We start from the raw sequence: 141,353 nt of genomic DNA, 5'->3' as shown, positions 1-141,353 counted from the left end.
CCGGGCCGGCCCTGCCCCGGCCTCAACGCCGACCTCCGCCCGCCCCCGCTGCGGCCCGGCCCGGCCCGGCTGCGCGGCCACGCTGAAACGGGAGCCCCGCCGGCTCGGAGGGACGGGGGACAGGAGGGCGCCGAGGCTCGGCGCAACCCATCCATCCATCCCTACCTTCTCCTCGTCGGACAGCTGCTCCTCCAGGTCCGCCATCTTCCCGTCCGGCTGCGCCGCCCCCTCCCGCTCCTCCTTCCCGGCAGGAAGGGCGGGACCCGCGCGCGCTCCCTGCGGAGGCGGTGCCTCGAGCGCGCGCCCGGCGGGCGGGGATCCCGGGGCGGAGGAGCGCCTTGGGAATGGGAAATGAGAAATGAGAAATGTGGGATCCCGGGACGGAGGGGGCGTTGGGAATGGGAAATGGGGGATCCTGGAAGGGTTTGAACAGCAACTGAAGTTGTGGGCAGCCAGAAGTCAAACTCACAAAGTCAAATAGTTTGGAGAAGATTCTGAGGTCATCGGGTCCAAGCTGTGCTGAACACCACCTGTTCAATAGACCATGGCATCAGTGCCACATCCAGTTTCTTCTTAAACAGCTCCAGGGACGCTACCCCTCCCCACCCCGGGCAGCCCATTTCCAGATCTAATCGCTCTCTCAGTGAAGAAATTCCTCCCAACATCCAAAATAAACCTCCCCTGGCACCGCTGAGGGCTATGTCCTCTTGTCCTGCCTCTGGTTGCCTGGGAGAAGAGACCAAGCCGCAGGCAGGAGGAGAACGTGCAGGTTTCAGCCCCCTCATAGCAGGGGCTCAGCGGGTGCCGGTGCTGGGGCCCGGCACCCCACAGGTGCTGGGGGAGCTGTGGGAAGCTCAGTCTAATATCGGCGACAGAAGTGTGCAAAGTGGTTTCCGCTGTGGAAGACTGGACGTGGAATGGCATCAGTGGGAGAGAAATAAGTAGATTAAAAGTTTTTTACCTCCAGACGAAGAAATTGTGAAGATTGTCATCCAGCAATGTGGCATTACAGCTACACGGGGATTTGGGATGATGATTTGCAAGAATTGCCTCTGGTTAGTGGCTACTCTTTGGTAACATTTAAAAATACGATTTCTTAATGTCCAGCACAGTGTACTGCATCTCAGTTATGATGAACAAGGAAAAGCTGATCGTGGATGGGAAAATCACAGGTGCTGAGATACACCTACATCAGTTGTGGTTAGTGGTGTGAATGTAGCCAGCTTCAAGCCAAAGGACCTTGTGATGCTGTGGAGTTCATCCACATCTGTCTTCTTGCATGAGTATTTCTGCACAAATACTGCCAACATGCAGCAGAGCAAAATATGTCTGTACCTGTAGAATTTTTTAGGGCTGTTACTCTAGAAGCTGTAAGAGGACTGCCACATGAACGTGAAGGAAAGTAGAATTGGACAAAAAGTGGTTCAAGCCAAATGTGGGTATTCTAATGGCACAAAGAAAGTCAGTACATAATGAAAACATGTGAATGAAAATAAGTGAAAATAATTAATGTATAGGTTGGACAACATGGTTGGTTCAGGTCAGTTGAAGAAATATTTAAAATACCTGAAGCCATGGAGGATAAAGGACAGTAGTGTATTTATGTGAGGAGCTAGATAAATGACAACCAAAGCTAATGTTTGACAAGACCATTGCTAGATTTAGAGTGAAGTATAGAACAGAAAATGTGTATCTAAGGGATATCTGGGTTTTGAATATTTTGCATATATTTTAGATTTTATATCTCAATAATAAAAGGTAGTGGTCTGTAGCAGGGAACAGCATTGTGCAGCATTCAGTGTCATGCAACAGTACTTTATAATTTCCACCCAGGAGTCTTAAGAGAAACTGCCTGATGTCTGTGAAATGCTTCTGTTAGTTTTTAACACACCTTGGGATTTGCCAGCTGGGGGATATTGCCATATATTGCCATGGGTGTTGCTTTAATTAGTATCTGTCAGGAAGATAGTTCAAAAAGGTAGGTGTTCTCAGATAAATGTGAACCATTTTCTTCTAAGTTAATATAGCTGTCTGTCAGATGTACCATGTTTACACCAGATTTTTCTTGGAAGTTTGCTGAAACTAACATGATGAAGTGAATGATTCAGAGGAGGACGGTGTAGTCATCACAGAAACTGATGAGAATCTTCTTAATAGTACCCTCACAGGTACTGTACTGTGACCTTAGGACTCAATGGGAAATTAATAATCATGAAGAAATCATGTGACTTTGTGGCTTTGTATTTTGTGACTGAAGTATTTTGGACTGTTTCTGTGTCTTCTCAGGAAGAATACAGAAATTTCAGAGGGATTTTGAAGGAGGACTGAAAATAATCCTGGAGATGCAGAAAACATTTCAGGATATGAGGCATAAGTATGTCAAGATTGAGAAGTGATTTTGGATATAGCTGTGATACATAAGTTAATTTGGAATTTAAACACATCTTCTATGAAGTCATATATCTCTGCTTGCTGTTTTAAATTGAACACAGCCAATTTCCAACCAGTAAATCTCATATACAAAATTCATATTGTTTCATGTGTCATTGTCTCTGCACATTGATCAAAGGCTAATTTGCACTACAATCACATACAGAACAGCAAAATATCCTACTGCTTACTAGCTAGCTCATGTCTAAGCAGCTGTCTAGTCCCACTTTGTGAAGCTCATCACGGGCTAGCAGATCTGTCTGATGAGCAGCATGTGTTTAATTGATGTAGTGGGAGAAAAATTAATTAATTCTAGAAAGAACTCACCCACTCCCCAAGTAACAGCTATTGAGTTCTATTTAATCTGATCAGACATAGTAGAGCTACCAGCCAAGTACCGTGCTATTTTGCTGAACTGCTTCTGTAATTTTTTTTTCTGTATTGACTCTGTAGAGCCAGACCCATGGCCCTTGAGTTGCATTGGGAGGGAGAGCACAGAGCTCCTCACTGCAAGGTCTCCCTGCAGGGCTACCAGTGTGGCTTGAGAGAAGTGCAGGTTCTGTGCTAAAGCCGTCCTGAAGATTAGCAATGAGGTGATAGTGGTTAGCACAGCACACCTCTGTCCTTCTGCACTGGCCCCAAACATTGGGATAAACAATGCATAAAAAATAAATTACGCTTTCATTCTTCTTCATCAAGGCAAGCGATTGACATTTAATCTATTGCATCTGCTCAAAGAACAATTTCATGAGAGGTGTATTTGGGGCCTACTTGTTTAAACTGGAGGATGTACTATGTTCTGTAGATTTTCTGTAATGAAAGATGTTTCATAAGAAGTCACTAATCTTCTTTGCTTGACTACTTCCTTTTACATTTCAGCAGGAAATCAGGATTCTTTCTTCAGAGAATTTTGGATTAAGCCCTTTTGCAAATCTGCAAGTCTTATCAAACAATATATTCAAGGACAGGTAAAGAAAAGAAGTTGGCTACTATAGACAACATTTTAATAGCTAACACTGTGGCTTGTAAAAAGCTAACATACTAAGACAGCAGAGATAACTAACACATTTGGAGAAACCTACAATCAGATCCCCTATGTCTGAAGGATACAGGCTACAGAATCAGTGGAATGGTCAAATGAATAATCTGTAAAAAAATTTCATTGAGTATTTAAACTTGAATTATTGGGGAGTATTTTTGATATAATTAGCTGATAAACACCTGAGTCTCAGCTCATGACCCTCAGCTTCCATCAGCAGGGAGAAATAAGCATTCCAAAGGTGAGATTCATCTGACCTAGTTAAGACAAGATTATTGTCTATATGAGTTCAGACCCAGCTGTCTAAATACTGGGTATCTGTATTATGACAGCCAAATCCCCTTCTACTGTTAGAAGAGCAAAAGGAAAGAAGGTGATGGACCAGTGAAGAGGTATGAAGGCTAAGGGAAGAGCACAAGGGGTGGCTGAAGTTAAAAAGCTAAGGGAAGGAGCGAGGACCACACTTGTAGTTCAGCACTGCTCTGTGCTCCCTAGGGAAGCTGAACTCAGAGTGGTAAATCACATATTTATGCACAAAGGACTTTGTACCAAGAGGGCTGTAGTTCTGTACAGCCTTTATTGCAGCTCCTACTCAGACATCCGCAATGTTGTGTCAGTAGCTATTGATAATCTGGAGATAGAGCAGGATTAGGATTGACAAAGGAAGAGGACAGGATGGGGATTAGCAAACAGACCAGAAGCAAAGTGTAAGGGTTCTGCACCCCATAAAGAGGGCCCTTAAGTTAACAGTGTGCCTTACAGCAAGTCCAAAACTTCTCCAGGCTCAACCAGTCTCGCTCTCTTTGGTGTACCTGTTTGTTTGCCTTTGCTCTGTACCAGGATAGATTGAGAAAGCAGCAGGAGAAAGCAAAACTGAGGAGAGCAAAGGAGCTTGGAGCACTGCTTGCCCCAGCTGTCAAATTGTTACAGGAATAGAACAGTAGCTCACAGGATCTGAGCAGCCACCTGATTTTGAAAAGCTCCATGAGAAAACATAAAAATTCCTTTCCTTCCCTCTCACTGGACCTGGTTCTTACTTATATTTTTAGTTATTCCTTAAAAAAAAAAAAAAAGTTGTGTTCTAGCTGGATTTATTTACTTTCATTCTAAAGGAGACATTGTTTGGCAATTTTATTTTTCAACAGGAAATGCTAAATGTGCTGATTTGTTTAATGAAGTTGAGATTCACTGTAGGAGTCCAAATTCCTTTTTTGTTTTATTCTCTGTAGAACTGAATGCCTTATGTAGATAAAATCTCAATAAAGATAAACCATTCAAGCAGATGTGAGTAAAGAGCTGAGAATTTCTGGGCTAGTGTAGAGAAAAATGCCTCACAGAATCAGTGGTACATCATGCTGCTTAACAGTGGTGTGGGGCCTTAATTTTTGATCTTGTGAATATATTGGAAGAAATAGTAGGAAGAAAAAGGTTGGATTTTGAAATAAAATAATTTTATTTTTTGAATGTTGGACATCTGAATGATAAACAGCATAAGCACTTGAGCACGCTTGCTTCTGACCTCAATAAAAGTCCTGAATGCTAAATACTTGTGAAAGTCAGGAGAGCATCCAAATGTTCATGTGGGAACATTATTTGTGTTATCTACTTTTGAAACAGTTGTCATGTTGTGTCTTGATAAAGTCACACTGATCTATTAAAACATGTTTCTTTTGTTTGTGTTGTTTATTTTGTTTGGTTTTTTTTTTTTTTTTCCTTTTTTGTTGTTGTTGTTCTGCAGTGTTCTATTGAATCAAAGACTGTTGAGACAGTGGTGCACTTTGCCTGTAGCAGTCAGGCTACAGACCTGTGGCCTTAGAGCCCTGCTAAGACCTGTGGCCTTAGAGCCCAAGATCTGCTTCCTTGGGAGATCTGTCATTTCTTAACACTGCACTGGAACACAGTGAAATCCCATTAGATGTAAAAGATACTGGAGAATTTATCTTGCCACTTGACTTTAGCAAAAGTAGTCCTCTATATGACTGTAGTAATTGCACTGTTCTCAATTTTCTGTTGTCATAGAGAATTTGAGACTGCAAGAGAGCCAAGATTTTACCCACATGGATTCTGAAGTTGATGATGACTGTGAATAAAGTCAGGTAAATTAAAAGAGCAGGAATCAAGGAAGGTTACAGATAAATGTGCAGTGTGTCTGAGGGATTGCTAAGTTCTATATCACTATACATTATCCAAAGATAGCATTCAACTTGTTTGACTTAAACTCCCTACATGTTCTTATTCTGAAGCCTCAATTTTAGACATAATTTGGTTTATTATAATGGTACAGAGGTCTGTTGCAAAGAGCAAGATTAATATCAGAGGCATGACAAAGTTAGTGTGGGAATTATCCATAGTATTATTAATTTAATAAGTTCAAAAAGAGCATTCTTATTCAACAAATGCTTGTTTTGAACTCAGCTGTGACCAACTTCATAGGCTTCATATTGACAAGCCCTTATTCAATTGTTTAAAAGGAAGAATTTGCACATTTGCACTCCCTCCCCCAAGTATTTCCACTGTTGATTACCTCAATGGGAATGAGTTTTTGATTAGATTAACAATTCTGTTTATTCCTGAGAAGTTCGTAAAAAGGGAAAATACTTTTTGTCATTGCAGTAAATTGTGTTATAGGGATTGTTCTCCCTCAGCTGTCATGAAGACAATTGACAAGCATCTAATGCAAACCCAGGGAAAATACATCCCACCATAATGTCCTCAACAACCCACCAAGAAGAAATTTTTTGGTTGAGAAGAGCAACTCAGAAAAAAAAAGTAACATAAATATTAAAGGCCTGATTTTACTGGTTTCATTTCCCCAAGCTCAAGAAATGCACAGAGGAATAAATCATTATACTTACTCCAAAAAAAAAGCTGTCATTTCCCTCTGTGGCACTTCAGAAAGTATTTTGTGTGGACTAACTGGGAATGAAAAACCTCAGAACTGTGACTGTATTTTGATAGTAAATAATAACTAAAATTTTTTTATATCTAGATTAACTATTTTGAACCAAAGAATACGCTTTTGATCCTGAAAGGGAAAAAAGTTTTATTCCACATGTGCTTTAACCAGTTTTCCAATTTTTAGAGAATTGCATTTGCACATACCTGTGCCTGTTTTAATACCTGTTGCTGTGCTATAATGATATTCCTGGCTGATATGGATCAGTATTAGTCTGAGAAAAAACCTAGTGCACATGCTTCCCAAATGGTAAGCTCAGAGTTTTGCAGTCTGTGGAAAGTTAGTGCAAATACTGTGCTCCACTTCCTTCCTCACAGTAAGATTTTGAAGTTCTGGTTTTAGTCTCTCATATCAGATCAGGAAATGCAGCAAAAAAAGAAGTCTCATGTTTCTGTTGGGATGTGTAGGATGAAGTGATGAAGAGCTACAAGCAGAAGTAGGATATCTAGATGTGTAAAGTAACACCATCTAGTGTGATGAAGAGGGTTCTCTAGTCTCCCTATTATTTGTTTTTTAAATTTTTGTGGCTCTCAAAAGTAATTTTTAGGGAAAGGGGGAAGAAGTGCAGCAAAGTTCCTTTACAGATGTTTCAGGTGCAACACAGGACAAGACAGAGTTTTCTTGGAATTTAATGGTAGCAGAAGATGAGAGCTTGATAAGCTATGAAAGACCTAGAAGGAAAGATGGTGGAGGTGGTAAGACACAGGTGGACCACTGCCTTCCTTTGCTGCTTGCTGACATGAAGACATGAAGAGCTGTTTCTAAACCTGGCTGAGCTTACATACAGAACTGCTGTAACTGAGTCCAGCTTCCTCATACAAATTGTGTCATCACACATGGTATTCTGGCTGCCCCCTTGTGCAGTACATGATGGTTGGAGCTGTATGTGTTAATTTCTGGTGGTTCTAGCTCTTCATTGCCACTTGTTTCTGGGTTTGGCTTTTCATTCCTTTTAGTCATAGTCTTTGCTCTGAGCCATATCAGACTGCTGATTCCACCATTGCTTGCTGTCTCATCTGCTGGGGATTCCCCTGGGAGCCAGGGAAGAAAGAGAACACCTAAGAAAGGAGTAGGAAAATGGGAAGGTGAGGAGAAAAGGGAAGAAGATCTCATGTCATTTTTTTTCTTACAGCACATTGCCCTTCAGAGTTTCCATGCAATATAGCCTGTCTCTTGTTGTGGGCTGTGTTCCAGGGAAGGATTTTTCAAATGGTCTGTTAATAAATCCTGATTGAGTCACAAAAGTCTGTTGCAGCTCACTAAACCTGGCAAAACTGGGGGTTTGTTGTGTTATGGTGGACAGCCTGGGGGGGTCACATGCTGGTGATCAGCCCTGCTCATGGCAGAGGCTGGGAGGGACAGCGGCGAGGGCCTGATCCTGCCCATGGCACAAGGTGAAGAGGAATGGACTAAAATGGGCCAGGTCCATGTCATGCCAAAGGTTTTATGTTTTAACATTTACAGGACTTTCTCTTGGCCAACCAAAACAAAACAAAAGGGAAACCAAAACATATAGTGAAGTGTTTTCAGTGAATGACTGTGGGCTAGTTCCCCTGATGTCAGGGAGAAGCTGATGAATAAAGCAAAGTCTGAAGGATGTGTGCTTGACTTCTGTTCATGCTGCACACATCTGTGTGCCCAATGTCAACTGAGACGTGCCTGACACTATATTTTATGGATTAAAGGTTAGTGATACCAGGCTATAGGTACAAAAAACCCTGGTGAAATATGAGTCCTTAGGGCAGAAGGGAATCTGAGGTAATTGGCATAGAGATTGTAATCTTTCTTTTCCTGCTGCAGGATATACAGCCTTAATTTTAGGGTCTCTTTTGTAGTTTAAGGCAATCTATACTAAAAGCTGACAATAAATGTATTTTAATGTAGTGTAGAGGGCCAAGTATGATGCTAGATACTGCGGGAGGACTATACAGGATTTTGGGAAAAGGGAAAATCTGTATTCTGTTTACCTGAAAGGGAGCCCTGGATGTAGGCACAGACTGAGGAATGAGATGCTGGAAAGCAGTGCTGCAGAAAGGGACCTGGGGGTCCTGGTCTATGGCCAGTTGAATGTGAGTCAGCAGTGCCCTGGCAGCCAGGAGAGCCAGCCCTGTCCTGGGGGCATCAGGCACAGCATCAGCAGCCAGGCAAGGGAGGGGATTGTCCTGCTCTGCTCTGCACTCATCTTGAATATTCCAGGCAGTTTTGTGTGCCACATTATAAGAAAGATGCAAAGCTATGAGAGAGCATCCAAAGGAGGGCAACATGGATGGGGAAGGGCCTTGAGGGAAGCCGTGTGAGGAGTGGCTGAGGTCACTTGGTCTGCTCAGCCTGGAGGAGACTGAGGGGAGAGCTCACTGCAGTCACAGCTTCCTCATGAGGGGAAGAGGAGGGGCAGGCACTGATCTCTTTTCTCTTGTGACCAGTGACAGGGCTTGAAGAAATAGCATGAAACTGATTCAGGGGAGGTTTAAGTTGTATATTTGGAAAAGATTCTTCACCCAGAGGATGGCTGGTCACTGGAACAGGTTCCCCAGGGAAGTGGCCGCAGCAGCAGCCTGACAGAGTTCAAGAAGCATTTGGACAATGCTCTCAGACACGTGGTGTGACTCTTGGGGTTGTCCTGTGCAGGGCCAGGAGTTTGATTTTGATGATCCTTGTGAGTCCCTTCCAACTCAGCATATTCTGTGATTTTAATAAAAAGCCCTGAAACATATGCAGAAAATTTTATTTATCTTAGTGAGTATTAAAGATTATCACTTGGGTTGGAAAAATCACCTAGTTGCATTCTCTTCCCCCACTTTGCCTGCCCCTGCAGTAGTCAGGGCTACTTTCCATCAGAGCAGGTTGTTCAAAGCACTATCCAGCCTGACCTTCAGCACTTGTAGGGATGGGGCATCCACAGCTTCTTTGGGTAACCTGTTCCATCATCTCACCACTCTCACAGTAAAGAATTTCTTCCTGATATCTAATCTAAACCTACCCTCTTCCAGTCTAAAGCCATTCTCCCTTTTCCTGTCACTCCACACCCTTATAAAAAGTCCCTCTCCATCTTTCTTGTAGGCCCATTCAGATAGTGGAAGGATGTTGTAAGCTCTCCTTGGAGTCTTCTCCAGGCTGAACAACTACTCTCTCTGCCTAGATAACATCTAAAAATGACAAAAATGTTTCAGTGTGGCTGTTTTGAAGCAAAATTATTTAGAACCTGAGAATTAATATCAATGTAGAACTTTATTTGTTTCAGTTAATTCCCAGTCAGTAGTTAAATCTACAAAGTAGATTTAACGGTGAAGTTTTACTAATAATACAAATGTAAATATGATGTAAAACTATCTTTGCCTGAAAGTTATATATTCCCCACCTCGGGACCTCAGGCAAATAGAGTGTGGCATTAATTGATCAGTCCTTTTCCGTTAGCTTTAGGAAATAGCGAAATAACGAACGATGTGACTGCGCGGTGCTCTGACCCCAGCAATGCACTAGATGGCAATGTTGGTTTTAGTTTTACTGCTGCCTCTTCTCGGGAACTTGTCTTAATTAGCTCCTTTCAAAAACAAACATGCTGTTTCAACAGAGGGTCAGTGTACATTGTTCTGGGCTGCTGCTTTTATATTTATAGTCATGTAATCAATATGTTGGAAGAGTAATTAATTTTTAACTTCAAGCCAATTGTAGATCAAATGCCACTGGAGTTACTGGGTGGAGACAGTTTAATTTCCTTTGAAGCAATGATACTGATTAGCTGTAAAGGGTTTTCAGTGAGTTGCTAGAGATCGAGAAGACCTTTTGCTTTGAAATACTGGTGTTAACTTTAAAGTAACACCATTACTGTGATACAGATTAATGAGTTGTGCCATAATTCTGATAAAGTTCCACTCATGTACTTGCTATATTTTGTCAATTCCTATTTCAAAGCAGCTTTATCTGCTTTGACTACTCCATTCCTATCAAAGGAGTGGTATAAAGTAAGCATTAAGTTGATCAAACTGACTTTCTGCTTTTTATCCCTGTTGTCTCATTATCTGTCTTTGGGGACTCTAGAGGCCCATGGCTAAGCATGAGATGTGACCATCTGCACTGCAGCGTATTGGAAGGATGGCATGAGAAGCTGGGGTATTTTTTGAAATCTCTCCAACCCATGCTTGTCAGACATGCTGGTGTCCTGGCCTCCTGTCCCTTTCTCCTATTGTCTAGGGCAGCTCTGTGTGTCTCTCAGGTTCCTTACTTGGAGATACTTGCTAGCTTTCAGTGCTCTTTCGGTGCTTTCAGCCCATCCCCTTGATATGTCCTTTTCCTCTGAACTAACCTTCCTTGATCATATTTTCATCTGTTCACTCTTTCATCTTCTTCTTTGTCTCTGTTCTTCAACATCCAAGCAAACTGGAATCTCAGCACTCAGCTCTCTATCGTCTTACAACTTTAACACCTTCTTCTCCTTTTTGTAATCAATAAATGAGCCATTTTCATGGATAGGCTATTGATCCTTTTTCTGGCTGTTTGGATTCTTTCTGATCTTGTGTCTTTGCTTTCCATTACACAAAAATTTTACTACAGGCTGTGACTGTCCACTCTTGGGCAAGTCTCAGAGCCTCTCTGCTGTCCTCGTCTCTGTTGATCTCTTGGCTGACTTTTGATACTTTGATCGTTTAATTGGATTTCATGCTGAGTAAAACCATGAGCACTGGTTTAATCTGAAATTAAACTTTTGTTTAGTCTAACATTAAAAAAAATAAGGTCAATTTCAAAACAAAAAATATTTCCGTTTCTCTGAAAAAAAGCAGCCTCTTGTATTTTTATATTTAAACTATTAATTTAATTCAGTCTGGCCTGAGCAAATATTTCTGTCCTTTCAAGTAATACTTTTGAGTAAATCTCATCAATTAATGGAACTATGTTACTGAGCTGTGCTGCAAATGTCTCTGATTTCTGCTGGAACTAAGAATAGCCCTCAGTACAGATGGACACAGCCATCAGATATTGAGACTTGTCAGAATTTTAACCTTTTCAGGAAGACAAAACATCATAATTAGGAAAATGATCAGCAGAGGTTAGGGTCCACGCCGTTGCATTTTCTGTCAGAAATTAATATTGTGACTAATAAAGGCAGGACTGCAGTTACTGCAGCAGACTGTTCTGTAGACTGTAGCCTACAGTTGTTTGTAAGATATTAGATTAAGATCATGAAATTTATTCTAGTTTTGAGACAAACTAGAGATGGATATATAAGATGGATATACAAGAAGACTGAAAATTCAATTATCATAACCACAAGATCTGAAAAGAAAAATCTGTGCTGTCTTCCTGTCTGCCGGTTCCACAGGATCCATTTTCCCAGTGATCTTAGTCACAATGCTTCAGAGTAGTACTTTTGTCAAACCTGAGCATCTTGGAGAGCTCTGGGGTGGCAGAACACATCCCAATGTATTTACAGTAGAGGGAGCTGATGTTCAATGCACTTGCCTGTGAGTTTTAACTGCTGTGCCAGTCTTTGTACAGAACATGCCATTACCAGTGTATGTGTAAGCACTGCTGAAGAATCAGCTTCTCTCAGGAGTTTGAGAGAACTTCATCCCTTGCCCACTGGCTGCAGCCTCACAGAGGTCTCTGTCAGGGTCAGTGGCCTCAGAGAACACTTGTTAGAAGGAGACACCTGCCGGGGCCCTTGGGCATTTTTCCCATGCATCAGGTTTGACACGAGGGAGAGAGTGGCAGGAGGGTTGGTGTAACACTGCAGATGTGGAGCCTCAGTGCATCTCCTCCCTCACCTACCCAAGTCTAATGTTCCCATCTTTCCAAATATCACAACTACCTATTACACCATGAACAATGTCTCTATGGTGCTCTTACCTTTGCTCTGCTTCCTGACTCTGGCCTGTTTTCTGCCTGACACATCCATGAATAAGTGCTCAAGAAATTCCTTTTTGTATAGCTCCCTTTTTAGAAGCCAGAGGTATCTCATTCGTTGGTATTGCCTGGCTGGATTATGCAAGTTATTCAAAGTTAATGGATCAAAGTTAGTTAAAATAGAGACAAAGGAAGTGTGAAACCACTAAATACATATGTATTAAAAATATGTATTATGTAAAATGAATGTAATATTCTTTTAATGCAGGCTAGGGTATGAAGGATTAGGGTTCCAGCTAACTTGAGCTCCTGCTCCTGGCTTTGCTGTAGCTCCTTGGTTAAAAGTTGTCCTCTTGAGGCAGCTTTCCTGAGAGCAGTGGTTCAACTAAGGTAATCACAAAAGAATGAGTTAGGGAAGGGACATCATCTCAAGACAAAAGTAGGATATAGACTTATAAAAAAGAGGACTCAGTGTCCTGAAGACGCATCTAACTTGTATGTCCAGAAGGATCCTCAGGCAAGTTACTTATTTGCCTTGTTCACACCTAGAGCCACATTTCTCAATCTGTTTGTGGGAAAAAACCCTCTAAGCACGTAATGTGCTGCAGTATGTTGTTTGTCCAGGCAACTTGGGTTATATTATTCGTGACTTAGTTTAGCCATGAGCAACACAGCTGCTGACCTAATCACTCTGTAAAGTGGAACATTTTGAGAGTACCAAGTTTATCTTTGGCACCACACTTTAGAGGGAAAGAAATAAAGATGGACTGGGAAGAACCAGCAAGAAGAAACTTAATATGTTAAGAAAATAAAGGCTATGACTAAAGGATGAAAAGAGCTTTTTAATCTGAGAAAAAAGAGATTAAGATGAGGCATCTTTGCTTAATTTTTTTTTCTGTAGATAACCTGACAGTTGTTTGTTGGCTACGTAGCCAGTGTTGGGGCAAAAAGAAGGGTATGGGTCTCATACCAAGTAAGAAAGATACAGAAAAGAAATCCAGGAAAACTTTTTGCCCTATACAAATAATGAAAACTTGAAATCTTTGTAGCTTGTACAAGTGGGGTTTTTTTAAAGAAAACATTAGACAAATGTTTGCCAAGGCAAACATTAAGTGTGTCTACCCTTAGTGACATGGGTTGGACCAAATAATCTCCTGACACATCTTCCAGCCCTGTATTTCTCTGCAGGTGCTTTGAAATGTATTTATGAAAAGCACTCTCTCCAAACTACGTCGTGGTATTCATTATAACAAAGGAAAACTCATATCTCCAAAATTTGCTCTTTCTGCCAGTTCTCTGGTCAGCTTTCCTCCTGAGGCCTTGGCACTAGGCATTATCATAGCAGGCTGAAATTTTCATTAGCTGCTTACTCAGAGGAGTGTTTGATTACAAGCATCATGAAAGGAAACAAGGAGGCTTTTATAGACACTTATACAATTTTCAGTATTTCCTAAACACAAATATTTTCACTAATAATTTACTTAACAAGTCTTCCTAAGAGTGATTGATTTTTGAGCTGTATGCTGTGGTCTTCATTACTGGTTAGTACCTTCATGTTGAACAGTGTACTGATGTTAGCTGATCACAGAGGTAGGATGCATTTGATGCTTTTTCAACAGCTTTTTATCAGTTTTCCCTTGTCTTGAGTTAAAAATGATTGTAGGCTGAGGAATATCTCTCATGTTCTCTAAGTGTAGCTTGGCTCTGTGGGAAGATGTGATATATAAGCAATCTGTACCTGAAGGAAACCCACTGCACAACATAAGTGTCTGCATTTGTGAATACCTTTCACATACATGAAGAACATAACACTGGCATTGCAAAACATAGATAAGCCAAAGCAGCAGCCCTCCTTGCTCAGACCCCCTGTATCTGACAGCTTACTGCTCAGTTCTGCTTTACGACTGAACAGAAGTTCCCTTGCAACTGTGCGAATCTGTCACTTTATGCTCAGATATTTGGAACTTGCAGTACATCTGGGAAGTGAAAAAAATGCTGGGAAGTGTTTCAGATCTTGCAGTTGAGCACTTCAAACAGATGGCTTTTTTCCAGAGAGAGCTCTTCCAGCTTTTAAAATTACTGCTCATAAAATTTGACCTAGCTATTTAGGGGTATTAGTAAGAGTGGTGGGGAGGAGTGGCATTAAACTTGTAGAAAATAGTGTTGGATACCTTGAGCAGTAAAATCCTTTGATCTTCTTGCAGTCTCTAATTTCCTGATTGTGGCTGAATGTAGAAATGATGGACAAAGTTTCTATATTCTCATTCAGATGATAAAGGAAGTTTGGTGGGTTGGTTTTTGTTGGTTTTTTTCACTGAAACGAGACCTTGTTGATTTGAATTCAGGTTGAAAATACCAGAGTGTTGATCCTGTATATTGCACTTTATGAATGAGTCATGAGTCTGTTTTATACTATCTTCTTGGCAGACTAGAGCAGAAGCACAATACGAAAAATATGGTCTAAACCAAGCATTTCATTAAGCAAGACATTTGTTATTGGCTTTTCAGTATGGGCCATTAACCTTCATGGACACTACTTTCCATGCAATGAAGTTACTATTTTAACACCATTCACTATTTTATGCAGTAAAATATATAACTACATACATTTTATGATAAGTACTATAAGGACTTTGGAAGGGGAGTCTTGAGAGAAGTGCTGTGTAAATAATGATTTGTTTATCACAGTAGCAATAATAGAAACATATTGTTCATTACCATCCAGACCTTATCTTCCCATTTAGAATTAACTACAGAGAATAATATTGGGTAGGTATTTGTGCACAGAACTTCCATGTGATGATGCCTTCTCGGTAGTGTGAAGATACTAGAGGCAAAGACACAAAACCTATGTCAAGGTGCCCCGAATGGCCAATAGAAAAGAATTCCCTTCAATTATCCAAATGAATTGGCAGATACATTTTGAAGCTCCTAGATACATGACATAGATTTAAACATATTTTAAAATAATTTACTTTGTATTTTTGTGATGGTTTTAAGAAAATCCTGCTGATACAAATTAATAACAAAATTCCCAGCAAATGTGTTTTATCACTCTTATTGCAGATGTACAGGTATTTTTTCAGGATATTTTTGAGTAAACTTAATATTCATAAACAGAAGTAGAAGTAGCTCCGACATGTATGCCTTCTGTTTACCTGAATTTTATACAGCAGGGCAGGTTACACCTTTCAATGAGGTGAGTTTGTTTCCATTACTTCAGTGATGTGATTGATGGGAATTGCATGGACATGACAATTTTTTGCCCTCTTCCCATCTGATTCAGAGCTACTGATCGAAAATTCTTTCAATAGCTGCAACAATTTGGTGCTCAAAGCTATATGGAGGACACAGCAGTGCTGGAGCATTTTTACAGTTATTGAGCTGTTCACCTTTGAGAGAAATGTTTCAATGCTGTTGCAGTTCTTATGGCCCAGTGGCAGATATATCACATAGGCATGGCTAGTGATTTAATAGACCAGGTAACTTCAATAGGTACGTTTCCAGTAACTGGCAATGAATGAAGAAGCTATTAATTTAATGACATTTCTCTACAAAATGCAAAAGTCACGTGGTGAAAGTGTTTTTAACTTCTGCTTATGGCTGTCATTCCTGTAGCAGTCCTCTCTTCTAAGGTTTACTTAAAGAATCTGATAACATGCAATTGGAGTTGGATGTGACTCACTCCTTGTTATGTTCCACTTGGTGATGAGGGTGTATGTATTGTCACATCTTCCCATATGTTTGCCATCAATTCCCCACCATGAGCTCCAACAGGCTGCAGCCCCGCTGTCTTTCTTAAACTCCCTTTATTTTGTATTGAGCCACACAAGATAGAGAATATACCACTGTTGTCTGGAGGGCTTTTTTCCCTTCCTAATTAAATTTCAAAGTCTATTTTTAGCATTTGCGTTCAATTTTGTCGCACTTGCAAAGCGTGCCAACTGCCCCAGTGAGCTGCAGCCTCCTGGCAGCTGAGGTATCCATGTTTGGTCATGCACCCTAAAGTTTTTGGCAACAACATTTTTCACATCCTAAAGGAGGATATTCAACTGTCATTTGTGCCAGAGAGGGTCTCACTGTGTGCTTGATAATTAGAACCTGGCAAGTGTTAATGCATGGTGTTTGTAGGAATGCAGGGAGCCTCAGAGGCCCAGGCAAGGATGGCTTCCCTGTCAAATGGTAATGCATGTAAGAAAACGTTTGGCAGATAGTGACGAACCTCCAAACAGCACCGGGCTGCATCAAAGTACTTCCTGCTGAAACAGAAAAGCACATGCAAACCAGAGGGTCTCCCTGGGCTAAATATAGCAAGGATTTACCTTCTGCTGAGGGTCTCTCCCCCAGCATTGTGTGTAGTGAGGAGGCTGCTGGCTCTTGAAAGAAAAGCACCAAAGTTAATAGTAACAACAGCTAGAGAAGCAGATTCTCTTACAAAACAGAAATATTTTCTCTTCTGTCCCCCAGGAGGTCATGATTAAGGTTAAGCTACAAGTGCTTAACCTTAATCAGAAAGACACTTTTGGTATTCTCACTGGAAGTAAATGCACCTGTAGTGTTAGCAGGTGGATGGGGATTGCAGAAGGAAAATTGAGGTTTACTATCAGAGCAGTTCTGGAGTGAGAGACTGATTTCCACTGGGCTGGTGTCTTTTGAGTCAAATAAAGTTGTTCTGAGTTCTCCCTGCTGTCTGTGAGATCACAATTTCTTGTAAATGTTTTTACTAATCAGTTTGGCACAATCCTAAGATTTCCTGTGTCTTTCTTTCATGCTCGGAATACTCAGTTCACGACCTGCTTGTTAAAAAGAATGGAAATTGGAATTTTCATGAATAGATGTTTTGCTTAGTGAGTAAAAAACCTATTATGATTTCTATTTCATTTATCTGCTATGACCTTTTCCTCTGATATGGTATTATGGCTGAATCCCAGAAATCAAATTTCTGAAGGGTGAGTTTCATCTTAAGGTAGAAAATTATTTTGAGGCCCTTTTGCAGTTTCTCAAGTGTACTGTTTTTGCCACTGCAACCTCATAATTTATTTACATAAAGCGTGTAGGTCTCTTCTTCATGACTGATTTTAGCACCAGAGCCAGAAAATTAGCAATATGCTAAGCCTTAGAAACCCAGTGGTACTGTGTACCACTTTCCTTTGTTTTGGAAACCTTTAATATTGGTGGATGTGTTGAAAATCTTCCTTAATAGAGACAAGTTACTCTCAATGGATTAAAAATCTTCCTAAATAGAGGAAAATGAGTCTCAACGGTTGAGTTAATAGTGCACTCAAAAAGTTGCTGTAAAACCAACAGGAAAATTTCTGTGTGGTGGGGATATCCCTCCCTATTTTTCTGTCTCTTGGCTTTTGTGAAGGGTATCTGTTATGCAATGTTTTGGCCATGGGACTCATCCACTGTTAATATTCCTGTGGTGGGAAGCCTGCCAATGTAAGTCAGCTGCAGATCTGCTGCAGTGTGTACCTGGTAGAATCAAAATTACTAGGATGAAAAACTGAGCATGGGAAGCTTGTGATTCTGTTGACCCTTTCATAAATGCAATATATGGCATCCCTGAGAAATCATGAGAAGTAATCAGAGGAATGTGTTACAAATCTGGTATTTAAGTTCAGACCATCATTTGACTGTCTGTTAGGCTGGTTTAGATTGAAGACCCTGGTATTAACAGCTGTTTTAAAACCTTGGAGATTTTTTACTGACTTTTCAGGGAAATCCTGAAAATTTATTGGAAAGTAAATTAAATATAAATAATTAGAATAAGAAATGGATCAGTCTTGTGACATAGCAGAATGCTTTCATTCTTAGCTACTATTTTCAATGCATTTTTTGCAGAATAAAAGAATATTTAGGGTTAGAAGGGACCTCTGGAGATCAAGTCTGAACTTTTCCCTGAAATATACTTCGAGGTAAAACTGAGCATATATATCTTTTGTTAAGAAGTAAATGTGTGTGGAGAAAATGTGTTTTGATGTTGGGTTTTCCTGCTATTTTTAAATGAAAAGAGCATATAAATACTGTTTTTAATCAGTTGAAATAACAGAATTACCTAGGTTGGAGATCTTTGAGATCATCGAGTCTAACCTATGACCTAACACCACTTTGTCAACTAGACCATGGCACTGAGTGCCTCATCTAGTCTTTTTTAAAACACCTCCAGGGACAGTGACTCCACCACCTTCCTGGGCAGTCCACTCCAATGCCCAATCACTCTCTGTGAAGAACTTCTTCCAGCCTAAATCTCCCCTGGCCCACATTAAGACTATTCCCTCTTGTCCTGTCTCTGGTTCCCTGGGAGAAGAGGCCAAGCCCCACCTGGCTACAGCCTGCTTTCAGGTGGTTGTAGAGTGATAAGGTCACCCCTGAGCCTCCTTTTCTGCAGGCTAAACAACCCCAGCTCCCTCAGCTGCTCCTCACAGGACTTGTGTTCCAGACCAGCCTTGTTGCTCTTCTCTGGACACATTTCCACATCTCAACATCCTTCCTTAATTGAGGGGCCAGAGCTGGACACAGCACTCAGGGTGTGGCCTCACCAGTGCTGAGTGCAGGAAAGGAATCACTTCCCTGCTCCTGCTGGTCACACTATTGCTGATCCAGGCCAGGGTGCCACTGGCCTTCTTGGCCACCTGGGCACGCATTGGCTCATGTTCAGCCTGCTGTCAATGAGATGATGTGCAATGAAGTATTTTTGAGTGAGTTACACACAAAATGCTCCCCTGAGATAAGACACTGGAGAAATAAGCTTGTAGGGTAAGCCTCTAAGCCTAGAGAGGCACTGGACAGTGTGTATTGCAGTGTTTGTGGGGTACCCACTTAAAGTACACTTCACAAAAGAAAACTTGTGAATTCAGTGGGAGATATCTCATGTAACTGGGAGGAAATGCGTGGGAGAAGGGTGGGGCTGGCTTCTCTTGCTCCAGAAGAACCAAGAGTCCCCTGGATTTTTCTCTTCAGGTGTCATAGATACAAAACACCTTACAGACATGAAACCCAGGATGGATGAACCTGAGCGACACAGATTCAGGTAATTGAAATTTCTTGTGGATTGTGACTGATTAGGGACTTGGCTACCAAACACAAGTGCTGGCATCCTTGTTGGGCCATGCAGGTACTCCTTATGGTAGCAAAATTCCAAGCTTCAAATGCCACCCCAACTCAAGAATTGTAAGGCTCTGCATGGGTAGAGCCTGTGGTTAGGCAAGAGGCTTCCTATTCAAACAAACTATGCCATAGTTGTTCACAACAAATATTTGGTATCTTTCTCTGATGTATTTATGGCTAGGAGGCTGATGAACCGTGTGTTTGATTTATTGCTGCACTGTGTATTTTTAGACTTCTGAGTTTTTTTCCTCTCTCTCCCACAGTTCCACAGGTTGTTCTTCCCATGTTAATCAGAAAAAGCATACGGACAGACTTGTCACTTTAACAGTCAATGTGAGCAGTAATTCTAGCACGAGGAGTTTAACGTATTACAATAATTCATTTTAATAACATGTTTATTCAGTCATGACAACAACTATAAACATAAGTACCATTCAGCTCTTTGCCGATATATGAACTTACTGACATCAAATCTTTACCAGAGTCACATATTCTTACAGGTGTCCCAGACACAACATTAACTTTATTAAGCAAAAGTTCATAAATAGTAAAAATGTCCTCTGTTTCACATTGCAGCGTTCCTTAAGCATGTACGTACAAGTTTGGAGTAACTTCTCCAAATCTATATGTCATAAACTTCCTTAGCTGTTTTAACAACCACAGAGATGATTTTTTTTTGCCTGCAGCAAAGCCTTTTGTCCTTGAGCAATCTACAATTAGTATCACTCTCAGCAGACATGAAAGTTCATTTCTGAAATGAAAGTGGTGATGAAACACAATACAATATTATCTGCTCATAGCTTGCCTACCCACTCTGCCCTCATTATAAATCTTTCAGTTATAACACACTCTCCCAAGAACAATATATCTCCCTTATATCAGTTCTTTATCTGCATTACCTCTCTTTGAAAATCTTAAAATGGTTGGCCTGCAGCAATGGAGATATTATACTTAGGGTGGAGTGTGTTTACAGTTGGTTCTTTTCCTTTTTAATATTTACACAGTATTTCTTAAGGTTGCTACAGTTTATGAATCATGTACATTGACATACATTTTCTGAAATGTTCACAGTGCAGTATTTTGTGGCCTAACCAAACTTTGTAAATGTCATTAAAAATAAAGTTTTTTTTTAATATAAAAATAGAATACTTTATGTGTTTACACCAGCAAACCCAGTTCTATCCTATTCTAAACAAACTATACAGTAGTATGCACAGAATTCCACAGGAACAGAAATGACATGTGATGTTTGCCCTAAAGTTATAGTACTCTTCCCTAATGAATAGAAGTTTTATTTACTATCTCTTTTCAAAATTGTTTCTCTGGTCATAACTTAGCATTAAAAGTAGATAATTCACTGGGTTGTGTGATCCAAGAAGAGAGTAAAGAGGGCCTAAAGCCATTTCTTCTTTTGATCAGTCTTCTCTGCTCTTCAGGGCTGGTATGAAGAAGTTACTGATATGCCTGCTATGGTGGGGTCTTTTTAGGTCAGGGCTGCCTGCAACACCTCTGCTCCTTACTCACCTTTGTTAGCAGCTCTACCCTAGGGTAGGTGGCAGAGCTTCAGCTGCTCACCAAGTGACTCAGCAGACAGCAGCCTTCAAGTTTTAATTCCCAGAGTGATTCACTGTTTATTGAAAGAAATGGAGGCTTTTCATTTTTCAGCAAGTGATCTGTTGCTGTAGACCATTTGATACAAATAAATGACTGAATGTTGGAATAATGTTGACACTAGGAATGCTTTAAGCTAGATGACTTTCCCTTTGTTTTTTTGTACCGTCTGACTATACCAGAGAACTGGTGTGACATAGAATCAGAGAATCATAGAATGGCCCAGGTTGGAAGAGATCTTGAAAATCATATAGTTCCAGCCCCTCTGCTGTGGGTATATTGATGAATGTTGAAAATTCCAGGGATGGGGCGTCCACAACTTCCCTGGACAACCTGTTCCAGTGCGTCACCACCCTCACAGTGAAGAATTTTTTCCCAATATCTAATTTAAACCTACTGTCTGTCAGTTTAAAGTCATTCCACCTTGTTCTGTCACTACATGCCTTTGTAAATAGTCTTGTTCCATCTTTCCTGCAGGCTCCCTTCAGGTACCAGAAGGCCGCAATTAGGTCATCCCAAAGCCTTCTCTCTTCCAGGCTAAACAATTCCAATCCTCCCAGCCTTTCCCCACTGGAGAGGTGCTCCAATTCTCTAATCATCATGGTTAATGATTGATGTCCTTCCTGTGATGTGGCCCCAGAGCTGGATGCAGCACTGCAGGTGGCTTTCACCAGAGTGGAGAAGGGGCAGAATCCCCTCCCTTGACCGGCTGGCCACGCTGCTCTTGATGCAGCCCAGGATACAATTGCCTTTCTGGGCTGGGAGGGCACTTTGCCTGCTCATGTGCAGCCTCTCATGCACCCCAAGTCCTTCTTGGCAGGGCTGCTCTGCATCTGTTCATCCCCAAACCTGTGGTGATACAGGGGTTGCGCTGCAACACCTTGCCCTTGGTCCTGTTAAAACTCATGACATTCCACCAGCTCACTTCTTGAGCTTGTCCAGATCCCTCTGGATGGCATCCCATCCTTCAAGTGTGTCAGCTGCACCTCTCAGCTTGGTGTCATCTGTAAATGTGCTGAGCGTGCACTCGTGCCTTTTGTCGGTGTCATTAATGAAGATATTAAATGACACTGGTCCCAGTGCTGACCCCTGAGGGACACCACTTGTGACTGATGGCCATGAGGACTCTGAGCCATTGGCCACTACCCTCTGGATGTGACTGTCCAAACAACTTCTTATCCATCTTACAGTCCACCCATCAAATCCATCTCCACTTCAGAGAGGAGGTTGTGGGGGGCTGTAGCACAAACCTTAGAGAAGCCCAGATAAATGACATATGTACACCTCCCCTTGTCCACTGGTGTAGTCACTCCATTGTAGAAGGCCACTAGGCTGGTCAGGCAAGACTTGCCCTTGGAGAAGCTGTGCTGGTGCCTTGAATGGTGGTGAAGGTGTGCCCTGTCCTTCATGTGCCTTCTAGGAGGATCTGTTCCGTGACCTTCCCAGGCACAGAGGTGAGGCTGACAGGTTGGTACTTCCCAGGGCTGTTCTTTGTTCTCAAAGATAGGTACACTGTTCCCTTTTTCCAGTCACCTGGGACTTTCCCTGACTGACACGACTTTTTGAATATCATGGAGAGCAGCTTGGCAACTGTATCAGCCAATTCCTTCAGAACTCCGGGATACATTTCATCAGGTCCCATAGACTTGTGCACGGTCAGGTTCCCTGGGTGGTCGTAAACCTCGTCTTTACTTACAGTGGGAGGGGCTTTGCTCTCCCAGTCCTCATCCTGCTGTCCATCCTTTCAAGGGGTGTGGGAAGAAATGTTGCCATTGAAGACTGAGGAAAGAAAGTTAAGTACCTCAGACTTCTCCTCGTCCACCAGCACTGTTTAACAGAGGGGGAACACCTTCTTTGGCCTTACTTTTCTGATTAACATAACTGTAGAAGCCCTTTCTGTAATTTTCTGCATCCCTTGCCAGGTTCAGTTCCAGTTTTGTCTTGGCCTTCCTCCCCCACTTCTTACTCAGTCATACTTTTCTATACTTATTTTACTGCACACCATTTCTTGATTTTGATTTCTGTTGAGACACCATGAGGCTGGCTATCTTGGCTGCCAGGTTCTTAGAAACCTTGTTGATGTAGTTCAAAAATCCAAAGTTTTCTCCATGTGGGATGAAAATACATTCTAAACTCTTGTAATTCTCATTGCATTTCTTGGCCTTTTGTGTGGAAACCATTTCTGCACTGCTCGTTATCCTAAAGTACAGTAGTACTTTAAAGTAAAGTAAAGTAAAGTAAAGTACTTTAAAGTAAAGCACAGTAACAGTCCTTCCAGCCATACTGATTGATATTCTACTTTCATGGCATTTGGGGTCTGAGCATACATTAATGACAGCTTGTGGGAACTAACTCTGGAGGGTAGCACACCACATTTCCATTTGTTAAATTGATGGCGTTCTCCAAATACTTGGAAATTACTGTGACAGTTTATGGAATCCTGTATTCTTAAACAATATGATGTTGTGTCCTTGTACTAGTGCAACTTGGGCAACAACATAAACATGTGCAACAGTGTTCTCACAAAGACTGGGCAGTAAAAACTAGTGGATAAAATGTTTTCCTTTTTGTTCATACAACGAAGAATGGATTTTCCTTAATTTCAGACATACCCGTCATGTGTCAACATCCACGTCTGTGTTGTCTTGTGATGATAGAAGAGAAGGATAGGGAGCAATGCACTTGACATTGACATAAGTAGCATTGACATGAACATAGTGTTCCCCAATAAAAGTGGAGAAGATTGTTGATATTTTTGAAACGAGTTCAGAAAATGCTGGACGCATCTCGGGTTTCGGATGCCAGCACTTCAACATGACTTCATACCTGCCATTCAAATAGAAGAAGTGTTCAATTATGAAATCACATAAAAGGAAAAAAAAACCCAACTCTCTCTTTCCTCCCACAGTCTCAGTTACTAAAGTACCAGAATCAGCAGCATTTGCAGAAGCCTTTGCAAACTATTTACTTACAGTGGGTCAGGGCAGTATTCAGGTTGCAGCAGCCTTCTTCCTTGCAGTAAGTAAACAGTTATATCAAAAGAATTTACATCAGGATAAGGTGGTGCCCCTCGTGTCATAAGTTCCCATAACAATACACCAAAGGACCACTAAGAAAACAAACAATAAATAAAAAGTTAAAGGGTTGGAGGGCTTTACATTCCTGTTTTAGAAGATGGTTTGACAGATTTAAGCATTCAACTGCATGGATTTTCTCTTTGAAAAGTTCTTTTACTGCATTCAGCTTTCTTTTAAGTGGGCTAATAAATGCTGTAGGGACTTGAGGAGCCACTTAAATAAGAGGCAGAGAATCTCAATAAGTAAATGAAAGAAAATAAAAGCCTATAGGCCTGATACTTTGCTGGTGTAAATTGGCAGACTTCTTTTGAGGTTAATGGAGCTCTGCCAGTTTACATGAACTGATGATCTGGCTAACTCTGTGTAAATACATGCTGAAGACAATATACACAGTGAAAATTCTATGCATAACAAGTCAGTCTGAATCTGGATTGAACAGAAAGCTAAAATACAAAGCAATCCAGGCAACTGACTTCATTGTAACAATTTTTTCTTCGTAAATGGCCAGGTAGTACTTGAGATTGCTGTAGGCAGCCAGTAAGTATTTATAAAGCAAATAAAGTATTTTGGAGAACTATTAACTTTTATGAATCTCCAAGTTAACCAGTTCTGTCAAGCTTTCCAAAGCCCCTCCTATAGCAGGGTTCTTGGCTTCTTGGAATGTCCTTAGTTTCCCTTGGAACAGGGTTAAACTCCTAATTCTTTCCTGAGCAGTAAGATATATATATAAGGTCAACAACTTCTTGCTTAGTGATTGGGACAAATACACTTTCTGGAGGTAGAAAGACTCTTTTATTCTTATCTGAACAAAAGCTAGATTCAAATATCAGTTTTCATATGGAGCTGTTCCATTAATTAAACACTAGAAAGATGCCTCAGGCAACAGAAAAGAAATAAATACGTGATACAAATATATTTGTACATTACCACATCTGACTTTGTTGTGAACTTCTGAGTTTGTAAACTTTCTAAAGCCATCCATTTCACTGGCAGTTTAGCTCCTGTTTTATTGTGCACACTGTAGTATTCTTTATCATAGACATCTCTAGCAAGACCAAAATCAGCAACCTTGACAGTGAATTTTTCATCCAACCTAGAGAAATGACAAAAGGTATTATTTTCAACTGAGTGGGCAAGATTTACCGTGTTGGTGGATTATAATCACTGACTTGCATTTTTGGGACTGTGACTTTGGATGGCAGTACTTTATTTGGCATCTATGAACTAATGTAACACTGAAACAAAAGTGCAGCAAAGTATATTTGACACCCATTTAACACAGTTAATGAACTCAGGAAATTACTGATATTGTTTTGATAATACAATTTGAATTATAGTTATTTTAAAACAATTGCTATGTATAAAAAGATTTTTGCTAATAGCCTATACATACTGATTGAGTTCTACATAATTTCTTCCACAGCTGTTTTTTTTTTTTTGTTTCTGTATCCTTAAAATCTGCTCATTTTTATTTCCAAGTTAATGCATCACCTTTCCTACTTACTCTCAGTTTTGATAAGGAGGGATCCATCATTATCTCAGTGACTGCCTTTATGTAATAATGTAGTCCTGTAACTAAGGATGAGTTTGATGTGTGTTCTGGGGGAAAATTATGGCATAACAAAAGATCTCTTGGGGTTACAGCTTAGCCATACCAGAAGACCTCCTAAGCTTGGTATTTGTCCTGATAAGTGGTATCATTATTACAAATAGAGTGTGGGTGTGGGCATTTTCAAGCCTTTCCTTCTTTACATGAGCAGACCTAGTCACAGCAAGCACTTCCTTTTGGGCTTCTTTACAGCCTCACACAGTCACAGAATGGGTGTGGTTGGAAGGGGCCCCTGCAGATCATTTAGTCACCTCTGTCTCCCCTGCTCAAAGCAGGGTCTGCTGCTACAGGTTGCTCAGAACTACGACCAGGTGGGTTTTGAATATTTGCAAGGATAAAGACTCCACTACTTTTCTGGCAGCCTGGGTCAGTGTTCAGTCATCTGTACAACAAAAGCACTACTGTGTTTAAATGCATTTTTTTTCTATTTCAGTGTGTGCCCATTGCCTCTTGGCCTGTCCTTGGGCACCACTTAGAAGAATCTGGCTTCCTCTTCTTTAATCCACCATATCAGTTACATATATGGATAACATCTCCTTGAACCTTCTCTAGGCTAAATGATCCTGTCTCTCTCAGTGTCTGCACATGACATTTCCCTGTCTTGAATTTATGAGGTTTCTGTCTGGACAACTCTGGGCTGTTGAAGTCAGTGGATGGGACAGAACCATCTGCTGTATTTACTGATGTTGTAACTTAATCTGATGAAAGGAGTAGGAAGGAACTTTGATGCATCAACAGGAAATAGTTTATGCCATAGCAGGTTCCTGCACCTCTTCCAGGACAGTGGAATGGAGTAAAGAGTCCCTGAGGACTATATTTGCATGCTGGCTTCCTTTCTGATAGACATCACCAGTGCAGCAGGGCCTGTACTGAGTGTTGGATTGCACATGGCCCCTGGGGAAAGTGGGTCTTGTGGCAGCAGCTCTCCAGGCTCTGAAGTGCTGATCCCTACAGAAGTGCAAAAGCAGTCATTCAGTGGTCATGTGAGACACCCTGAGAGCTGTTCCTTCCTCACCCAAGGAAGAGACAGTAGGCCAGGGGAATGTCCTGTTGGCCACCATTTGGACTTTGATTAGATGAACTAGGTCTTTTGTTCAGTAACCCAATGCATTTCTTCTTAGGAAATATGAAAATGTGCTTGTTGCTTTTTTCATCCATTAAAAAACCCAATACCTGCAATAAAATGTTCTTTTTCAGAGGCTGTTCAACTGCACAGGTGTGCACACTTGAAAAAAGAGTAAGACATCTGATGTCACAGGTTAATGACCCTTTTGCAGCCAGAGTTCCAGTTTGTGATGTGCTAAAAATAAACTTTAAGGCTGTGCCTCATTAATTCACAACATCAGTGATAAATCAGCATAATCATATTGGCAAATCCTGTATCAGTTTGTCTTTGTGGGAACTGAGCTGTCTGGCTTCCCAGACACTAGTAAGATTCTTTGAATGTTAATTTGTGTGCCTGGTTGAGCCAAAGTAAGCTCATACTCATGTAATGAAAGACTATTGTCAAGAGGTCTCACTGGTGTTTCTTTGTGTTCCTGTTTTTCTCACAAAGTTCCCCTGTGTTCCTCTCCCTCCTGGTTAGGTGTGGCAGCAGAGACATGCTGCTTCTGAAGAGGCTGGGTGGAAGCACAGCAAGTTGAGACAACAGCAGTTTAACTTCCCTTAGGAGATGCCTTTTAAACTCTAACCAATGATTTTGAGAGGCTAGACTTTCACCTCAGCTTTCTTATTTCTCACACTCCAAAAAAGCTTATGTGTCAGAAATGAGCCCTTAGCAAGATGAGTAGCTCATCAGTATGCAAGACAAACATCAGTATAATTGCAGAGCAATGAGAAAAACACCATCTTTTTACTAAAAAATAGCAGAATCCTGGAAACTTCAGTTTATCTCATCTCATTTCACTGTTTTACACAGAAGAGTGTGGTAATGTGGCTAAAGTAGATGTCTGTACTTACATACAGTTTCTTGCTGCCAAATCTCTATGGACAAACTTTTTACTTGCAAGGTATTTCATTCCTTTTGCAACCTGAAGGCCAAATCCAATTAAATCTTTTACTGTTGGATTCTGTAAAATACAAACATTTATGATAAAATGAATGCAGAAGCTTAAGGATTGGACTGCTTTATGCTGTGACTCTTTAGGTTTTATACACCTCTCCTGCCACCAGAATGATCAAGAAAGGTTGGTGCTTGTAGTGAAACTGGTTTAAGTTTAGGTCAGCTTCTTACTCCCAGTGAGAAAACACACTATAGGAAAACAAAAGAGCTGACACTCTCCAGAAGAGTAGAGTTTGCAGCATAAGCAGCATAACCTGACCTGAGAAATGGAACAGTATGCTGAAACTTCAGCTTCACAGAAGATACACAAAATTCACATATGTGGCCTTAAGGGTGATAGCATGTAACTCAGTAGAAGGTACTAACTGTGAACTTGGAGCTCATCAGCTGGAGATGACCAAGAGAAGAGAAAGTCATATTTGGGACAAAATAGGTGCATCAGTATAATGTCATGAAAAAGGCAAATATGACCTTAGCAGTTACCAGAGGAAGATTTTTGGAAATGATTGTTAACTCTTTCTTCTTGCCTACATGGTGAGATGATACTCAAAATGTTAAATATCAAAATAAATATAGACATAAACCTGTAAATCTTTTATGGCAATAATATGACTTGTAACAGTAAGGATACTACAGATTTTTGTGGTTTTGACACTACTTCTTATAATTTTCTTCTGTGGAACAATCTGATTCAACTGTGGTCATTATTCTATTTATTTCAGGAAGGACTATGGCACTATTTAGAGAAAAGGGACCTGGTGCTTGTAGAATGAGAAAAGCTCAAATGGGAGCAGGTCCCAGCCTCAGAAAGCTTAACTCCTCCAAAAATTTGTTGAAATTAAATTTTTTTAAATTGTACTGGCTATTGCTGATTGCCGTAAAAGCAAGGACAAAATCCTGTTGGCTCAGAAATCACTTTATGTTGTTCTAACACTGTGAAATAGGTGAAATACAGTGTAAAGTGGGCTTACAGTGCCTGAGGTAAGATCTGTGATCTCCTACTTGAGAGAAAGCAGTGAGGCTCATTTGAGGAATCTACAGTTTTTCAATAGAAATGGGGAAGATTGCTGATAAGAGTGTATGCATAGTTTTATAACAGCTCCTGTTTTTCTTTCTTAAGATAAGAAGAAAAAATATGGGTAATAAAGGTGCTGTGACACTAGCTGGACATGGAGTTCCCTCACCTAGGAGTTGGAAGAGCAGAGGCTGATGACTGGCACAGCTGTGCTAAAGTCAACAGAGATGTGCCAGTTTAACCAGCAGATGACTGGGCCTCTGGACGTAGATCTCATAAACACATTTGTTTATAAAGAGGCTTATGGATGGGAAATGAGAAATACTTATTGCTGATAATTTCTGGGAAACATTCTAGAGAGGAATGTGAGGGGGAGGGGAAGGAGTGGCGCTGCTGTGGCTGGGCTCGGTGCCAGACTAAGCAAGTGCTAAAGGTTAAGGTGTAGTTACAGCAGCAAGTTGCAGACGTAATGTAATTATGAGAGCTTGTAAGTGTTGGAGCAGGGCGTGGCCAGACTTGCATTACCATTTGTACCTCACCAGGTACTTACGTGAGTCTCATTCCTAATGAAGTTTCGAAGATCTCCATGTTTCATGTACGGAAGAACAACTAATGGGGATCCTTCATTGGGCAAACAGATTCCCAGGAGCGACAGAACATTGGGATGAGTGAAATCTTTCATGATTATTCCTTCTTTCAGAAACTGAGCTACTTCTTCCAGGTCTGTAATCCCTGAGAAATCCAGTAATAAAATGAGTTAATTAAAAGAAAGAGAAACAAACTAGGGTTCATTTCTCTACAGCATGTCATTGTACAACAAAGTGATAATGAGAGACTACAAACACGCTCTCCACCTCCCACGTTACAATGAGGTTATGTGCATTGGTTTTCCTACAATGACCAAAGACAGGCTGTTGGTAATTTTAATTCTGTTTCTCCATTTCTTATTTTGAATGATTTAAAATTGAATAACAACACTTGAATAAACACTTGAATAAACTTGAATAAAGTCCTTAATAAATGTTGTTATACTCTCTTCGTGTTTTTCCAGCAGCTTTTCCTACTCTTCAGCAGTTTAACTTCCAAACCCAAATCTTCAGCACTCAGTAGAACAAAAAAAGATGCTACCTTTCCCTTATTTTCCAGAGTTTTTTTCTTTGTAGAGGAAATATATGGAAATTTCATTTGATGTAAAAATATATGCCAATGTGTTGCAGTAATTTGGAGTAATTGGAATTGCTCCAAAGATAAAGCTGATTCAGCTGCAACTAAGAATCTTTGTGAATGTATACTTCACTGGAACTTATTGGTTCACCCCAGTTATCTTTGGAATGAACAGTAACATCTCACTATTAAACATGTAACTCACTATTCAGTGACTTCACAGCACAATGAATTTTCCTGCTATCATTATCCAGCAATGTCCCATGATACACACAGCCAAAATGTCCTGTATAAAAAAAATGAGCAATATTAGCTTTAAGAAGTAAAATTAGCTTTCTGGTATTTTCCACTGGGTAGCAATTATACTGTAAGAAAGTGATCACACTCCATTTCTATCCAATTCCCAACACTTGTAATATACACTTCCTAACTAACATATTAAAATAAATGGAATCAGACCATTACATAAAACCACCATTCATAAAATCACCATTACATAAAACCACCACTACATAAAACCACCATTACATAAAACGAAAACTCTCCTTGCAGCATAATTGGTATTTCTTGACCTAAATGGAGAGTATAAATAATGACAAGGCTGGCGCCACAAGTATTTTGTGTTCTTGTGATGACTAAGCACATGACACCCACATCAGCCCATTCCCATGCTCTCCTGTGACATGGGTGTCAAAGGAGGACACCTGGAAGGCACAGGGAGCAGTTAGGAGCTGACATGACCCCTGGATTGGTGGTTCCCAGTGATCTGCAAGCCCACGCTAAGTGGTCCACTGGACTGTACAAACTTGATGCATCTGATGGAAAGGACAGCCACTCTGGGATTACAGTTGCTCAGGTCTTGCTATTCCAGGGAAAACGTTGAATGTTAAAAGTGATGTGTTGGCTGTGGACAGTTTGGGAGTTGCTCTACTGATCACAGACTGATGACACCACTTGGCAGTTTTTTCCTATGGCCTAGTTCCAAGTATAAAATATCACTAAAATGATGAAAAACATTTGCCTTCTTTCTCATGGTCTAAGCAGTGAAATGAACTGCCAGGGACACAGAAATCCTGTGCTTTCCTGCCAAGCAAATGATGTTGTCTAACAAAACTTACTATGAGAAGTCAGGTTTACCAGTCTGGGAAACAGTGAAGTTTGAGCTCCAGGTTCAGACATTAATTTCTCTAAATCAAATTATGTACGTGCAGTTGTGGCTTCCTTCACAGATGAACTATTTACTGGAAACTTTTACAATACTAATATTTGCAGTTAGAAAGCATATTTTTTTTTTCCTTTAGTGTGAGCTCTACAGAGAACAAGACTATCTGATCAATTTTACTACGTTCCAGTCATAAGCTCTGGTCAGAGATCACTTTGCTTTGCTTTTGGCTTAAAGTAAAATTAATCCAAAGTTTGTTTTATAAAAGCAACTAAAATCCCATCAGACCACAGATTGCTTGGAGCCTGGGCAAAAATCCTAAAGCTTGGATTGGGTGTGTCTAAAATATTTTGGGGTTTGGCCCATTTCTGGTTAGAAGGGAGAAAATTTAAAACGGTTAATTATCTTGGTGTCATTCCAGATATTTTTCAACATTTAAAAAATGGGAAATTACTTGGAGTTTTCCAAAACAAAAGAGAAAAGAAAAAGGCCCACCCTTGCTTTGGGGATGATGAAGTGTAATACATAGAAATGAAACACACTGACTGTTTGTTTGATTTGTGGCTCTTGCCCTGCAGAAGAGGCATTAAGAATATAATTTATAGCAAATTTTTTATCAGTACTCAACAAGAGACCTCTCATGCATGATCTGTAGAAATACTGAAACACAGTTTGTACTTTGGTTGCTAACAGGTACTCAGTCACACAGAGTTTAAAAATGTCCCTAACAGAAATACTGGCTTGGGCTATGAAAGGTAAAGGGAACTTGCTTATGAAGATGTAGAGGGAATAGGAGTGATGAAAGAAATTTAGAAAAAATAGGAGACTTGCCAAATCAGGGACAAAACCAAGGGGAAGTGAATCAGGGGCTACATATTTCTGCAGCTGGCATGAGAGGAATGAGGTGATATGAAGAGCATTTGCTGGGAGGAAACAAGCATCAAATTCCTCAGAGCTGGTGGAAACTTGAGGAGGGTAAAGGGGTGTGGGCATTTCACCTGGGTCATGGGGACTTTTACTGTATGCACTAATGACTGCAGGAGTCTCCCGTGTCATGTAGCAATCCTGACAGGTCATTGGCTCCAAGTTTGAGGTCACTTGTGTTCCTGCCTTGGCATCCCCTGCCATTTAGGTGTGTGCCTTAGGTTTCATATATATATATATATATATATCCTGTGGCAGATTCAGTCCCATACCACAGCCTCATGGATCAGAAGCCCTGGCTGAGCTTTCTGTAGCCTAGAAAAGGGTGAGAGTGAGGCAGTTGGAGGGGGACCAGCAAGTCCAAGAGTTCAAAAGAGCCTCATTATTTGGCAGACTCCTTCCTCCTGATGGTGTCTTCTCCAACTGATCAGATGCACTGACTTCAAAGGAGAGCCCCTTCATTCCCTCCTTGATTCAGTACACAGCATGCAATGCTATAAGAGCTAAAAAGCTTGAAAAAAATCTCTGTATAGACACCTCATTCAGAATGGTTTATAACGAATGGGTGTGCAAAAAGAGGAGCAGTTTGCAATGTAAGAGTTGCAGTACCCACCTCTTCCTATTACTTCACTGAAGTGTACAATCAGACTGTCGGCACCAATAACCACATGCTGCACTTCTTTGACCAGGTCGGGATTTAAGGCACTGATGTCTATGTGGACGTTACTTTGGAGAAGTGGACTGGCTAAATCGGAGTCTCCGCTAGACAGAATCGGGGAGAGGTCAGAGTGAGGATACTGGGCAGGTCTGCACGATCCATTCTGAGACATGCTTGGAAACTGGTCTGAAAAATGAACAGAAACTGTTATAGTCCTTTCAAACTTCTCCTTGAAAAATGAAGAGTTTTATTGCATTGGTAAGAAAGGTTTGATTTTATCAGTTTGGAAGTGGCTTGGCTTTACGGAAGTTTTGGTCATGAAGGGAAAATTAAAATATGCATTGATAATCTGCCAACCTCCAGGAAACCCATGTCACTAGAAACTTGTGCTTGTCTCAGCTCTACTTTTACAAAAGTAAATGGCAAAACTTCCACTTTTCTGAGGGGATGGAATGAAGCCTTGTCAGTTCTTGCCAAACAGAGGTTATAGTATTTCTAGCAATTGGGAGTAACATGATTAAAACAGAAAAATGACAGCAATATGGAAGGAGGAGGTAGTGAACAATTGAAAACATGAAGCTTTTTATTATTGTCATGTTTTAATTTGGTAGGGAACTTTACACTTCACAAAGGTTTCCAAAGTGCTGGTGACTAGCTGTATTTATCCAATGGTAAATATTCAACCAGGGAAATGCCTAGAGGTGATTCATTTCCTGTAACTGCTGAAGATATTACAGTGGGTGCTACTCATGAAAATAACATGAGCCATCTGATATAGCAGAAACTAAAATATTTCAGCAAATCCAGGAGTATCTATTTGAGATTTTCTTTTTTTAATCAACAGCATGTTGCTCAATTTCAAATTGGTTTTGTTTAAAACCTTTTTCCTAGGATTTTGTGTGGCTGAATGAAATAGCTATGTTTAGTTTATACCAGTTTCAGTCTGGAATGATTTCCGTGGAGTTGATAAGCTGAATTTAGCTGAATTTGTTTTTCAGGGTGAAAAACAAAAAAAAAAAAAAGGAGAGTAAATTTACCAACAGAAACTATCAGGTATCTTGTTACAAAAAGTAAAAAATATACATACTTCATTTATTTCTGCATAAAACTTGTGAAATTTTTATAAAGTGCTTTTATCACTCTGGGAGCTGAGAAACACTCTGTTATTTTACCTAGGAGCAAAAATATCAGCTCTTACAACTTACAAATTAATTTATTTGTAACTAAAGGCAAATATCTATTTAATAAACACAGTAAAATAATCTAGCCATGGCCACAAATAATATTTACAGCTGCAAAATGTAAACCTGCATGTTTTCTAATGTTTCTTTTATTTCATTCTTTGATAATATTGACATACAGGAACATGAGATGAACACACACCCTTCTTGGATGCACTCTCCATTGTGCTTTGCCAGCACACTGTGGCTGCAGGACCACTGTGGATTTACCTTCCACCAAGGATCTTTGCATAGTTTTGTCTCATGGGCCACTTTCCCTTCTAACCAGTAGCATGGGCTTTTCTTTCCCTTTGGAAATTTTTCAATCAAGAAACTTCCTGTACAAGCTGCTGGCAGCAATTAAAGGATAATATGGGAAGCCAGGAGCAGGCTGTGTCTCAGATAGCTCTGTGACTGGGGCTTGCAAAGGTGGAACAAAGATTTGGAGTTATTTCCATTGAGTTGTTTACAGCAGCACCTGAAATAGTACAAGACTATGTGGATACCAAGACTCACAATTATCTGCGATATCTCACACACCATAATAGATAAAGGCTCTTTAATGATAATCACAGAACATGGTCTCCACATGTGTTAAAGGAGCTTAGCATTGTGTGATAAGTGTAGCAGACTGCTCTTCTGAAGAATACCCACTTTAAAGTCATATTATACAGCACAAAAATATATTTGGTGTAGGATTATTCTTCCCTGAGACTGGCATAATGGCACATGGCATATGGACCTCCATTCAATTTGTCACAGTCTTCATATCCTTTTAGCTTAATTTTTAAAACTAACATTTCTGCATTATACAATGTCCCATTTTACAGGAGGGGTATCAACAGACAGAAGAATATCAGTTTACAAACTCCATGTCCCATGTCGGACCAACAGAACTGCTTTTTTATAACTGTAGGAAGTCACTGGGACACACTAAACCTGCAACCACTTGATGTTGTCATTAAAATCAGAATTTTCTGAGGGGATTTGTGCATGGTGTGATGGATCTTATGACAACACAGAATCACTATATATACTAGCTCCTAATAACTTGTGGAGCATACTTTTAGAGAGTTTTTACTAATTGTATTTTATTTATTCCTTCAACCTGAGTAAAAGTAAAAATCCTATGCACCTTGATCTTGGGAAGCACCTGAAAAGCTCAGTTAAAATAGCAAGCCTGTGCATACATGAAAGTTCCAAAAATGCAGACACAGACAAATCAGATGAGAAACTGAAATTAGGATACTGATCAAAATAGGTATCATGTGAAGACATATGAAAATCAATATGTGTAAAATATCCTCCATTCTGATTCCTAATTAGAGTCATACCTTCTAGAAAAGTTGATCTGTAGTCTACAGATTCGCTTGAAACCATTTCCGTTGTTGGACTTACACTCCTCGCGCTCACCAGCCTGTCCAGGTGAGGGGTGTGCACTCTGCCATCATAACGAACCAGGTCACTTCCCAGATCTGAAGGGGGAGGAGAAAGCAATATTAAAAAACCCTCGTGTTTTCACTATGCCAATATTGATTTATCTATTTATTTAAATTTAGATTTTCTGCTCTGCTGGGAAGAGGGTTAGGTTCTTGCTCTGGCAGATGTGTAGGACTTGAACTTGAGCTGTTTTTACAGTCCAAGATTTTCTGAAAAAAAAATCTTGTGTTGAAGACCCACTCTTACCCATACTGGAAGATCAAAGACTGCTTTGAAGACTCTAGGGCCAGCTTCATGGTCTGACTGTGACAGTGCATCAGGACAAGACTTGGTTATACACTAGCTCCCCTCCTCCTCCCACCTTACATAGCGTGGCAGCTCTCAATGGAAGGAAACCCAGACACGGGGGCCAAAGAAGAATGGGAGTCTGACCAAGTTCCTGATTTGGGAAAAAAAAAAAGACCAGGAGACTGCAGCACTCTGTGTCTTGCACAACTCATGCACAGCCTGGATGAAGCTGAAGTACTTGTGATTCCACGCATGTAATGTACTCATCCCCTCTTCCAAAGCTGATTAGGGAAAAGAAGTTACTACATTTTCCTAATAGCTCAGAGTTCCTCAGAGATCCTTCTGCTTAAGGCATAATGTGGCCCTTCACCCAGCTCAGGCTCTTGCCAAGCACTGAAATGCAACTAAACATCGGGAGTTGATTGTGAAACCTCTGCTGACAGGTTACAACAGGGCAATACATGTCAGTTAAGCAAAGCATAAAATTATGTAAGTTTTTAAAATCCGAGATAATAATGGAATTATTTGATAGGATTGACTATGATGGACCTTTAATTTGTTTCTTCTTCCTTCTCCAGAAGAAAACCATCAAAAAGATAAAAATTAAGATTGATGTTGAAAGAATTCCAGCAATTAGTCCCGTGAAATTCTGATCTTGCCGGATCAGCACTTTTCCAATAACTGTTGACAAAACTTCTTGCTTCCACTGAAATAACAAAGAAAAAAATAGTGTAATGATTTCCAAAGACAAGTAAGAACTAGATTATTAGTACTAAAGTCTGAGGTGATATGTCTCATATGTATTAAGTCTTGATTTTGTGATGTTGTTCTGTGATAAGACACTGTGAGTGGAGAAATTGTTATATTGGTGTACATGAAAACAGAGCTACATGTTTATGATTCATTTCTCACGTTCAAGAGCTCTGATTGTGACACAGCTCTGTATTTGATACACCACACACAGAGCATGCACTCACATGCTCTCTGGATAACAGGGTTCCACTGTTACCAGATGCTAATTGAAAATGTTAAATTCATGCTTTTGCTCATATGGTGCACGGAATGGGCCTATGGCTATATGGGCTGCGTTAAAAAAAAATAGCCCAGCTGTCTTTAATGTGTGTCCTTTTGGCACAAATATGCTGTAACATCAAACTCACTCTCTTGTTGACAGCATGCTTGCATTTTAGTTCCCAAGGTCACGTGAGCCTGTCCCTTGCCAGCTTCTAGCTTGCTGACAATTTAAAGAAACAAAACTAAACAAAAAAACCTACCCCGAAAACCAACAACCAAACAAGCACCAAGCAGCTAACAGGGAAAAACTGTTTTAGGTCACACAGCACTAGCTCAGTCAGTTGGAATGCATTTGGCCATCTTTTCTCTTCCTCCTGTGGAATTCATCCCTCTGGGTACTGTAATGATGGATTTGCCCGTCAAAAGAGCAAATTTTCTTCTTCGCTGGGCAGACTACAATTTCTGAGTCTCCTTGCCAGTAAACAAGTAGAAACCTTGTTTAACCCCTTTATGTTTTGTTCTTTTCTGTGCATGAAACATGTCACACATGTCTGTTTCTTAGAAGTTAAGAAAATATCACAGAGTAGAACTAATTGAATGCAATGTTAGTCCTGGTCAGATATGTAAAAATACAACATATTAACTGAATGCAACCTGTGCACAAGTATTATTATATGAAACTAGGCACTTAGAAATCTGGGGACCTACACCAAAAGGAGAGCTGCATCTAATTTTATAGTCTGCCTGATATATCCAAGAAAATGAATACTTACTTAAAAAAAGAAATTGATATTAAAATAAATTACTAGTTACCATATTAATAAGACAAATTAGTTGTTACTATTTACTTAGATTGCAGTAGCACATAGGAATATCATTCACAGCCCAGGATCCTGTGAGATGAATGTCACAAAGACATTGAAAAAATAGATGTCCCTGCTTCAAAGAGCTTACCTAGACTTTGATCCTAACCACACTTACATGACCAGCAAATTCTCCTTTCATAGTCTAAAGGTAATCCCATTCCAATTTAATTTCTTTATATCTTTAAAAAATAAAAATATATTGAAAGATCTATGTCTTATTCTATAAATCAGTATGTCTACAATTTAAATTTGCAGGAGCACACTGAATGACTCAATTGAGACCACCTTTAAAGCAATGAGTCAATCATTTGTCCTAAGTGTCTTCTTCTTACAAAAAGACTTGAAATGAAATTATAAAATGCAGACCAAAGAAAAATCCTTCAGGAAAGATTTGGTCCTCTTGACTGCAGCAGAATGTTTTGTTGAACAAAGGGCCCGTGAGTTCCAAACTAAAACTACTCCATTATAGCTTCTCATTCTTCCCCACATGTTTCCTCTTGTGTTTGGATTAATAACTATAATTTTATTTCTGTGCTTAGTTCAGGTCCTACTTTGTGCCTAAGGCTTGAGAAAGTCTCTGTAAAAACAGGTAATAACAACAATGACGATCACGTTTATTTTAAAATAGCTGATATTATTTGAATTTCTGTCCCAAACAAACAGGGATAGAGATATCTCTGTAAGCACAGGCTTAGGCTGAAATTTTATTTAGGCTTAAAGTTTATTGGTTCAATAGCGACACTGTGAATAATAATAAAAATGGCATTAATATCTCGTGTGTGGTGTAGTTGCCTCACCTCTATATTTAGCTCACTGTTGGATTTCAGGAGATCACTGGGAACCGTGCACAGAATTGATTCTGACTGCAGGAGAAGGTGTTCACAGCTTTTGTTTCCAACTTTTAGCACCTCACCTTTAACAGCTTCTGAATCAATATAATTTCCCTTGGAAAAAAAAATCAATTTCATATTACACAGCCGTCTCATAAAACTTAAGCACTTACAAGCCTGGAAAATATTTTTAATGAAAAATAAATTGTGAAATAAAAGGCTAATGAGAATTTACACTGTCCTGTCAATATGCATGTATAGGCTTATTTCATGTAAATGCAACTTTGACAGAGGGGCCAGTGTAGGATGGTAAACTTTATAAACTTTACAGATAAAATCTGCTGTCACTTATACAGCTCATACAGACTTCTGAAATTTTAAATGTCTGAGGGATTAATCCTGTTGGTCCTGTTTAGATTTTTGCATAATTGTTCAAGAAAGGACACATTATGTAACACTGTTGTTTACACAAAACTGGCATTATATTATCCACAAGCTAAAGGCATCTCAAACATTTTGTTTTGCAAGTGGTTATGGTAGCAGAAATGAAGCTTTCAAAAAGAAGTAATTAATTTAAATAATACACAAGTCTGTTAAAATCATGTTCCACAGACCAAAAAGGAAAAAATCTTGGTAAAGATGAGGCATGAAAAGTACACTTCTTACCCAGAAAACCTGCTCTCACATCCCAGACTTGGATGAGAAATTATTGCTTCTGATATTGTGACAGAAGAATCCAAAGGCCAAGTTTAGGATCTTTTGTGCTCAGGAGTGAATCTCTATGTAAGAGCTGCCCTAGCCCATGTACAGCCCAGTTCAAGATGAAAGAAGAGGTATATTAAGTAGTATTGAAGGGGAGAAGGAAGTATGGGACCAATACAGTCTATTTATATGGGCTGGATCTGGGAGTATTCCACGAGAAGGGAGGAAGGCATCACAGCTGACACCACTGTGAAGCCTTGTATATTGGAAAGAAAACAAGAATCCCATTCTGAAGGGCAAAAAATAAACTTTGGCATATGTTTTAGATCTGCTTCACAATGAGATTGAACCCTGGGAAAACCGTAATAAATGTATAGGAGAGTCAGCTTAATGTCCTATTTTGATGGAAAAGCCACACCCCAGGTAAATGCTTTTTAATTGCTGGCCATAAAAGTCCATTTTGCATTCTATCTTCTGTCTAGTCGAAGCCATTCTGTTTGGTGTTAAGTAATAAAATATTCCTGGGCTGGGGAGCATATGAATGCTTATTGCTTATTCATTTGGAGACTTGTGGCAGATTGTGAGCCATCTCTTTCCTCTGAATGATGTACCTCAAAAGATTTGACTTTAATTCCTCCATCTTCAGCATAAATATATTATCCTGGACAGTGTGGTTGATTGGTCTCTTCTTCACCAAAGCCTAGAATTTTTTCTCCACCAAAGCCGATGCAAAAATGGGAAAAAAAAAAATCATACTGATATTTCAGTAAGGTGGTCTTGAGCCAGAGATGCAAAAATGGGAAAAAAAAAATCATACTGATATTTCCTAAGGTGGTCTTGAGCCAGTTATAAAGATGACAACCTTATAATATATTATAGTTTCAAACATATTCATTATATCTAAATATATTAAGAGTTTCAAAACGCTTTCAGCAGTGGTTTTGCTTTTCTTGGGACAACAGAATTTGCCTACAATTTTAGGAAAAGGAGGAAATTGGCTCCTGTGAGAACTGAGAAAAAATATTTCCTCTTTCCAAATGTGTATTACCCCCTTCTTGGTGAGCAATGCCCTTGAATGCAAGCTGTAGAAGTTAATCTTCAAGCTGTACTGGGTAGCTGTTGCAATCCAATCTGATAGCACAGACATCTCACAACTTTTAAAGAGATGGGAAAAACTTGGTTTTAGTAAAAGTCTAAAAGCAGCAGAAGAACAGTAAACTAACTATGGTGTGGAAATTCTGAGACTGGTGTCAGAAGCATTTTTGAGGCTCCTAAGCAGAGTGAGCAGGTTGAATTGGGAAAATGAGGAATTACTGCAGCTGCAGAGGTTCCTCTTCAGCTTGCTCAAAAATACCACAGTTTCCATATTGCTCTCTTTTGGACCAGGTTTTGAGAGTAACAATTTCCTATGCAATGTGAAAGAAGAGTGACAATAGAGTGACCTGTAAAGAGGCAAGAAGATTTCCTTAGGATTGTCTCATAAAGAAAGTGTTGCACTGGCTTAAGAATAGAGTAGGCAATTTAGTAAGTCTTGTCCTACTCTGAGTTTTAAGACAGAAGTGCCAGAGCACAGCCAAGATGTGCTGTACAGCATGCCAGTTGTTACACATTGAATTACAACTAGGCTACGTATTTCCTTAGTGGAAGATTTATACTTGTAAATATACTTTAGTTTCTGGTGGTCCATGCCTAGGCCTCCCATGGAACAATGCACAAAGTCCGTGCCCCATCTTAGTGCACAATCACAACCCCAGAACAGAGCAGGCCACTGGGCTAACTGAAGAAAGATGCTTTCCTTATTCATTTGTTGCTTAGGGGTGGGTGGTTTTTCTTTGTTTGTTTGTTCATTTGTTTGTTTGTTTTGTGTTGGCTTTTGTTTTTGGTGGCTTTTTTGGGGGGGTTGGGTTTGTTTTTTGTTTTTTAGGATGCTCTTGTCTGTCAGCAGCCCAGCTTGCAAGTCTGGATCAGTGGCTTCTGGGGGAGGCAGCAAGTGGACTCTGTAATTTTCAGCAGACTCAGCAGTGAAACACCAGAATTTCTCCTGCCCTGACAGCTTTCCATGTTGGGAAAGGAGATGGGAGCCCTTCTGAAGTGGTGTCTTCATGGTGTTGAAGCAGAGAGTTGTCTGGTACCACTCTGTCATGACCCCTCTGACTGGGGCATGGTGGGCACCAGGAGACTTGAAAGAGCCACACAGCTGGCAGAGCAAGACAGTGATGATGTGGGACATTGAGAGGCTGGCACTAAAGACAAGGAGGACTGGCATTTGTGGCACACAGTGCCCTGACTGTGTTTTAAATAGAAAACCTAATGTTTTCTTGTGTATAACATTTTCTTACAAAAACATCTTGTGGTCATCGGGGGAAACCAAACAGAACATTTCAATTGGTACCCACTGTCATTTGATGAAAGCCAAATATGTCACACTAGATTAGTTAGATTGAAAAACTTGTGATAAAAGCACCCTCCGCCCCTCTGAAACTAATTAAGGAAGAGATAAAAGAACTTTGGTTTGGTAGAACAGACTGTTCACTGAAGCAAGCTGCCATTTAATTTCATGCTGAGCTTGCTTAATTACTCCACAAAATATGATCATGAGGCATGTAAACTTGTGTGTGTGTATTTTTGAATGTGGGTACGGGGCAAGGGGAAAGTCTTGCCAGTATGGCTTGTAATGCCCTTTTGGCTCCTGACTATAATTTATGAAAGTTGTCCCACAGTTTTGATAGAAGCACCCCACTATAACTAATTCTGTTTAGAGGAAGATGTTAAATTGGTGCCTGTTCATGCTTCATTCTAGCAGACCACCTTTCACTAATACTGTTCTCCAGCTGATTGCCAGGAAATAAGCAGGACATCAGGCTTAGGGAGACATCTGCTTTGGGTGCCAGCACTACAGGTCAATACTACAAAATTGTGACTTTGGTCAGTTGTCACTATGACAATCCTCAGTCAGCCTTTCTTATCTAAATGGTTTTCTCCCAGCAATACACAGCACCAGAGACTTCTTCAGGGAGAATAAAAGAGTGAGCAAAGTAGAGAGTTAAAAAAACAACTAATTTTTGACCCTCAGCGTCTCTGAAGATTATAGAGCAAGTCCTCATGGATGCACTTCCAGGCAGAGGAAGGACAAGAACATGACTGGGAGCAGCCAGCACAAGTTTCCCAAGAGTGTATTTTGCCTGCCCAACCTTCTAGGTGGACAGGACTGGCTCTCTAGATGAAAGGAGAGCATTGGACAAGCAGACCTTGGTTTTAGCAAGTTTTGCAACACAATCTCTCCTAGCAATGAAAAAAACTTAGCATGGTATGGACTCGATGGATGGTATATAAAATGAGTGAAAAACAGATTGGACAGAGATCAAAACTTTATTTGTCAGTGGCTGATAGTGGAACATATACTGCTTAAGATCTTTTGACAGCTTGGACAAAGGGATAGGATGCACTGTCTTTGAACTTTCAGATGATATCAGACTTAATAAAATGAGTGATGTGCTGGACCATAATGTGAAATTAGGCAGCAGTATGCCACTTTAGTGACGAAGGCTCAGCACACATTTTAGCAGCAGCAAAGCCAGTAGATTGAAGGTGATTGTTCTGCTCTGGTCAGCACTTGTGGAGCTGAACTGTGAGAATTGTGTCAAATTTTGAACCCCACAGAAAAAGAGAGGTACTGACAAACTAGACAAAGTGCAGAAGAGGGTCACTGAGCTAGGAGGGGAGCTCAAGCATAAGATACATCACTCAGCTAGTGGAGCTGAGTGTTTTAAAGCTGTAGCATCTCCATTCTTGGAGATTTTCAAAACTCATTTACACAAAGCCGTAGGCAGCCTGACCTAATTTTTATTTTAGCCCTGTTTTGAGCAATGGGGTTAGACTATGAAGACCTCCAGAGGTTCCTCCCAATCTACATTATTCTGAAATTTTTCCCAAATTAGTCCTCTTTCCAACTGGTTGATATGCATGACTTGGAAAATACTGGAAAACACTGCTGTCATTGCACAGAGGCACTGAGCCATGCAGCAGCTATATATTCCCAGATCTGTTGACCTGCACACCAGAACTCTTTTTAGCATTTCTCCATAACTGAAACAGAGATTTGCTCTGCATTGAGGAAGAAGTGATGGTATGGCTAAGAGCTCCAAGTAGAAAAGACAATGTAAAAAGTAAAAATCAGACCGATTATTCTTTGGTATTTGCCTAAAACACTTTGCAGAGATGGATTAATATGCAGAGTTTGACTGGAACTCAGCATGGCTGACGGGAACTCTGAAGTAATCCTTCTGATGTCTTGCAGCCCAGAAGCTGGCCCACTGGACTGTGTTGGATTCAAAGACTTTAGGGCTTCAAGATTTATCCATTGTGATGGGGGAAAAGTTTTGGCTTACAGAGCTATGCAGGAGTGACACAAAGAAATGGCCTAAGCATTAAGACTGATTATCTTCCATAAAACATTTTTATCAATTATATTTTACATAAATTATAGATATCTATGTAAATAACATATAAATACAAAAAATTTCATAAGCATTCACTGTAAACTAGAAATACCCATATTTACACCTTTTCTATTTAATACTCAAAAAAACCCGAGACTTCAAGAAATTGGACTCTTGCAAAATGGATTTAACTTTCTCCATGGCATGGTAGTAGAGAGCGACCTGTGCTACTGAGGATCCCAGATTCTTAAGAGATGCTTCTCAGTGCTATGTAGGCTATTCTCAGGGCACATTGAATAGGCATTCAGCATCAACTTTGCATTTTTCATGGATCCATAAATATTTAGGCTACAGCAGTGACTGATCCTCATGAGTGACTTTGTGCACAAGCCAGAGTTTCCCTCAGCTCCAGAGAACTGAAGAAGACAGGCCACATATTTTGTGAGGAAGGACACATAACCATGTGACAGTAAGAGCCAGGGCTTACACACAGACCACATATTTCAGGTTCTGGGCTGCTGGCCATGTTTAATCCTGAACTGGTGGTGCAGCCCATTGCACTCAGAAGCTGATGCAGCGTCGTCCTCCCATGAGGACAAGGAATGCCCCTCTCCCACTTCACCTGATGACAACAGCCGTCCTGGTACACATATCTCTGTTTTCAGCTCTGCCTCTTTTAAATGGTGACAACCAGGCTCGGGTGAATGCAGGGCTGAACACAGTGCTCTCTGTGCCCTCGCTTCCTCGGGGCTTCCTTTATTGCACCAAAATGTCTGTTCCACGCTGTGCTGCTGATGTGCACTTGAGAATAATCAAAAAACTTATTTCAGCATTTCTTACCTTAATTTCCAGAACATTTTGGTTGCCTCTTGAGATGAACACTGTCTTTTCAAAATGCTTAAATACAGGATTATTTACGTAATCAAAATCAAAGTACAGGGAGCTGACACCATCAAAAATAAAGAACACTTTGGTCACAAAGGGTGGTTGGAGGTTGAAATCTTTCAGTGAAGGTGTTGTACAGCAGATTATCTCTGAGCTAGAGCGGTGGCTACACGCCTACAAGAAAAAAAAAGAGGCAGTTGCAGTATCTACATGCAGAGGAAATCACTGATTAATGCAACTTTCTTTAACAATACACATATATTGAAAAAATAAACACCAAGGGTCTTGTTCTTCTATAACCAAAGCAAAATCCTGGTCAGTGCTACACAGCGTTTATGTAGAGTCAGGAGAAAAGTATAAAAACTTCACGTCAGTGCTGTTTGCACTCTTGTTGAGGAAATGTTCAAGTAAACAAGCTTCCTGGCCTGATTGTTCACAGCACTTTTAAAGTAAATATTTTGCAGATAATTAATGGAAAATGATTTCCAAAGCCAAGGACCATCAGGAGGCTAGCCTGGTGTACTGAGCAGCCATAGTTCAGGTTACCCAGCCTGCCACGGTGACTGCAACATGGATTTCTCTTTCTTTTTCACTACCAAAGCAATAGTAAGGGACCAGAGGATAAGGTAAAAGCCAACAATACTAACTGGAACAGTGGAAAACAGAAGTAAAGCACAGTTTACCCACAGTGCAGATAGCATACTATATTTCTAGAAAGGCACTGTGGACTCTGTGAGAAAGGGCTTTAGAGCCAAAGCCACTGTGGATTCTGGGCCACAAAAGCTCAGCAAAGTGTATCTTCTTTCTAAAAAGATATACTTAAGGCCCCAGATGTGTGGCACTTGGTGCTGAGGTTCATGCAAGCTCCTGCTGAGAGTGCTGCCTGTGGGACATGCTGTGCACTGTACCTCGGACCAGCAGGGATGTTTCCCTCACTGCAGGGCAGGAGCAGCCTGAAAACAGGCACGAAGTCACACCTGCCCCTCGCTCTGCCACCACTCCTCGTGACAGCCTGCAGTGGGGGAAAGCTGCTGGTGCACCCCAGGATGAGAAGACCTTCCAGAGGATGCTCTGTGCTGTGGGGATGTGATGAAGTACAAAATGCAGGACTCGTCTGAACTGCCTTTGCAGTTGACAGAGGGACAACAGCTCATCTAGGGTGGGTTTAATCTGATCCACCTCAGACAACAATCTAATCTTTAATTAGATTAATGGTGCTCTAGAAGAGTCAGCTTTGTCTGGACTGTGAAGGTTTCTACAGGAGTACTTTGTTTATAATGTCAGCAGCACATGTACAAACCCCGGTGGCAGCACGGTGCGTGCTGGACTGCAGCACACAAACTGCAGGGTGCTTGTTTGTTATTGTGTACTCCCTTCCCCGTGCCTGCCTTTCATGTGCCCACCAGCGATACGGCTCAAGGACTTCTGGCACAAACAGAGTTGCTTCAGCTCCACAGAAGTATTTCTCTTCCAACTCTACAAACCTTTTGTAAGTAGTCCCTTTTGCACAGTGCCCGGAGAGAAGATCAAACTTTTTCTTTTTTTACAAAATATAAAAGAGCGTATCTGATGTGTGTCCCAGAAAGAATGAGGCTAAGCTCCTTGTCATCATAAATCTTAAATTTGTTCTGCAAGAGATTTCCTTGGAAGATCAACAATGCTCTTAAATACCTTTGTGCATCCAGAGGAGGCCAAAATACATATTTTTCTGTTTTGTTTTTCAAAATAAATTTGTTCTCATTATCAAATGCTGCCTGAAGGAGCTTTGAAATTAGTTTAAATTAATGCAACGTAATTTTGCTGATTCAAATCAGTGACATAACACTCAGGCTGTATCAGCTATATACCCATATTAGCTGGAAAAGTGGGATTAAATTAACCATCTGCAAATCAGGGGTTTTTGTTATCACCACAGCAATTCATGTTTCTGTGAATAATATTGTGAAATCTTGAATCTGCCAAGGGAAACATTTTCAACATTCTGAGCATTAGTTTTAGAGCTCCTACATGTCTGTGAGCTGTGAATTCGGCACTCAGTTAAATAACTTGGTGGAGCTCTCTGTGATGCTAATGGGACTTGCACGGGTGTATCTAACAGCCCATTTATATTCCTAGCAGAAACTCAGAAATATTTTTGTAACCCCCATGTCAACAAGGTAAACTGTGGGACACAAAACAAGGCAGATTTTTGCTCCATTTGCTTACAGTATCAGATTGTTCTTTTGAATACCTTGTTATACACCACTGACCATATCTCAGGCTTTATTCTGTGATATAGATCTAGAAATTAATTTCAATTAGTATGGAAATAATAAGATGCATCATCAGTATAATGGATGATCAAGCCATACTTTTCCATGATGTATGAATATTTGTTATCTATCATATTGTGTCGATTCTTAAAAAGAATTACTAAAATATATATAATTGTAAACCCAAGTAATCATATTTATTTGATTAATGTAAATTCATTAGACTCTTTATCTACTGTATAGTAGTGATGTCCATTAAATGAATAGCAGTGGTATTCATAACTTTGTTTGTGGCTATCTATTAGAATCAGATACTTTACTTTATCAGGCTGGTCTCTGAAGCAGAAGCTTTCAGAAAATGATAAAAATCTAATAATACTCTTTGGAGGGGATGCAATGTGACTGATTGGTAAGGTCAAGAAAAATCTTATTTGCAATGCCCTTATTGGTACATGATTTGACATGACATTTTTACCTTGAAATTGGTTTTAGCAATTGAAGAATATGACGGTTTAGTTTTCAAGAAATATTGGATTGAGGATCTCCAAGAAAACCCCCTTAATTCAATCTATTGCCTTCTCAATTAAGATACTGCCTATCACCCAGCACCTTTAACTTTTATTTAATTAAACTTTAAAGTAGATTCACTTTAAAAGCTAAGCCTACATTTTTCTTGTGACAATAATCTACATCTGAAGACAAAGAGGAAGAAAAAATATAAAAATTATGGAGCATTTCACAAGCATAAGTAAATGCTATACCCCAAAGGGAATAATAATCCATTGCACAATGCATATGACTCATCACTTAAGGTATGTATTCTTGTTCCATTTGTAAAATATGACCCTTGAGGCAATTAATTCAAACCTGACCTACAGAACCTGAACTTCAGTGCCCAATTCAATTCTTTTTCATCTGATAGAACAACAGGAAAAGTATGAGGGAGGATCTCTGAGTTCCAGAGGTCTCCCAGCAGCTGACCCAGATTAGAGAGGGGCAGTTGGATGTGCATTACAGGATCTGCAGCTGTCAGAAAGGAGAAAAGGGCCAATTTATTCTTTCATAAAAAGTAAACTTTTGGAGTTCCAGTGAAGAATGAAAGATGAATGAAGTTAAAGACAGACATGGAGACTGTCCAACCATCTTTGCCAAAGGAAGATTTCTCAATAGAAAGAGAACAAAATACAGGTCCAACATGAAGAGAAGCCCATTCAGAAGACTTTTCTGTGTAAAGCATATCCTGAGGGTTTTTCAGCAAATTCATTACCTTTTGCTGCCATTTTAGGTGGTACAATGAATGATTCTGATGGATTGGTAGCCTTTTTATTTTAGTTTTCTTCTTGGGGGAAGGCATGAGAGATGATACCTCTAGTCTACCAGATCATGAGACCAGAAGGTAGAGTAAAATGTCTCTTGCTCTTGCATCTGAGAGCCAGCCCTCTGCACAACATGATCAATACTGACTGGGAGTCCAAATTCCTCCCTGGGCTTGGGATGGTCAATGTTCCTTGTAGCACTGCATCCCTGGCACCCTGGTGATTTCACACAGCCTTTCCCCTGACATACCCTTTTCTTGGCAGGAGATGTGTGTGAGCTACAGGTTTGGCACAGAAAGAAAGACGAATTTTCCTGTTTGTGGGCGAACTCTTCACTGGGATTCTGTGGCAGCTTTGTGCCATGGAGTCAAGAGAGACAGAGGATCCAAGCCTAGGTGTCTTCGGATAGGAAATCATGAATATCTTCAATAATCACACACTCACTACCCACACTTTACAGGGAATTTGTTTTATCATTATTTCATACATCTAAGGTAGACGCTCACTGCTGAATTCTAGGCATCTTGATGAATATGAGTATGGATTGCTTACAGACTTGTAAATATTGAATGAACTTTAGAGTATTTTAAAATTCTCCTGTAAAACAGCAGGAAATGGCACCTGGCAGGCAAAAATTTGAAAATGCTGAAGAACATTCAAAAACTACTTACTGAAGAGATAATTAAAAGTCTTTGGAAAGAGAAGATCTTGCATAGCTACAGAGTCAGTTGTTGAAAGTCATGTATGAAACAATGCTGCTTCTTAGTTTTGCAGCCTTGCATATCTTGGGACATTCATTATTAGAAGAGATTAGGCAGTGGGAATATATATCCAAATCAGTTAATAGATGGAATATTAAAAATGCTATGAGAAAGGATCCCCAAATGACCACTTGTTCACTTGGGGAGAATCAATGCAAACTACAGGCTTTCAAAGAAAAAAAACATTACTCCCAAGTGCTTCAGAAGCAGAAGAGTCATCCAGCATGACTTACAGCACAGGTTCCTGATCAAATACTATTCCAAACTCTGCCTTGGGTATTTATGCAGCACTGCCTAAATTCCTTCTTTTTTTTTCTCCTTAGTCAGAACAAATGATCAAAAGAACTCATGAAATAGAAATCAAAAAGAAACACATTGCAATTATTGAAACATATGGTTCAATACATTTTTTCACTCATTGAAATAAATTCAAAGAAGGCAAAATGTATTATTTTGACAGCATTAACATAAAATGTAATATAAATACAACAAGTGTGAACACAGTACTGAACAATTTTAAGGAAATTTAAATAAATATGAAAAGAATACTGTAAAATGGAAACAAGGGATTTTTTGCTCTATATAAGAAAAATTTTGAGAGATACTAAACTACAAACATGAAAGCTGAAAAGCTCAACTTAAATGTTTCTTCTACAGGGGGCTGGCATACTGTGCCCAAAACTTTTCAGTCTCAGTGAAACTGAGTGAAACTTCTTATAGGAAGTTCTTTCAGAAAAACTTTTGTATCAGTTGTACCACTCACCTCTACCACTGGGATGGAAAGCAGCAGAGAAAAGCAAATGCCCCAGGGCATGTCTGCTGGCACTGCTCCCTGAGACTTTGGGATGCAGAGCATCCCCAACAGCTCCTGCTGTTTGCAGAAATGACTCTCCACCTACACTGTGACTCCATCAGGACTCTAGGCCACAATTAAACCTGAGGACAGAGAGCTGACAGGAAAAGGTGAGACCCATTTTAAACTGGGCACCACCAGCTTTAGTCAAATGGAAAAGGGTCTGGGAGGTGGAGAAAGAATGAGGAGAGCTGTAGGAAACAACACTTATCAGGAGAATTTGGATTAGTTTGGTTGTTTTAACTGGAAAAGAGAAAGGCTGAATCATAATTTAGTGCAAGTATATAAAATTAGCTGGAAAGACTGATAATCTGTTGCTTGTATCCACAGAGGGTTAAACAAGAAGATAGGTAATTAGCCACAGGATTTGGGTTAATTATTAGAAAGAAGTCTTTCCAAACCACTAGGTAAGCAGGTAGAGCAGCTCTCTCTAAAGCTTGTTTAAGCAAGATTGTGAAATTTCTTTCACAAGGAGCTTTAATAACAGCCTAAACAAGTATCTGTTAGGCAGTGGTCTGGGTACATTTGCTCCTGGCACAGGGAAGTGGGCCATGCTTGGCTCTTGTGGTCCCTCCCAGCTGCACTTTCCTTTGATGCTTTGGGATGTGTTTCAGTGCTGGCTTTGGTTTTCCCAAGAGCCAGAGTTTCTGAATGCTGACAAAAGCAGCTTCTTGAAGGAGGCTAGTAAGAGAAAACTGAAAAGAAAATGGGCTTAAATAACAATTAAAAAAAATGATTCATTTATCTATCCTCTCCCAAACTAAGGAAGCAAAAAGACACATAACCTCAGCTATAGCACTTCTTGAACACTTCTCTGGTCTGGTCAGGGAAACAACCTGTCCTCTCCTTTATAAATTGGATAGTTGGTCTGTATCTGTGCTGGAAATAGTTCCTCATTGTTGTTTATTTTAATAATGACTAGATGAAATGTTGGGGGTTTTTGGTATATCTCCCCTGCAGAGAGCCCAGAACTTCCAGTGCAGGATGAGTAGGACTACAGCCATAAGCATCCTCCACCAGAAATTTCCTCATTTACACAGTACAGTCTTGTTTTGCCACTTATAAATCTTCCCTTTCTACCTGAGAATTAATACTCTTCCTTTAGAAATATGCTTGAGGTAGAGAATAGTGGCAGAAAAATTGGATGCCACAGAGGCAGAGAAGGCAACTGAGTGCCAGAAGCCTTTAATTTCAATAGAGCAAAAATATATTGCTTGGGCAATGTCAAAGTAAAAACCACTCTGGATTATAATCCATTTGGGGTTATAGTCCACCTTTTGTGCAGGGAGAATGAACTTGTGTACAGCTGCTCATACACTGGGGCAATTTCTTAGAGATCAGTGCAGGAGATTTGATTAGAGAGCAGTGGCAGGAGATTTGTTTGTTGGCAAATGCACGGTATGAAAAGAAAAAGAATAAAGGAGATAATTCTGACTGACTAAGTCCATATCTTTTTTCAACAGCAGGTTAGAGGCAGGATGAGAAAGCAAAACACTGCTCAAAGGCAAGACTACTCCCCAATATTTGGGGGAAAGAGTAAATTCTATGGTGTTTATTGCCTGGAGTTGCCAGTCACTTTTGACAGTGTACTTTCTTTAAAACTCCAGATCTTTCAAATCTCTTCAGATTCTAAGAAGTCCTACATATTTGACAAGGTATGCAGTATCAGGGCCTGAAGAGAAGCAATACTGCATATTCCCACAGGGGAATAGAAAAAGCAAACAAATGATCTTTATGCAAAGCAAAATCTCAATACTTGATTTCAGCAACATCTTTTCCTTCAAAATTCTTTGTGCTTAGAAATAATTATGCTCACATTACTCAAAATCTAATAAATTTTGAGTTTGGTAGATTTCACTGAAAGATTTTATTTTCTGACTGATGAGTAAAATGACTTTTTGATAACACTTAAAACTGTGTTTCATTGGAAAGGAACCGATTTTTAGATTAAATCTGAACCCATTAAATTACATGCCACGACTACATGCTGCGGAAATCCAGGTCCTGACACTCATAATATTATACAAATTAGGATCATGAAGAATATGATGACCTTGAAGCTATGAAAGACTGCAAATTTGCAGACATACCATTTAAAATGCATTGAGCAAACCTAGGTCTAATAGTTAGAATTCAATTCAGGAAACAGTGTATGATGATCATTAGAAATAAGCTGAGAATACGAACAGTAAGTAGCATGTCATAAAGAGTGTAGGTCAATTTAGCTTCACTTAGACTAAACAAACCTTACAGGATAAGAAAATGTTGGAGGTACAACACAAACGTGTAGGCAAAAGCTTACAGAGGGCAGTTTCAGTAAAACTAGATGACAAATGCCATCTTTGCCCTGTAAGAATTAAAGCAGATCACATAGTCATATCTGTGTTTAGATTTGGACACTGTGTAGTGTCAACTCAGGGACAAAAAAAAAAAGAAGACTTACATCTCTGACTGACACCTGCTGTTTAATCAGAGGTACCCAATTGCAAGAGCCCAAACCCATCTTAAAACTTAGTTGCTGAACTTATCAAAGTTAGGACATATTTCCCTAACAGGGATTTTGGCAATCAGAAATTCTTAAAAATAATACCTACTTTTGATTTTATATATTTACTCTTCCTCCTCCTTTGATATATACCCACAGTCACCACTTGAGCATCACAGTAGTGCCTGAACTTGTCATGTAATCTGACATATCTGTATTGCACTGCTGTGTGTTTAGTCACTGAATTTGTATTGTTCAATTGAAATATATAAATCTTCTTACCAGATACTGCACTAGCCTTATTTCTTTGGAAAAGATTTATTGGAAATAGTTGTTTTATCCTCACCTTAACTTCAACTTTGTTTTGAATTTTTCCTGTACAGTGAAAACAGGCTTTGCAGAAAACACCAAAATATCAGTAGAAGCCTCAAAGTTTCAAGGCAAAAGTCAAAGTATTTTGGATGAAGATTCACAACCATTCACCACACCAAGATGAAAAGATAACAGATAGTCTTCTCTAAGACTGACTCACCACAGAGAAGTTCATTCCTAGTTTAGGTACAGTAATCACCATCTGAGGAAAGCACACTGAGTTCAAGTTGATTCCCTGAGCTGTGATTGTACTTCCACCACTAGGAAAATTTACCAAAAGAAGAAAAAAAAAAATAGGAAGGAAAAGAAAAAGAGAAGATAAGTAGGATAAATAACTGCTGTGATAATGTAATGTTAATTACAAATTATATTTTAGAGTAAATGATAACATAAAACCAGAATTAGGGATATATATTGGATAAATACAAATACATAGCTATGAGCACTGAGATAATTTTTCTGGGAAACAGATTTTACATTTAGTATAACAACTAATTAAAAAAAAGAAAAGAAAAATAATCTTTAAAACTGTGATAAGCCAGGGTATAAAACAAATGTGTAAATTTTAAAAGAGTTCACTTTTTTCTACTTTGCATTTGCTAACCAACTTATTTCACCTATTGCGTGCAGTGGTGCTGAAAAAGGTGTCTGTTTTACTGCTGACATTTTTTTGGCAAAGGCAGATGGCTTGGATTAGAGCTACTGAGACCATAAATATGTCACTTGAAAACACACACATACTACCATGCATATACATTCATAATGTTTATATAGCACTGGATTTAGACTATTTTAAAATCCATTTGCTCTCCTGAGTCCGCTGACTTGTCACATTAAATGATTTTCCTCAGCAATCAGTGTAATGTCCAGACACAGCATAGGAGACACACTTAGCAGTGCAGTGGGTATCTCAGCAGGACATCACAGGTAGGCTCAGCAGCAGCTGGGAGTGAAATCACAAAGAGAAAAGAAGCACCCTTCCCCCTTCTCCTTCACCTCTGAAAGGAAATGATTTGCCCTCTGCAACTGCACCATAATAGAAACAATTGGCATGGAAGATAGAGATAAAAATGCAATTTCTTTTGATAGATTGCTGAGCAGCATAGCCGTTCTTTGTTCATTTGTTGCTTATTTCTATAAGAAAATTTTACTCACCTAAGAAAAGATTTGGCTGGATGAATTTTTAAAACAACTGGGTCTTCTCTGTATGTGAAATGGCTGCTTGTGTCTCGAATAGCTTCATCGATTTCCATTCTCACACGATATTCCTGGGGAATTTGCTGTGCTGGAGTGTAGCACTCCACAGTGCTCGCCGATATGCTGGGAGGACTGAAAACAGATTGCTTGTCACCATTATAAAACATGTACTTTGCTTAAAACACTGTCCTTTACTGAGCCCCAACGTTGCCTAAGGATCTGTTTGTAAAAAAAATGCCATTGATTTTCCTGCTGGATAATCAAATTGCAACAGCATGGCTGAAGCTCAAGATTAATCTTAATTCAGTTGACTTGCACCTTGCCTGATGGAAGGTGTTACCCCGGTACTGGTGACAACCTCATGAGCCCCTGAGCCCTGCAAAGGCAGCTTCCAGCCTGGAAAACAAGAGCACACTTCAGGTTTAAGGAGAATGACTTGATCTGCTATAACCAAAGGATAAATGCCTCTTCCAAATCCACAGGAGTTACTCTGTGTTAAAAGACTCAAGTAAGGGTGCTCTTCTGGGATGTACCAGATGCTGAGGGGCAGGCAGAGGGCAAGGAGAAAGAAGGAGAAAATTCAAGAAGAGCTGGCTGAATTCAGCAGAGTCTCTGGGATATCCACCTTTCCCTTGCTATCATGCTTGGCCATGGAAGTCCTCTTCCTCCTACACTGAGCTCCATGGCTGAGTGGACAGCAGGAGGATCCTGAAGTTTGAAGCACGTGAAATGTGGCCAGAGGGAGCAGGGCACATCAGAGACAAGGGTGGCAACTGACTGGAGAAGCAAATGTAACTTTACAGTGGTTTCAGTGATTTGGCCCTAAGCACATCCATGGGCCATCCAAGTGAGGTTGTTCTCTTAGAATATAAGAGATGGTCTCCAAATTAGACAAAAGGGACATTTGCTACAACCTCTGAAGCATTCCAGGAAGGTGGGGTTCCCCATAAGGGACAGCAATTCATTCATCTGTATCAGGAAGCTTTTTAACATCTCTTAAAGGAAAAAATAAACCTTGCCCTAACTGCCCTCAGAACTGGGGAAAGTTGCCTGTTTAGCTAGAGAAACACCTGCCTTGAGAAATTGGTTAAGACCTGCCTAGAAGTCTCCAGGCAACTTGGCTAGTGAGAAAGAGGGGTACTGGTGATGCATACTGGGAAAGTCTCAGCTATTGTTCAATACCTAGAGGTCCACCTGACCAACATCTGCACCTGAGCTGGCTGCTGGCCCACCTCCATAGTAGATGTCTCGGATCAATCATTCCCAAAAGGTTTATATATTTCTCCATTAGTTGACAAAGACACCAAGAAATGCAACCCTAACTATTAAGGAACAGAAATGATTAAGATATTTTTAGTGATCAGACTTGAATATATAAATCCTTTTTCTTTATTTAGTCAGACTTGGCCGATTTGATCAAGAGCATACAATAAATCATTCAGCAGTAAAGAATAAATTTCATCTCTCCTGACTCTGAATCTTGTGTTAACTAATAGGCTACTGCTTCCCCATGGTCTCCACAAGTGTGAAATTTTACCACTATAACTTTCCATAATCATTAGATGATGCTCAAATTTCAGAGGAATTGCTGGATGTCCTGTTTCTGGAACACACTGGGCCAGATTCTGCCTTGTCCACAGAGGTGACAATTCTGGAATCACCCTGCTGTTCCTAAGCACAGAACCAAGCAGGATTTGTGCCATTGTAGAATGGCTACCAAATTCAGAACTCATCTGCCCATAGCAGAGAATCTGTGTTTGGCATTTAACATTTATATACAGCTGTGGTTGAAGGCATTTCCACACAGAACACATCAGAGATTCATGACTGAGCTCCTACTGGATCCAGTACAGAGCCACAAGAAATTCTGGCTTAAACCTCCAAAACAATTTTCTAAATACCAGGAAAAGCATGATGCTGCCAAGCTGATGCTGGCTCTGTTTTGTCGGCTGTTCTCTGACAGCAGTGCAGAAATCGTGCTCCTCTGCATGGGATAGACATTGTCACCCTGGTCAGGTTTCCAGCCAGCCAGGCAGCAGGAAATGGTAACTTGTGCGCACTGGCTGCTCCCTGGCAGCTGCTGCTTGAGCAGCAGCTCTTGCTAATACAGGAGACAGGGCTGAGTGTGTGGGAATCAGGGTGACAAAAATGATGGGAAATAAGCAGTTTCTTGTCCATTAGAAGCTGATTTGACACTTCTCTATGCAACCCTTTAATGAGGTTAATGAAGACATTACAGAATAAACAAGACTTCCAGAGAACTGTAGTCCCTTCTAGAAATCTTTCAAGGATCCTAAATTTAGGATACTTACTGCTTATTATAAATTCCCCAATAAGTGACACAAGAAGAGGAAAGCAAATGTTTGAGTTTGTTTTTTTAACTCCAAGCCTTTTAATCAAGACATTTCAGTATTAAAGGCATTGTGTTTTAGTTAGTACATTACCTTTTCAAAGTGCATGGTTGCTCACCAACAAAAATCCTCATGGATTTCCCACTGTCTAGGTATTTTCCAGCTACAGTCAGCAATGTTCCTCCAGATTTGGGGCCATAGGTGGGAGATATACTTGTTATTACAGGATTCTAAGGGGAGGTAAATATAAAACCAGTGGATTATAAAATTATTTTCCAAATGTAAAGAGGAGGACTTAAAACATTTGTTAACATTTCCAAGAAGTAACAGTAAAGCCAACGTGAAAACAGAATTTACCATGCTGGATTGGACTCATGAGGAGCCCCTAACAGTTAATATTGAAGCTAATTTTGACTAAAAAAGTTTAATCTAGTACTTACCACATATGAAAATGTATTGAATAGTGTTTTGCTGTATCCAACAGAAATACTACTGGATATATTAAAACTTGGACTTTTTGCAGCAGGAACTGTGCATTCCAGCCTTTAAAAAACAAGGAAAAAATGGGATTACATTTTTTTTCTGATTGATTTTTTCATATTAAAATAGAACCACTTCAAAGTCATAATAATGGGGAATCCATACTAAACAGATCATCAATCTATGTGCTTCATGGACATTTCAGAAATAATAGCTAGAAGAACTGTAGCTCTCTTCCTTAATAATAAATACAAATGCTGTGGACTTTATAATACTTGGCCACAGAAAATAATTTTAGTAGAGCATATGCATTTCAGAAAAAAGAAGCATGACAGAAAAAACAGATACCTCTATTCAATGGCTGATCGATTTTTAAAAATTTTCCTTTAATATCAAATTTTGACAGACAATAGCATTAGAAAAAATGAATTGTATACACAAGTTTGTTGAAAAAAAATTAAATATTACCAAAAATTAAACTTGAACTTCTGCAGCAGCATGTGTCAATGTATTATATTACATTCACATAGTCTCATATATAATCTAGTCTCCTTAAATCATCTTGTTTCCATTGAGACTGTTCAGAACAGCAGCTAGGAGGGTGCTCAACACTTCTGGAGCACTTGCTGGAGTATCTGCACTGCTGTGTATGTGAACAACAAAGCTGTGCCACGATTTGTGCATTGCTTTGGTGGGAGAGAGAGGCTATTCACTGAACTTGTATTTCTGCAAGATAACAATCACAGTAACCTCTGTCTTAAACATAACCCATTATCCCTGTGTCTCAGATACTTATTTCTGAGGAGGAGGAGAGGTGCAGTTGAGGGTCATAAGCCTCTGGATGACGCAATACCTGCATCTTCTCACACTTCTCTCCAGCAGCTTTACAGATCAGGAAGACAGAGGTGACACAACTTAGCCCAGCAGGATCCTGGCCAAAGGAACTGCCTCCTTTTCAAACCTTTCAATAGATTCATTCTTGCCAGCTTTAACAGATGTTGAACAGCATTTCACAGACAAATCAGAAAAGGAGCTGCAGGAGCTATTGCCATAAAGTGGATATCTCCATTTTGAGCATTGTTTTTCTTGGTGAGTTTATTAAACCATGGGATTTCTTAAAATTTGAAATTTTAGAATCAGAGATGATACTTACAGGCTGAATGTTTGTATTTGCAAAAAACTCCACACCACATAAAGAACATCTGTATAAATGGAAACTAATATTTTAGGTTTCTTACCTATTTTTGTTGCTAGATTTTGCTTCCAGAGGACAAATTTGTCCTCCAATATGGATTACTGTATTTTTTAATTCAAATCTATTATTTTTGCTGAATCCAAAGTCCCATCCACATAGGGTCAATTTTGTCCCACCTTCTATGGGAGCGCTGCTTGGGAGAATCTGTTAAAAAAATACTGTGTTAGTTGAATCAGGTTTTCTTGAACTTCACTTGGAGCTAAAGAATGGGCAAAGGAATAATTTTAGAAAAGCATTTCTTTTGGTAGACTATGTCCTAGCATTCATCTTAATTGTTCTTCACCTTTCATTTGTCACATTATGAGCTTTCTATGACAGTAGCAATAAATAACAAAACCCATACTAGAAAGCTTTGAAAGATAGTGTTTAGGGGCACTGAACAAGCTGTGCATTGTAATAGTCTTTTAAATCCTGCAGTTCTTGTCTTTCACATCTTATTTCTGGTGTGTTAAACATACAATATACTTATTTTGTTAGAAGCTGAATGCTGAACACAAAAGAGCCCCCAAATGACCGTTTTTTGCCAGCTTGATGAAAGTTGGGTTCAGAGAGAAGTAGCTTCAAAGACACCCTAATCCAATATTGCGTTGACTGTGATAAAGTTAACACAACTTCTGCTATTCTTTCCTTAAACGTTTTACATTTGGTCACCTCTAATTCCAAGTTAAAAATAAACTGCCCCTCAGAAACACAGACAATCTACAAAGGAAATACTTTTTTTTTTTTTTTTGTGTGTTTTTTTTTGTGTGTGTGTGTGTGTGTGTGTGTGTATGTGTGTATTGTAAATTGTCCTGTAAAATATAACAATGGTGGGAAAAACGTAGGAACACTATAGAAGTCTTACAAAACTCAGTAAAAGTACCGGTTAGTACTGTCAGTAAAAAACCCCCAAAAACTACCAAAAAACCAACAAAAAAGAAAATACATTAGTTCAGGAATTATGAGGACTTTCAACAGTACTGCCCAATTTTGCAAACATACCAGTACCACTAGACAAACAAAAAAGAATGAAAGGAATGAGAGACTGAATTTATACTTGTGATTATAGTGCCTAAGTATCTTAATGCTTTAGTGATAATAATTTTACCCCTAAAATGCAATACAGCTGTGTCCTTCAAAGGACCCGGCTTAATTTTCAAGCTGAAAGGAAAGTGTTTGAGTGATACATGGCTATTATTTCATCTGGAAATCCAGTAAGACAGCACATTTCTTTTCAACTCTCTTGTAGCTATACTTCAAGACTCTCACAAATGAACTATTGTAGATAGAAAGGCAGCTGAAGAATACTTCAAAAGAATTATACCATATACTATATACGGGGAAATTTACTGCCCTCGTTAGAAACCAGACAAAGAGTCTGACTTAAAATGCACTGAAGCCAGGAGGAACCTTTTCTGTTTTAAAGAGCTTTGAATCAGGTCTCAAGGAGCAAAGAGGGAACCTATGCAGGAACAGCATTTTTTTACAAATCCGTAAAAAAGGAGTGATACTCACACAGCCCCAGACACACAACTGCAGCTATGAGCTCGGAGCCATTCTGCGCCCATGAAATCTGTGCTATTCCCAAGTTTAACTTTTCCTTGTTTCTTTGGAGTTTTCTTCTTCAAAATCTGGATTTGACTTCAGATTCTAGTTTTCTACTCTGCTCAGTATCTCAGCACATTATCTATTTTTGAAATAACAAAACCCTAGCAGAAAATGAAATTGCTCTGTGGGAGTACAGCAGGTCCTGATGTTTCGTACAATGCACTGACATGTGGCATTTGAAGAGTTTGAAATGTAATCCACCAGTTAGCAAAATATGGGCTTCACAAAGCCATACAGAACAAAAACTGAAGGTACTGAACATGTTTTTAGTGATCTTACATGGCAAAAGAGACTTGTGACAGTAACCTGTGTGCCTTAATTGAGAGGTAGCAAGTATTTAGTACGTTTTGTCGACAAATTTAGGAGGCAACACCTCTAAGTAGATACCAAAAAATAAATAAACAAAATCTTAAAGATTTGTTTTTAAGTTCTACTGAACTCCCCTGTTTTTATTCAAGATTTTTGTTCCATTTGTTCTGTATGATGAGATGTCTGAAAATCAAATGTAGTTTTCCAGACTTTTTCTTGAGTGTTGACAAGAATGGACAGTGAACCTCCTGGTCTCTGAACTGAGTGTGTAGGCCTCTTCTATGTACTTACATTGCACTGGTAGTAACAGAAAACAATCAAATCAGTTACAAATGCTATGAAATGCAGGATTTAAAAAATATTCTGTTATCTCCACTGATAACATCGAGCAAGTCCCGTTATTCCGCTGGTCTCTGAACTTTTGGTTAAGGGAGAAAGTTAATTTTGTTTTTGGAAAACTTTAAAGCATTGTGTTTCCCTTTTATTTATGTTGACAGCTAATGTCCACTTCTATACTTAATATATTTTTGGAAGAAAATACCTATTTATTAAAGTTTCATTAGCCCATTCATTTTAATTCAAAGACAAGAGCAAGCACCCGTGAAATTCCCAGCAAAGCCTCCAACCTAAACAGGCAGCAGGAGGCCTGATGCTCTTGATATATCTGATACAAAAGCCAGCTAAAATGACTCACTTTAAAAACAACAACAAACCATGTCAGATTTTTAACCACAACAAAGAATCAGAAGGGAGACCAATTTATTTCTTCTTTTACATCCTTCACCTTTTAGCGTGACCTGAACGCCACACACAGATTCCTGCAATTTGTTCCAGCACCAAGTGATCTCCGAGGAGAGTCCCTCCTGGCTTCCCTCTAGAAGTGCTCGTCCAGGCTGATGAAACTCCTCATTGTTGGCAGAGGCAGTGGATGGGAGCACACTGGGAGCTGGGCTGTGCAGGGGATGTGTCCTAGTGTCTGCCCTACTATGCTGTCCATGTCTGGGCAGACTTCACTGCTCCTCTCCAACCCACAGTTCCAAGGGAAGGTGCTTAAAGCAGGGGAAAGAGACAAAGGATCCGCAGGACTACATGGGAAAACACTGGCCTTCTCCTCTGCCATCCCTCCTGTGAGGAATTTTTTTTTTTCCCATTGTACACCAGTCTGTGTAATAACCTGGGAAAACATCACTGAAGACTCAGTTAGCTAACATCCACTGGACCAGACCCTCAGGGAGCAATCTGCTCCCCTCAGGTTAAAGTGATCATATGACATATCTCAAGCAATCTGTCCCTCTGAAAGCTGCAAAATATTAGGGAGAGGTTTGGACTGAATTTCAGTTACTATGCAAAGCAGGTCATCCTCCGTTTGTTAGGAACAAAACTAGCTTGTTTCTTACATTTTATGCATGTGAGTTTCAAGACAGATCAGAAGATGATGAATAATCTGTTTTATATTTTTTTCAGTAATCATGTTAAATGTCATGGTCCAGTAGAGCATGAAATTTGTCTTAACAGCTAGCAATTCAATGGATTTAAGTATCCAGCTGCATTTTTTTTTCCTTACAAGCCTTCTGGAAGCAACTTCTACCAACATCAGCATGCAGTAATTCGAGATTCACTTTAAGATCCATCAGTGTCACAGATCCATATTCATTACAGGGGTAGACTGGGCTTGTGCTGAGCTGGCTGGGCTGAGCCACATGGGGAAGGGAAGCACCTACCCAGCCCCATGCCCGAGGTGTGCTCCCCTCCCAGCACTTCACAGGGCCTGCAGAGGTGGCTGTGGGGGACACACCTCTTGGTCTAAGTGCCTGTGCACGGGCTCCAGGCTCTTGGTTCTTAAAACTGTGGAGTGAACACATTCAAAACTGAAATTAAAGAGGGCTACATGAGTTCAGCCCCTCTGAAAATCAGAAATTAAGCAGTTTAGGGCCTGGGAAATATTTTTTGAGCTGTGGAAATATACAGCCACTGCTGGAAAGTTTGCAAATTAAAAAACATTAAGGATCCTTGAGTTCTAGAAAAGATGAAACAAACTGTGGAGGATAGGTGAGTACTTTGGCCCTGCAGAGGTACAGAAAAATATAAAAGAGCTAATTCTTACTGCATACCTTTGACTTGGTGAGTCAGTCTCATACAGACTAAGGCTGGAAAGGATTATTTTACTATCTAATATAACCATTTTGAAAACATATTATTTTTGTAAAAAGGAAAAGTAAACTGTTCACATTACACATTAGCAAGTTTTGTGCATCTCCTTTGCCCTAAGTAAATGGCCATAGAATGCAGGCAAACTGCCCCTACCCCTTCCATTTTCCATCCATTTTGGGTTTGATTCCTATAAGTCTTCATTATTTTTTCACTGAATTTTGCCTGCGTTAATCATAAATTTTGTGTCTGAAAGGTGAAGATGGAAAAACCCAACCCTGTAAACACGCATTTCTATACTTCTTTCTAGATTAATAGCAGTTTTGTCTTAAACATTAAAACTTAAAAATATTGTTGTATGTGAAATCATATGCCTGGATGAAAGAAATACATTATTTATTAAAACCCATTTTTTTATCCCTTTCTAAGAGTTTGGCATATCAAACTTTCATGTCTGTTTGTAAGTTGTATTCTAATAAGGGAAAATGTATTTTTAACTACAGGATGTAGTTTAAATGCACTAACACAAGTGACTGTGTTAGTAAATGCTACCAGAAAGTTTTACGCTTGTCCTTCCCTTAGATTTCTAGTCCATCAACTGCCCTACAAACCTCTACCTTCAGAGTCATGTCACACTTCACATGAGAAGATTTGGTCCCACATACAGTACAGACCCTGCATTAACCATGGCTGAATTAAATCTGGGCTGAGCCAGTGCAGCTCTCTGCTCATCCGTGCCTTGTTCTCACACACCCTCGATGAGCTCTGGCTGGCTGGCAGCAGCCTCTGGCTCCCCTGTCCCGGGGGTGCAGCTACAGGCTTGTTCCTTGTTGGTGCCAAGTGGACCCACAGGAAGAAGGAGCCAGCCAAGAGACATTATGGAAAAAAACTTCCCAGGAGCTTGGGTAGGGGAAAGAAGGGAGTTTTCTCACAAAGAAACACCAGGCTTTCTTTCCTCCAACACTGGAGCCAGCACAGGGATGGATGAAGAGTGGGAGCCAGAGACCTCCTGTGCTGGATCAGGCTGTGGTGGCTCTGGGCAGGAAGTGCTTTCCTCCACTTTTGTCCCTGAGAGAGGCCTAAGAGGAGGGATGCTCCTTTCTGTGACTGGCTTTCATGTCAGACCCCTGCCAGGCTGGCTCAGACCCATCTTGTTTCCCCATCAGAAGTCCTTTGTAGGGCTAAGGGTCTCCCAAGGCTGGTAAGGATGATCAGACAAACCTGTCCATCCGTGAGCATCTCAGCCCACAGTACTCAGGGAGCCCATGTGCATCCAGTCAGAGGATTCATGGACATCAAGGCTGAGGGGAAGTTGAAGAAAGCTGACAATTTATCATGATTACACGAATAGAAAATATTTACAGAGTGCAGACAGTTCTTCCCTCAAGAGATAAAATGTGAGAAGTCCACCACTTTACCTCATAAACCCTAGGCAAGCAGGTGTCCTGGGTCCAGGTGTTGCTGGGGCACTCAGAAGACCTGAGGCACTGCTGGCCGCACCAGCCACACTGCATGAAGGCTGGTGCCAGCAGGCACTGGCTGCAGGACCTGAAGTGATGGCAGCCTGGCCCCTTCAGAGGGATCTTTGTTATCTGTCGATGGAGAGACATGATGCATACATCCTTTTAATACATGCACTAAGTGGAAAGGAGAATCTCTATTTATGCATAGCATGCTGGTGCTGCTCAGATTTCAGATGTGCAAGCCACAGTTCGACTTCTCTTTAGCTCAGTAATTATAGGATCTTATAAGTAATTTAACTGACATGATTTTAAATTCGCTTGGGAGAAACCCTAAAGGCATCTTAATGTTATATACAGTTACTACCAGCATCTGGTGTTTACAGCAAGATAGCATTTTTTGCTGATGGAGAAAGAGAAGAGCAGCGTGCTCCTCCCCGTTCTATATCTCAGTGTGCCTTAGTTTATGCAGTGTATCTCAGTATGCCTTACTTCATACATTTGTAAAAATAGGCATGATGGCTATTTCAGCTTTGGTGAGGCTGTATTAGTATCTGTGGCACACTTCCAGCATGTGGCTGCCCATGTACTTGTTTTTTAACACCTACCATCAAAAACCCCACACTTTATCTAAAATACAAGTTAAAATTTATATTACTTAAAATATCAGGATAGTTATGAAATAGTCACTCTAAACATGTAAGAATTATTTTTTGTCAAAATATTAAAATCAATATATAATTACATTACTATACATTACTATATAAGAGCATAATATTTCTTTATACTTCAGGACCTTCCTTAAATTTATTTTTTACATTTTGTGAAGATCACTCTTATAAATAACTCATACATTTCTAGTAAATGATTAATAACAATCTTTATGGCTGATGTATTTCTGTAAGTCCTTATAGAATTCAAGGGGTCAAATTATTGCTTACGATTATGGTTTAGGATTATCCGTAATATTATCTGCTGATGTTTTAAACCTGTTCTTCAATGCATATCTACTTATGACAATAGCATATTTATGATAGCTCTTCATTTTTTATTAACTCTTTGTAGACTAAATGCTAAAGCTATTTTCAAGCCTTACCGACTTACTGTTTTAAAGACATTCATGTAACTCTAGCACATGCAACTGTCCTTAAAAAGTTACAATGCTATTACACAAACCAAGAAAAGCCAGGAAACTGAGCACCATTCTTTTCTTAAGCCATTGTGTGTTTTGTCTTTGCAAGTACTTGAATTAGGGACAGTTTTCAGCCTTAAAATTTGCATTTCCTGGCTTTTGTTGGTTTATATCACCAGCTCTTACATTATTTAAGCATTTCTCAATGTTAGGCTGCCAGTTTGTTTAGCAGGGGAAAAAATATATCTATCTTGGAGGAATCTTGCACCCCCAGTGTTCCGAGGGATTGGCAGGGCCATGAGGATGCAGTGCAGAAAGCAGCAGTGTGAACAGAGGCTTACACAGTGCACAGGAGGATTAGACTATGAACCACTCACCTTCTTCCCAGTCACTACCAGGGTATAGCCATCATCTGCTAATGAATTCTTGACAACAACCTGGGGAGAGATGGGGTGGGAGTCTAGCTGAAAGCTGACATGTGGAGTTGTGGATTCTGAACGGGAAACCACTATCTAAGAAAGAAAGAAATTTTGAAAATCAGCAGGCAGTATGTAACCCAAATGCATGCTGCTCAGCTGTCTCATGTTCTCTGCTTGCATTAATTACTTTGCATTACATTGCATAATATTTTGCATAATGTTCCATCATAATCTGATTAAAGTGCTATAAAATCTACTTTATTTAATACAGCAAAATCATGGCCGTTGGAGGATCCTCAAAATACACCATATGTATTAAAATATGCAGGAGTCACTGCATGTTTCCTAGTCCTTCAATTTCAGGTATTTATACATCATCATAAAAAATGAAGATAGGTCATTTACTCAGCCCTATACATTTAAGAATGAAGAATTTTATCTACAACGTCTGTTTAAAAGAATCTTAAAACTCCAGGTCTTCAGAAGTCAAAAACATTTCCTTCTATTTTCACTTTGGTCCTTCAGTTTGAAGAGCAAACTTTACCCTGTGTCAACAGCCTCTGGTCGTGCTGCACGTGGGGCAGTTGGATTGCGAAGCTACGTCAGGCACTGCAGGTCGCTGCTGTGGGCACTGCCCAGAGCCACGAGTGCCCAGAGCTCACCAGCCACAGCTGCCCAGATGGATATTGCTCTGACAAGCTCCTTGCAAGGTTTCCTGGGCATCCTGAGCTCTGGCTCCTGTTGGTTTCTGTGTGAGCTGGGTGTCCAGGACTGAGCATTCAAAGCACTTCTTAAATTACAGGGAACGGTGGAGGATCCTTTAGGAGATGCTCCAAAACAGGAGCCTAATTTAGTCATCCTGAGTCCCCTTTGCTAAAGCCTTCTCTCTCTCTCCCTCTCTCGATTTTAGGAGATCTTAGGAAAATTAGTCACGCCAGTATGAAATTCCCTCACTACTCATCTCTCTGCATCTTGAGTTACCTAAATTCTTCTGAGAATCTGGGCCCATTTCTGCAAACACACGCCTAACTTTACTACTGTAACTTTGTTGACTTTAACGGGATGAGTCATGGCTGTTAAGCAGGGGCATAAAGCATCTGCAGATCGGGGTGGATATTTGATAGCAAGATTTTATAGGCTTGGGCCTGCAATGCAGAAGGATGTGCGCCCAAATGTGATAGCATCAGGCAACAAAGGCAGAGGATTGTTTACATGAGGGAAGATCATGTTCATGTTTCAAAAGCTGTATCACGTGTAGTTTACTTAAGGAATTTAGATAATCAACATTTGCTGAGAAGTCAGGATTCAATGGGGTTCATTATTTAAAAAGATTGAAGCCATTCTGGAAATAACTTGTATGTCAAATGTTTCATTTTTTACTATAATGAAGCTTTTCTTCTGACTCCGAAGGCAGAATCAGAACAGCCAGGACATTGACTTACACAATTTCACTGGCTTTTCACACTGCCAAGGGCTTTCAACAAGATGGCTGACTCCAAAACTAGACTTAGAGATGCTGTAATTATAGCTGCTGTTTTGATGTAATTCAAGACTTAAATAAAATATATGAGCAGTTAATTTATGCCGATAACTGTTTCACATCCCAGAGGTATTTATAGTTTGGGGTTGCAATAGGCTTTATTTCTTTAAAAATGAAACTGGTTTTGTTACGAGCTTTGCTATGGATTTATTTCACAGCACAGAAAGTACAGATTTTAGAAATCAATAAAGTATGATCGTTTCTGGTGACACAGAAGTATGGTCTCTGACTCAGTGTAATAGGGCATGAGCTCTGTTTTTCTATTCAGGACAATGAAAAATAGAATGGACTGGAAAGCTGCATGAAAAACCTTGATTAATGTTGGCATTATGGGGAGAGGTAGCACCACAGCTGCAAATACCTTTTTAGTTGATCATTAGCCGTGTCTCATCTCGAATACCCACTGCTATAAAATGCTAAGAATTCTTTTCCATCATTAATCCGGGCTTCCTCTTATTGCCAAGCATTCTTTCTGATTGAGCCACAGTGTTAACTCTTTAAACACATCTGCATTCCAACCTCAGAGCAATACATGAAAATTTGGATTCCATCTCTACAATCTTGGAAAAATTTCTCGGTACTTTAAACACTGACTGACCCTTATTTTACTGAGGTTGATAGTCAAATCACCTGCTCAAAGCCCAAGTGAGTAGACTTTGACCTCACAACATACAGGGAGCTCGGATTACACTTCCTAGCTCATGGAATGAAAGTTTGGATTTTGCTTAGAACTAATCTACCAGACTACAGTGCTGCTATAACAGATACTAGATGCAAAAATGTTCCTTTTGGTCCATAGAACTGTGTGATTTTTGCACACATCAGCCCAGTCCTTGAAATTCTATCTTACCCTTATCCTACATAATCCTGAAAAAAAAAAGCAATTTGAAGACATTTTCTACAGCAGGAGGAAGAGGCTACTTAAGACTCCAGTGTCGTTCTCATAAAGCTCTGATTTTTATAGCTTGGAACTGAGCTGGTATGTGTGCAGCATAAATTTCATCTGTCATGGACACACCAACATACAGGGACCACTACCATGAAAATGGTTCAGCACTACAGGAGATTTTCCCTCTTCAATGCCTATAAAATCCTGGGGGTTTTCAGGGTGTCTTTTTTGTGAGGGGGAGAGTGGGTATTGGATTTTTTTGTTTTATTTTCATTTGAGTAATTAATTTATTAACCATGCATTTCTCCAGAGCTTATTTCCATGCCTCCACTCAAGCAATTAGGAGTGAGGGAAGGTCTAGCACAGATAATTAACCAAAGGAGAACAGACATTCGTAGTCAATGGTCACTGACTGCAATAGTAAGAAGTCACCAGAGGTGTTCTACAAGCTGCCTGTGCTGGGGTCCATACTGTTCAATACACCCATATATGAGTTAGAAAAGTGGTTGAGCAGTCCAGTGATAAAGTTTTGTGATGATCTGGAGGTATTCAAGGTGGTTAGGATGAGGACAGACTATGAAGGATGGCAGAAGGACTTTACAAGACAGCATGTCACAGCAATAAAATGGCAGGTGAACTACAACAAAGAAAATTAACTTAAAGAAGTATATCTTAGATAGTTATCTAACTGCTTAGAAGCAGCTGAAACCAACCTAATAAAAACTTAGAAATTATTAGAAAAGGATTAGAGAACAAACCACAAAAACACCTTGATATCATATAAATTCATGGTTTACTTGAAACTTAAAGCTTCTGTGCAGTTCTACTTGCTTCCTGGCAAGAAGGAGCATGTTAACAAGGGGAAAAGCTCAGAGAAGGGTAACAGAGATAATCAAAAGGCTGTAATGAACCATGATTGAGTATGGTACGTGTGGAATGTCTATGATAAAGGAATAGAGAATCATGAGGGGATAGAGACCCACCATATACTCTCTTCTACAACTGCCCAAAAGGGGCTGTAGCCAGCTTGGGGTTGGTCTCTCCTCCCAAGTAACAAGTGATAGGAAAAGAAGAAATGGCCTCAAGTTGCACCAGGAGAGGTTTAGATTATATTTTAGGGAACATATCTTCAGTAAAAGGGCTGTCAAGCTGCCCAGAGAAGCAGTTCAGTCTCTGGTGACTCAAAAAGACAAGTAGAAGTGACACTTAAGGGCATTATTTAGTTGTGGACTTGGCAGGGTTAGGTTAATAGTTGGACTTAATGATACTAGAGGTCTTTTCAGTCCTAAATAATTCTATTATTCCATGATTTAATTGTAATAAAAATTCTAAACACCACCAAAAGACAAAAAAACCCCAACTTGGGTTCAAGGCAAACAAAAGAATATGGCATCCTAGCAATATGTGATGACCTACGGTACTCCCTGCCAAGGAATAAGAATGCAAGAGAAATGCATATTTAAAGGTAAACTCCACAGGTACATGGAAAGAGCTAAACAGACAACAACCAATAGCTCAGGAAATTCCCAGAAGAGAAAATAGTTGGAGACTTGAAGCAGAAGGTAGCTACGTGTGTCTGGTCACTAGGCATCCACTTGTCAATACCACTGGAGACAGAGCACTGAGCTATATGGACCCTTCATTCAAAGCCCTGTGGCTCTTCTGATACCTTTTGAGAATCATGTTCAATATCAGTAACTGTGACAAACACAATATTTCTGTCTCTCTATTTAGAGAAAAACAAACAATTTTCTTCCAGCATAGCTCAGACTACTTCCATGAAATAGTTCCATGAAGATAACAGCCAACATTAATTAATTAACATATTAATGTATTCTTTATACTGGAAGTCAGTGATCACTTAGGCCCATGAACACTAAAATTATTAATTTAAATATGATTTCATTGTCATCAGCTAGTATTAATGTTAAATATGAAGATTTGAGTATAGGTTTGTCTGTGTGTAATATGGCAAATTAAGACTAATAACTTGAGTTGAAAACCAGCATGCAACAGCTTATTTTAAAAATCATTCTGATGCTCAGTTCTGCTAGTCAGCAGGATTGAATTACAAATGTTACTGTCTACATGTTGAAATATCTTCTGCAAAAATGAGAGGCCTTCTAAAAGGAATCCAATCTAAGTATCATATTGTTATTTTTTCCCTAGATGTCTGGCAGGTGTATGCCATTATCCAGCAGAAATAGGCTCAGGGTTAACTATATTGTGCAATGCCTCAAATGCCCTGGGATATGTAGCCTAGCCTTGCAAAGGGCACATATGTAGCTCTCTAAATGCTATATATCATTCTAATCCACAAAGAATAAAATGGATCTCTTCTGAAGAGTGTAAGCTTTTCTACTCAAACTGAATATTAAAACATATGTGCTCTCAAACCAGTTATTCAGCACCAGGTGTTAATTTTAATTTGGCTACATGGATTTTGCATTATGCAGTGTTTGATACCTTTTTTCCCTGGGAGAATCAAGATACATTCTTTACCACAGAAAGAACTGCTATCATAAATGCCAAAAGTTGAGCTACTGATATGAAAATGCTACTTATCAAGAGTTTGCCACAGTTTTCTGTTGGCTTAAAAATGAAAGATGGAAGGATTGCAGCTACTCACATTCCTACAAATTCTTGTGTGCACAGTTTGCATTAAGCCTTAAATAGGTCAAGTCTTGAAAAGCCAGAAGAATTTCTGGGCCCCTGAGACAGGACAACAGTGGGCACTGAGGACAGCCTTTGCAATGACTGCATGGGCATCCTGTCGCTCTTTCCTCCTCCAGGCTCTGTCAGGTTTCAAGTCCATGGTCATATATTTCTTGACCTTCTTGCACTTGGTTCAAGTGCAATATGGCTTGTCACTTGCACGAGTGGGTTTTATTTGTCTAGAGGGACAGGAACTGGATCAAGAGGAGTTTGATAAATTCAAAGGTGCATAGGGCTTCTAGTACGCTACAGTACAAACTGGATTTGACTGAGCACAGTGAAAGATGCAAAGCTCTGAATTTCCTTGCTCTGTGTCATCTCATTTTGCTGACAGGCACCATGGCTTTGAGTCTTGATTCCTGGAGTGGTGAGGTCTTGCTGCTTTGCTGTTTGCTAGAGGAGAGCAATGTTGAAGACTTGGCTCTCTTGCTGAATTCTGGGACAAATTTTCCCAATCCTTGAGTGCAGTTACAAATAAAAAGCAGATGTGATGGGTTTTTTTCACTGATTTCTGTAGTACACATTATGTTTCCTGGCATGAAGTCTATGAAAGCAGCTACAACACATGCTAAGTTCTCTCTTTTTGGGGAAATGAGATGTGTGTTAAAGTTTGGTTGTGGTGTTTGTTTTTAATCATAAGTATTCCTGGGAAATGAGTGTGATTATCAAGTGTTCTGTCTACTTGGATGTGAAAGACAACAGATTTGTGCTCAGTGTGTGAGAACTTCCCAAACCATTGATTTTTGAGTGCCCCATTCCTATTCCTCATCAACCAGAATCAAGGCAACAAAAGAAAAGACGAGGCAGCAGGTTAAGGAAACCCTAAAAAGCTCTTTATCATTCAAAGCAAAATGAAATTATGAAAGTCATTGTTACAGCATTCCACAGAGGAGAAAACAAAAATAAATTTAAAAAACAGTAAGCAAAACTGAGGAGAAAGGAGTCCATAAATGACTACTAAGTGCCAAATATGGGTGCAATTTCCAGCTCAGAGTATCTCTGGGCCACTAAGTGCCAGGAGCTGGAGGGTACTTAGAAAGGTATGACTGTGTGCTTCTACTTGCCTAATACCTCTCCCTTATCCATCTTAGCCCCTGCCAGAACTCTGCTCCTTGAGTCTTTACTATAACCCCACATAACCTTTCTTAGCAAAAAGTCTGGTTAGAAATGCTGGGATATAATGGTTCTCTAGAATAAGGCTTACATTAATCTGTACTGTTGCATGTCTAACAAGTGCAGAGAGCCCCCTGGGAGGATGAGTGGCCTGTTGCCTGGTGTGCAGTACTCCAGCAAGGCCTATCTGTACCATCACACTTTGGTTTTTGTGCCCAAAGGCATTTTCTGTCCAGAATCTGTTCAGACATGACAGCGCATTACCATGTTTTGCTAATGCTTGGCTCTTCAGCTAGAGCTGGCTCATGCTCAGCCAGATGGGACAGGGCTGCAGCCAGCATGTGGCTGATGGCACCTCAGAGTCTGTGTATGCCCAGGGGAAGACCCTTTCCTCACCTCCAGAAGCAGCAGGATGGATGGATGTCCCACTGGTCCGTGAAGATGAGAGGGCCGGTGGTGGGGTGCCCCATTCCACACTACTGCTGCCCCCCTGTGCACTGAGCTTCACTGGCACAGTCAAAGTGGCCCTGCTGCCAAAATTGCATCTATAGAGAGTGGTTGCCCGTTTTAGCTGCGAAACATACAGTGAAAACTTCTCTAGTCCCCTCTTCCTCAAGAAGGTCACCAACAAGCAGTTGTGGTGCTTTTGCTGGGGTGCTACATTGCTGAGGCCAGCTCCAGGTGTGGGGGCACCTGCACTATTCTGCTTCCAAACATACTCTCAGGCTGAAATCCAGCCTCTGCTACATCAAGGGCATTGATGCCTTGTTCATTATTATGGCCACACCAAATGTGAGCTTTTAAGAATAAATCTTGGTAGACATTCCCATATCCCACACTTCCCAGAGCTACCACAAAGATTTCCCCTTCCTGAAGAACTCATTTCATCACCACTCTAAAAACACTCTCTGAAATAATGCCAATTTTAAGTAGAAAAAACCCAAAACACCTTGAAACCAAGAAGGAAAAAAAAAATATCTCAATATATCATGGAGTGGGTTTTTTTCCCCCCAAACTATAATTTCCCAAAATACTGGCTGGTAATATAAGTCTTTTCCAGTTGTGAGTTGTATTCTCAGAGTAGCTTGGTATGAGCAGAATAAGTCCGCTTAACACCAGCTGAAAATATGATTCCCTGAGCTGTAGCAGTGTGACTGGGTGCTGTTTTCTAATCAAATCACCACTGTGAAATACCTGATTCACTTTGCACCCAACAGCTGTAGTTACAGTCTGTGTTCCCAGTCACAGTCTGAAAACAAGCACAATAAGAAAGGCTGAAACAGCTGCAACTTCTCAGCAGAAAAAAAAAGAGAAGGGGGAAAAAAAAGTTTGTTGTCAGGCTCCAGCTTAGGAAGGAAGTAAAACCATTTTTCTTTTCTGTCTCATGCATGTCAGCTGTCTTAGAAAAATTATTACTGGTCTGTTTGGTAACAGAAACTCCACAATATTTAGTAAAGTACAAACTCCAATCTATTCATGGCCAAATACAGATCTGACATTTCTGAGGCAGCCAAAACACGCTCAGTATGTGAATGGGCTGCAGTACTTTTCAGGAGAGATCTGGAATTCACCTCATGGCCCTAATTATCCTCCTTAGAAGAACACATGCATCTTCTGTATTTGGACCATCCAGATTGATTTTATTTTAGTTCCAGATTTTGGCTGAAAAAAAAGAAACATTTAGTGAAGGAGGCTATATTTATTTTCCAGTATTAGTGCTTTCCAAAGCTGTTCAAGTGAATAATTCTATTTTGTCAAACTAAATGCAGAAAACAACAGGTGAGTATTCCTTGGTTGGATAAAACATACCTACTTTTGCATTCTGATTATTATCTGTTTATTTAGGAAGCTTTTTTAAAATAAGTAAAATGTGGGCTGTGTTCTGAGTTGGGTTATTGGTAATGCTGTAAGCTTTGGGGGAATCACTTGTAAAGTTAGGAACTATTCATTGTGATAAATCCCTAAATACATCAAAACCCCAGAATCTGGTAGCCATCACCTACAGAAGGAAAAACATTCATGTTAAATCTGTTGAATTTTGCAGCAATGCTGTGCTATAGCCACGAAGTAAAGAGATAAAAATACATGGAGACAGAAGTAGAGTTGGAGACAAGAGGAATGCAGGAAGGTAGAAAGTGATGAGTAAAAGAAAAGCAAAAGGAGATGGAAAGATGACAGGAAAGTGGAAAGAAAAAAAAGACAGACTCAAGTAGTTGGCTGCTGATCAAGTATAAACAAGTAAATGGGGGTATATGAGAAACATTTTCAAATACATTCTCTCAGGTTCAACAGCTTGCTGCTGCACCTACTGGTTTCCACAGTGCAGGCTTGGAGCTTCAACTCAGTTTAGATGACAAGATCACTGAGTTTCCAAGAGGTCCCCCCCGTCCCCCCTCCCCCCAATCTTTCGCAAGAACTAAAAGAAACCCTAAATTAATACAGCAAAAATGTGATTCAAATGTTCATTACTTTCACCAAACTGATGCATATATGGACACTTCAGGGTGCTGTTGTCAAAGGCAGAGATACTGTATTACTACTGCTTGTAATCTCATGGATGGTTGCTCGTACTGAAATTTATGTCAGAAACCAAATTGTCTATATATATAGTAAGGTTTGGTATTTCAAAGAAGATACAAGATGAACTGGGTGCACTTGAAGGGCTGAGCTGATTTTCTAAATATAGAAAGCTATACATGAATATTTTTTTTCTTTTTCTATTTAATAGTTAGCATGATAATATGTTCTCAAAATACCAACACAGTACAGCCAGTTTTAAAACAGGTTCCCTGATAGGTACAATTTTGTGACTAATTTTCTGTGAAAGCGTGCCTGTGTCTGAAATCAGCTTTGAATATCTACAAGTTACAAGGAGATTGCACAGGGAAATTCAATATTTGCTAATACAAAGACCTAAAAATAACAGTGCAAATGACTGTGCAAAAGAAGTGAAGAGCTGAGGATTCTTTGTGATATGTTCCAACAGATGTGTGAATGAAACAAAAAAGAACATTACATTTCTTTGCTAAAAATGTGTGGAAGTCTTTGGGGATATCCTTTTGATGAATTAAGCCATTGTTAGATTATCCTGATTTTTTTACCCATTTTACTTCAGTAATGGTCATATAATAGCTTAATTTTTAATGATCTAAATCTCATTGCCGTTAATAGCTATATTTCCATAGAAACACTACAAATCTACTTTAGTTGGGCATTTCCTAATGAACATGTTTGAAAGCACATAGATCACTATTAGAGAAAAAAAAAAGTAAAAGAACACTAAAATCTGCAAAAATCCATGTCTTCTGTATCCTACAGATCTGGTATCCCTTCCAAAATCATTTAAAGACAAAACAAATACCGACCTTTTATTTGGAGGTAGTATCATTATAGGTAGTCAGTGTGCTTATTCTCCTGCTAGCTGCACCCAACCCTCAAGGAAAGAGCTCCTATTTAGTACAATATGAACCCAATGCTGACTTCCCCCTGTAGCTGAAGCCAGTCTGATTCAATGATGAGAATATTTCTGCTAATGGCCATGTGCAGTTTACACAATAGCCTTTTCTTTTGATCTGTAACTGAACCTGGAATGGGAAATGTATTCTGGAAATATTTAATTGTTCCTTGAGTTGGGCAAACATCTGAATGAAGTGTGTGCTGCAGGATTTGAATGAATAATTTAAAGAACATTATAAATAAAAATAATGCTCCCTTGTGCTTTCTACCAAACCTTCCTAAAAGCTTTGTGACAGCCCAGAAGTAATGCTGGGAGTAAGAGAGTAGTTGTTATTAATTGTACTTTGTAGATAAGGAAATTACTTCAGAAAGGTTAAACAAATTGCTCATTTCTCTGTGTGAATCAGTATCTGCTTCCAAGAACAGAGTGCAGTTTCGGCCCATGCTCAGGCTGTAGCTCTTAGCATTTGCCTCTCCTGCACAGAAGACAAACTGCAGCTTAAATTTACCAAGGTCAGAATGGGAAATTAAGGTAAAACTGGCAGGGTTGTCATTGAAAGTTTTGTTAAATTTTTTTTTGGGAGGGAAAAAGGAACATGATTTTCTCTACTTTTTCATCTGTCCTTTGTGGCAAATCGCTTTGCCTGTAGAAGCATTACAGAATGTGCATTATGCAGCGGGTTCTGTGTCCAGTCTGAGCAGAAGATTGTAGATACAGGATTCCCTTTATCCAGACAGGGTGCATATACTGAGAACAATATATAACCCTATGCACTGCATGTGGCAAGAAAAGGAGGGGAAGGGAGAGAAGAAAGGAAAGGTTTAGTTCCATTAAAGGCTACATGTGTCCAAGTATTTTCTAATGGAAGCTTATGGGAAATGGGAAAACTGGAATGACACAGCAACTGATGGTCTTCTCATTAACTTTGATGACTGTCTATAGCCTACAGAACAAGAAGGCCAGAAGGCTGTCAATACTTCAGGAAGTTTCCTAGAAGACAAATAGTACTGGCAAATTGAAATAACACAGGTGCAAGAAGGAGCCAGGCTGAGATGCACATCCAGGCTGGACTCTGGCAGCTGGAGAAGCCAAGCTCTCCAAGGAAGTTGCTACAGGATGATGGTTCTTGAAATAATTTGAGTGAACTCAAAGTATTTTGTATTTGTCTTCTGTGTTTGATTTTTACTGCCAAGATTTTAGAAGACTGCTGCTTGTATGCATTATATTTATTTAATTAGTCACCTACAAAGAAGTCATGTAGTATAATCTACCTGTCTAGATTAGTTATGTACTTAATGGAGGAAAAGAGACTGCTCAAGAGGGTGATTTATCACTTTTTTATGAAAAACTTGTTTTAGGACGGGAAGAACTGCAATTCAAAAAAACAGAGTGAGATAGGAGTGAGCAAGAGCCTGAAAAATCTAATACACATTCAGAGAAACTTGAAAGTAGGTGGAGAAGGATATAATCTCAATTCTACAGCTGTGAGTCATAGGCTATGGGTACACACTAGCAAGGGATTTGGTGCCAGAGGAGTGGATCAGTATACAATGAAAACTAATGCTGAGGCTCCTGCTTCTACATTATAAACTGTCTTGGCATTTTACATTGAATAGATTTAATCTGATCCTCTAGAGTATAGATACATACAAAGTGTATTTTTGAAGCTGTTTGAATAATTAGTCACTATTTTAGACCTTTCTGCCCCAGCTAGGCTTGAGGCATATTTGATGTCTATCCAAGACACTGCTTTCAGTTTAGTCTTCTTTAAAAGAACTCTTGTTTGTATAGACCAAAATTGTTCTGTTGAACTAAGACAGCTGGAGCTCATGGTAGAATTTGCTCCTCAACCACTGTTTCAAACCACAAACTCCAGGTAAACACTTAAAATACTGAATGCTCTATTAAGACACTTTATTTATATTCCATAAGTTGTATTTTATTTGGTAATTTCAATTTTCTAATGCCCTTTTAAACTGGGGTAATAATTCTCCTCCCTTTTCACCGTCCTGCTAAACGCTAGTATGGTTTTTATGGTGAAGTTACTGTGGTAATATGGTAATGTTTACCTGCATGAAGCGGCCCTCTGAAGTTCCCAGGTTAGCAATGGTAAGGTTCCCTTTGGTGAAGACAGATATGGAAGTCAGCAGGACACTGTTGAACTGGCCCATGAATAAGTCAACCCTCTGCAGAGGAGTCGTAACTTCTAAGCGATATTCATCATCTTGCGCTCTGCAGTACGAAGCATTTCTTGAAAAAGCCTGTTGGAAAATGAAGTACAGATGAGTACTGTCTTTATGAGTAGCAATAGATCTTTGTCAGAATGAAGTCATTTAGCACAAATGCATTCGACCAAAAGTATTTTAAGATGTTTCAAACTTAATTGCTTCATCAGTTATGATGTTCCATGAGGAAGGCAAAAACTTCTTAATGTTATGGGAATGTTTTTATTAACTTTTAAAATCATGTCTGCAGGAATAAGATATAGGGTCTTTAGTTAACTAGATGCACATATATCAAGGTATCCTTTCTCACAGTGACTTCCTTAATGCTGCTTCTCCAAAAGTCAGAATTCTTGGGCCTGCCCAGACACACCTACTTCTAAAACAGTTTCCTAAAAAAAAGATTGTCTAACAACAATGTGATTTTTTACATTAAAATAACAATTTCCAATATTCTTCTCCCTCTGTGTTCACCACCTTTGTCAGAGATAAGACACTAAAGTGGAGAAGAAGCCAGAGAAAGAAAAGGGAGATAAGTTAGGAAAAATAGGTTTCTGATTGTGTGTTTAAATGAACCTAAGGGGAAGACAGATTTTGATAATTACTCAGATTATTGTACATTATCTGTGGTTCATGCACTATTTAATCTGATCTCTAGATGTCTTGAGTGTACTAAAATAATAGCTGCATTTTCAGCATTTTCTATTTCATTTTGGGAATAGAGATTGCATGTTTTTAATTTTCACTGAAAAAAGTCTTGAACAATACACTTTAAGTTATCTCTGAAGAAGAATATAACCTCCTAACAATTCAATAGTAATCTATTACTAATAGATTTGAATTATATTAGATTATCAATAATAATTTCATTATTATTGATATTACATAATCTGTTTTGGGGACATTGCATAAAGATAATAACCAGGAATCCCTTAAATTATCTTTAACCAGTTTAAATTTAGAAGTCATGTAGCATGTTCCCACTGTGACCTACTTTATGAATAAAGATTTAGGAAGATTCTAAAGGATCTTACAGTGGTTTCCTCAGTTGAAATCAAGAGTGAGCTTAATTTCTCCTATTTTTTTATCGATCTGTTTTTTGTCGCAAAATGCATTTTAAAAACATGTTTTAAAAAATCTTTAAAGAAGCTTGAATGAAACCTTTTCAAGACAGTCTTGTTACTAAGTCAAATAGATCTGCATCATACCCTTACAGAGCATGTAGGGGTAAAAATTTATCATCTTCTTTTCTAGATTCAGATGTCTTTCCTCAAAGTATGAAAAATAAAGCAATGAATGAAGAATTTCTTGTTGGCCTAACTCTGGTGAATTCTGGACTGAAACCCAAGGCATTGAAAATACTACCAAGAAAATGTTCAACCTAGTAGCTCAGCCCTTTGCTGTTGAATTGTGATGTTCTGAGCTGAGCCCAGCAACAGCACTGGCAGATGAGGTTTTCTGTGGTCCCCAGGAGTTGCAGTCAGCAATGGTGCCAGCTTTTCTGAGGGTGCCCTGTCAATTTACTGTAGCATTTAGGTGAAAGCCTGCAGCAGATCAAATGAGCAGCTGAAATCCCTGTGCAGTGCCTTAATGATACAGAACAAGGGCTTCTAAATTAGATGTGGTATAGCAGTGACTTAACAGTTTGGTTATCCACATACTAAAGGTTTTAATGTATTAGTTTTCTTATTAGCTGTTAATATACAGTGCATTTTCTTCAGCAGGAACTGAACTAATATTTTGAACTAGGAACACTGAAAACACTTTATTTTTTTTAACCCACTATTTGACTGGGTTAAATCTTCAATGGGCAAGTTTGGCTTTTCTTTGTTTTGGCCACCAAACAAGCACAAAGCTGTATTCTGTTGCACTCATATCCTACCCAGTGTAAAAGTATTTCTCAAACATCTGTGCAGATTACTCATACAATGAGTATGAATAGTTCAAGTGCAGAAAGATGTACAGTTTTCATGCTTTTTGAAATAAGGTAGATTTCTGATTTTGCCCTTCCCTCAACATGGGATCTTTGCTCTTTCCTGTAACTGCTTTTTTCCATAAGCAAAGACTTTGGAGAGAGATGTTTCTGTGCTAAGCTTAAAGTACTTCCTCCTACATAGTCATTTCAGCACAGTTCAAACATCCTAACATGCTGCCTCATGAAATCCTGCTCAAGCTCTTTGGAAAAAGTGGCTAGACTTTCCTGCTTACCCTAACACCTTTCTTAGCGTGTCCAAAGTCAGCTAGTCACAAAGTCAGCTCTGCCTTCCTCAGAGATGCCATAATTTTGTCTATCTGCTGAAGAACCTGTAGATTGTTACACATATGGTTCTTAAAAAAACCTGTCACTTCATGGATTAACCATAATGTAGGGTTGGCTGTTCAAGAAATAGGAAGGCTTTGATCTGTGAGTAGAAATGCAGAGATTAAAAGGCTACTTAGAAAACTAAAGGAAGATTGATAACAGGGAAAACTTTGTCAAACATGCTGCTTTAAATTAACACTTTAAAGTCTGGTTCTCTCTCTCCCTCCCTCTCTCCCTCCCAGTATACACATAACTATCCATTTGGCTGTCAATGTGGAAAAATAACTGATGTCAGATGATGCACTCTGCATATCATGCCAAGTTCCACTGAGAAATCACACAACTATTGAAATGGACGATTAGAGCACGGATAAGTGCCTGGGTTCAGCCACATTGCTTCTCCTGTAGGACAAGAGGTGCCAATTCTGCCTGTGATTCACAGAGAGGGCTTTGTTACTGTTAAGCTGGCACAGGTGTGCTGCTGGAATGCAGTGAGGTGTGAGCAAGCCCTGCCTTACAGCTGTGTCCAGGAGGCTAGAAGATAATTAATGTTATCTTATTTGTTCATACAGGAAGCTGCTGTGTTCTGGAATTTACCCTTGATTTGGTCCATGGAAGACAGAAATGCCAACAATGTCTCTAGACATTGCTGAGCTGAGCTATCAGGAGCTGTCACTGTTTTGCAGCTAACTGATGGTTTATATGCCATATTCAGTGAGCATAAAAATAAAATATTTCAGACAGAGTTGCATATTTGAAGCCAAAAGTGCAAGGTGGGGGAAGAATTCTTACAAAAACTTGTGAAAAACCTCAAAAAAAAATCTGGTTAGGTCGGCATCAGAAAAATGATCCAATAGTCTAGTCTGTGGTCTGAATACTATACCCAGGGAAAAAAAAATTCCAAATATATTTTTGTGAGCTTTTCTCTAATTTGCAGTGACTGCAAATTGGAGAAACATTCCTCCAGGCTCATTCTTCTAGAGCTGGTCAAAACCTGCTCTTAGTTAAGTGCAGTGCTCATATAGAAAGTGATATTATGTATAATGTCTTGATATTATGTTTAATGTCTTGACTAAACTGGAGATCAATGACTTAATCACTGCAGAACATTTCATACTGTCTTGTGAGCCACTTGGAGGACATCATTAAAATTAAAATTTAATTTGACAAATTGGAGAAATGGTCTGAAAGTAACTAGGTGATATTTCCTAGTGCCAATCATAAAATCATGCAGTCATAATGTAAAGCTCAATGAAAGTAGAAATACTCATGAGTTTTATTTCCTGCTGGTTTGTTTATATGACTTCTAACTTGCTGGTTGTCAAGAATCAAAATTCCAAGTATCAACATTTTTTTTGCTATGAACTCTGGGATTCTCCCTCAAGAAAAGTGGTCACCTACAAGAGCCAACAGCATTTCTCCTTTCATAGAATCAAAGAATCCCTTAGGTTGGAAAAGACCCTTAAGGTCTGTGGCATAACATGGAGTAGGGAGAAATAAGCTATTGTTAAATGACCTGGATCAGATGTCAGCAATTGGCAAAAATCTTTTTCCAAAGAAACTACTGTAGAGTTTCTGAATGAATAGGTGATTCTACATAAAAAAAAAATGGGTTACCAAGACCATTAAAACCTAAGAGAGGGTATAAGTTCCTTGTTTCTTTTCTTGTGGAAGTCAGTGAATTAAGATAAATAATCAAACTACAGTTTTCAGGGTGAGTCCTATTGGAATCAAACACATAATGGTGAAGAATTTACATGTACAGCAGACTCTGAACAGGAAAAGTAACCATGAGGAGCACAGAAGAACCTTATCATATTTTCCTCTCTAAATATTTTCATGTATTTTCAGCCAATGTAGCTTTGCTCTTCTTGATACACCTTAATTTTCTGGGTAGTTTTCATTATTTCTCTTCAGGTGAGAAGTGCATTTGATCTCTTCTGTCTGTTGAAAACACAAGAATGTAATTCTGGCCCAAGTAATTCAGTGAAGCCAGGTAGTGGTCTGAGGATGAGAGTGACTTGATCATTGTCACGGTAATTATGATTCTTGTAATCCTGAGGAAGGGAAAAATTAATCATATTGAAAGGCACAATTTTGCCAGTGGAAGCCAATTCATGTGCTAAACAGTTCCCATAGAAGCAGAGACACAGTGCTTCTGGTTTCTTCTTGACTGGTGAGCAACACCTTGAGGGTGCGTGGGTGCTGTGAACTCAGTCCAGTGTTCATGCAGGACAGAACATGTCTGGGACAGGGGACTGGGCTCTCTGTTTCTAAGAACTTCTGCTGAGGCAATGAAGCTTTACGCTAAAAGGTAGAAGAGTTTCTTCTCCTTTTTGTTTTAAACAAAGAAATGTTTCCCTCTTCTTCCTTCCTTCTCTTCCCAATACTTCTCATGTATTTGAAAGCAATTCAAAGATTTTTATATGGAATACAGAGAAAGCATGTCCCTTTCTGAGAATAAAATTTTTAAAAGAACTCCATCTGTGTAAAATTTTACACAATATCATTTCAGTACTCTTAATACTTGTTGCTTTGATCTCCTCCTAAAATGAGATGAGGGAAGTCGCTGTACTGATGCTCCACTTAAGGTAATAGGTAAAAAACATCTATGTTAAATGTAATTAGTTAATACAAATTAAGATGATTTCATGTTCTTTTGTCAAGATCATTCAAAGAGTTATTTGCTTTTGTCATTGAACAGGACTGCATTAGTTCTCATAATCTGGTTAGTGCATTAGCACTAAGTAAATCCTATTGATTCAGCAGACAAAATGGACCTAAGTAATCTTTGTGTTTTGCTGATTTCCTTTATATTAATTTAACATTTAACTCAGTATACAGATTATCAAAGAAGAGGTGTTGACTAATTATACATTTTTAAGAAATAAAGTAATGCATTGGAGATATTGTGCTGATGAAAGCAGTTTTGCTGTACACTTCTAGTGTCTATTAGGTGCATTTCTCATAGAAGTACTTACTGACATGGAGGCTATAGTAAAATAGAAAAGCTGGGAATTCCATCAAGACCAGCTATCCAAAGATAATGCTGAGAGTGGAGACCCTTATTCCAACAAAACATTGCACAACAACTGCACGTCTAGCCAAAACAGTGGTGCAAGACATGTGTGGGACAGAAAGAATTCAAGAAACTAGAAGAAAATAATGCAATCTGCCCTAATTCCCACAGGCTGTGTATAAAAGCAGGTGACATCTGCCTTAAGAAAATTAAGCTGTCATTATCACTTCCTGCAAGATCCTTTCTCTAGCATTTCTTTGTTTTCACACACCCTGTAGACAGTGCAAGTAATAATTTCATGTGGCTTACACTTGCTTTCTGAACCATTTATGCCATGGATCTTCTGCCTCAGCATTATGAATTTTTTTTTTTTTAATTTACTGTGGGATTTGATTCTGGTTTTACTTGTATGTTTGGAAATGAAGAGTAATTCCACTCTGATGCAAAAGCTGTCTGAGATCAGAAACCCACATGCCACCTAGAAAGTTTGAGTAACTCAGCTCTCTCCTGGATAGTAATTACCTACTGTTGCTTTAGTGAGCAATAATGATGGCCAGATGTGGTCCTGAGTCAGAATAAGTAGAGTAAGTAAAAAACTGCTGAGGTGAGGTGGGTGCTGAGTGAGCTGAAAGGCAGATGTCTGCTTTGTCAGGACTTATGTGTCTCTCCATTGTTTGGCAGCAGAACACGAGGAAAATTCATTGCTTGCTTAGATATGTGAACCACCTACCAAAGCCAGGTGGGATGAATCCAGGACTTAGATCTCCACACAGTGTGCTGCATGATCAGCTTCTCTATCTCTGGAACTTGGAATTGTGCTTAAAGAAATCTAAGCAGATCTTTCAGAAGGGGCTGAGTTGGTCTCATTGCAGAATAGTAATCAGCAGACTTGACACGAGCTTAATCTAGGATTAAGGAGTCTTATAATTTGGTTTGAACCCAGGAAAAGAGGCTGAGATCTGAATATTATACATCTTCAGGGAGTGTCCTTAGTATTACATAACTACTAGTATACATTTTGTAAATCTCTTTTTGTGGGACTGTAAAATTTTTCTAATTTGCAAGGCTACATAGGATAAGAAAATTATACTTTGTTCAGTTCTAGTCTTTAGACTTATTTAAGGGCCTTCAGAAATTGAGACATAAAAAACACATGACCAGATATTCATTTTAACAAAATAAAAATTACTTTCTGCCTGAAATGATTTCTGTGCAATTCCAGAGAAAAGCAGCAGAGTCACTTTTCCACACTAATAACCAATAGGGAACCCTGCCTTCAGTGGAAGAATTTGATTAAAAAGTCTGGAAATGGAACATTATTAGTAACTCTGGCTGATAAAGCTGTGCCCTTTGCAGAAAATGGTAGTTTAATGGATACTACTTTTTCACAGAGAAATCCAGCTTTCATCAAGAAGATGATTAAATGCCAAGCAGCAAGGAAAGCAAGGGAGGCAAGGAAAGACAGGTCCCTAATTCTACACCAGGAGAAGGAAAACTGTAGTTTTTGCAGCATCAGTGACTAAGAGGTTAGCCCCCAAACTCCATAGCTCCAGGTGCTCCCAAGAGTCTGCAAAGATATCTAGCACTAGGGGTGGTGTGGTACTTTCCCAAAAAACTCCCCGACCTGCCTTTTTCTTTGTCTTGTCCTTTCCTCGGTAACTCCCTCATGAGGGCGTCCATGTGGCCAGTCCGGGATGGAACAGCCCTTACCTCTGCAGCCAAGTGCTTGCTAAATCTGGTTACCCAGACCCACAGCCATGCTCATTCCTCACCCCTACACACTCATACCTGCGTCCCTCCCGTGCAGTTCCACTGGAGACCAGACTCCCTGCAATCCCTTATAGTCAGGCCTTCCATGGCCAGGTGGGGAGGTGGCCCAGTGGTGGAGGAGAGCAGGCTGGGGAGCACTCCCTGCCTGCCCTCCATGGAACAGCACAGCAGAAACCCTCGGTACAGCCGGGACTCACTGCAGAGAGGGCAGAGCAGGAATGTGGATGCAGCTATCCCCTTGTTACTAGGGTTTAAGCGTGTCTTAAAGGGTGCCAGTGCACTCTGCCCATCATTCTGCCCTCCTCATTTATTGTTCTGAGATGTCAGAACCCCACAGAGAAGCTTGCCTACGAATGGGAACAGATTTTGTGCCCAGGCAGAGTGCTGTATGCCATCTGATATAGCATTTCCAGAGGAATAAATGACTGGACAAATCTAATGGATTCTGGTATCTGACTTTTAGGGAAAATATTCAGTCACATTCCACTCACAATATATAAACATCTCCGTGCTGTGAGACTATCTAAGTAATTTACAACCACCCATTTTAATCAGAGCTATGTGGTGTTATTTTTAAACCTGACAAAATTTTACGCCAAACGGTGTGGGATATTACAGTTACAGGGCCTCAGAAGAATTATTTGTCTCTGTTTATTTTATTAAATATTCTTAGACACAGCCTTATGATGACAGATCAATAAGTGCCTTTGCGGTTTCCTGATAGAAGGCAGCAATTATTTTCTTCCATTACAATATAAGCATAACCTAATTTTACTCATCTGTCATGTGTGTAATGGTAATAAAGAAGCATCACCATGTGTTTACTTTACCCTCCCTTTATTTTTTGTTTTGGTGATCTTCTGTTTTCCTTTCATGTTTTCCAACTGTTTATGCCTTTCATTTAACAGGAGTTGTGACCAGTTTGTCTTGCTTTATGACACTTTCTGGGAGCATGGTGGCAAAAACCTGTCTGTGACTTCTCTTTTCCTGTAAGATCTAAGTATTTTAGGCCTTCACCTGAACTTACCTGTAGAAAAAACAAAGACATAAGATCTTTACAGACCTGAATTTGGATTTCATCATTAGAGGTGTTTTATCATGTAAGTCCATAATGATTAAAGTCAAATAATTTGGCTTACAATTGTTTATCACATAAGATATGCCGAAAGGTCAAAAAAAGCCTGTAAGAACCTGATCTACAACTGAAATGTATAGTTGAGATTGTCAAGGCTAAAATCAACTCATCTTCCTCACTTGAAAAATCCCATTTAATCCATGGTAAAGATGCACACTACTGGACTATGTCTGCAAATGAAGAAAGCAGCATTTGTCTCCACATCTAAGCACACCTCTGCTTTGAGGGTACCACACTGGGGCTGATAATGACTAACTGACCAAATAAACTTTGCTTAAAGACTACATCCAGTTTTCTCTTTGCTGTGGGAGATTCCTGGACAGTGATTCAAAACCCCCCACAGCAGCTACCTCTCAGATATCTTTGTCCTGACTCAAGCAATAAAACCTCCTTACTATTGCTCCCAATTTTTCTTTTAATTCAAAGCCAGTTCTGTTTCCATCTTGCTGTCATTTAAGTGTCAGCCAGCTCTTCCCTGAAGGAAATTATTAGGCAGCACTAACTGGTCTCAGCTCTGCTGAAGTATGTCTGACATCAATCAGATGCTCCACTGGATTCACTTTTCCTGACCCTGACTTCAGTGAGCCCAGGTTTTGGCTTAATATGTATTACACTTAAACACAACTGGAAATGTTTTATTTTGATTTTATGAAGTTATCCATGAGCACTGGAGTAAGTGAAGCACAGTTTTGTCTGATTTTATATCTTATGTTGGTTGACTTTGCTCTTCAACCAAGCTCTGATGGAGACTATTCCCATGGGTGGGCAAAACCTTCCTTGTGACTCCTGATGTTTAGAAAGGTGCTCCTAAAATTTCATCAGCTTCCATAGCCTGTCTCTGGATTCACATCTGAATTCACATCTTTAAGATTTCTTATTGTTGAGGCTGTAAGGATACCTAACAGAAAGACAGATCTAAAATAGCATAACCACATAAACCTAATTCCTTTAGAAACCAAGGACAAAACAGAACAAATTTTGCCTATTACATAAAGATGAGTGGAAATTTTTCTTATTTTTGCTTTAAATATGAGAAGAAAAAGTTGAGGAAGTGTTTTGGATGTATCATTCAGGTTTATTTTGATCTAATTCTACCTTTAGAAGCCTCAGATGAAACAGTCCTGAGGGACAGACACTTAAAAAGATGGACTACCCAAAGTCAAACAAAATTATGTACAATTGTCTTATGGGACTTTTTTTTTTTTGATAACATGAAATAGCTCTCATCAATCAGACTGTAACTGTAAATTATCAGAGAGCATTTCCTTGCAAAGAGTGCTAGAGGCTCATTTTTCTTTTTAATGTTGAAGTTAGTGGTATACCATATTCACTGCTGGACTGTTTTCACTGTCCTATGACTTAATTTTGCAGTGGTCAGTGACTTTCACTTGCATGAGTGATCTGTGGTTTTATTCTCTTGACATCAAAGAGAAAGATCATCTTGGCTACATTACAAAAAACAAGTTTTGAACTTCACCACAATAAACTGACAAACTCAGACCTTATAAAAGCTTTCTTTGAAGTTGAAGGTGACTTACAAAAAGGGGAAAAATGTTTTAGGCCCTCATGTACATTTTTACATTGTACGAAAAAGGGCCTAAAAAGAATTGGGGGGTTTGAGAATCTTTTTTTCTTAATTATTATTTAATCTCCAGCAAAATCAGGAAAGATCAGATTTGATATTTTTGGGCCAAGCATAAAAAATAATGTGCTTTCCTTCTTCTGCCTGCTTATTCCCTTCCTTCACATTACAGCCCTTCAGGTATACTTTACACACCAGAGGAAAACTTACAAAAGGCTTACAAAAGATGGTTGGCAAATTCTTGCCAATCTCTTTGGCTAGTTGAAACCTGAAAAACCTCAAAGGAAAAGGCAAAGGAAATGGTACAGCAAAGCATGACAGTCTTGATATTTCAGTGTTAAGCAAACAATCAGGACAAAAATTTCTGACTGCCTTTATGCCATTTAAAAGAATCACAAGAAAACATAGAAACATTTTTCCCTTTATCAATTTAATGTAGCAGAAATCAGAGCTCTGATGACATTTTCTGAAAATAGGCAACTATAATAAACATGTTGGCAGTACAAGACATTCATTCTGATATGCAAAGCAGAAGCAGACTCTGGAAAACCTTTTGAAACATGAAAATACTTCCCAGCATGTGAAAAGCTGCAAATTATCCTGTCAATATTTTAATGGTATACTTTGCTTTGAAGAGATCACCTTTTGAAATGTGTGTATAGGCAAGAGCAGAATGAGATAAGTTAAAGGCCATGAGCTTTAAAGACAGTCATTCACAAATCATATACCCCAGGAATATAGAATAAAATACTTTCAGAGAAGGACAATGGCTCTTGTTAAAAATGAACTGAAAAATGAAAAAAAAAAAAAAGGATATTACTACCTGAAATGAAAAATTAGGACAGCAATAACAAAGTGAATAGAGAGAAGCTACTGTGTTGAATGGTTGCTAACTTGTTTTTAGTTCCTGAAAATTGCCTGTCCCCCTCCCACAAAAAAAGGGAATGAAATGTTATGTCCGTTGGGGCTGCTGTATCAGCATCCACTGGCAATGCCTACATCTGTGTTGAACACCTGGGGCCTGCTACAAGCACTCATCCCCCAATGCCAAGGCTGCTGTGGTTATGCTCAGACTGCCCCAGACCCCCTCTGAGCACATTCCTGCTGCTGGGGAGAAGCCAAGCTCTCTGTAATGGGTTCTTCTCCCCATCTGTCTCACCTCTGGCAGTGGGGAGCAGCCTTTCTCTTTGACAAAACAGACTCCCACCTCCAACCAGGGCATAGTGTCAACATCCTAACCTGATGCCCTGTGCTGAGCAGCTGTGCTGAAGAGGACACTGGTCATACTTGGGGTGAAGAAGGTCTGTGGGTCCCACTATCACTTTGAGCTACCCCAACAATGGGATATGACAGACACCATCCACCTCTAAATGCAGGCTGAGCTGTCCCAATACTGGCCTCATACTGGCTGAGCAGAGCCCTGCCACAGAGGCTGTGGCCCTCTGATAGAACACCGTGCACCATCTCTGAGCTCCAAATTTCTTGTATTGGAGAATAGAAAGTTCCCCAGGTAGGATATTTAGGAGCCTGCTTCATAAGCAGGTGATTGAAAGTTCTAATGTTTCATGTTCAAAGTAACTGTTTTAAGTACCTGATTCCCAGATTCTGTATTTCTTTTACAAAACCCAAAACCAGCAGAGACACTGGCTAGAAGGGAAAGGGAAAATTTCTGTGCTTCCTCTGCTCACAGTATTTCATATGGTCGGAGAGCAGCAGCCTCCTGAATTCATGGTGTACAGAAATGCAACCCTCCCACCCAAGACCACCTGATCCCTCATTCAGATACAGATTTCACTGACACTTTCTTGCAGAAAACCAATGTCAGTTGAACTGTTTCTGTACTAAGCATGAGTAACTACATTACAATCTAGCTCTTCATGCCATATTCCAAACCACCTCTTTCATTTTTTTCTGAGAAGGGCAGTGATTCAGCATTAACATACTTATAAGTATGTGATGTTTTTAGGGACTCTTCAGTGCACATGAATATGAATGTTTATGAATACTTTAAAAAATATTAAAAGAAATAACTGCCTAAATGTTTCATTTATCTGCATCATAGTTTCTCAAGCAAAAAACTACATTTTTCAGCCCCATAAAGACCTCAGTGATTTTTATACTCAATTTACAGGAACTAATCCTTTTAGGGATAATCAACAGCAATGACAAGCAACCTGCAATAATCAGGGACTTACATTTTGTAACTGAAACTGAAGGGACGGATACCTGGCAATGGAATAGGCAAAGAGAGAACAAAAGTCCCCAAAATGTAACAAATAAATTATCACTTACCCTGTTCAAGCAGTATTTGCTCTCTTTCCCATAAAAGTGTTGGAGGCATTTCATGTTCTGCTTGTCAACAATCTTGTTGAAGAACTCGTTGATGGTTCGCACAGAGACGGCGCAGACAGCAGATCGGTTGGTTGGTTCAGAAGAGTCTGGTTTGCTTTGTGCAAAAACACCATAGAGGATATCATCGTTGAGCCCAAGGCCCATTTCGTGTGCTAGAGCTGCACCAGGCTTGCTTACGTAGGCAGCTTGCAAAATGTTGAATACCTCCTTTCGGATGGACCTCTTCCTTCGCTTTTCAGTAAAAATGCACTCAAGAGGCATTTCCATGTAGGAACGCATCTCTGAGTCTAAAGTGCAGAAGCGGATAATTCTAGTGTGAAAAGACTGTGAGTCAAGAGTTTCTCTCTGTACAGTCAAAAAATAAACAAAGTGATCATTTTCAAAGGCATGGACATACCTAATAGGATATGAGTCACGGAACTGAGGGAGGATATCTATATAAGATTGATCTGTGAGAAACTCAAAACCGTCCTGCGTCTCTTTTAATCTTCTAACTGATATTGAATGCAGCACATGGGGATGTTGAAATGCAGATGTCACAGTATTTCCAACAAAAAAGTTGACAAACCTGTCCTTTTCAGTCACCAAAACTTTGGTTCCTAAAGTGCTAACAACACAATCAGGACAGTTATCTGCTTCTCCATCCGCCTGGGGTGAGTACATGCAGTGCACCTCGCTTTCAATGTCAGCAGGGTTGTCAGGGTGAATGATGTGACGGTGGCAGATGCCTCCGGACACACTACCACAGCTAATGAGCTGATCATCATAATAAGTTTCTAAAAGCAGTGCCATGTTGATGTTATCCTTCCATATGCTGTTAGATAAATTTGCTTTATCTCGGCAGTCTTCACATGGTGCACAGTAAGGGTTCTCCAAAATAGGCCCAGTCTTGTACACAGAAATGTTCTGGAGAGTTTCATTTAGTACATAAATCTTATTGACTGCTCCAATATAAACATGATGCTTGTATAAAACTACATTCTGAATTGGTGTGTCTGCAATGAAGTTAGGAAGATCATATTTTACACCAAGATTCATCTCTGATTTTTTAGCTGCTTCTTTGCATTGTCCATGGCTCCTCTGCAGCAAGGCAAACAGGAATACAATAAACCCAGAAGGATATGCAGTAAAAGGCTTCATTGTCAGAGATCTAATCTGTCAAAATATATTTAATGGAAAAACTGGTTATATTTCATATACTAAAAAGTCAGTTTATCAGACAACAGAAATCCGTTTCTAGGCTGCATGTAGTAGCTGAGCTATTTCACTTTAAGAAGTGTTGCAATCTTGCTTAGTGTCATACTAGTTGTACTAGAAATGGCTATAATCACTGTAGGTACCCACTTCACTGCCTTTAGAACAATTCACAGAAGGATTCTCTTGAGATGAATTTCTCAAGACTCCTCATCATGTTGTAGAGCAGCAAAAGGGAGAGGACTACTTTTACAATGCCATTAAACCAGATGACTGATACAGTTTAGAACAGGATGGTGTACACATAGCTAAAAGCAAAACTGCCCAGGAAACTTAGGACACAATGGCACACAAAGCAGTTAGAGCACTTCAGCGTGTGGCTATAAGATATTTGTCAAGTTCTCAAGGGGCTGAACGGATTCCTAGCACAGCTGATCAAAAGTAAGAAACAAAAAACACATGAAATAATGTGAAGGTTTGAGCTGAGTGGACTTCTATTCTGTTGATATTTTTGCATAACCAAGGAAGAGACACCTCTCCACCAGACCAAATGAAGAAACCTCTCTCTCTCTCTCTCTCTCTCTCTCGCTCTCGCTCTCGATTGACCTCCAGCTCCCCAAATCACTGTCTTTCATAAACGCCCAGTTTGGAAAAAAGAATGTCTTTTTTCAGCCAGCCCTACTTCTTGGAATAGTCATTCTCCCTAGTGCTGACAAGGCTTTGTAATGTATTATTAGAATATTTTATGCATCATGTGGTGCTTGGCATGTGCAAGCTTTATTTTAGGCCCTGTACCACAGCAGTAAGTCACTGTGGTGAGCCTTACAAGATACAGGCGTGTGGCTGTATTGTAAACAAAGGGCTATCAAGTGACCTACAGCCATTAACTGATGAAATCAAACCACCTAGCACTTCTCTCTTTTTCTTTTACATCTCCACACAGTTGTTTGATGTGGCTTGAAAAACCAAAGGCAGATGACTTGTGTGATATTTCAGCCCTTTGAAAGATCAATGAAATGAACTGTGGTTATGAGCGTTTCAGTGCAGTATCCACACTATGCCCTGTCACACCAGATATCTTCTGTCAACATCATGACACAGTTGCTAAGACAAATTTAGCTTCTTCATGGAGAAAACAATTATGCATTCTAACAGCAATATGATCACATACTTTGGGAAAATCCCTCTAAGTTTGACTATAGTTAGGCAATTGTTGCTAATCAAGAAATGCTTGTGACCACTGAGAGAACTTAAAATAGATGACCTTGAAAATTACAAACTGAATAATAGGAACCTGTACCAACTTTTTATTTCATTAGGAAATGAAAATACTATTAGAGACCAGAGCTATTTCAGCTGTGTATAAATCTAGTGTTTTCACTAGATTGGTTAAAGCAATCCATCAATAATTCTTGTGAAGCTTTATTTCAGCATCCACTGAATTCTTTATGTGGTTTACCTCTTTAATTACACAAAATAATAGGTTTTTGGAAATGAATTGTTCTTCCTCCATGTTATCTGATAAGAATCATGATCGAGAGTTGGGGATAAAAATCAGAAACACAGGCTATTTGCAAGTATTAGCTGGTAAAAACAAGTCACACTTCTAGTATTGAGACATAAAACTCTTCCTTCAAATCAGTAACATTTTTCTCATATTAATTAGTGATAACAGAATCCTGGAAACAAATCTAGCCTGGATTTGAAAGAAAAAGAAAAAAGAACAAGGATATTGCTATAATCAGAAAATAGTCCCAGTACACAAAGTGATGACTTCCATATTGTATAGGGCAGGAAGATGTCTTCTCATCCTCTGTAACATCTTGCTGTTGTGAATATTTTCCTGCTCTGTGCTGGGATGAAACCAAGAGCTTTCAAAGTTTGTGTAAAACTCCCAGAATTCACACATGATCCAAGAACAATCATGTTCACATCCTGCCTGGCCAGTGTCAAGTGCAGGTCCCAGCACTGGGAGAAGCAGGGGCCTGGTCTGACTGTCTGTCTCTTTTCAACCAGCACTTCACCCAAGAAACTGCTGAAACTGAGGCATTCCTGCAGATTCACTTCTGATGAGTCAATGTGTTCTGACAAATACTAGATTAAGCAGAAAATTCCAAAAGTGCTCTATTTCTGACACCAGGCAGAGGCAGATATAGTATTTACTGCAGTAAGTTTAAACCTACCTAACAGAGGCAGGCCTGCAGTGGAGAGACGAAGCAATGGGTGGGACAAGAGCTGCATGAGGATGAGGCACCACCAACACAGGAAAAAAGATTGAAGGAAAGTTATTTGACAGGCACCTTATTTGTTGCCATATACTCTGCACTATGTTCTTTTTTTAATGTTCCCAAATAGATTTCCCACCCAATAGGTCCCTCAGTTTTCAGTTTACAATCCTCCTTATTCTTCCAATGTCTGAAAAAGAGGATCCCTAGATGTTCAACAATCAGTACCAGTGTGCACTGCAGGGGTATTTAGAGCCATAAATACTATCTGACATATTCTTTCTTTCCAACTATATTTTGGGATGTGAGGCCAGTATCCTCAGACAGTCTGCTCTGCCTACACTCAGTAAAATATCACTGATTTCAATCTATGCCCTGGAGACCAAAAATTTCACCTTAGACTCCTTTAGCAAGTGAGGCTGGAATGGAAAATTTAACAGTAAGAACAAAGGTGGGATTCAGCATGATGTAAAGGATGCCAGGAATAATAGGTACTTTGTTTTACCACTACAGGAAAACATGAGCAATAAATGAAAACCAAGTCATCTTTTCTCTTCTATTTGAGTTTCATCATAGTGCTTTCATTTGTATACTTTTGAGATGTTTCAAGCATCCTCCCAGACAGAAATCTGCTGATTCCAACCTATGGGAAGCTCTGGCTCAGATTTATGGGCAGCTCTCTAGGGAAGATGGTTCTCCACAGCCCATGTCTTCAGCAAACTGTGAATTTTCTCTCAAGGTGCCTGACACCAGAAGGAACATGCCCTACAGTGAGACATTTATAGCTTAGGGACAACATAGGAATCATGTGAAGAGCACTGTGTACTTCACAGTCCTCACATCGTATGAACTCTGCTGCTCCTTTCTCAGAGTCTTGTGGCATTTGGTGCCACTTTTCATCTGCATCTGACCCAGGTTCTTTCTCTATTCCTACACTGCAAGCTGCAGCTCAGAGCTGCTCTTTTGTAAGCTTCAGACCAGGTCACTGCAAATACACTTCACCTGAAGAAGCAGAGAAATTTTTGGTGAATTAAAAATTCAGTCTGTCTTCAAAGGTCCAACAGCTCACTGTAGCATACACTCAAATGTAATTTTTTGAACTTACAGAGTTTTGATGAATTAGAACCAAAATACTTGTGCTATAGTCACAGGTCAAAGAACTAGCTGCTCTCTATCAGCTGCAGAATGAAAACAAGGAAACCTTTTGTTTTTCTGCTTGGTTTGAATGATGGATGCTGTTCAATCTTTTGTGACCTTCCTGTGACACGTGTGTGTGTCCTTCATGTGTCTACAGATGACTTGTAAGTTTTGGCCTGTGATAGCCATCAGTGAGCGATAGCTGTCATGGATTATTCCTTTTGTAAGAGATATTTTCAAAGCCAGTGTCATGATGTGCTCATTTTTCCATCCCTCATCAGATAGTAGCCAGTAAAACTGATGAGAAAATAGACTTTGGTTAACCATTGCAAATGGTTGGTAATGATGTGTCATATTAGTATGAATGCTATGGCTGGTTCTTTGTTTTTGTACCATTAAGTTTCCAAATGGCAATCTTCTTCCTACAAGTTTCATTCCCTCTAATTATGACTTGGGCGATAATTTGTAAATATTGAAAATCATGTCTCTCCTTGACACCGTTTGCGACTGTACTGACAAGTCAGGCCTGGCCTAATTGTGGAATATGTTTAAGCTGGCATATGCAAGGAAGCCAGAAAACACAGCCATGCTTGTTTGCCTTTCCCTCATTTCAGAAACTTGGGTCCCATTTATCTCTAATCACAAGCACTCCATGGATCTGCACAAGCTCAGACAACATGCTGACATGAAAGCATTTTGTTCATTGTTGGGTGCATCTCATTTTTCCTTGCTTTATTACAGAAAAGGAAATGGCAGGGTCCTCTATCCCACTGAGAGAGTGTTTGTACAAGAACATATTTAGTCCTAAGATAGGTCATTTCAGGTTAGGTGACGGCAGAGCCATGTTAATTCATGTTCCAAAAACTCCATTGTCAGCAAATGGTAGCCTTTTCCCTTTTTTAAAGCTGATAATATGGTTTTATACTTTTTCGAGTGAGAGAGTATAGCTTGTTACTTTGGTCTTTGACAGAGTTGAGGCGGCAAATTTATATAGAATAACCCTAGTGACTACTCCTCCTGAGACTTCAGTTTGCTTTGCTATTTTGGACTAAAATCTGTGCCAGTGCAGGACCTGATTCCCTGTGGTTCAGAGGCTGTGCCATGGAGAGAACATCATCATTTAAGAGGACAGGGAAAATGAGAGGGGGTGATAACAGCTCCATTCATCCAACTTTAATCAGTTGTTGCAAATCTGCCACAGCACTGGCATCAGCTTCAACAGATAAATCTCACAACGGATGTGTCTTCATCAGACTTTTCAATTAACCAATTGCATCTGTACACAAGGTTGAGTATATCTAAAACACTTAGTGAGGATAACCTGTTTTCTAAGTTCAGAGGTAAAAAAAAGGTTTTAAATCTGAACTTACCTTAAGACAACAGAGAGAACAAGGAAATTGAGCAAGACAGCAGCAAACATACAAATTATCCCTGAATTCAAATGGCTAATCTGAGTTAAAATTCATGTTCCCTTGTCTTCAGCACTATTTCAGCTCTAGGTTAGGTCACTCATCCTGACTAGGGTGGCAACATTATTTCTCCTACAGCATGGTATGCACTCTAGCACAATTCAATTTTCCAGAGCATAGAGTCAAAGTACTTATTATCAGTGATTTAGGTTATAAATTCATTCATAGCAGAGCTGGGAGGTTTCTATTTGTTATTTTTATTCTCAGAGGTGTGTGTGCATGCAGATGGCTGATGGGGAAGAACTGTTGGGCAGGGCACAGTCTAGGCAATTGCTGGAGGATCTACCATTAACTAAATCCTCTACATACACAGTGCAGTCATGTGTGTCAGAAGAAATTGCTTTCATTAGCAGGTTCAACTGATCTGTAAGCCTTTCCTTACAATATTCAAACACATAAAAAAATTAAATTATCCCTGCATAAAACACACTCTCTAATATACATAGTCCATTACTGGGTCTAATATACCCTTACAAATGACAGCAGCTATCAAAAGAAGCATTTTTGTTGTCTAGCACATTTATTTTTAACAGGCTTTAAACCACAAGAACACTAATCTAGCCTTTTCAGTGGAGAAAATGCCATTCTTACACTCATTTGGCATTTTTTGGAGGTGTCCTGCAGTGAAGTAGAGCATTTTATTTGAATTGCTTCAGAACTTAACATCCTAAAGCCAATTCATGTCATGGGTCTCTAGCACAACTGGATTTATTTAATCATTTTTCGTTGTGATGGGCTACAATGGCACTACTGGCTCTTTTGTAATGAACCTCAGCAAACACTCACTGACATATTACAAATGAGTGGAACCAATCAAGAGCTATATATTGCTCAAAAAGATTAATTTAATAGGTGGAATACAGCATTTCTTGCAATTGAGATAAATTTCTCATGTGAGAAAGTAGTACTCATTTGAAGGGCTGCGGAATCAATTCCACAAAGAACATGGACTAGAAGTTCAGAATATACATACAATAACTGAAAACCAGAGAAATACACCAAATAAGGTAGAACCTTCACTGTTTCTTCATGCTTATATTTGCAGATGGATTTGGGTCTTTAAATAGAAAAGAACAGCTTTCCACATCTGGATGATAAGGATGGGAGGATTTAAAAGAAAACTATTGTATTATTTAGCAATAACATGAAAATAGAAAGCAAACTTTGAACAACACAATTGTTCCATCCTGCTCATCTGAGATGCCAGTTAGCAATTGTGGAACTTCAGTAAGAAAATAACATGATGCTATTGTGGCTCTTTACCACTACAACTGAAATAAAATAAACCCAGTCCTATCATAGATTTAAGCTTGATATCTGCAGCAAATTCAGCCTGATGACTGACATACAAACATCTTGCTCAGTCCAAAGGTTCAGTACAAGCAGAAGAAGAGCTATGTGTGTGTGAGTAAAGTAACATGCTATGCTTGATACAGTCCATGTCATGACTAATAACACAAGGCAATATTGATTTTCTGGGTCAGGTTAGTGCATATGAAGATATTTGGGGGTCACTTCCAATTTTCCATGTTTGAACAGACTAATTCATCTCTTATCTATTTTCACTACATATGCAAAGCAAAGGCCTTTATCAACTTCTAGTGAGTTGAGATAAATGCACACACACCCTGGTGGACTGAGGAAATCACACAAGCTGGCATAAAGATCTAAGGCTTTGTTTCTGGTGTTACAGAAACACCTCATAGTAGGAGAAAGCAACTTACTTGCATTTCTGAGTTGATCCTGTTGATCAACTTTTTTTGCATGAGTCTGAGCATTTTGTGGTTGTCTGTACTGAATGGGAACAGTGTGATTTCCTTGGAATGTAGTTCCTCCTTTTGTAAAGAGCCAAGTTGGCAAACCTGGCTGCAAGCACAGTTTTAGTTCAATTCCCTCAACTAGTCTCAGCACTCAGACTTGCTACTTTATGTTTTATGGTTATAACAGCTATCTACCTGAATTCTAGTATTGAAATGCAGAGCATATTTTGGAAGCCTTTCCTGTCTTGTAAAGCTAACAGCCTTCCATACTGTGATAATTAAAGGAATGGCATGGGTCATAAAAATGAAAAAGATTAAAAGGCAGATAGCCATGAGTAACCAAGACAGCATACAGATTTGATCTAAATGTTCTAACAGCAATTATGAATGATCTTGATGCAGGACATTTCCTGCAGTTTAATTGTCATTTGCTGCTAATGGTTCTTAGGAGTCCCTGAGATAATAACTCTTCACAGCCAAACATTAATCTGTTAAAACAAAAAAAAAAAAAAACAAAAAAGAAAAAGTTCTATATGTCAATAGATATAGATGGTAAAGTATATTATATATGACAACTGTACCAAAATAATGATGATAAGGTATGTTTTATTAGAATGGTACCAATGGATCTACATGCCCACGAAATTACCAAGTTTCATTTTAATGTCATAATAAACATAATACTATCGGAAACTAAAACTCAAGAAGTCCCTGAATTCTTCCAAGGTGTGGTACAAGTACCTAGGACATTAAGCAAAAGAAGTTGTGCTGGCTCCATTCTTTCCTCTGAAAGAGCTGGTGGGACGGTGTCAGGCAGCGGCTTTCTGCTTGGTGGGCACACATAAAGCATGCCACTGTGTGCCATGACTTCACCCCTCTCAGTTAATGTGTCTCCAAGACCCACAAGGCAAATTAGCAACCAAACTTACGGTCAAAGATTTCCAAAAGGTTGCTGATGCCTTGCTTGATACACAGCTCGTCAAGCTGAGATGTCATGGTCAAACTGTGTAGGGTCCCAGCAGGATTGGCACATGTGTATGACTGAGATGGGCTCACAGATCTGGAGAACTGGCCCAAAGGCTGGAATGAGACCCTCAGCTCTCCTTTACTCAGCCTGCTGGGGGTGGCTTATCCAGGGAAAGGAAAAAACAAGAAAAAGCTCTGCTTGTGGACCTGTGTCAGCACTGTGCAGAGGACTTTAAGTTGCCTCCAAGTCATCTCCTTGGATCTAGGAACTTTTGTGGGGGGAGCTGGTTGATATTGTGCTTTGTCTGCATGTATACTCAGTTCTGGAAAGCAGACTGCACTCCTTCCATGCTCAAGCTGGCTCCACAATGATTGTGTAACGCTGTGTTTGAGATAATCAGCCCTGCCAAACACAAACCACCTCTATGCAAAGCTTTGGTGGTCTTTGCCCCAAGTGAAAATGTGGTGCAAACACTCAAAACAGCTACAAAAAAACCTGAATTGGCTGTGTTTGTAAATTTGTGAGTGAAATCCATGGGTCTTTATTTATGCCCCAGCTTCATACATAATTTGATACCAAAGTTAATAACCTGATGGTCTACTTAGCTTCATAGCAGCTTTTTGATAATCAAATAGGAGCAATGTCAAGGATAGTGTTCATTTCCCATCTGTGTTTGGTTAGGAGGTTATGACCTTTTCTTTTTAATGCTGACCTCGCTTTTGTCACTGTGAGTTTATGTTATTGCAGTGCACTTTAACTGATGCCCTAGTTTCACTCAGTTTAGAAAGGGAGTTAATGACGACTCATTGGCATGACCGCTGCCTCGCTGCGAACCTGTGATTCATGATCGCCTTCCAAGGACTTTACGGAATTGGCCTTCATAAATCCCGAAATGGCCTGGGACCAGCCTATCTGACATCCTGGCTCTCACCAGAGGCAACAGTGTCACAGCTGCAATCAGGAGAGTGGCTGATCTGTAGCAGCATCAGCTCCCTTTTTTTTGGCAGATGTCCCTCAGCAAGGGTCTGTCAGCCACAGTTTTTATTTTGAAATATTGTGTTGACCTTCAGAAGATGCTGAAAAGCTCAATAGTTTGAAGAAGGAGTTCAGGGATGGCTGAACACTCAGAGAAAAACTCTGAGTTTTTTCATGCTAATGGGATCTCTTTTTGTGTACTTGTTTCTGAAAGGATTTTTCAGCTGGTTAATTTACTTTCTTTCAGCCTGTCCTCTTCCCTCATTTGAAGAGACCTGGGAAGTTTAAATGTGCAACTGTTGCTCTTCAGAGGTTCTCATTTATACTGGGCCCAGAACAAGGTTTTGGACTTGTTCAGACCCTGGAATGCTTTCTTTGGAAATCTGGAGCCAGTTAAGGAGCCTGTGAGATAAGCAAAGAGGCTGTTTCCAAACTTCAAGAGGGTATTTACCTTTCTCATAGGGGTGAAATGAGGATAATGAATCCATTCTTACAAAACACCTCCAAAACACAGAAGACTTAGTGCTGATAGCACTACAGGCATAGCAGAGAAAGGCTGAGCTGTAGGATGGTGCCTGCCACAAAGGGGCTGATTTAAAACCATGGTCCTCATCCCTGCATGAACAGGCTGGACAGAGGTCTAAATATGGGCCTTGGGACTGGCTCTGCTGCTTTTGCCCCCTGCCCTCTCTCTGCAGCCCCTGCCTGCACTCTCCGGCCCTTTTGCCATGAGACCCAGCAATCCACCACCCCATGGCCATTCCTCACTCTCCTCCTCCTCTTCGTGTCCTGGTGGGAAGATGCAGAGGGTGGAATGTGAGTCCTCCTGGGCAAAGCTGTCCTGATGCTTTGGAGCCAAGCCAGCTGGGAGGAGGAGAGGGGATGGCGCGTGGGGCTGGAGCTGCCTGTCAGCAGCAGGACCCATGCCTGGCTCCATCCTGTCTGGCACTGCAAAGGAGCTTGGCTGGGAGCTGTAACCCAGCCAGCACTGAGAGGCTCTTACTGCTCTGTCTTCTCTTCCAGAACTCCAGCTCAGGTGAGATCCAGGGAATATTCAGCACAAAATGCTGACACTGGTTAATCTAAGCACCTGAGAGTTTTGTGGCCAGTGTTAGCTTTTTAGATCCCTTTGTTGGACTTGTGCCCTGAACTCACTCTAAACCCCAACTGAGATGCCAAAGCAGCCTCTCTGGATTTTCCCCATAATATTGAGCTTGGTCTGTTTATCCAAAAGAAAAATAAAATGGTAGTGGTAAAACTGGAAATTGGTCTGTAAATGTATATTTTTAATTTAGGACTTTATAGTGAAACAATTGCTCCTGAGCGTGATGTTTTACTAAACAGTTGATATTTAATTCAATATTTTGAGCACTGAACAAAGGTCACTGTCATTTAGCAGGAATATTTTCTTTTACATCCCTCCTCCTACTAAAATATTCAAATTATATTGTATTACTTATTAGCACCATGTGTGTTGTGTTCAGAAAGAAAATATGGACTACTTATGATTAATAATTATTCACTTAATCATATTAAATTTGAACAAGATACAGATGTTAGGGGTGAGGATGGACAGATCTCAACCCTTACACACCTCGCTTTCACACAAAAGCCTGGTTTTGGACCTAAGCTAGGGCAGGATAAGCTACATTCCTTCACTGTGAAGCCATCATCTTTTCCAAGACTTGACTCCACAGGCTCTGTGCAATCATTACTCTCATTGATTCCAGTGATAGTTGAGCTGACTAAGGACAGAGAACAGGGTGCTTAAGACAGGCTGAAAGACAGAAGATCAGTGGCAATGACAGAATCTCAATAGTACCTCATTTAAAATGAGCAATGGATGATAGAGGGTAAATACTGAGATGTAGAAGACGTAACAGGAATAATAGGTGCAGAACAGTAAATCTTTAAAATCTTATATATTGTTAATGAAGATAATAATTACTCTTTACAGAAAGGCTGAATTAACCAACGCTGCATTTCTAAGTAACAAGCTAATGGACACAGGCATTACCATAAGTCTTTGAAATCCCTATAAACCATGAGTAGTCAAATATTTGACTGATGGGCTTTTACCCCTGTTAATAGCATGTGATGGTGGTCTCAGTAAATAACATAACTTTAGATTTCCCTCTTGTAGCTGGGAAACTTTCTTATTTTTAAGCCACCTCTTATTGCTCCTTGCTGCTTCCTGAAAGGCTTTTTATACTGTGAAAACAATTCACTGGTTGTTACCTTACTTTTGTGCCCTGCAGGGGATTTTGGGTGTACAGACTCTGCTCAGATAAGCAGGGACCTCGCCCACTGCAGTAAGAGGAATTTTTAAGTCATTCCTGCTTACCTGCAGACAGAGGTTGGCTCAGCTTGTGTTTCACCGACAAGAGAATTGTGGCATTATTTCCATAAAATAAGTTCTTTCAAAGTATGTTATATGAAAACTTCTCAGTTTGAAAACAAACAAGCAAAAATGCAACTTGGCCATCTTCAAGAAGCAGCAAAGTTATCTCTGAGCTCTACCCCAGCTGATTTTATCATGGCACCTTACATCTGAAGATAAACAAATACATACGTAGTTTTGTAAACGTGTTTTCAGAAGGAAGGAAAAAAATCCACAGAACTGGAAAAGAGGCCTTCTAACTGAAAATTACCACACAAGGTATTTTCCCTTTTTTTAACTCTGCATGAAAATCACAGGCTTCAGTTCCGCAATTAGAATGTCAGTAATGATTTTTGTGATTTCATGTACACTTGTGCTGACTTTACTTACCTTCTGTCTGGCTCTCACCTCTCTCAACTTCTATTAGCATGTTCTGCATTCAGAACACTTCCTCTCTGTAGCCTTCCACAGTCACCCAGGGAAACAAAAAAGGTGACTGTTGTTGGTTAGGTCTTTTTGAATGCAACCAGGAGAAGGAGAGAATCATCCCTTTCTCACAAATGGACAGGCCTTGCAATCCCTCTCTTTTGTATACATAAGGTCAGGATAAAAAGAACAAAAATCAAATGTAATCTGATAGAAATAATAACTGAATTCTATGGGATTTAATGGAAGATAAAATGTAATGAGATTTTAACATGCAGTTCTGAAGCACAAACAGATTGAATATTAAATTTCATAGGATAATTCAGAAACTTATAGTAAGGTTCCCATGCTAGATTAAATAGGATTTTCCCATTGTGGAAATTTACGGTGGAGAGTTGACAAGGTCTTGAAAATGTCACAGGAGAGGACATTCCCAGAAAAGGTGCTATTTAATCCTCTGAGAAGGGAAAAGGACACAGTGAAATCTTGCCACCATGTCATGTACTCTGGTAATTTGTTTGTAAGGCCAGTGTTTGCAATACCAGGCAAAACAGACATTTGGGAATTTCAGATTCTGACTGCAATAGGCTTAATATACCCTAAATACTAGGAAATTAAGAAATCAAAGTAAAGCATAAAAACACAGTGCACATCTGGGTCCTCTGTTTTCAACTCTTGCATAGTTTCCACTGAAGATGATAGAATTTACACCCTGACTTTAACTAAAGGCACCTACCTCCTGACTGGGGAAACACCCCCATTTACTATTTGAAAGTGCTCAAACACACACAGTGATAAAACTCATTATCATGCAGCACTCCATCCTTGAACATGTATAGGAAGGCAAAAGCAAAGTCTTCAAAGTTTTCATTCACCAAAGTTTTCTTTTCCTTCATCAGAAGAGTTAAACAACAGTTAAGATATTTTTCAATCATCTGCTGCAAGCTAAATTGCATCTTCAAACATGAACATTTTCCACTCATCTAAATGGATGGTAAATACATTTTTAGGGTGAAATTTGGATTACTTTCTCTGATGCAGAAGTGCTTTATCACACAGGGAGCTCCACATTGGCTCACTGCTTACTGGAGCTTATTACTCTTTGCATTCTACCTACTCTTTAAAAGATTATTAATATTGCAATTATATATATATATTTGTACTTCTGCTTTGGGCATTTGTAAGAATGATATTGAATACTGAGTATTAGCAAGGAACATTTTCCCTCAGGAAAAATATTGGCCTCTAATCCAAAGAGCAAAAGCAATAAACCTAAAGAGTTTAAGGAAAGGTTTTACAAGACAGTAATGTGTAACATGTAAAATTAGTACCCTTTCTCTAGAAATAGACAGGAAAACTGAATATAATTAAAGTAACTTATTTAACATTTTCAGTGACATCAGGAGAGGGCAATTAATCAACTTTTACCATTAATTCAACTACCAACACCTCTCATTGTCTCCAGCAAAGCTGCCTTGCTCTGTTTTATCCTGCTTTCTCAGACCTAACAGAATCTGATCTATTTGGATGAGAAGACACATGAAGGTATATATAATAATACCCATATAATAACACCCATAACAGCTATCAGGATATATTATAGCAATAGATAAAAAGATATGGAATTCCCATAACAGAAATCCTAATACAATTTTGAATGTAGAACAGTCTCAAAGATAGAGAACAATCCAAGTCCGAATTACCCCAGAATACATCTAAGACAAATGAAGCTTGTGGAGTTGTTTTAGTTTGTTATTTTCTAGTCATGCTTTGGGGAAATCCACTGATTTGGGACTTTTCTCTGGGCCTGCCTGGAATGCTGGGCTTACTTGGAAACTTGCTACTTTTATCCTCACAGGATCATCCACAATGTGGGTGTGTAGTGGGGAGAAGCAAACCCCAATGTCTTAATTAATCTCTGTGATGGTCCTAAAATTTAGTGATTTAGTTTGGGTCAACCAATCCAAAACACACTCTTATTTATGATACAGCCAAAGACAAAACAATAAAAAGCCATGCATGTCTCTAGGCATTTACATGGTACAATAGACCTCTATCAAGCTTGAAATCTCACTAGCTAGATTAGTTTCAAAACAAAGTAAAAGAAAGGTGAGATTGAGCATCCAGCTCAAACAATCTAAAAAATAAACAAAGAAACAAAAAACCCATTAAGTTAAGAAACATTAAATAAGTAAGTTTGGAATTCTAACTGTAGATGATAATTGTTTTCATCTAACCCATTAAACATGCTCAGAAAGCATTTTTTCCCACAAAATTTAGATGAAAGTAGATAGTTCCTGCAGGACTTAACAATTTGTACAACTATTAATGAGAAAAATTTTATGTCAAAACAGATACACCAACTTTCTATTAAAGTCAGAGAAGCAGAAATCCATTTTTCAAATATGGTGCAGACACACACAGAAGCAGAGCTAAATTGAGTGTCCATGAAGAGTCAGTGACAAAACTCCCAGGGACAACCACGAGGCCACAATCTCGCTCAGGGTTCTTTCCAGAAAAGTGGCACAACCACAAAAACAGGTAAAAAAGCCAGTTTCCTAAGACCCACATGTGTTGTTGGAGGTCTGAGTGTTTGTGGTGGGTGATAAAGGGATGGAATTCAGCTGAGGGCATGCTCTGGCAGATGTGGGCAGGGGTAGCAGCCAGCAAAGCTGGTGCTGGGTGTGGACATCCCACACCAGGACCATGTGGCTCTCAGCCCTAACAAATGCTCAGTGTAATCAGTCCATTAGTCCAGGTTTCTCCCAGTCGCAGACAGTTGTTTAAAATGAGAATTATGTGAAGCAAACCAGAAACCTTAACACTGTATTTCATAAATAACTGTAACTTTACTGCCTAAATTCACGGTGGTCCAGCCCTGTTACTATTGTAGGCAAAATGCCTTTCTGAATCTCACCACCTCTACCCCCTGAAGGAGGTTCAGCTGTGGCAGGTAGGGTGCAAGGGCACGCCACAAGGTCACAAATCTACCCATCCCAGACACCAAGAGGCAAGAGTATTGTATGCGCTGTATTTTTGGTCACCTGCCCATATCTAAACAGCTGAAAACCCTTCAGGTATTCCATGCCATCCCCTGCAGTAGGGCTACCACCTGGAGGCCACCTGCTGGCCTGCTCTTTCTAAAGAGAAGCAGAGAATTTTATGTGACTGTTCAGTGACAACCAAAGCTACGATTCTAGCCATTTTATAAAATAAATTATATATTTGGCAAATTTGATATCCTTATGCTGAAAGAAAATCTGGCTGAAGCAAAAAACTTCCTGTGTGGGAAGTGAACAACTTACATAGCATAAAATTGTCAATAAAAATTAATTACTTATTGCTTAAATCTAGCTGGCTCTATAAGTGTGCCTCCTCAATTAACTGAGTCTGCTTGTAGAAGTGTAACTGAGAGGCCCCTGTATTTCATCATCAACTCCAGAGCCATGCTATTTTGGAAATAAAAGACCTGTATCCTGTCCAAAAAATAAACTCTGGAGGTGACTTGCTGTGTTGCCATTTTGGATTACAAAAAAATACTCAGCCAACACACAGGGGAAGGCTTAATTCCAGCAAACACACACATAAACAGGAAACCTCTCTCCAGTCAGAAGGTATTTTTCCTTCGTACAATGGGGTTCAAAGATGTGTCATCATATAGTTTAAAACAATTACTAAGGAACCTTACCATTTCCAATAGTTTAGGAATAGAGCTGGTTTCCACAGTTGAAAGCCTGTCTGAACTTGCATGGGAAGCACACAAACACTAAAAAATATATGCTGGCTTAGGCCAGTGCAGAATTTTTAATCAATAAGCATGTCAAACTGGGGGACAGGGAGGGGAGGGAATCAATTTTCAGAAGGCAAATGGTAACAACTGTAGATTTAATCAAATTGCAGATGCAATCCCTTACTGTTCTCAATATTTTTGAAAGAAAGTAGCTCCATGGCAAAGAATGAATTTCAATAAATGTCACATATTTAGGTTTATTGCTGAACTTTTAAATTTATCAAGCTAGGTCACTGATCCCTCACAGAAATGGTAACCATACATGTCAAAAAGATTTTGAAACTGTTTAGCTGTATAAACATCAAAATGAAGGAAGTGCAGCAAAGGAAAGCAACTTACATAAAAAATTGTTACTGCTGTAAGACTCCAGGAAAAAAAGATATGCCAGTGTGACCCTTCAGTGTGAGGGTAAACCTGCAAGGTACACAATGAGGGGGATAGCTATCAAATACCATGGTAATGGACATGGTGTGAACACTTGAGCAAAATGAAAATCTTCTGAAAGCATTTGGCAATTTTCCGTCCCCGTGCATTTGCAATCAAATTTATCATGAATTCAAACATGAACCTTTTGCTGCCTTCCATACAAAAGGACAATTGCATGTTAATTTTCTTGGGACAAGCAGAAGAGACTATCAGAGCTGTAAGATGCACAGAAAAAGCAGCATTTCACTTAAGAATTTTAAGCTTATTAAACTCTTCAGCACTGCAGAAACTCTTCTGTTATTGACAACTGCTTGAAAAATTAAATGTTCTGGAGCACTTGCTTCCCTGGAGACTGGCGCGCTGGGAGGAGAGGCAGAGGAGAGGTTTCAGACCATTCGCTGCTACTGTTGCCCCACACACACCCTTGTGCCTGGCTTATGTACACAGCCTCTCCTTAAAATACAAGCATTATAAAATTCTTAAAATTTGAGGGTTATAAGCCCCTCAAATTATCTCAATTTCTATTTTCCACTCCCATATTTGATTTACTCAATTGCAACTAATTCAGTGAAAGTCCATCTGAGCCAAGACTCCGTCTCCATCCAGCCACATCAAGTGACTGAAAAAGATCACAGCGTGACTAAAAAGTCCCAGAACAGATCAAAAACCATGGCAATCTACTTGGGAACACTGTTTGCTTCAAAGGAGTTATATCCTGGACTAACGTGGTCTGATAACTTTACCTCTCTTTTCTTTTTCTAATGTTTAAAATTGGAAAGAAAAAATACATTATCTTCTTGTACAACATCATAGTTTTCCTCAAGGCAAATAGCTTGGCAATTTGCTAGATTTGTTAATGCTAGAGGAAACAAGTTAGCACACATACCATGTGTTTGAATGCCTTTGGAAATTAGATTGAAACACTGATTTGATTTCCTAAAAGGTATCTTAAACAAGGCAAGGTTAGAGATTTGGAGAGTAATGAGAATTTGTGTGACTTCAAACAGCTCTACATAAAACAGACCTGATATTCTGGGGGGAAAAAGGTCACCTAATTATTCGTTTCCTGAAGGCCCTGTCTATACTACATTTCCCCTGGGTAAGGAAACTGATTTAAAAATGGCTTCTGCTAACATGTTTGCATCAGTCGCTATGTATGAGACAGAGATTTTTAAAGTCACTGCCAAGAAAAACACATCATTTTTGTAAGGGAACAACAGAAACCTCCTCATCTTGGCTGTAGCAAAAAGATGCCATCCTCAGAGTCCTGCATGGAGCTGTGGCCTGCCTCCTTGGTGATGGCATGCTGCTTGGGGCAATGTGGCATGACCACCAGTGGTGCATTGCACAGGTTTAATTACCAAATACAGCCTTTGCATAGGAAGCAAAATCACCAACTGTGGCCACAGCAGAGAAGATGCACACGCTGATGGTTCATCTGAGGGTGACAGCCTAATGAACATGAAGTTGTGCCACCAGCTCAAAGAACAGACAGCAAGGTAGCAACAGGGAGGTAGAAAGCCTGGACATCAGGGTTTCACAGGAGCTCACCACAAAGGTGGTGCTGCCACCCAAAATCCTAGCAAGGTGTGTTTGAAGTGTCACACACTGCACACATTCCTTATGCTTTGCACCAAATAGATCCTTGTCACCCCCTACTGAATTTTGTGTTTCTGTAGTTTCAGAGAATGCTGTTCAGCTACCCTAGCCCTTTCTTGTTCAAGAAATGATGTATAGTGCTGAGAGAGCCCAAGCAGGATTTCCCTTACACTAGATATTTCACAAACACAGATGGAGATGGAGGACCTCTCCTTGCTTTCTGCCTGAAGCAAATAAAGTCTAGACACATGCCCACCACAAAGCAATCATGGCACAAAGCAGATCACCCAGTGCTCTGTGACTCCCACTGCAGCTCTGCCTCTCTGGCTACCCCAGCACAGCACGCTGCCGGCATCAGTTTCCCTTTGTGGCTGTGAAGGCAAGACTGCTGCTCTTACACAGCAGCCAGCTGTGCCAGCTAGTCTCTGGAGTTCTGGAAGCCAGATTTGGGAGGCAGCAGGCTTTGAATTTCTCCTCTGAATTGAAAAATACAGAGCAGATATTTGCAGATGATAGAAGAATAAGAGTAGGCAGGTTGCCTGCTTTGATTGCACTGGACAAGCAAGAAGAGGTTACAGGTCATCAGCTAAGGTACCAGAAACCATGAATGCAGGAGAATCAGGATGGGAAAGGCAATACTGGGAAGACAACACTTGCTACTAGTTTTGCTTTCATGAGCTTTTCATTGAACCTCTGCTGAATTTTGGCTTTCTGGCTGCCTTGCCCTGACTCAGTGAGCTCCCATCCATCTATGGCTGCACTGTCATCTACACTTGAGCAAATAACACGTCCATGAACCCCTCCCCAGCCACAATATGTGCACTTTAGCTTACCAATAAAGAGCTGCTATGCAGTGGTTAACCTCTGAAGAGAAGAGGAAAAAGGGAAAAAAAAGAGGAAAAAAGGGAAAAAATAATAAAAAAGAACAAAAAAGAAAAAAAGGGGGCAAAAGAAGAGGGAAAAAAAAAAAAAAAGAGAGAATCCTTATAGGATAATAAAGACAATTCATTCCCTCTCCACCAAAAAGGCACAGAAGTTGACTCTCCCTTCTCTAAATAGCAAGATGAACATTTTACAAAATATCCCAGTTTCCAAATGATTCCGTTTGTATTAGAAGACAGAAAAAGAATTATACAGCGCTGAAGAAGGATTAGGGCACAAAGAACAAGTGATACAGTCATTCTCCAAGTTACTTTGTTTTCAACATGCAGCCCCTGCCAAAGGCTAGCTTTTTGCTCTTGCAGAGTATGATCTGTAAACATTTAACCAGCTCTCTGAGAAACATGTGAGACACTTTATCTTGCCTGATTATGAATCCAAACCTCTCAGATCTAAAATAAAAAGACAACAAAAAAGAGACACCATCCTCTTTTTGCAGCTGGACAATGAAAAAAGCACCTGTGGGATGAAAGCAAATGAACTATCACACGGGGCATAGGTTCTTCGGGAAAAGCATGCACTGCAGCTTGAATAAACCTCCTACAGGTTACAAACGCACAGTTTGTTAAACAACACTGGTATTTGATTATTAATCCCTACTGATGTATGCGCAAAACTTCCAATTTCTAAGGAGTGCATTCAGTTTTATAAAGCCTAAGACTAGAGAATTTAATGCTGACATGGAAACAGCGGTGGAATGCCATTATATGAGCCCTTTGCGATTTGTTTACCGTTCGAAGCAAATTCTGCTTTTAAAAATGGGAAAAAAACCCCAAAACAAACCCCAACAACAACACAGCAAAAAGGCCATACCGCAAGGAAAACTGTGAACGCCGCGCAACCATAAAGTACACATCCCCAACTTGGGGAATCCCGCAGGCTCACCCTGCGCCTCACGGCAGGCGGTCGGACCGGCCACCACAAGAGCGGAGCCGCCGCCTCCGAGCTGGAACTTCCAGGCTGCACTGCCGGACACTGCCCCGCGCCGCGCTCCCGCCGCGCCCGCAGAGCGGGAAGGGGCGGGAGGGGCAGCGGCTCCGGCTGCGGCCAAGGGGCGCTGCCGACAGCATCCCGGGAAGCGCTGCCCGCCCTGCCCGCGGAGCGCTGCCCGGGAAGCGCTGCCCTGCCCCGCGGAGCGCTGCCCCGCCCGCGGCAGCGCCGCCGCGTACCCGGTCCCGGCGCCCACCCTGCGGAGCCCGGCCGGGGCAGGGGCCGGCCGGCAGCCCCGCTCCGCTATCACCTGCCCCCGCGGCGCCCGGCCCGCCCCGGGAGAGCGGCGGCGGCGGCTGCCGCGCTCCCGCGAAGTTCCCGGGCGGGGCTCGGCGCAGCACCGTGCCGCTGCCCGTCCGCCCTCGCCGCCGGCTCCGCTCGCTCCCCGCGTCCCCCCACGGGTGCCGGTCCTTACCGCGGCGGAGCGGGCTGCGCGCCGGCACCACCGCCGGAGGGGCGAGCGCTGCAGCCCGGCGGGCTGGGCTGCCTCGGCGCTCCTGGCCCGGCGGCCGGCCCAGCCCGCACCTCCGCGGCCCCGCGCCGCTCTGCCCTCCCTCCGCCCGCGGGCTCCGGCTCCCCGGCCCCAGCCCCAGCCCCGCGCTGCTGTCCCTACCTGGGGCGGCAGGGGCTGCGCGCCCCGGCGGGCAGGGGCGTCTCTCCCTCCCTCCCTCCCGCACGGCACCTGGGCTGCGGGGCGGCTCTCCGCGCCCTTCCCTCAGGCGCCTCCGCCGCGCTGCTGGCGGCTCCCAGCGGTAAATCAGCCGGTCCCCGCGCTCCCTCCGCCCCTCCGGCGCGGTCCTGACCTGCCTGTGACTCACCACATCGCAGGAGCCCGGGTGCGCGGTGGGGGGAAGGAGGGAGGGGGGCCTCCTTCTCTCGCTCCCCCTCCCCTCCTTTCTTCCCCTCGTCCCTCCCGGCCAGGCGCCCCCAGCCCGGGGGCAGGAGGGATGGCTGTCACTCCCCAGATGGGGAAAGCCGAGAGGGGACCCTTGGTGGACCTTATCCTGCACCTCGGCGTTTTCAGGCCAAGCAGGTACCAGTGGCACAGCCTCCCTCCTTACTCCCAGCCGCTGGGCACCCTCCGTCAGATGTCAGTGCCTGACTGATGCTAAACCTTAACCCTGAGAGGTCAAGATACAGGCACCCCTGGGCTTGTCCTGAGACCCCCCCTAGGCTGTGTAGTAACGAAGAAATTTAGCCCATATTGCACTGTCGTGGTGTCAGTGCTGACTGTGCTTTAAATGTCTATCCACACGTAATTCAAACAAATGACCTCAGTTTATATAGACTATCAAGTAGCTATCTTCCCCCATATGTGCTTCCTACAGGGTACTAAACTGTACTAAACAGGTTGGGGTTTCTCCCTCACAAGGTTTGCAAAGCACATGATGACTTCATCTTTCAGAGGCGCTGAGAAACTGAGTCACTCAGCAATACTGCCTGTGCAATGTACACTTGTGGAGCTGCTGAGAGACTGTGAGTCTCAACACTGGGGCATGCAGCAAAGGATCCATCTTTTTTTCTGGTAACAAGTTTCAGCAGCTACTGATTTAAACCAGATTTTAAGTGAAAGGCTTCATATTCCAATAGAAGTTACTGGAGACATCTATTTTGCCTTTGCTTGCTTCCTTTTTTGGCCCCAACGCTGCTCTCCTTAATCATACCATTTAAACCAATGAATGTTTTTCGTGAGTGAAGTACAAGGAACTGTAAGAAACGTTGCCCAGTTTCATGATTAACCATGGGAAAAATGTCAGATCTTACATCAAAACGTTCTGTAAGGAAAATTAAATATTGTATGTATTTGTTTTAGGCCTTGGATGTCACCAGGATGTGTACAAAGACAAAGCTGTACAACAGAACAAAACGTTTTAAAAAAGCAGTTAGCCACCTTTCTGCCAATCTTCTGCTAGTCTTTCACAATTTATCTGTCCCCTCTTTCCTATGGACTTGCTGGCACTAGCGATAAAGACACCTAACCTAGCTATAAGCTGATTCTATGCAAAAACAGATGTGTGATTGAGGGCAGCCTGCACCCCAGCTTCCCCTCATGAGGAAGTTGTAACTGCAGTGACCCCTCAGTCTCTTCTTCTCCAGGCTGAACAGACCAAGTGACCTCAGCCACTCCTCATAAGGCTTTTCCTCAAGGCTCTTCACCATCTTCATTGCCGTCCTTTGGATATTCTCTAGTAGCTTTATATTTTCCTTATATTGTAGCGCCCAAAACTGCTTCCAGCACTCGAGGTGAGGCTGCCCCAGAGCAGAGCAGAGCAGGACAATCCCCTCCCTTGCCTGGCTGGTGATGCCCCCCAGGATATGGTTGATCTTGTTGGCTGCCAGGGCACTGCTGACTCAAATTCAGTTTGCCATCAGCCAGGAACCCTGGCTCCCTTTCCACAGTGCTGGTCGCCAGCTCCTTGTTCCCTGGTCTGTCCATACATCCAGTGTTGTCCCATCCCAGGTGCAGAATTCAGCACTTGTCTCTGTTAAACTTCATGACTGATGTAATCTCATTTCTTTCAAGTGTCTGGAAATCTGTCCATTTACTTTAATAACCTTTATTTCACTTAATACTCAGCAACAGTTAGAAAAGGAAGACAGTGCCAGCCCCCACCCAGGGAAAAGCATGGCTACAATTAGACTGTACTGCTTGCTGGGCTTCAATTAGTGATCAGTCAGTCATTGTGCATCCATACAGCCACACCAGATTTGGAAGAATCTGCCTTAAGGGTTTTGAAAGAAAGTGATAAAAAGATTTAAATCCGGAGTTCATCCTAAGGACAACCCCTCATATTATCTGTTCTCAGCCTGCTCCTGAGTTCGCTGTGCACCTGCCTGGGCTGAGCAGCCAGCGCCCAGGCTGTTATCAGTGGGACAGCCTGTGCTATTCTAAAGCTAACAAATGGATTGTCACTAACATAAAAAGGAGAAACAGATGTTTCCTTTCCATTTCGACCATGCTGATGCCATGTTATTTTAGGTTAGTTTTATGAGACAGTGACACTGCACTGAGGCTTTGATAATCATCTGATACTCCTTTCTTCATGCTTGCAATGATATGTGTGCACCATGAACAACTTCTCAGAGGCTTGAAGTACCTTTAAGGTGCAGTTATGGGTGAAAAAGAAACTGTGACTTTCTTAGTCATCATCCTGGTCTCTTTATAGGTTTTCCTAATCTCTCTCTCTCCTGTCCAAAAGGAGCTGGTCCTCTTCAGTCTGGCATAAGATGGTGTGACACATTTTAGAAAGCTGACGGCACTGGAAAAAGCAATTCAAAAGTGTGAAGGAGGGTCTGTGAGGGTGATCTGTTCAGTAAGAGAACTGGAACACACCGGGGAGTGTATTGGCACATGCTTTCCAGCCCTGACGTGTTTTGAGATAGGAAGCTGATGAGCAAACCCTATCACATTTCCAAGAATACAAACATAGAGTTAGAAAAATGGATTGCAAGGCTATGTTGAAGTTAAACTTTCAAGTGTAAACATGAGGAATGAAAACACAGGATGATTTCTGTGTGTTGGCAGTAGTGCATCTCAACACACTAAAATGTCCACTTTGATTTTATGGGTTTCATTGTGACTTCTGTTCACAACCTGAGAGATTATTTATCATAACTACAGGTAGCAAAATGAATTTTATAGACTTATGTATCCAATTCATACTTAGTTTCAATAAGAAAAAAATATATTTAAATACCTCTGCAAATCCGGATCTAACCACATTTTCTAAAAGTGCAGAATCAAACATGAATCATTTCTGGAGAACCACACTCTACTACATGGCACCACAGCTATATGGTACCATCGGAGGATTTACTCTTTGTCCTCTGCTGCAGTCATTCACACCTTTGGGAGCAAGTATAAAATGCAAATGTCATTGTGAGGCTCCAGAGACCTCTGACTTAGTGGAGCTTACTCATGAGTAAATGATTTCAGAAGGAGCAAGACAGCGGAATTAATTTAATGCTTAAGAACACACAAGACAAAGATCTCTAGAGCTGAGCTTCGTTGTGGTGGGTATCAGGTACCTTCCTGTCGCAGAACCCTGCAAGAGGGACTCAGAATACCTGAATCTGAGTCTCTCTGGAGGTTGATAAACAAAATAAGAGCCTTAGGTGAACCCACCCAGCTCAACTGCCTGACAGACCAGTGATCCAAGGGGAAAATTATAGTGCAACAGCCTGTTGAGGTAACGTGTAGCTGTATTTCCTGTAGACCCTTATTCACTGGAAGGCAGCCTGGCTGCAAATGCCAGGGGCAGCTCAGGGAAGGGGTTGTGCCTCAGGCACATTTTTCTGTGACTACTTTGTCCCTTCAAGTCACTCTGACACAATCTGTCTTTCCTGGGCTCAAAAAGCACACGGTGGGCAGGGAGACAGTGTTGACTGGGGGTTGGGCTTTGGAGAAAAAATGCCCATGGTGTTGTTTGCCTCTCTGGAAACCGGGCTAAATATCACAGTTGCTACTTAGATCTCTAGATTCCAAAGATTTGATCATCACTGCATTTATTTTATGGCATTTATTATCTAGCCATTTATTAACTAAGCCCATAGCTTCTGAAAACTAAATAAGTACTTTCTGTTTGTTTGTAAGAGGGTCAACAATGTTACTGGAAGAAATTTCAGCCTGGGACCGGTGGTTGCAAAAGTCCCTAGCAAAGCCAAGAACAGAAGTCTGCAGTTAGAAGTCCTAATCTCTCACCAGTAGGCTACCCTGGGCAGTTCTCTATTTGTATGGAAACACAGATCATAACATAAGGTGTTTTCACCTATTGCACTCTGGATGATAGGTGATTTCTGAGTAAAGATAAGTCTTTTGTTTCACTTGATGAGGTTTTCCTCCTTGTTTGCCTTTCTACTTGTAAATAAACACCACAACTAAATTCTAAAATCCAAATGGTGAATGCTTCAAGTGTGATTCTTGAAAATGGAGGAAAATGTTTGTCGGGTTAGTGCATCTGAAGTCTGGATTGCCATGGCTCTGTGTCCTTTTTGTGCCAGTCCCAGAGCCTTGGTGATCACATGGGAAACTGGTACATGAAGTTCAGGAATCCAGCAAAAATTAATCACTCAGAAGAACAAAGATTAGTTTACAGACATATTAGCTCTTCAAATCCATCTGCTATGCAGTAATGTGAGTGCTAGTGCTGCAGAAGGACGAGGTCAGAAACCCAGGAGGAGGGTGGGCTTATAGCAGCTGAGATTTACATCAGCTTAACTGGAGGGGGCACCTCAGCCTCCAGAAGGCAGGGGAGGAGATGGTATGGATCTCACTGCTCCCTGCCTGAACCTTGCCTCCTTTCCTAGTGGTGTTGAAATACATTAAATCCCTGAATGGGTACCTCTGAACAAACCCAAGAAATCATTTCAGTGATGGAAAGCTGAATAGTCTTTGTGTTCACATCCCTGGAAATGACAGAAGTGCAGTAGCCCTTGGTGCATTCACTGAGCTCACACTGCAGCAGCAAAGGCTTTCCAGCACATGCCATAGAGAACTCTTCTAGCATAGCTCAGCATGAACTGCTTCAGGCAAAGCACAGTGACAAACTCCAAACCCAGTACCAAACATGTGACACTTTGGAACAGTAGATTTGTTTGCATAACTGAAAACAAACCTGATGATACTCAGAATTAAAATATTTACAGAGTGAAGAAATTCTATGTATAATATTCATGAGTTCACCACTATTGCAGACTTAGTTAAAATGCATAACTGTTTCTTGTTGTTTTTAGTACATTTTAAATTAATTCCACCACCCCTTTATTTTAACTGCAGACCTGTTGCTTTTGTTTAGTAGTGAAATCACTCAGATTTTTGTATTTCCAGGATTATTTTTGGACTAGCTGCTAGAAAGTTTCCTAACATCTCTTTTAAGTCTGATTCCTGTAATGCAGGTGCAGCCTTCCCCCCTGCCCCCGACACACCCCCCTCAGTTTGCTGTTTGTATTTTAAAAGGGCATAGCATCCAGATCATTGAAAATAGAAAATCTGCCTATTTAAAAGCACAGGAACAAATCCTGCCTCCAGCTATGCGTGCACCTGGTGAGCAGGGGAAGGGTGTGACTATGCTAACACGCGTGTGAGCATGCATGAGCAAACACAGCTCTGATTCAGCCTACTTTTGGAGGACATAAGCTTCACTAGAGATAATCAGATGCCTAAAATTAAGCTCTTGCCCAAGTTAGGTGATGCTGAGTGCCACAGGCATTTGTAGCCTGGCTTTTGCAGTTCTGCTCATCCTTGCAGGTCATGACGCAGCTTTGCAGCTGCCATTTGCACAAGCAATACTGTTCATGAACTCCTGTGCACTGGAAGAGAACCATCACCTTCAGATTTCTCCTTTGTCTGAAAGCATCTCAGAATGCTACTACTTAAGGTAATGTTGCTGTAAGGACTATCTCCAAGGAGTGGAACAGAGATTTTGAGGAGAAAAAGCCCCTTTACTTTCTGCTCTTACTTGTATTTATAGCACTTTGTCTGCTTTCAAATGAACTCAAAGACTTTTTCCTCAATAATTTTTTTTCAGCAGGTGTGAGAGAGGAAAGCACTTTAAAACCAGAAGCCCTCTTTGTAAAACTTCCATAAAATGCCAGAGAATTCAGAAAAAAATGAGATCCTGTATTGATCTATATTTTCTTGGCATAACCATGTGTCAAGAGGAAAGAAAGGAGAGGCATTTCAGAATGGTTTGGTAATGAAATCAATTGCATACACAAGTGTTTGGAGACTTGGGAACTTGTGTCCTAGCTCTCTGTAACTACCAAAGTGAACTTGAGTTCTTTGGCAAAATCTCAGACTGATGTTGTTTATAGTGGCAATTTGTCTGACACGCTTAGTCTTGAAGAGCTGTGTCTAGAATTCATCATCATATTTTCCCCACATCCAGGGGCTTATATGCAAAAATATTTGTCAGTTTGGAAAACCTGGTCACTTTACCTTGAGTGTGTAAAATTTGTCTTCTACATCTCCTTGAAGAATTAGAGCACAGTTCTAAAATCTCATAGTGGTTTTTTACTTAATGTCATTAAATACAAGATGTTTCTCAGATGTGGTTCAGATTGTGTTGCATTTTATGTACAATACCTATTCTGATACATTTTTAAAGATAAAGAAGTGTATTCTGTTACCAAGCCAAATTATTGTAATTCAGGCTTGGATTTGGTTCATTATAATTAAGGAATCTGCATTTTAAAGTTAACTTTAGAATAACATAGTTGATTCTGTAGTGATGTAAGCATATGGTATTTGCCAAAAGCTCTATTTCATAAGGCTGGTTTAGGATACAGCCCAACTCATGAGGATCTTGATAGGAGATTATTCCTTTCAATAACTTTCATTATTTAATTAGACACATGTGCTGATTGTGAATGTAATATTATGGAGAATGAAGTCAACATTAAAATCCCATAATTTTAAATTAGGCAGGAGCACACCCATTATATGTAGCCAGGAAATATTTGTGTCCTTAACAACATCTATACTGATAGCAGCACATTTCTTCACCAAAAAAAAAAAAAAAAAAAAGAAAAAATTCAGTGTCTTTATACTATTATTACAATTTTATTGTTTGTACTCCTTTGGGAGCTAATAGCACTGTTGTGTAACATACAGGGAGAAAGCATGTTTAAACATACCAGCAAGTACTCAGGTGAGCTTAAAGTTTAACTTTGAGTTTGGGAACATTTTCAAATCAAATGAAACAAGGAATTCAGAGGAAATACTGAGCCAAACCAAAAAGGATTACTTCAGCTTGGTAATTTTATGTTTCACTTCCCTCTATCTGCTGAGAGATTTTTAACAAAGGCAAAATTCAAAGTGAAAACGTGGGTTTTGTAAGAACACCTTACTGATTTTGGTTACTTTCATAGTTTTAATTTTATCTCTAAGAAGGAACAAAAGCACCCCACCAAGAAGTGGGCAGCAGGAAAGAGGGGACCAGTAGGACAAAACCTGTCCAGTTCGGGAGATTTAGCTGTATAATGAGTACATCAGAAGTGAGAGACTGGAAGTTGATACTTTTTTTTTCAAATTAAATCGTGGTACTCACTCTGAATACCTGCCCAGCCTGCTGTGGAGGGCTGTGGAAAGCTCAGGTATTGTGCTCTGGTGTTCACCAGTCCCAGTGGGAGCTGCGAATCTGTGCCAGTCCCTCATAGATATGGTGACTGTGTCTGCCCTCACTTTGGCAGGGGTGTTTTTAATAGCATGCTCATTATACAGAAATATTTTCATTTGACAGACAATTTAAATGATCGTATAAAAAGCTGCAATTACCATCAGGACAAATCCAGCTCTGATTGACTCCCACGTTTGCTCCCAAAGTTTGACTCTGAGCTAAGAGGCTAGAAAGATTTTTACCCTTCTTTACTTCATTTTTACACAGGCTCTTCCCTCTTGTTGCTGTTTCCCATTCTAACATACTGAAAAACATCTCAAACTCCTGCTGTCTAAGTCTTCACCAAAAGTCACTACTGGGAAGTACTATTAGCTTCATTTTCTTATAGGGAACTGAGGAACAGAGAAAACCACAGTCTTCACTAAGTTAAGACAGGAAGGAAACCTCTAGAGAAGCTTAGGAATGAAATTAGGTCTAATGTAGAGTTATCTTTCTGAATGTCCAAAAATCCTAGAGGAAATGGGGCTTTTTGATGCCTAAATAGGTCAGAGAGGTAAGCCTGATGTGAAAATAAAATTAAAATCACAGCTTTGAAATTGGGACCCTGAGCTATGATGCTAACTCTGAAAATATTCCTTTTGCCAATGTTGTGCTGTTAATCTATACATTAGTAACTTATTTATCTGGCTGCACACAGCTGCTTGTTGGTGAAATCCAGTCATTTTTGTCTGCAACTATGTAATGAGAAATAGGGAAGAAATCAGAATTATTTAGATCATCTGCCTTGAGCATCCTGGTCACCGTGTGAAAGTCACCTTGGTCACCTTGGTGCAGCTAGCTTGTGAGGTCAGCTGGCTTTTTCAAAGCATCCAGGTCACTTCAGCCTGTTCTCTCAGTCCCCAGAGAAACAGAGGAACAGGGCTGAGAAACCCTCAGAAGTTGCGCTGAGGGCAGTGTGGGAATGGCCATTTGTTGGGGGTTTTCAATTTCCTCTCAATGTGCAAGCTAGACAGAACTTTTACATCTCAAAGTCTCTTTTAATGCTTTTCTGAGAGCTAAAATGTATTGCAAACATTTTGCTGTTATGTGTTAGTGCTCTTTAATGACAATCATGATGTAATAACTGTTAACATTATCTTAGAAGGCTGCGATGTGTCTCATTGCACACATCCTATTGGCATTAATCAGGAGACAAGCTTAATCTTAACCCAAACATGTCAGGGGAGTGGCTGGGGTGGAGGTGTGACTGGAGATAAAAAGGAAAGGCTGCTGCTTTCTAGGAAGGAAAGGAAGATCTCCAGCCCCATCACCCCACTGTGGGGTGGCCTCTGTGTCAGAGGTGGGCTCTCAGCCATCCTCTCACCCAGGCAAGACACAGATCACTTCATGTGCCCTGTGAAATGTCCAAGGATCTCGGTCTGTCTCCTTTTATAGTAAACAGCAACCGAGAGAAAAACCTCTGCGAATTCAAATCAATGCATCTAAAATATGAATCACTTCATTTTTGTTCATACACTTGATTCAAAAGGTAGGACATCTCTGCATCTCAGTTATAGACAGGTAGTCAGACAAGAAGAACCCAGCTGCTTTTTGCCTGAGGTGCTATGAGGGAAGTACCTAGGAAAATGCAAAAGATGGAATTTTCAAAACTATTTAAATCAATTCTCAATGGAAATAATATCCTTGCTGAGTTATCTCCAGTTTTGTCCAAGAGATTTTGGAGCAGACCACTTTGCGTTTGAGAAAGAAAGCAAACAAAATCCACAGATAAAAACATCTTACACAGCTTACGCAGCTCCTAAATTTATCCTAAATTTCTTGACTCTAGACTTCTGGGTTTTTTTTTCTCATTATGAAAGGTAGCATTAGACCACACACTAGATTTCTGTCTTTTTGTTAAGATTAAAAGTGCAGCAAAATATACATGGAAAATTTCACTAGTTGTGATAATTAACAGTTTTATTAAAATTTCATTTAATATATGGCTAATGATACCTGATCTAGCTGACCTCCTGATCTACTTCTGTCACAGTAGTTTTGAAGATAGTTCTTAAATGGACACAAAGAAATTGCAGACATTTTGGATCACTGAACACTTTGTTCCTCCTCTGTTCCTCCTCTGTTCCTCCTCCTTCCTACTGTTCACATCCTGGTAATTCCAATAGCCTATAAACATTTACTTTGTGTGGAGCAGAGAGATATTTAAATCTGAAAGTTTAAGGGTAAGGGACCTCCTAATCAAACCTTAATGCATTTTTCACCAGCTTGAGTGTAAACCTTGCATACTTTTGTCCTGGATGGGAAGCTGCCTCCATGCCTGTTGAGGGGATTCAGAACAGCTTCTGCCTGTTCCCCCTGCCCAGGGTTAGAGCTGAGTGCCGCTGCTCTGAATGGCTACAGATGGGTTTGAAAGGCTACAGAGATCTCCCTCAGACAGAACCTGTGATTTAGAGACTGGCCAGGTGTGGGTATCTGCAGGTGGGTCTGAGGTGGCAGCAGGACTTGGGCTTGCAGCAGGACACAGGCGACAAAGCTTTGAGGAAGGCTGAAAGCTCGGTCTTAACCAGGCTTGACCTGAGCTGCTGGAGATGGAAGATGTTCAGAGAAGAAGAAAGGCTGACTCAGAAGGGCAAAGTGTGTCTTATGTATGCTGGGACTCACTTTAGATGTCAGCCTGTTTCCTGACCTGGCTGCTGGTATAAATTACACCACCACACAGTGTGACCTGAGTAGCCAGCGCACATGTGGACGCCTGTAAGTGGGCACCCCAAGCTGGTTGTCTTCTTCATGCAACTTAGTATGGAATGGAAAAAGAGCTGGGACCACAGCTGAGATGTTATGTGTGGGCAAGATTATCCCAGGAGAGAGAACAGTGAAAGGGAGTAAGGGTCAGAGCCATGTGGAGAGTTGGAGAAGGAGAGGTGAAGATCACATGGAGGAGTGGTCAGGAGAGAAGAAAGAGGCACAGTCACAGGCATGAATTTTTAAGAAGGGCACTATAGCTGCCACAGAGCCTAGCTAGTTGTTTTGGAAGGCGGCGACAGGTTGAGTTAGCCGACTGTGCAGCTCTTGCTCTGAGAGGCAGTTAGAAATCCCAGCAGCCAGGAAATCCCAGCAGTTGGGAAATCCCAGCACCAGCTCTGCTGATAACAGCTCTGTGCATTCACTTCCCCACACGGCCTGGTGTTTATTGGAGGCCTCACTAGAATAAGGGAGGAAAGCTCATATTGGATGTAGAAAAGATTGAAATTGACATAGTGAGTTTAAATAAGATTACACTAATTAACCATCCCCCTGGGAATCTGACGGATCCTGATGGATGTGATCTATCCAATCCCATTAATCTTCTCCAAGCGACGGCAGCTCCGCGCGGCCACCCGGCTCCACTCGGCACGGAGCCAGCAGTGGGAGATGGCCACAGCCCCAGCCCTGGGGACTGAGCAGCCAGCCTGCAAACCGCCTCGCAGCGGGTACAGAGGCACTGCTAGCCAGGGAATTCAAAGGAAACCACTTGCTAAATTCTTCATGACCTTTTCCTTCATTTACAATAGAGATGTGGTGTTTCCTGGGGAAAAGTAGAATAGGACAAGCATATTTCTCCCTTTAGATATTCTTAGTAGTTCTGCAGGCTTATTCTTTAAAAAAAACATAATGCAGATATATTTACATGTACATAGGGACATATTTTGTGTTTTCCAGATAAGGAGCTTTCTGTTAAAGAGATCTGATATGAGCAAAAATAGGCCTAACATTTAATATTTTTGCTAAATAACAAAGTCAATGTTTTCTAAATAAAAATGAAATGGGGAGAAATTGCCATTTGTTTTTTACTTTACTTTTATTGCTAAAGGAAGGTTGGTTTGGAAGACTGGCTGATTTTTGGATATGATGTTCTAGTTGCAGGATGTGATCACGTCTGAGTTCAGATTCCTTCACAAGCTTCTGTAGACGCCCCGGCACTGAACACCCAAGACCATGACAGATGCTTCACAGGAAGCCAGCTCCATGTCTTCACACAACAGTTTCTGCCTTTTCTTAGGCAAATAATTTTTCCTTGACAGGTTTTAGAAATGAAGGAGATGTGTCAAATAATTCCCCAAATTTTTCAATCAGAGGTGATAAATATTATTATTATATGTGATATCATAAAATATAAGTTTTTTAAAAAATAATATTAATGTTTTAGCATGCAATACTAAGAAAACTATGACACTGCCACCTCGTGGATTTTGAGATAATATCTAGATCATATTTTATCATCCTTATTTACATGGTGGCATAAGTGCATGTTGCATGTCATGGCAAAAAATAGCTAATTTCTTACCACAGAATTTTTGTTAACATTTAAACTTCTATTGATACAGACACGATCTTACTATGATTTATGTAAGCAACTCCATAAGTTCCTAAGACTTCCTTTCTGTTTGAAAGTTAGGAGACATTCTCACATGAGCAGTGTAGTAGTCTAAACTTGACAATTCTTCCCTCTATAGCATCCGCAAAAGCTAATGCTGAATTGAGATGTAGTGATACTTGAAAATTATGCCTGGAATTTAGTTTTTCTTAAATTGTTGAAGGCTGCTATTATAAGGAATGAAAAACTTCATATGTAGTTGTTCATTTTGCTATAAACTGAATTTCATAATTCACCTCTGAGAAAGTCTGGGTATGTGCATCAGGGGAATCTTTTATCTTGTGTTCTCCTGAATGTGGGCTCTGAAGTGCTCTGTTCTACTGGATCCAATGAATCAATGAATCAATGAAAAGTGAAAAAAGCCAAAGACTCTCTTTTTTTTCCTGAAGGATCTGAATCATTCCTTCAGCACATCAGCAGTGACTCCCTAATGAGTCAAGGCATGAGGAAAAACTCCAAGATATATTATGGCAACTTCAGAGAAGTTTTTGCTTTTTGAGTTTACCAAGAACAGCGCCAGGATCCCAAATCCCATACATGTATGGAACCAATATTTGAAGCAGAGCTCCAGTAAAACATTGCTGCAGCTTGATGTGCAGCATGGATCCATCCTGAGACCAAACTGTTGGCAGCTGCAATAACCTGTGATATAAATATTTGTGTCAAGGCAGCTCGATAAAAAATAGCACTTCTGCCTATTTAACCTCAGGTATGAAAACATTTGTGAAAGATGAGTTGTTGTGCTGTACAGAAGCTAGGGAAAGGGCCTTCAACCCCCCATATAAACAATGCCTGAGGACTGCTGTAGTAGAAAAATAAGAAAACAGACACCATCACTGAAATAAACTCCATTATGGTTCATATTTAAGTCTAGACAGTGATTCATACTGTTTCACTAAACTCAGCATGCTGCAAAAGGCACTTGAAATAATTAACACTTAGAATTAAACTACTTAGATTTCACATCATCAAACATTTAGCTTTCTTTAATTCCCTCTGCAGCTGTGATTTATTTGCATTTATTATTTTTTCCTATTTACCAGCTCTCTGTTTCTTTTTATGTTGCTCATACTTCCTTCATCTCTAAAGCTGAACACTGACTTATTGTTCTGGCTTTAGCTCTTGCATCCTTCTCATACTCACACTTCTGGTTAGTTAAAAAATGCATTCCATCAAATATGGTTTTAAAATTGCTAAAAGGAGCTTTCTGTTTCATTTTAATAATTGCTTTCACCATTATTCACTTGTTATTCACAAAATGCATGCTCATTACTGCAGTTTGATTGTTTGATATTGGAAGAATGTCACTAGACACATTTTCTGTATTTGTTAAAAAAAGATTTTGTTTTGATAGTGTTTAAGAAAAAACACATGTGAAGGGGAAGTCTCCTTATATCCAAAGCTTGTATCAAGAAATATAGATCAGAGTTCTCAATATGACCAAATTGGAGAATTTGTGGAGACAAAGGCCTGATAGACACCTTGAGAAGAATGGACCTGGGACATATTATAAAATTCACCAGCTTTGACAAAAGGCACTTGGAAGCTATGGTTTCACTGGGAAATTTTAGAAAGTGTTTGTAGTCATAGGAATGAAGGAGATTGAGGGAGAGACACTGACTACATAAGTGTATAAAAATTGCTACACTGGAACAGGAGAGAAGTCCAAGAAACCTGTCAAACTTCTGTGTCGCCCAAAACATGTTTTGGGGAAAAGCACAAGGATGAGGCAAACATACAGAGACAATTTTCCCTGTTTCCCTAATCAATTTCCAATAGTCTGCACCCAGAAGTCTTCCTGAGCCAGTTTCTGATTCCTCAGAGTTTTGGTTCATTGCTCTTGATGGACATTTCTTTCATCTGCTTTTCCTGCTCTCTTTTGTTCTTGCATACACATATGGCCTTCAGTGTCCTCTGCCAATGAGTTCCACTATTTAACTAAAATCTGTGTGGAAAAAAAACCCCTTCAATACTTCCTCTTGTACATTTTAACCTCTCTTCCTTGGCATTTCATTTGTTTTCTTTTCCTGTACTCTAAGAAATAATGAATATTCTTTTCCCTATATTTTTTCCCTGTAATACTTTGATTTCTTTGTAAGCCTTACATTTTCCTCTGGTTGCCACTTTTTCAAGTTGGCAAATCCTAATCTGTTTAGTCTCTTTTTTGAACATCATCCTTGTTAGTGTATTTAAAACATTTGTGTATTTCCACCTTGTCTTAATATCAGTCCCAGAAGCCCATAAAAACAAATCTTTAAAAAAACAATTAATTTTTCTTAAAACTAATATAATATTTCAGGTTTTGAGAATGTACTAATTTCTTTTGGAGTTTGTTTTGTTCAAAGCTACCCTGAGAGCTGGTCACTCAGGTCTCAGAAGACAAATTAATTCAAGCTGGTTGTGAATTGCACACCCACATGTGCACAGTGGTTTCTTCATTGTTTTTAAAATTTATTGCAGGTATTTGACTGTGAAGTTCCTAACTCTTGTGCTTTCCCAGTCAATTTGGGAAAAAAAAAATCTGTTTATCCCTCAAGGGAAATTATGGGAAAATAGTAGCAGACTATCAGATTTTGACGAGTTAGTCAGCATCCTCACTGCAAAATATGAGGTTAAGAAAAACAAAACAGGTCCAACTGCAGTATTCAGTTGCATTATTTACTTGATCTCAAAGTACTTCCAAAGGAGGGTAATTTTTTTTTGTTGGTTTGTGTAGGTGGATTTGAGGGTTAAAATTTGAATAAGAGCTTTGGTTTATACCACTGTGGTTTCACAGGATATTCTGGTAAACATTTTACTAACCTTCTGAAAATTCTGCTATTATTACTGTTTATGTGCTTAGTATTTGCTGAAATAGTTATTAGTGAGAAGATTGCCCAGTACATGCTCAGATTAAAACCTGGAACAATGACAGAAGCTGCTGGCCAATGCCTCTGAACAGAGCAGGGGGCTCAGAAGAAACTAAAGACTGGGATCTGCCTCCTGTTGATACCCACCAGAGTTTTTAAGCTGACATAAGCTCCCAAATTTCACTGATAAGCTGCTTTTCATAGAGCTCATCACCTCAGAACTCAAAACATATAGCTCAAGCTCCTGTAATTGATGAAATGAAATTTACCTCACCTAATTCTGAGAGTGCAAAAGCCCGGTGTGTAATATAAATTAACCAAATCCTCTCTGTAGTCAATGAAGAGAGATGGGACCTTTTGGAGAGCAACCTTTTGCCTTCTTCAGACTTCACTTTTTAGCATCTTCTCAGCAGAAATTTAGCATTCTTGCTAGGTGAATCCCATCCTGAGAGCCACTTGGACTGATACTTAAATGGAAAAAACAAACTTACATATAAAAGGAACAGCAAATAAGGAACCCAAGGGGAAACCTGCCAGATAACCTGACTGGCCCCATTATTTTTCTCAAGGCAGCTGGAATCAGCTTGTGGCTGCACTTCTTGCTTGAAGCACAAAGTCTAGGAGTGGAAGGATGTAATGACTTTGAGTCATTACTCAAAGTCCTAAAAAAGGTACCTCCAACAAAGGTGTTAATTGAAGAGATTAATTCAGCAGTAATCCTCCGAGAGCAGATATCAAACATTGCTCACAGCACTGTTGTCTTGCAACTTCAGCTTTCCCTTGGCATTTTTCAGAACTGGCATGTATTTTCTTCCCAGCAGCTCTGTGGGTGGATGCAGGGCCCTGTGCTCTGGAGTGGCTGACTTCCCAGGCAGGCAGGATGAGGTGAGGTGCCAATAACAGCGCCCGGGAAGGTTCCAGCATTTCCAGTGCCTTCCCGCAGGAGCACACCTTACCTGTCAAGGAGCAGGTTTGGTCCAAGGCACTTGAGGCTGCCGTGGCTGTGCTGCAAGGCGAGGTGTCACAGCATGGGAAACCTTCTGTGTGCGGCCGACTCCTCTTTTGGGCAGTGGCCTTGCCTCTCAAGGCTAGCTGCTCTCAGCACTGCAAAACAGAAATACTCTGGGTAATGCAGCACTCAAATAAACTGAGGAAACGACCACAATACTTTGTTTCACAGGGAGTGTTAGAAAGCACAGTGTGGGACTAGGGGCGTTGTCATCAGCACATTAACAAGGCAATACTTTGTTATTTGAAATTACCTTTATGCTTAGTTCTCCAAACACTCACATACACACATATACATACATTTTTCTCTGATGAGGGGAAGGGATTGTGCTAGATGGCTGCTTAAGTAGTTTGGCTTTGAATGTGAAGACTAGAGAACCTCTTATGTTATATAGGTACATAATCTACCCCTGCCATTGCTATTTCTTGGCTTTTTGTACAGGTAAAATTCTGATTAAGCTGTAATGATGTATTTAAGTTCATGGATAAGACTTTTTCTGATTCCTTATTCTGTCTTTCTTTTTGCAGAAGCATTTTTCTTTTTACTTCAAGAAAGGTGGAATGTGAACATGAATTATTTCAGACAGTCATAGCATAAGAAGTTTAGAAATTTTAGTTATTTGTTATCTTCATTCAGGGAGGGGTTGTTTTAAATTTTTCTCCTTGAAGATATGTCACTGTTAGTATGAACTTATCTTAATGAAGAATTGCATTCTCCCTAACACTATTGCACCAATAAAGTGAGGTGCTCTGACAGAAATTTCTTGTAGCAGAAGGATGACCCTTCTGGAACTGGTCAGGGGAGATATGAGAAGGTACAAGGTGTGACAGTGTTTCTGGTCTGAACATGTTCAGTGGAAACTCTTGAAATGGTTTCAGAAGACACCAGCTGATGAATTTTCCAGTACTGAACATCTTTGTGTTTCCCACCAAACAAGTTAATTACCAGTGTTCTTGGCAATAAGGAACTGCCCTTCTTGTAACCAGCTTCATTATGAATTTAATATTGCCAGGAACATTAAGTATTTTGACCTGTTATAGCCCATGCCTCCTCAGCTCTGTTGTCAGTACTCAGTATAACTAAGCCAAGTCTAGCTTGGAAACACCTCTCAGGACTGGAAACACAGGGAATACAGCGGAGGCAAATCCCAGGATTATAGCGCTCCCAAGACATTCAGAATTCAAATATTCTTCTTTCTCACGATGTTTTTTTAGCTTGATCAAATGCATATACAAAGAGTTTTAGGAGGACACTAAAGTTTGGTCTTGTATTGTGACAGTCAAAACATTCATTTCTGTGCCATAGAATCATTTGTTGGAAAAGACCTTAGACATTTATGTTGGAAAAGATCATAGAGTCCAACCATTAACCAGGCACAACCAAGTACACCACTGAGCCACATGCCTGAGTACCACTGCTACACTTTCAAATAGACCCAGCAAAGGTGGCTCCATCATTTTCCTTGGATCATATGCATCATAATGTGATCCTTTGTTTTTTCTGGTTACAGCTCTCTGCTTCATATAATTCTCAAGAAAAAGGGTAAGAAAAGAATCAATTGTATCATCACGAGGAGACAGACTGCAGAGAATCCTCCAGCCCCGTGGCACAGCATTTGACAAAGACCTAGCCACTACTCTGAGGACACTTCACACAGTGTCCTGTCCTGGCTGCCAGGCTTCTTGCCTTCCCCTCCAAACTGCTACAATGCACCCAGGACTGAGTTACAAACCATGCACACTCACTGCTTCCCTACTTGCTGGGAGTAGGGAATGGAGGGTGGACACGGCAGCACCATCACATTCCCTTTTCAGAAGTGGCCAGAACACTTTGCTAGGGGTGTTACACACTTCTGGTGCACCTATGTGGAGATGGGAGGCAAAAGTCAGTTGATTACATACATTGAGATGTTTTGGCTTATTCTACTATCATTTCTACCTACTATATATATATATATATATATGGCAGCATTTTTTTAATAGGTTGTGCATCATATCCAAGAGGTAGTTCCTTGATATTTATATGATTAGAACAATGCCAGGTGTGCTGAAATGAAAGAAGAGTACAGATGTTCAGCAGTGTGAAGAAAAAATATAGAGTACTTGGAGTTTACATTTTGAAGCTGGGAGTCAACTTGAAGATGAATAAAACAATACCAGGCCATATTCCTGTTGTTTCTTTAATCAGTTAAGATGATTTCCTCTGCTTATCCATAGTCTACTTTAAAATGTACCTTCATTTTTCTTCTCTACTACCAGCTTTATTCAAATGTAAATCTATTGACTTTAGCAGAGCTCTGATATTTATCTCATTTCCTCAGTGTATTTTCCAGTCTTAGAATGACTTTTCTCTTCTAAAAAGCCCAAGGAAAAAGACCTGCCAAAGTTTATTTATTATATGCAAACTGAAGCTCAGCATCTGCAAAATGTTGGAGGCTGAAGGGGTATTACAAGGTGCTTACCCTGTTCCAACATCCTTTCACAGGCTCTGAAGTTAACTTGTTATCAGATATAGTACTGGGCTGAGTGGACCTATCTGTCTGACATTCTAGAGACTTTACTGTACTCTTGTGATTGCAACTCTGCTGTTAAATTATTCGAATCCTCCCTTAGGAAGCCTAATCCAATTAAGCTAACTTTTAGAGTTTGAAAATACCAGCATGAATAACAAAACCCAGCATAATTAACAATTATGTTTTTTTTTACAGTAAAAGATCAGTGATCAGAATAAAAAAAACCCCACCAAACTCCCTTTCCCCTTACTCTGAAATGATGCATGGCTAAACACAAGAAAGAGAAATGGTCAGCCTTTTTATACATGTCAAGCAAGTACCCACTGGATTTATCACAACAATACTTATGTGATGAGCCAGAAATCATGGAGGCATCCTAGGGAAGAATTTTTGTTTCTGGAGAGAGTGGTTAAGGTCACTGGGCAGGCAAAGAAGAAGGCTTGTATTCATTGCACTCCAGCTAGAGCCTCAGATTAACATTTGGAGCTTTAATTTGAACAATGTCAAATACCATAGTGCTTAGAAGCAGAAGTACAAATATTTGCTCTTAGAATTAAAGCTTGTAGTCTTTTACCAAAGCTGATGTGCTGCTACATTTTAAAATATAGAATCACATATGAGATCAACGTGGCAGCGTAGGATAGATACTAGCGTAGCTAGAAGATAGGAAGATGCCATGTCCAGGATACTTCCAACCCTGTGGGCTGGAAGTCTGGAACCCTTGCCTATGCTAAGAGCTGGGGTCCCAACATCTTGTTTCTTGTAACCAATCTGGAGATCTTCTCTTTTTCTTTGGCAGCTTGGCAGTCCAGGGGCTCACCTGAGCGACTGGGTCAACACTTATATCCTTCCACTTGCCGGGTGGGATGGGATTCAGATCTCCCATTTCCAAGGTATTTCTGCCCATTTTCTTATTGTGCTTTTGCTTCCTTTTGGCATCAAATATATATTTATCACTGTAGGAGCAGCATTTTGAGCTTTCCTGTAGGCTGTAGGAGAGGCAGTCCCTCTCTTCTCTGAATGATTTATGCACATGATCAGAAGCATCCTCAGATGGGAAGAACTGAGCAACCCTTTATGTAGATGACCCAGCAGTCTGGTTGATAAATTTGGAAGGTCAGAGGCTGCTGGGGAAATACTGATGGAACTGGACCATTGATCTGGCTGCATATGGCTTTCTTGCAGTTCTTCTTCTGTTGACAGGAAAGCACCCCTGCCATCCCAAACAGGTACAAAATAGGTACTTAATTAGAACACTAATTAGAATAGCAAGAGCTTCATCACAGCATGGGTTTTAGGATTAAACGTGTTTTGATTACCAGGTTAGCTCTCAAAGGATGGGCAAAGGCCACATTATTGTGGTGCTGGGTATGAAGCAGTGCTGCTAAGATTTAAATGAAAGATGTGTGCTCAAACAGTTCAGTGCTGCCAAGATGCAGATGGTTCTGGGATACTGACATGCAGAAATATAGAAAGCAGGAAGATTTTTTTGTGTCTATCTCTAGTGTTAAACTGAGGTTTTAAGGATGTTAAATTGGGACTTCAGCTGGAAAACATATTTCCTGTTGTGAAGGTGGTAATTGGAGGCAAAGAGCTTTTTCATACATATTGAGTGCTCAGTTACTTGGATTGTGTTAGTGTTTATTTCACATAATGTAAAGTGCCTCACAATTGTACCCATGCAGTTGTGGGCATCAAATTGTAAAGAATAGCTGTCTCACAGCCTGCTTGGCCTTCAGCTGCTTTTCTAAGCCTACAAGGCAAATTTGGCTAGCATGGTGGGAGAGTAGCTACACCCAAGTAAACAGTCTGGTTCAGTTTCTTTCCTTTGCCTAAATGAAATGTGCATAGAGGGAATAGCAACTCCCAGTGTGCAGAACACAGTATTCACAAACAGCAGCTTACTGTAGAAACACACTGTGTTGTCGAGGAAGGTGATTTTTTTTTTCTTTTTCTTTTTTCATGCAAGATATAATGCTCTTTCCCAAAGCATGATGCTTATTCACCTTTTCCAGGCTGTAACCTCTAGTTTCCAAAGCTTTTCCAAGGAATAGCTCTCTCATTGCCCTGATGGTTTGTCCCAAACCCCTTGGATTATCCAGGGAATGAAGCACCGCAGGGTCTCCCAGGGAACACAGGACAGCGTCCTGATAACTTCCCCAGGCTGAGGGTGCTTCTGCAGAACAATAGGCTGAGCCGTATTTCACTGTCAGCACGGTGACAAATGGTGGCCCACTGAGCCCCCGAGCCGTATGTAACTTGGCTGGCAATCAATGGCAAAGGTCACGAATCGTCGTCTTACATTTTAAAGCTCAGTGAGACGGTTTTGTGCCGTATTAGTCTCCCTGTATTAAGTTTCAGCAAAGAGGGGGCAGCGGAGGAGGGAAGAGATTTTTATCTGGAGTTGGGTGATGTTAAATATTCTCAACAATTAGTTAAGATTGTGTGTGTCAAGGTCTGTAAAGAACAGGTTATGTTAATAAAATATCTTTGACTCCTTCTGTCTCCCTGCCCCCCAGTACATGCATGTATATGCACACTTACACACACACACATACACATCCTTTTTAAGTGGTTTCAGGGCTCTGTAAAGAAGCCAGGCCCTATTCTTTCCCATCCCCTTATTCTTTCTCAATAGGGCAATGAATCCATATTCTGCACATTTTTTGAAGTCTCAAAAAGTAGACAAAATAGGTGAAAATTCACTTCCCATTGCTGATCATTTTGTGCTCAGCATGGAGCTTTTAAAGCCTGACTAAACCTCCACTGCCAGGGCAGTGTCCCAGAGCTTACACCAGCATCACTTACCTCAGCTGACTGCTGATGCTTCAGCTCCCATTGCATTTCGAAAAAGGTACACAAAGCTTACCACAACAGGTGTATAAGGATACCCACAGTGTAATCCTGACTCCATTAAAAAGGAACCTCGACCCAATTGAGCCATGCAAAAACCTGATGTGGTGATGTGATTATGCAGATGTGTCCCCATGAGCTGCAGCTCCTTTTGACAAGTGAAGAGAAGCCAAGAGGAGGACCAGCCTTACTCCTTCTGTCCAAAATCAAGCCTGCCTTCACCCCAAGCCTTCTCCTAATGGGAGGAAGTAATTTTCCAGGGTAAGTGATATTTTGAACATTTCTCTTGTTCATATCTTCTCACATCTCTAGCTGCTGCCACATCAATGTTGTTGGATTGGGATCTATGATAATTTATCAGGCAGAATGCCTGATGGCTTCGGTAAGCAAAGGTATTACAGAGGTAGAAACACCTCTGTAATACAAGAGGAAATCACAGGAAAATCATTAAGATGGAGAATGATTTAAAGACAGTGCCACCACTCCAGAGGTCTGCTGGTCCAGAAGAGGATCTTCACTTATCTTTTTTAGTTCATTACAATCCAGTACATCTGGTGTCAATAGAAAGTATATCTAGAGATAGAATTGCAATCACATTTTACAGACAGTTGTCTTCTACATCTGAATAAATTTGTCTTCTGCAGGGGGAAACATGGGGCGCACCCAGAGGAGCTGTCATGTGAAGTGATAGCCTGAGCATCCTCCTTCCACTGCATGGATGGTAGGACCAAGTAGGGAGGCTGTGTGCTCCTTTCCTGCAGAGGTGTTGGCTGATGGCTCCCATGTGCAATGGGCTTACAGTCGCTCTGAGTGGTTTCATTTGTTCCTCACAAATCTGCTTAGTGATAGTTTCCTTGCTCTGGGACCTGATTACTCTGCAAAAAGGTGGAGTGTGGAACTTTGTCTCAGCTGTGTGCTGCAGTTGGCTGTGCCTGGAACCCCTGACACAGGGGAATGAGTACTCCCCACAGCCAGTGCTCTCATGACTAGCTCAGGGCACCCACAGGGAAGCTTCCCTACAGGTGGATATTGCACATGAGAGCTGAGACCACCATTCTCTACCAAAAACTGATGAATAAGGTAATAAGTGGAAGCAGCCATCACTATTCCCTTCCACAGTTGTTTTTCCAGTGCAAATACTTTATGAGTACAAATTCAGGAACGTTAGGCATGATATTGTTATTGATTCCTTCAAGCTCATACTTGTTTCTGTTTCATACCAAACTATTAGATGAAGAGTGATGTATGCTGAACAAATCCAGCACCTGATTGATGTGAATGGGCTTGCAAGGCCCCAGGTGAGGGCAGGGCATTTGGAATTGACTGGGAGATGGCCCTCACATGTAAGCAGTCCTTGTAGGAGGTGTTGAACAAGAATAACATCAAACCCTGCTCTTTCTGACGGGAATTTTGCACTTGGTATTGATGTAACCCTGAGGAATTAAATAGCTTTTGAAAATATCCATACAAACACACTTAGTGCTGCTCAGGGAGCAGAGCTAGAGGACGCAGAGGTGAGTGGAAACTCTCTGCCCCGGCTGCCGTGCAAGGAGACGATGCAAATGAACAAAGCCAGTGATCACAGCTGTACCCAAGGATACTTTAAAACAAAGAGAAAGATAATACTTTTGAAACCAGGGCCATAATTACTATTTATTTCAACAGCAATTTGCCTTATTATGGTGCACAGCATTTGTTACCTAGGCAACAGATTTCTGTAGAGGCCTGGATCAAATGAAAATAAATCAGGCAAGATCTAACACCAACATCAATAATATATTTAAAAAACAAAAGACTAGAGAGTTGGCAATTTCACATAAGAGTTGTATTTTTTATTGTTTTCATTGGCAGATACAAGCAATGGTTTGCATCTAAGTAATACCTTTCTCTGCTGTTACTGACTGATCTTTTTCATATACATGCACAAATAAAGAGAATTTTACAGAGTTCTGCTCCTGTAATTGTAGACATGAATGAGTGGCATGCAGTACACTTCTGCAGCCACGTGTAGAAGAAGCTGTTGACATGTCTAACCTGATATTTTCATGTCAAGCCCTTGCTCAAGCCCAGCCTCCAAGTTGTTTATGAGCTGGTATGTGCTTTGCTGTGGGCTCAGGCAGGTATTTGGTGCTCACCTGGGGAGGAAAGTCTGGGTCTGGTCACTGTCATGACACCTGCTCTCTCTTGGATTACTTGAATAGATGAGTGTGGGGGAGGCTGGATTCCAGCTGGAGCTTGGGTTGCCCTAAGCTCAGGTGCTTTGAGTGAAACTGTTAGGCAGGGATATGTATGGATGGAGAGCAGGACAAGATGCTTCATGTCCTTGCACTTGTCCACAAGTCTGTCTTAATCTCATAGCATAAGTAGAGGCCAAATACCATTTTATGAATTCATAAACAGCGTGCAGTTTGATGATTATCCTATCCATTGGCAAATAACTAAATTAAAGGACTGAAAATTTACAAAAGAGATTTAGGGAACAGTGTGCAGATATACTTTCAAATGTAGCTTTGGGAGGTAAACAGTTCTATTTCAGTACTTGCTTTTATTTGAAGAAACACTGGAAATGTAAGCCAGTGAAGATTAGAATTTTTAGGAAAGGAGTCTGACTCCAACAGACATTTTAGAGTCCAAGGCAGAATGAATATAGAAAGACAGGGATAAGCACTATAAACTATACATTAATCTCTTTCCAAATTCTGCTTAAAAAGTGCTAGTCAGGAAACACTAGACAGCTTGTAATGATCCATTGATCATGCTAATGAGTTTTTTGCACCTATTCTCATTTGAGTTTTTCCTTTTTCTTTTTTGTAAGTACAGAACAAAACCGAAAAAACCTGAACAAAAAATGCTGTCTTGGGAGTCAATATGAGCCTAGAAAAAGTAATATGAAGTTTGTAGCAAAGGACACTTCTCAAATATTCCCCCCTTTTTAGCAGCTCTTTCACTACAATCTCAAAGGTGGATTTCCCCTGCAGATTTTTCACCTATTATATAGATTTGACTAGCTATTGTAGGCTTTCCTTCTCAGATTGGGCTCTTCTACTCTTGGCAAGCCACTGTCTTTATTGTCTAACCTTTCTCAATCTACCTCCATCAGCCTTCTTCCATCCCAGGGCTGCTGAAGCACCAGGACAGCTGCACTAGGACATTATGGATGAACTGTGCAGCTGCTTTGAGGCTGCCTGTCCTTTCCCCCCTCTGCAAAGGCAGCACTGGGGTAGGGTGCCCGCCTGCAGGGCTGGAGCTCACTGCTGGGTCACACAGTTTCTTCACAGCTGTGCCATTGCTTTCTGCCTGCCTCTCACACAGTCTCTGAGAGCACAGAAAAATCACTGAGAGAAAAGAAAGGTCCTGGCTGTTAGAACCATTGGGCAAAAAATATTTTGCCGGGAAATCTTCTAAAGTTGTTGCAATACGACCCTAAGGTAGTGCCCGCTTTCTGCGAGCCTTTACAAGTTCACAGCTGCCAATAATTCCCAGAGTGCTAAACAAGGCCAGCTGCCTGACATGAGAGAGCAAGAGCTGTTTAGTAATCTGAAATAACCTGGATTGCCATGCCACACTTGGGTTATCGAAGATACTCTTGGGGGGATTTGCATCAGTTTGTGCTGAAAATGTCGGAGGCCTTTCTCATTAATAGGCATCCTGTCTGTAGATTTGGTATTTCTAATAATCCCAGCAATCAAATACAGGAAAGACCACTCCATTTTAATACAGATGGAGAAAGAGGTACACATGTTGAATCATTCACTTGTTGGCAAAAGAAAGGAGTTTTACTCAACTTTGGCAAAAGTAGGCATTTATTAGTTGCTAAGTTTTCCCAAATCCTTCCTGATTACTTCCTTCACAGAGTCTTAGGGAGGTGCAGGACTTTGGAGGTAACAGGTTTTGGATAATGTGTTTTCACTGGCATCTGTGACTGTTAATAATTTGCAAAGGTCTCCTGGTTCTTTTTTTTCCGAGAATATCCTGGCTGTGCCTCAATTTTATTACATGCAAATTCCCCACTTTGGTTTTAATAAGCCATTGAACTGTGTATGCCACTCGACTGTTGTTTTTGGAGCTGCTCAGAAATTATTTTTCTTAATGAAAATTATGCTTTATGATGAAAAATGAAGCTCATGTTTTCAACTGGAAATGGTTTTGTTTTGATACCTCAAGCATCTCATGGGAGCAGTAGTCTGCATGCCTCATGTTCCAAAGCCTTCAGCTGTGGGGGCTTCTTAAACAAACTGCTCCTCCCTTGACCTGCTGTGTGAGTTCCTGGCTGCAGGACTCAGGATATCTAATCCAGCTAGAAAACCTGGGCAACAGAGGGGAATGGAGACAGCTACTTCTTTCATGAACTACCACAGGAACAATCCTGAAATGTTTTGGGTTTTTAAAGAAAAAAAGCCAATACAATGACAATAAAAAAACCCCAAACCAAAAATCCGTAAAAAAAAAATAAAAATAGATTATTTAGATTTCTGGCAATTTGTTGTGAGGGCTTGGCCTTGGTTGGATGCCAGGTTTTCACTAAAGCCTCTTTATCATTCCCCTCCTCAGCTGGACAGGGGAGAGAAAATACAATGAAAAGCTCATGGGTTGAGGCAAGGACAGCGAGAGATCACTCACCAATTACTGTCACCAGCCAAACAGACTTGACTTTGGGAAACTAATTGAATTTTTCATTGAATTTTTCATGAAGTCAGAGCAGGGTAATGAGAAATAAATCCAAATCTTATAAAAAACCCCACCCTTCTTTTCCGGGACTCAAATTCACTCTTGCCTTTCTCTCCCTCCCCACCCCAGTGGTGCAGGGGACAGGGAAAGGGGGTGCGGTCAGCTCATCACACCTCTCCTTCCTCCTCAGGAAGAGGACTCCTCATGCACTTCCCCTGCTCCCATTTGTGTCCTTCCCATGGGAAACAGTGCTCCATGAGCGTTGCCAATGTGAGCCTTTCCCACAGGCTGTAGTTCTCTATGAACTGCTCCAGTGTGGGTCTCTTCCATGGGGTGCAGTCCTTCAGGAGCAGGCTGCTCCAGCCTGCGTTCTCCACAGGGCTATGAGTCCTGCCAGGACCCTGCTCTAGCATGGTCTCCTCTCTGCACATGGCCATAGGTGCTGCCAGGAGCCTGCTCCTGCTTGGGCTTCCCACAGGATCACAGCTTCCTACAGGCATCCCCCTGCCCTGGTGTGAGGTCCTCCATGGGCTGCAGGGCATCTCTGCCCAGGGCCTAGAGCACCTCATCCCCCTCCTTCTTCACTGACCTGAGTGTCTGCAGAGCTGCTGCGCTCACAAATTCTCACTCCTCTCTCTGGCTGCTCAATTTGTTTTTCCCCTTCTTAAATACATGATCCTGGAGGTGCTGCCACTGTCACTTAGCCTAGACCAGCGGAGGGTCCACCTTCCAGCTGGCTGGTGTTGGCTTCATCAGATGTAGGGGAATCTTCTGGCAGCTTCTCAAAGAAGCCACTCATGCAGCCCCTCGCTACCAAAACCTGGTCATGCAAACCTAATACACTGCTTTTTGAAAAAGATGAAACTGTCTGGTAAATGGCTAGTTCTCACCAAGAATTTAATTTAGCTGAAAACTTACCAGAAAACAGTGTGATAAAAAGAACTTGCAAATAATTATTTGTTTCCCCTTTTTAAAGAATAATGCCGTTTCTGCCAGACAACAGATCTGTGCTGCACCAGAGGGAGGTTTATAAGACATATGTCTGATGAAATTGCAAATGGCTGCACTTGAGATACACTATCAGAAAGCACTGAACTCAAGGGAAACTAGGAAACATAACTGACCATCTGTGCTTGAGGGATTAAACTCTCCTGCTGCACAACAAACCTGTAGCACCTAAAAATACTGAGCATTTTACATTACCTACAGCTGCTTTCAAATTATTGCAGGCTGATTTTCAAGGTGTTTGGACCAGAAAGTCTTGCAAGGAAGGTTTTTAAAATTTCTTGGGTATTGGTTTGTTAAGGTGACTTAAGATGAATTCAGGAGGCATGACTGCCTCTTGACTGTCATATGTTTTCCTGTCTGTGTTCTCATTTTTACTATATGGTCTTAGATCTTCTGGAAAGTAAATATATTGTCTTTTTAAGTCAGAACCTGACTTTTTGTTTTGGCTGTCCTATGGTGGCAGCAGGTCTTGTTGCTATGTTCTCAGACACTCTCCTCTCCTGTTTCAGCCATCTCCTCACTTCCCTCACTTCGCTGTTTGCACATCTGGGCCTTTCTCATGTTTTTTTCCTCTTTTTCACGGGTCTCTGAGTTGCCTGAGTACATGTCTGAAGGTTTTCTTTCTCTTTTTATTGCAGTGGGATATCTCAGACAGGTTTTGCAGCACTAAATGAAGTTGGGGAGAAATTTCCTTCTATCCAAACCGTGGATATAAATCCACTAGTTTATGGTATACTCAGTGTCAAGTTTGCTTTCTTTGTGAAAATTGATGATTTTCCACCTACAACAGAATTATTTTCTGGTCCTTATGGCTTTGTCTCAAATGATTTTAGCACTTATGATCTGTATTGAACTTGTATTTTTCATGTCAGTGAACTGCTTTGTGAGATGTTCTCATTTTCTAGCTTCCCTGTGTTCAATTCTTTCTATGTCCAGTCTTTTGACACCTTTTTAACCACACAGCAGCTAAACAATTCTTCTTTGGGTACTGGGAGTCAAGCAAATATGTTCACTCTTTCAGGCCAATTAAAGACTTTTTGTGCTCTTTTAAGAGTTGCAAGCACTGAAGAACAGTGGATTCACAAAAATTGGTGTTATTTAGGCACATTAGTTGATCATTATCGTGAAAACAAGCTCTTGTGTCTTCCAAGACACCTTATGTCTTTTGTCTCCCTCTCCTGCTCCTGTGAGACTGATGGAGCAGGCACGATTCGTTGGCTGACTCCTTTGATGTCCATGGGATGAAAGTCACAGCCAAATATGCCTAGGAGCTTTCAAGATTACTTGGTGTTTTCTGACTGCTTCAATAAAGCTACTGTAGCAAATCTACAGCTACAAAGGTAATTTTAATACAACAACAGTCTTTGTCATAATGGTATTCTGTAATTATATTGTGCTTAGGAAAAAAAATGTCTTCAGGATATTTCTGGAGACTGCTCTTCTAAAATATTAATTTTGATTGATAATCTGATAGGAAAACATGTTTACCTATCATGCAGTCAGTTTGCTTCCTTTGTTAAACATGACTATATCATGTAAGATCTGCCTTTCATTCAAAGAGCCTGAATTGCCTGGGAGGAAGTAACCAGACTGGCAGTTTCACTCCAAAATGTCAGCACCTGCACTGCAGCATTAGCTCCCATGCTGGCTAACTCTTTTGGACGTGGCCAAGTCTCAAATGCAGAGATGCTTTTTCTTAAGGGCCTAGAGGTGTTTCATGTGCATGGGCAGGTCAAGTTTGCTTCTCCCTGGGTGGATTCTGCCTGTGTCCCCTGTCTGACAGAGCTGTGGCAGTTGGGTGTCCCTGTAAGTGCCTATAATGGTTCTGCAGAACCACATGGAGTAAAAAGCAGTAAATGCATACTGTGACTAGAAAATAAGCAGGTACCCATCTACTAAAGGACCACAGCAGCTTCTGCATGAAAAACCTTGGTTGCTGTGCAGTCACGGTTTGGAGAGCAAACGAACCTTTCAAATGGTTTTAATTTATTAGCTTGTTCTGTCCAACATAGATATGAATGTTGACTTTTGCTTCCCAGAAAAGAGGACTGCAGTGATTGCAAGTCTCCAGGTATTTTGCATGTTTATTTAATCTTTTCCAAACAACTACCTAAAGCTTCATGAACAATAAAATTAATCAATTTAGGTTTAATTGAACTATTTTTCAAAATCACACCATATATCTTTACTCCTAAAGTAAATTTAAAAATACCCAGAAAACATAACTGCTGAGACTATAATTGAACAGTATTTATCTCTTTAATCAGTTGTTGGTCATGTTCCAGGCTTTGCATCTACAACTGAATATTCAACAAAATATCAGCAAGATTTTCTTTCCAGACTACTACTTCAGTGCTCAAGGCATACATTTATTCTTGCTTTCAGCTGTTAGTGATCTAACCAATACTCAGTGCTTAGTATGCTGGATCTGTGACAGAAACTTTCCCCCACACAGGCAAGTGTCTTTGCAGTATTAAATAACTAATGTTGTGACAATCTTTCAGAAATGTCATCACTCCTGCTTGTCAAATTACTCTTCAGCACGTTTACAGACCAGCTGATACCAACATGGCTTGTTAGGTCAGTTTAAATAGTGGCTTCAAAGTAGAACTTCATTTACAGATTAGAAGAGATTTTAAGTTTCTGTCAGGGTGATTTTACAAACCATTAAACAAGGCACAGGGATGCTCTCAGAAAAACAAGGAGGAGCAGTGGATCCCATGCAATTCCCCCCCTGCAGCCCCTCCATGTCCCTGCCATGAGTGACAGTACTCTACTGAGCTCCTCCTCAGAGAGGGCTTCTTCCAGTTAGGGAAATACATAGGCATCCACACACTCTGCCTCTTCCTATTTATTAAAAAAATAATAATCTGGAAAACCTTTCCTATCTGTATTGTTTTACAACAGCAAAATGGTACAACTGTCCCGTGGCTCTGATGCACAGTCAGATTCCAGATGCAATAGATTGGGCAGTAGATTTCCACAAACCTGCTCCCATTTAAGCTCAGGTGACAGACTCTTCCATTAATACATTGATTTTTTTTCTTATGCAAACAATAGAAGATGGAATATGGGAAGAAATAAGGAGGTGGACGTGGAACTGAATTGTCTTTTTATTGCCAGCTAATTCACCTTTTAAAACCCATGTACAATCCACAGTGGCTCTGAATATGGACTTAGAGCATTGTGATGCCTGCCTCATATTTTGTCTGTTTGAATGTATTTATATTTAATCAGGGTACTGTGTATTTTTCCAGATACTGCCTTGCCTGCAGCTATGGCAGCAGCCTTTCAGAAGAGTCTTTTAAATTGTAATTAAATAAAATAAATAGAAACAGAAAAAGTGCAGAAACTGTTAATGGAGGATAAGAGCATTCAGGATGCGAGAGGTGCTATTTTTCTGTGTTGACCTCTAATAATTTGCATAAACCACCTGCCTTAGTTTATCCAACTGTTAAATTGTTGTAAGAGCACATTTTCCCCCCCAAGGGTTGTGGACAGAACTCATTAATGTTTCATAAACACTTTCAAATACTTATCTAAGATCATCCTATTCATAGAGGTTCACACTAATGAGATCTAGTAATGAAAGATGAAAAACAAGTACTATTATAATATTATTTATTCACTTATAAACACAAATACTTTGGCAGAGTATAACCATCACGGCATTTTGCAATAAGAAATTTATCATAATTTTTAATTTAAGCATTATTTCTAATTAAAACCGCATTAATTCTATAGCAATAACTTTATTTTTTCAATTGACAAGCCAATTAAAATTCTGACACTGATAGAGATTCTGTAATTAAATTCTTTATAACACAGCTTTGCCTCTGATTTTTATCCATCTCCATGCACAAGGCTGCCAGTAGCTCCCCACGATGACTTGACGACCACACACAGCACCTGCAGTTTGTCCACTTCAGAATCATGGAGATTTTAAAGACTTGCTGCATTACTGAAATTTTCCAAAGACATATCTGCATATTCAAAGGTGAGGTCTCTTCCAGACAGATTCAAATATTTTTTGTAGGATACTCTAAACTTTTCTTGAAAATGATCCCTGAAGGTAGTGCTTAGTGCCTTGTGGAGGAATGCTCAGTCTGGGCATGAGGTGCAGGCTGAATATGCTCAGGTAAGTTTTAAGGCTGCTTTGGTCAAAGTTGGTGGAATTATGGCAACCAGAACTTCATAAATAGACAAAAAATATTATATACTGTTTTCCAGTGGGTTTTTTTTGTGTTTGTTCACAGTCCTAGGATTGCCTAATAGATGTTAGTGCTGTTTACACAAGATCCCCCAAAGTGCCTTATGGACACAGGGATCTGTGCAAAGATTTCCTTTCTATTCTACACATAATTAAAGCCAGCTCTAAAGCAGGCTAGAAAAGGGAAGTCCTGCTCTGTAAGACTTAATATATTCTTAGTTGACTCCTTAGTCTTAGTTGCTCCTAGTGAAACATTTGAGAATGTGTGTTACATTAGACAGAAAAGCTGAAATTATAACAGTGAATTTTTTCAACATTGTAGAAATTAATTTGCAACAAGATTTTTAATTCACAGTTCCAGTAAAATTAGTAAGTTGCTGCTGAATATTTTGATTTATCTGAAACTCTCCTTCTAACTGGAAAAATACAATTGTAATTGAAATACTGAATCCTGCTGTTGATTTTTGAGGCTATGTGATTTTGAACCAATCTTCTTAAAAATACCTTTTTTCAAGGAGGCTTTTTTGGGTGCAGGTGATGCACACAGCAGTGCAGAAGGACAGTTCAGCTAGGGTGCATAGCATTGTCCTCCAGCTGAGCCCTTCTGCCCCTGGCAGGGTG

The 141,353-nt window shown here is 40.3% G+C and overlaps 2 protein-coding genes across 3 annotated transcripts in view; both read right to left on the bottom strand.

Moving 5' to 3' along the window:
* CAPZA2 (capping actin protein of muscle Z-line subunit alpha 2) overlaps window positions 1-271 on the bottom strand; it is a 30,073-nt gene extending 29,802 nt beyond the window's left edge. Inside the window, exon 1 of the mRNA XM_041471471.1 lies at window positions 166-271. Coding sequence (XP_041327405.1) covers window positions 166-204 — 39 coding nt within the window. The 5' untranslated portion in view covers window positions 205-271. The remainder of the gene's footprint in view (window positions 1-165) is intronic.
* A 23,006-nt stretch (window positions 272-23,277) lies between these two features.
* On the bottom strand, window positions 23,278-109,880 carry MET (MET proto-oncogene, receptor tyrosine kinase). 2 transcript variants are annotated; one of them, XM_041471499.1, is made up of 22 exons: window positions 109,855-109,880; window positions 109,508-109,570; window positions 88,756-89,970; window positions 76,503-76,694; window positions 64,678-64,812; window positions 63,127-63,300; window positions 57,648-57,808; window positions 56,370-56,472; window positions 56,023-56,159; window positions 53,537-53,701; window positions 52,542-52,641; window positions 44,298-44,516; window positions 38,284-38,430; window positions 36,156-36,312; window positions 35,213-35,353; window positions 32,614-32,844; window positions 30,120-30,200; window positions 29,301-29,482; window positions 27,633-27,742; window positions 24,992-25,157; window positions 23,960-24,096; window positions 23,278-23,813 (listed from the first exon to the last, which is right to left on the bottom strand). In XM_041471499.1, the coding sequence occupies exons 3-22, from the start codon at window positions 89,953-89,955 to the stop codon at window positions 23,603-23,605; spliced, it is 4,149 nt and encodes a 1,382-aa protein (XP_041327433.1). In that variant the 5' UTR covers window positions 89,956-89,970; window positions 109,508-109,570; window positions 109,855-109,880; the 3' UTR covers window positions 23,278-23,602. The 2 variants fall into 2 exon arrangements, with proteins under 2 accessions (XP_041327433.1, XP_041327432.1); XM_041471498.1 differs by lacking the exons at window positions 109,508-109,570; window positions 109,855-109,880 and having other exon boundaries at window positions 23,593-23,813; window positions 53,537-53,710.
* Between the last annotated feature and the right edge of the window lie 31,473 nt (window positions 109,881-141,353).

Source organism: Pyrgilauda ruficollis, unplaced genomic scaffold, assembly GCF_017590135.1.
Source record: "Pyrgilauda ruficollis isolate IOZ18807 unplaced genomic scaffold, ASM1759013v1 scaffold27, whole genome shotgun sequence".
Classification (NCBI taxonomy): Eukaryota; Metazoa; Chordata; class Aves; order Passeriformes; family Passeridae; genus Pyrgilauda; species Pyrgilauda ruficollis.
Note: the sequence above shows the minus strand (reverse complement) of the source record. Positions and strands in the feature narration are given on the sequence as shown.

Excerpts from the sequence above, each read along its gene's own strand:
- MET (XM_041471498.1), bottom strand. The coding sequence starts at position 89,955 with ATGAAGCCTTTTACTGCATATCCTTCTGGGTTTATTGTATTCCTGTTT. Across the intron at positions 52,642-53,536 it reads CCAGCCAAATCTTTTCTTAG|TGGTGGAAGTACAATCACAG; the intron begins GTGAGTAAAATT and ends AAATTTTCCTAG. Across the intron at positions 32,845-35,212 it reads CAGATCAACTTTTCTAGAAG|ACCAGTTTCCAAGCATGTCT; the intron begins GTATGACTCTAA and ends TTCATTTTTCAG.